The 127002-nt window shown below is 32.6% G+C and overlaps 15 protein-coding genes, 1 long non-coding RNA gene and 2 pseudogenes across 20 annotated transcripts; 11 read left to right on the top strand and 7 right to left on the bottom strand.

Annotated features, from left to right (window-relative positions):
• Window positions 1–7028: 7028 nt before the first annotated feature.
• On the top strand, window positions 7029–8181 carry LOC114369592 (hevamine-A). Its single transcript, XM_028326823.1, has one exon. The coding sequence runs from the start codon at window positions 7108–7110 to the stop codon at window positions 8020–8022; it is 915 nt and encodes a 304-aa protein (XP_028182624.1). The 5' UTR covers window positions 7029–7107; the 3' UTR covers window positions 8023–8181.
• Window positions 8182–10832: 2651 nt separating this feature from the next.
• LOC114372281 (plastidial pyruvate kinase 2-like) lies at window positions 10833–15893 on the bottom strand. Its single transcript, XM_028329768.1, has 12 exons — window positions 15394–15893; window positions 14559–14846; window positions 14273–14438; window positions 13449–13583; window positions 13178–13288; window positions 12991–13079; window positions 12724–12786; window positions 12456–12631; window positions 12068–12170; window positions 11822–11970; window positions 11312–11420; window positions 10833–11233 (listed from the first exon to the last, which is right to left on the bottom strand). The coding sequence occupies exons 1-12, from the start codon at window positions 15622–15624 to the stop codon at window positions 11117–11119; spliced, it is 1737 nt and encodes a 578-aa protein (XP_028185569.1). The 5' UTR covers window positions 15625–15893; the 3' UTR covers window positions 10833–11116.
• Window positions 15894–17996: 2103 nt separating this feature from the next.
• Window positions 17997–27411, top strand: LOC114371160. Of its 3 annotated transcripts, none has more exons than XR_003658022.1 (21): window positions 17998–18239; window positions 18351–18503; window positions 18608–18767; window positions 18876–19194; window positions 19383–19520; window positions 19592–19781; window positions 19883–20013; window positions 20652–20864; window positions 21245–21411; window positions 21904–21982; window positions 22386–22907; window positions 23007–23377; window positions 23586–23657; window positions 23734–23838; window positions 24198–24443; window positions 24641–24709; window positions 24896–25120; window positions 25372–25487; window positions 25695–25802; window positions 26087–26203; window positions 26995–27411. XR_003658022.1 is itself a non-coding variant. In XM_028328596.1 (21 exons), the coding sequence occupies exons 1-21, from the start codon at window positions 18137–18139 to the stop codon at window positions 27152–27154; spliced, it is 3759 nt and encodes a 1252-aa protein (XP_028184397.1). In that variant the 5' UTR covers window positions 18002–18136; the 3' UTR covers window positions 27155–27411. The 3 variants fall into 3 exon arrangements, 2 of the variants coding, with proteins under 2 accessions (XP_028184398.1, XP_028184397.1); XM_028328596.1 differs by having other exon boundaries at window positions 18002–18239; window positions 25377–25487; XM_028328597.1 differs by lacking the exons at window positions 25695–25802; window positions 26087–26203; window positions 26995–27411 and having other exon boundaries at window positions 17997–18239; window positions 25372–25488.
• A 2580-nt stretch (window positions 27412–29991) lies between these two features.
• Window positions 29992–33265, top strand: LOC114371161 (receptor-like protein EIX2). Its single transcript, XM_028328598.1, has 2 exons — window positions 29992–32796; window positions 32981–33265. The coding sequence occupies exon 1, from the start codon at window positions 30068–30070 to the stop codon at window positions 32765–32767; it is 2700 nt and encodes an 899-aa protein (XP_028184399.1). The 5' UTR covers window positions 29992–30067; the 3' UTR covers window positions 32768–32796; window positions 32981–33265.
• A 10430-nt stretch (window positions 33266–43695) lies between these two features.
• On the top strand, window positions 43696–46815 carry LOC114371815 (receptor-like protein EIX2). The gene is made up of 2 exons (XM_028329143.1): window positions 43696–46358; window positions 46544–46815. The coding sequence occupies exon 1, from the start codon at window positions 43696–43698 to the stop codon at window positions 46327–46329; it is 2634 nt and encodes an 877-aa protein (XP_028184944.1). The 3' UTR covers window positions 46330–46358; window positions 46544–46815.
• A 5220-nt stretch (window positions 46816–52035) lies between these two features.
• Window positions 52036–54114, top strand: LOC114371817 (receptor-like protein EIX2). The gene has a single exon (XM_028329144.1). It carries the CDS (start codon window positions 52036–52038, stop codon window positions 54112–54114), a length of 2079 nt encoding a protein of 692 aa, XP_028184945.1.
• Window positions 54115–57536: 3422 nt separating this feature from the next.
• LOC114371164 lies at window positions 57537–58172 on the bottom strand. Its single transcript, XR_003658023.1, has 2 exons — window positions 58039–58172; window positions 57537–57869 (listed from the first exon to the last, which is right to left on the bottom strand). It is a non-coding gene; the product is annotated as an uncharacterized LOC114371164 (long non-coding RNA).
• Window positions 58173–58803: 631 nt separating this feature from the next.
• LOC114371818 (WD repeat-containing protein 91-like) lies at window positions 58804–59800 on the bottom strand. The gene is made up of 4 exons (XM_028329145.1): window positions 59715–59800; window positions 59531–59639; window positions 58942–59054; window positions 58804–58863 (listed from the first exon to the last, which is right to left on the bottom strand). The coding sequence occupies exons 1-4, from the start codon at window positions 59733–59735 to the stop codon at window positions 58804–58806; spliced, it is 303 nt and encodes a 100-aa protein (XP_028184946.1). The 5' UTR covers window positions 59736–59800.
• A 2372-nt stretch (window positions 59801–62172) lies between these two features.
• Window positions 62173–64744, top strand: LOC114371162. Its single transcript, XM_028328599.1, has 5 exons — window positions 62173–62304; window positions 62491–62715; window positions 62972–63082; window positions 63558–63674; window positions 64435–64744. Exons 2-5 carry the CDS (start codon window positions 62519–62521, stop codon window positions 64592–64594), a joined length of 585 nt encoding a protein of 194 aa, XP_028184400.1. The 5' UTR covers window positions 62173–62304; window positions 62491–62518; the 3' UTR covers window positions 64595–64744.
• Window positions 64745–69453: 4709 nt separating this feature from the next.
• Window positions 69454–72708, top strand: LOC114369191 (receptor-like protein EIX2). Its single transcript, XM_028326384.1, has 2 exons — window positions 69454–72251; window positions 72438–72708. The coding sequence occupies exon 1, from the start codon at window positions 69523–69525 to the stop codon at window positions 72220–72222; it is 2700 nt and encodes an 899-aa protein (XP_028182185.1). The 5' UTR covers window positions 69454–69522; the 3' UTR covers window positions 72223–72251; window positions 72438–72708.
• Window positions 72709–79169: 6461 nt separating this feature from the next.
• On the top strand, window positions 79170–81797 carry LOC114371819 (receptor-like protein EIX2). The gene has a single exon (XM_028329146.1). It carries the CDS (start codon window positions 79170–79172, stop codon window positions 81795–81797), a length of 2628 nt encoding a protein of 875 aa, XP_028184947.1.
• Window positions 81798–85081: 3284 nt separating this feature from the next.
• Window positions 85082–91063, bottom strand: LOC114372494 (WD repeat-containing protein 91 homolog). 2 transcript variants are annotated; one of them, XM_028330070.1, is made up of 15 exons: window positions 90381–91056; window positions 90159–90281; window positions 89909–90050; window positions 89579–89832; window positions 88989–89047; window positions 88777–88871; window positions 88337–88439; window positions 88139–88233; window positions 87608–87670; window positions 87250–87325; window positions 87066–87174; window positions 86477–86589; window positions 86340–86398; window positions 85579–85690; window positions 85082–85408 (listed from the first exon to the last, which is right to left on the bottom strand). In XM_028330070.1, exons 1-15 carry the CDS (start codon window positions 90772–90774, stop codon window positions 85274–85276), a joined length of 1932 nt encoding a protein of 643 aa, XP_028185871.1. In that variant the 5' UTR covers window positions 90775–91056; the 3' UTR covers window positions 85082–85273. The 2 variants fall into 2 exon arrangements, with proteins under 2 accessions (XP_028185871.1, XP_028185873.1); XM_028330072.1 differs by lacking the exons at window positions 85082–85408; window positions 85579–85690; window positions 86340–86398 and having other exon boundaries at window positions 86472–86589; window positions 87066–87170; window positions 90381–91063.
• Window positions 91064–91679: 616 nt separating this feature from the next.
• Window positions 91680–94551, bottom strand: LOC114371820 (annotated as a pseudogene).
• Window positions 94552–96476: 1925 nt separating this feature from the next.
• On the top strand, window positions 96477–96953 carry LOC114371821 (annotated as a pseudogene).
• Window positions 96478–102689, bottom strand: LOC114370455 (G-type lectin S-receptor-like serine/threonine-protein kinase At5g24080). 2 transcript variants are annotated; one of them, XM_028327813.1, is made up of 5 exons: window positions 102361–102689; window positions 99493–100853; window positions 99215–99395; window positions 98396–98849; window positions 96478–97665 (listed from the first exon to the last, which is right to left on the bottom strand). In XM_028327813.1, the coding sequence occupies exons 1-5, from the start codon at window positions 102615–102617 to the stop codon at window positions 97327–97329; spliced, it is 2592 nt and encodes an 863-aa protein (XP_028183614.1). In that variant the 5' UTR covers window positions 102618–102689; the 3' UTR covers window positions 96478–97326. The 2 variants fall into 2 exon arrangements, with proteins under 2 accessions (XP_028183614.1, XP_028183615.1); XM_028327814.1 differs by having other exon boundaries at window positions 99493–100907; window positions 102361–102447.
• Window positions 102690–104813: 2124 nt separating this feature from the next.
• LOC114372191 lies at window positions 104814–109919 on the top strand. The gene is made up of 4 exons (XM_028329642.1): window positions 104814–105208; window positions 105443–105595; window positions 108516–108581; window positions 109228–109919. Exons 1-4 carry the CDS (start codon window positions 105086–105088, stop codon window positions 109894–109896), a joined length of 1011 nt encoding a protein of 336 aa, XP_028185443.1. The 5' UTR covers window positions 104814–105085; the 3' UTR covers window positions 109897–109919.
• Window positions 109920–112955: 3036 nt separating this feature from the next.
• LOC114371822 (probable membrane-associated kinase regulator 6) lies at window positions 112956–113734 on the top strand. The gene is made up of 2 exons (XM_028329148.1): window positions 112956–113619; window positions 113727–113734. The coding sequence occupies exons 1-2, from the start codon at window positions 112956–112958 to the stop codon at window positions 113732–113734; spliced, it is 672 nt and encodes a 223-aa protein (XP_028184949.1).
• Window positions 113735–121895: 8161 nt separating this feature from the next.
• On the bottom strand, window positions 121896–125612 carry LOC114370145 (S-type anion channel SLAH2-like). Its single transcript, XM_028327430.1, has 6 exons — window positions 125418–125612; window positions 124364–124511; window positions 123736–124203; window positions 122718–123491; window positions 122585–122616; window positions 121896–122500 (listed from the first exon to the last, which is right to left on the bottom strand). The coding sequence occupies exons 2-6, from the start codon at window positions 124496–124498 to the stop codon at window positions 122224–122226; spliced, it is 1686 nt and encodes a 561-aa protein (XP_028183231.1). The 5' UTR covers window positions 124499–124511; window positions 125418–125612; the 3' UTR covers window positions 121896–122223.
• Window positions 125613–127002: the final 1390 nt, after the last annotated feature.

A 127002-nucleotide genomic window follows, 5' to 3' on the forward strand; every position in this document is an offset into this window, starting at 1 on the left:
TGTTTTGGCCCCAGTAGATGGCAATGCCACCAGTGCTGGCCTCTGAAGATTTTATTATGGTGAAGAAGAATATTTTCAAGAGAATAAGCATCAATGATTGCCTTTTGGAAGTCATGTGTACTGGGATTATTCTTTTAGCTCGATGATTGTAGAAGCATGAGAACAAAGCAACTTATTTATATTGGAAATTTTTATTCATATATATATATATATATATATATATATATATTATTTTTATCGGGATTATTCTTTTAGTTGATTTTGTAAAAATATTATTATTTTTATTTATTTATTAAATTATATATAAAAACTTAAAATCACACTTATTTTAAGATAAATGAAGTATTATTTAAGTATTATTTATTTTTAATTTAAGCTTGTAGATAAAAAAAATATAATTAACAGAATATTTTATTAATGGTGGTCAATCTATGTTAACAAAAATTAATTATTAAAAAAAGTTTATGAGCATTTTATATTGATGTATGGTGATAAAAAAATACATAATAAATTAATTATTACGTGATAATGTAAAAAAGTTATATTTACTTTCAAATTAAATTCATATCAAAATATTGTTCGATTTTCAATATATGACCGAGACAAATTAGCCAAATTAAAATATCAAAGCCAGGTTAAATTATAGACTGCTTATATATGTTGTGCTTATGTTGTGCATGTGATCTATTTTTACCCTACCTTTTTCTTGGGTAAAAATAAAGCACGTGGAAAAGAATTTTAAATTTTGAAAAGAGGGTAGTGTTTATAGACTATAGAAGTAATAATAGAAAGGAAGAAAATTTAATTATTTTATTATAGAAACCAATTTTTATTTTCTTTTTACTTAAACAAAAAACAACATTGCTTATATTTTCCTTTGTTTCTATTTTATTTTCTTCTATCAAAATGTATCATTAGGAAGAAAATTTAATTATTTTATTATAGAAACCAATTTTTTTATTTTCTTTTTACTTAAACAAAAAAAACATTGCCTATATTTTCCTTTGTTTCTATTTTATTTTCTTCTGTCAAAATGTATCATTAGGGTCCGGCCAGTTGTTTTAGCATTGAAGGTAATATGTGCCTTTACGTTAAACTAAATTAATCTATAAATGTCAAAATAATTTATAAAATTTTAAGCCTTAATATTTATTCCCGTGATTTGGGGTATGTTATTTTTAGTCTCTGAACTTTAAAAATATTTTTTATTCCCTAAATTTTGACGAATATTTATTTTTAGTTCATAACATAATAAATTGGTTTTTTTATGGTAGTTTTTATTATTTCGTAATGGATTTTTTAATAGTTTGTAACAGTTTTAAAATATAAATTCAAGAAATTAAAAATAAAAAATAATTTATGAAAGCTAAAAACCATCATAGTATCAATTTATTTGGTCAAAGACTAAAAAGGGTAATTTGTCAAAATTTAAAAATAAAAAAATAGTTTCAAACTTAAGGGATTAAAAAACACACACACCTAAAATTTAGAGACTAAACCAAGCAATTAAACTTTGTTTAAAACTAATCTTGATGTCAAAGATCATTTTTTATACTTGTTTTAAAAGTTGTAGAAACCCGTTTGCAAGAAAATTGATTTATTTTTCAAATTAAATCATAATATTAGTTTATTTTGAATTAATATTTTAAAGCTATCATAAAGTAAGAAAAAAAATTAACACAAAGCATTAAAAATTTATATAAAATGTCAATTTATTACGTCATGAATTAAAAAATTAATTAATAAAACTGAAGGACTAAAAAAATATTTTTAAATTTTAGTGACTAAAGAAACACACCCCTAAATTCCAGGGACTATAACATAACAGTAATTAAACAAACTTTAAATACATCCTATATTAAAACCATTTAATTGAATTCTTGATTTTCTACATTATTTTTAATTAAATCTTTGACTATATTTTGCTTAGAATTCCGTTAAACACAAAGTCTTAGTTAATCTTTTTTTAAATAGTTTAATAACTTACTAAATAATTATATCAGTTCGCCTTTGAATTATATGAATTTTTTTTACAATTAAGTTCATGTGCTATAATCCAACCTTAATACAAATGTAATAAAAAATTAATTAAAAATATTTTGTAAATTTAGAGTAGTTACAACTTTTTAAATTATAAATTTTTTAAAGATTTTAAAATATCTCAACAACTCATAAATGAATTACGGCAGTGTTTGTAATTAACATCTTTTTTTCCCTATTTCCTTTATTAAAAAATAAATTGATTAGTACTTTATTTTTGTTTACTACTATTTTAATAATCATGTTGTCTTTATGTTTCAACTAAATTGAAATAATCAAAAGAAACTATATTAACTAATTTTGGAAAAATATTATTAATCTAAATATAATAAAAATATTATGGATCTATATTAATTTTTGAAGCCGCCGAGTCTGTTAACCATGTGTTTCAGGAGTGGCCGTGTGTGGAGTGGTCACGGTGGTGGTGGGTTTCTCTACAATACTCCATTATGTGGGGCGTGATCTTTTTCAATACTTTAATGGCCTATCATGGAGCACAAGCATTCACAATGAAAGGTGGCAACTGATTCGGTAGTGGAGTATGGGCATTTGTCTAGGGGAGAACATGGTTGGAGTATGTGGTGGTGACTAATGTGGGTTAAGAATTGTGTATGAAGGGTTTAGGAAGAGGTGAGAGGTGGGGATAAAATGGGAAACATAGGAATTGAAACTTAAAAGGGGGTGAAGTTAGAAAAAGTAGGGTGTGAATAACAAAGTTCCTGGGCTCGTCTTGGATTGGTTGACATAATCAATGATACCTTTTTTATGGGACATTAATTTTAGTCTCTGTTCTTCAAGCTGAATTCTGGGACATTCTTTTAAGTTTTAAGTCTTGGGCTTTTATGGAGTCTACGTGTGGACATGGAGATCATTATAGAGACGGATTGTTTGGATGCGGCTTATGTAAGGAAAAAAAAAAAAAAAAACCAGGGTTAACTGCAAAGGAAGAAGAAATAGAAAATTTCTACGAGGGGTATGTTTTTAATTTCCTAAAGGCCATTAAACCTAGAAAGTAGAAAATAATATCATCATATTCAACTCCTCATAAGAATACAATAAATAACCTAATTTGGTGTCACGAGTGAATAGTAACAACTATAATAAAAACTAAAGCCCATATCAAATAAAATCCTTGAGCCAGTAGAACTTCCCAGTTCCCCCCACTTTATTTGGGGTCTAGTTTGGATCATATATCTTAACAGGGTATGTACTCTATATTTTCCATCCGTTTTACCAGATGCATGTTATTTCCATTTTGGAGTTCAAACTCAAAGAGTTCTCACATATGGAATCACGCCCATATATAAAGAGGCTAACTAATTAGCCAACAAGTTAATTAAGAGTGGATTTCAATTACTTTGTACCCTTCAAATTTTTTGACTTTCCATCAGATTTTCTTTCTTTTCATTTGTTAGCTAACAGTAGCACTGCTTCTATATTATTCTCTTTAGGATTCTAATAGCTTTTTGTTAAACCCCCTTACTTAAAAATAAACAAATAAACTAATTGGCATGCATTTTCAAAAGCCTTCTCCATTCAATTTATTCCGCTGTAATCTCGTTCCCATATAAAGTTGATTAGATTAAAGAATGTCACTGCATTATTATACATATATTCTCTCACATAGAAAACTTTTTCTTCATGTAATCATAATTAATTATTCTATACTTGGATTGTAGTTCAATCATCTAATACTTATATGACGATGAATATACACCAAGCAAATAATTTTTTTTCTTATAAGAATGAATACACCAAGTTGACCAAGCCTCGCCTTTGACATCAAATGGGAATTGAGATCACAAATCCGGGAGTTGACCCTTTCTCATCATATACAAAGCACTTGCAGACATTCTGGACTGGTTTGTCAATTGGACATTCTGAGAGTACTATATATTATCCCTACGCCCTAACGTTATTCCTTTACACACAAGTTAATCCACAAAATCAAATTGATATCAGATTTTTTCATTAAAATATATTATACAGTTATCAGTATCAAATCTAAGTTATTTTAAATAATTATTTTAGGTTAATTTTAGTTGTCGCAAATTTGAGTTCAGATTTTATATAAAAAAAAAACAAAAAATTGAGTTCAGATTTTATCAAAAAAAAAAAATTGAGTTCAGATTGTGACTTACACGGTAGATGATAAGTATTTGATTTAAATATGTTTTTTTATGATATTAAATAATTTTTTGATTTTGTGTTTAGTTCTTAATAAGTTTTTATTTTGTATTGAGTCTTTCATAAAAATAATAATTTGATTTTTTGTTTTTGATATTTTTTTTAGTCCTTAATAAATTATCGAATTATGTGTTTAGTGAATTTTATTTTAGTCTCAACTAATAAAAATTAAAAAAAATTATCAAAAAGTAAACATAAAATTCGCTAATTAAAAAATTTTATCAAAAAGCAAACATAAAATTCGCTAATTTATCATATGTTAAAAAAATGTCAAGACAAAAAATAAAATGATTTTATTAAAGACTCCACACAAAAAAAAAATTATTAGGAAATAAACACATAAATTAAATACTTATTAGGAATAAAACGTATTTAATTCTAAATATTTATAATATATTCATTAACTATATTTATAATATACAAATATCGATAAATACATAGTTATAATTTTAAACATTTAACTAAATGCTATGTACAAATAAGAATAAAATGTTCGTGGACAGGGGAATGGAATACATGATAAAAGGACTCACTGCAATAATAACTCGTATGCATCTAATCTAAAGGTACTAGTATATGATATATTTTTTTTAAAAAGTTTAATTTTGATATCCGGATATTTTTATACTTTAATTAATTACAATAATTCTAAATATTACTTATAATAATACTTTTTCTTCTATTCTTATATATAAGACTTAAGTTTAAAATTGTATTTGTCTACTTTTATAAAACACAATCTATAATATTTTTAACATTAATTATTTTTAGATTAATAATATCTCTTATTAAAAGAAGAAAGATAATATATTAATACATCATTAAAATAGAGATAAGTATTAATTAATAATAAGGATAATTTTATAAAAGCTATAAATTTAAGATAAATTTATTATTATCAACTAAATAAATCACTTTCCTTAATCTTGCTAAATTAGGTAATTGAATCTTATATATAAGAATGGAGGGAGTGATTATTATTATTATTATTATTATTATTATTATTATTATTATTATTATTATTATTATTATTATTATTATTATTATTATTATTTATTATTATTATTATTATTATTATTATTATTATTATTATTATTATTTTATTATTATTATTATTATTATTATTATTATTATTATTATTATTATTATTATTATTATTATTATATTATTATTATTATTATTATTATTATTATTATTATTATTATTATTATTATTATTATTATTATTATTATTATTATTATTATTATTATTATTATTATTATTATTATTATTATTATTATTATTATTATTATTATTATTATTATTATTATTATTATTATTATTATTATTATTATTATTATTATTATTATTATTATTATTATTATTATTATTATTATTATTATTATTATTATTATTATATTATTATTATTATTATTATTATTATTATTATTATTATTATTATTATTATTATTATTATTATTATTATTATTATTATTATTATTATTATTATTATTATTATTATTATTATTATTATTATTATTATTATATTATTATTATTATTATTATTATTATTATTATTATTATTATTATTATTATTATTATTATTATTATTATTATTATTATTATTATTATTATTATTATTATTATTATATTATTATTATTATTATTATTATTATTATTATTATTATTATTATTATTATTATTATTATTATTATTATTATTATTATTATTATTATTATTATTATTATTATTATTATTATTATTATTATTATTATTATTATTATTATTATTATTATTATTATTATTATTATTATTATTATTATTATAAAGTCAATAATTTTAATTATGCTTTATTTACTATTATTTTATCCTAAAATTTAGTATATTATTCTTAAATGATGCCTTATTTAACAATGAACATGGAACCACTTGAATTATTTAATGTAGTCAACCAAAAAAAAACTTGCATTTATTTAATGTTGCAGTTTCCTGAAAAAAAAAAGTTGCAGAACTTTAACATTAAATTTAACGGTTCAATAATTTAAAGTTAATTACAGTTTTGCGTTGAATTTTAACGCTGCATTATTTTTTATATTTTATTTTTCTAAAGAGCACATTATTTATTTATGAATTTTAAATTTTAAAATAATTTTTATTGATTTAAAATGTTATATATATTTTTTATTTAAAAATTGACCTGCAAATGTATTAATTAAAATTAAGATGAATAATAAAACATTAAAAAAAGTGATACTATATAATAAGGGGTCTACTGAAAAAGAAAAAAAAAATAGTACGTGGTTTTCTTCAAAAAGTGGTTGAATTGCTTAAAATATGAAATATTATAAATAAATAAAATGTGAAATATGTGATGTAGCAACTCATGTTGATTGCTTGGAGATGCCCCACGCTTCTTCTTACTTCTGCTGTAATTAACTATTGTAATTAAGGTTACTGGCTCTGTGGCTCATGCGTCATGTAGATGTAATCGATTTTATTTTATTTTTGTTCAAATGTAATCAAGTCCTACTGGTTCAGTTTAAAGCAAATACTCAATTTACAAACCACGTTGAATGTTAAACACAAAAAATAAGATCATTCTTCAATTTGATTCATCTGGCAGTTGATAAACATAAACACAGTGATAACGATAGTGGATAATACTATACTACAGACCCCACTGATTAATTGACAAATAAGAGAGTTGTTGAAAATTAAAGCCTCTTTGACCTTTTCCAGTGGGAAATGACATCTTTCTGGTCAACACCTTCATTCCAATCTTCTTCAAACTTTATAGCTGTGAAAAGCCAGCCATTGGCTTTATAAATATCAAAATTGCAAAGAACCCTTCACAAGACACCAAAGGGTGAAGAAAAAGCAAAAACACTGAATACACCAAAAATGGCCAAAAGCAAAAACTGTCATGCTTTGCCTCTTCTCCTTGCCCTGATCCTCTTCTTCACTCTTCTTGGAACCTCTCACGCAGGTGGCATAGCCATCTACTGGGGGCAAAATGGTAACGAGGGCACCCTCTCAGAAGCATGTGCAACAGGCAAATACACCCACATAAACATAGCCTTTCTCAACAAATTCGGCAATGGCCAAACCCCAGAAATGAACCTGGCTGGTCACTGCAACCCCGCAACCAATTCCTGCACAAAGTTCAGCTCCGAAATCAAGGACTGCCAAAGCAAAGGGATCAAGGTGTTACTTTCAATAGGTGGTGGCATTGGAAGCTACACTTTGGCTTCAGTAGAAGATGCAAGAAACGTTTCAACTTTTCTGTGGAACACTTTCTTGGGAGGCAAGTCATCATCATCTTCAAGGCCACTAGGTGATGCTGTGTTGGATGGCATAGACTTTGACATTGAACTTGGTTCAACACAAAACTATGAGCACCTTGCACGTTTTCTTAAGGCGTATAGTGGGGTTGGCGGGAAGAGGGTGTACCTAGGTGCTGCTCCTCAGTGTCCAATTCCTGATAGATTTTTGGGCACTGCCCTTAACACTGGCCTTTTTGACTTTGTTTGGGTTCAGTTCTACAATAACCCTCCGTGTCAGTATGCTAATGGGAACATAACTAACCTTGTGAGTTCTTGGAACCGGTGGACTAGTACGGTGCCTGCCGGGAAGATATTTTTAGGGTTGCCGGCCGATCCGGCCGCCGCTGGCAGCGGTTTCATTCCGGCTGACACGTTGACTTCTCAGATCCTGCCTGTGATTAAGGAGTCGCCAAAATATGGTGGGGTGATGCTGTGGTCAAGATTCTTTGATGTCCAGAACGGGTATAGTACTTCAATTATTGGCAGCGTGTGAAGAGTGGTTGCAATTAGCCAATGATTTTTTATTTTCAAGTTGTGATTTTAAAAGTAATAACTACTAGGAAAAGAATAATGTACTTTTGTGAAGTGGTGTGTTGTTATCTGCAATTGTGGGCGCATGAATATATTGCACTTTGGTTTGTTTTATTTTCAACTTAACTAATAGTAGTATTTTAAAACAAGTTGAACATAACAGCTAATGTGGAAAGACAATGAAGATTAATTTAGACCTGAGAAGCCCTTCGCTTAAATCATACTGCAACTCGCCAATTATTATTGTATCTGTTAACGTGAAATAGTTTTTTATTTTTGGTAGAAAGCAAGCATAGGAGAGGTTTTAGCCAATGAAATCTATTATAAAAAGGAACATGTGTAATGGGGAAAGAACAGAGCCGCAAGTGAACTTCAAAAGGTTCGGTTAAACATAGAAAAGACATCTCTTAATAAAAAATCAAATTTAGGGAACTGAAACTCGACTAGCCTAACCCCATGTTGAAATATTCCACACAGCTTATTAAATACATTAGAAGCAGCATATAAAGCAAGTTTATATTTCGTTAGACATAATTCAGAAGGCCTACTAAGTCGGATGTTGATGTTAAAGCATCTCAACGAATGACTCAGTCATGCATGGAAGCGTTTCCAATTCCAATTTCTGACCAAAATTTCAAATGCCATGAAAGCACTAACACTAACACCTGTTCATGCTAAATATATAACACAATTAAAATGTTCACTTATGATAACAACAGGGCAATAATTAAACTAAGATAAGATGAAACCTAGTAAGCAAACAACCAACCAAAAAGCAAGATTGGCATCAACCCATCAAAGAGGAATACACGTGTTCTTCTAAAATTATATATAGTATATCCTGAAAGTCTTAACGGTTAACTTGCCGTCTTTTCAAGTGTTTCTTGGCTTCAGCATATATGGAAACAACACGCTTATAATCAATAAAGAAATAAAAAGGAATAGGGGAATAGTGTGATAAGTCTCTGTTAAGTGTTAACCAGTCATGTGGGTGCATTTTTGGCATCAAAAGAATTAATTCAGTTGGAGGCTTCCAAACAACAGAGTTTATTCATCACAATCTCTTTCATCTCACTTATAGGCCAATCTTATCAAGTATGCATAAAATTTTATGTTGAAAATAATTCAAGTCTCACATAGGCTAAAAATAATCTCACATCAGAATATATAAATGAGGGACAACCTTCATCCCTTTAGCTAACTTTTGGGTTGAGTTAGGCCTCTCACATTATACACTCTAAGACTTTCTTACCTTCTTTAAGTTAGATGGAGCCGTGGTGGAAAGAATAAGAGGCTGTTTTTTTTCTTCTTTTTTTTATAAAAAAACGTTTAAAAAATAAAAACTAACGCATTCTAATAATTTTCTTACTTCCATTACATCTAATACATTTCTGTAAACAAGAAATTAAAAGAAAATATACAGCACTTGCAGCATGCAATAGTAGTTTCATTTGATATCTCCATTTTGTTATTTGTAGATTCTCCGGATAAGTTTTGATGTATTTATTGGACAGGAAATGAGTAAGTAATTCACATCCACGTCAAAGAATAGGGTGACCAACCAATGGGAGGAAATGTATAGGTTTTAAATTACAACTTGTTAAAGGGAGCGTGTGGCTTATGAGAAACGTGGGCTATCTTATATTCAAACTTCCAAGTATGGAGGCTGCTGGATAAGAGAGTTAATAGTTAGAAAAAAATTATGAACATATATTCATTTTTTTTCTTCTTATTTCCACTTCATTTTGTTCTTTTCTTTTTTAACTGGTTTCCAAGTCATTTTCTTCTCATTTCTTTATTATTTTCAAATCATTTATTGTATTTATCACTTTTTCTATATATTATTTTTATTATTATTTTGTTTCTATCTTTTTTCCTCTTTTCATCTCAAGAGTAATGATATTTGTACATCCTATTTTTTTTTTTAAGTACGAGTGAGAAAAAGAGATACATAATAAAAAAAATCAAAGTAAATAAGTAAATTAATAAATATGAGAAATGGTGTAATGAGAATTGATTGAGAAATAAAAATAAGGCAAAAATTGAATATATGAAAAATTAGGTATATGTGTAGTATTTTCTAAACCCCAATTCACCCTAACCCAAAGTGAGGTGGATATTCATAATTCATATATTTAATAATTGTAACCGAGCACTTGGGCCACTACAGTCTACATAGGCCCTGAAAGTGGTTGTTATTAATATCGGGCAACGTTGGCTACTTTTAATGCAAGTAATTGATAGAACAAGGATAGTAGAAGATATCGAGGGATCGCATAAAAGATAGTGCGACATGATAACTGCTAAAAGCTACAGTGAATGCTTATTTATAAAGTGTAGTAGCTCGGGATCTAGCTCAATTTTTGTTGAAAATATCTTTAGTAGCTAAAAGTTCAATTCTTATATAAAAAAAGTTTAGCTATTAATTTACCAAATTTAAAACCGAAATGATTGATCCTGTTAAGCATATTCCATACGGCTTATGAAGTGCTCGAATTTGATTTTGTTGTAAATATCTTTGGTAGCTAAAGTTCAATTTCGATCCAAAATATACTCGAATAAAGTAATTTATCACATAGAAAGTATCTAAGTTAACAAAATCAAATTTAAAACCGAAATGCTTGATCCTATCAAGCATATTTCATACGGCTTATGAACTGAATGACACAAGCGAAAGCAAATTAACATTATATTAATGATGGTCATATATCAGACCTACTAATTTGGATACTAAATATAACAATCAATGGTTAAGTCTGACTCGGTCCAGGATGTGGCTGAAAGCATTTTTCATTCCAATTTCTAATCAAAATTTCAATGTCACCTACTATCATATGTCTAATGTCCGTGATTAATATAGAACAATCACCCAAAAATAATGATAACAAGAAAGTAATAGATGAAGAAAAAATGAAAAACCTAGGCAACAAACAAACAACTAAAATGCCGGACTTAGCAAATTGGCATCAACCCACCAAAAGGGAACATGCTCTTCTAAAATTAAATATATTGTCCTGAAAGGCTGAAACTTGGTTCATGGCCATCTTCACCTTTTTTTATTTTGTTTTCACTGTTCGGACCTGGATATTGTGAGTGGATTGGAACCTCCATATGGGTTGCCTGCCACTTTGTACTAGTGCTACTTCTTCTCCTGATTTCACCATTCCTTGCTTCTGCATTTCGAACAACACAAATGATCATTAAAACAACTAAATAAACTAAATTTACTGAAGATATCCTCCAAACATTACCTGCAGCAAATCCAAGGCCCTTGTGAAAGTCTCTTCAGCATCTTCAGAGAATTCCATGTAAATAGGACAGACTCCTTGATACAAAGCCAACCTCTGTTGTATCCTCTTTCTGCATGGCCAGCAAAAATAGGCAAGGGTTTTGAACTGAATACATACTTGAATATAAGAAATCAGATTGATTGGTTAAGAGCTACTTCAAATGGCTTCTGAAAAGGCAGAAACGTCATAAACCTTTAAAATAGTTGATTCATTAGATATATCTTCCACCCTTAGATTCTAGAAATCATATTTTATAAGTCAACAAAGAATCAGTTTTATTTTATAAGTCAACAAAGAATCAATTAAGAAAATGATATTAAGGGAAAATAATACCCAACACATTTGGGAAGAATCTCTTACAGATGCACTGATTAAATCAGGCTTATGTTTACCTAGTATCTTCTGTAATTTTTTTAAATAAAAAAAGTTTTCTTATGGTATCAAGAGAAAAGGAAAAAGGACGGAACTTACTGATCTGTAAAAGCAAATATGGTGCCTGAAGGTCGATAGTGGCTCAAAAGGATAGCCATGAAGCCTGATCTAGTGAAGACAACAGTTGAGGTTCCGAGGGTATTAGACATCATGGTTGCATGGTAAGCAAACATCTCACTCATGTGGTTCTATATAGTACAAAAAAAAAATTACATTTCAGTACCAACAGTAAAGTAGAACACAATGATTAAAAAAAGTCAGAGTTATTGAGTTTAAATTTCAAACCTTGAATACTTGACCAATATTTGGTGGCATCTGACCACCGGGTATGGTGGCTTCTGTCCGTAATGCTACGGTATGCATTACTTTCACGGCTTTTAGCGGGAACCTGCATTATAATAAATGTAATTATTATTTTCACATCCCATGAATAACCTTGCTTTAGATTAGTCTTCCAAGTCATTAAGATGCAGTGCTACTAATGAAACCAGATATTGATACTCAAGCATGTAAAATCACAATATCTACTCTCAACTATACACATCATTAAATCCTAAATTTTCAAGGCAACACGCATTTGATTGTGATTTTCCTGTCCTTTGTAAGAACTCAAATATGAGAATATCGCCTGCCAAGGTAATAGGACACTTCAAGGCATGGAATTATTACTTACTTTCCGTGAGCAGTTTCCCCAGAAAGCATTATTGCATCAGAACCTTCTCGAACAGCAATTGCAATATCGGATACCTCGGCTCTGGTTGGTGTTGGGTGAACAATCATGCTTTCCAGCATATTTGTTGCCACAATAACAGCCTTTCCCATGCTACGGCATATGCTTATTATCTCTTCCTACATTAGCAAGCATTTTTTTATGTTACGAAGCAATACCAACTGATAATTATCTTTACCATTAATCTCATTTCTGTTTAAAAGGACTTTACCTGCAAAAGTGGAACCTCTTCAATAGGGAGCTCTGCACCAAGATCTCCTCTTGCAACCATGGCCTAAACAGGATGGCAAAAGTAGACAGTTCAACATCAGCAATCAGCAAACAAGGGCTCCACATTCCACAAACTTAATCCACAAGCTCCAAACAAAACAAACTCATTATCAAAGATTTCTGTTTTTAAAAAATGGGCTAAATCATCCCTTTTAGAAAGAATCAGGCCGTAACTATAAGGAAATAACATAAGGATTAAGATTAGCACCCCATCAGACGCTGTAATAATTGAATGCAAGTTTGGTATAGAGTCTGCACTTTCAATTTTTACAATGACATGTATATCAGCATCACAGCCTGCAGTGTTGAGTGGACAATTTATCATACTTTAAAATAATTAGAGAAATTAATCAGACGAACTAATTAAAAAAATTACAAGTATCTTGAAAATTTACTTTTCAAATAATTCTTCAGTTCATGAACTACTTGTGCATCTTTAACAAAAGAAACAGCATAGAAGTCAACTTTGTTATCCACTCCAAATTTGATGTCATCCCAATCCTTCTCTGTAGCAAATCAACACAAATATTATATGTCCTTGGGAAACCAACAAAACCTTAACCCTCACCCAGTTGTCAGTACCCAAATATATGGAGAGGCATGTAGAAGAAATGGACAAACATTAAAAGAAATAATCAAGATAGAAATAATAATCCGGAATCTAACCAGTGATGGAAGGAAGTGTTGCACTTTTTCCTCTAACATTCAAATGTCTCCTTGACTTGAGCTCTCCTCCATCAACAACTTCACATTTCACAGAATCCTCTGTCTTAGACTTAACCACCAAAGACATCATACCACCTACATCATACACAAATAGTATGCATCAAAGACCTGGCATTAACTCTTTCTGAGATATACAGGATACTAAAGATATTGTCCAACAACAGTAATGCTAAATATATAATAAATACATTATGTAAAGCATTGTCTCTTGGTATTATAGTCTTCTTTAGAAAAACAAAAATAAATCTTCCAACAGTTTAGTTGGCTGATTCATGTAATGTTGACTGAAACTTTTATGAATAAATTGTAATCAATGATTTATGGATCTAACATAAGCTTGTGACCCTGCATAAGTAAGGGTGAAAGATGGGGGTTAACAGGATAAAAAATATATTTAGTAACTTAAGATGAAATTATTTTTGTATATGTAATGCTTCTTTTATCCTCAACCCAAAACCATGTTCATAAAATCAAACAACTAATCATGATTCAGGGAAATAAAAACGGATCAAGATGCATAGACAAGTTATAACATATTTGCACCAGAAGGCCACAAGGCTACACTGCCTTGCAGACACATCCCTTAGACCATAATTTTTTCAGAGATTAGGAGACTTGCCCTTGTTACAGTACACAGAATTCAACAAAGGTTAAAGAAAATCACAAAATAATAAATTAGTCCCATGCTTGGTGGCTTATCAATCCACGAGCAAAACACATTTTTTATATTTCAAACACTTTTACCAATTAGTTGGTTGCCATACCATCAACAAGAAGCATGTCCCCCACATCCACATCATTGACGAAATCGTCATAGTTCACACTAACACAATCTGCAGTTCCAACACCCCTCCGGATGGTAAATGTGAATTCCTGCCCAGTTGTTAAATTGATTGGTTGTGGCAAATCCCCACTCCTAACCTCAGGACCCTGAAAAGAGAGAAAAATTAATTATCAACTGACATGAAAACTAAACTGTGACCAAAGAAATGTGATATGAACAAAGTATCCTTAAAAGCTAATAACTTGAAGGAAGAACATAATTATCACCTTGGTATCAAGCATAATTGCAATTACATTGTCCTTGGATTGAGCATTATATTCTTTAACCAAATCAATAATTTTCTGATGAGAAGCATGGTCTCCATGAGACATATTCAATCGGGCAACATTCATCCCAGCCTCAGCCAGCTTCCAAATCATTTCCCTGGTGTTGGTAGAAGGACCAATGGTGCAAACAACCTTTGTCTTCCTCCTAAAAGTGGGTTTTGACCACATTCCAACAGAAGTGTCACCAAGTTGCCGCATACCACGCGAGTGCTGCAACTCTTCCTCAATCTATTCATCACAACACGAAAAGGGTTACAACTCACACCAATTTTCCCAACCACCTCCACTTATTTCATGGAGAATCCATTAGGAACAAATCTTGTATGCCAAATCAGTTTCAATAAAAAATTTGCCTTTCAAAAATAAATAATCATGGAGAATCCTCAACATACACTCACTTCCTCTTCCATCTCAGTTCCACACAATTTTCTTCCTATCTCTATCTTCCTTTCATATCACATCGCATCTCCCTTCTTTCCACCCCAATCCAACCCAAAAGTGCTAGTTTAGCATCACTCTACTTCTCTTTTGGGTTGAGTAATGATGTATGAACACTTACATATTACATACAACTGATTAACACTCTTTATGTCTCCTCTTCTCACATTATGTCACCTACCACATCTACATTTCTCTCTCTTTATCTCTCTAGGTGTAGATTAGCACAGCTGTCCATGATTTTTCATTTTGGGTCATTCCCAAAATATCAAAATTTTTCACACCCCCATCATTTTTATTTGGGAAAATTGCAGTGAGAGAGAGAAAAAGCACGCACCTTTGAATCATCCTCGGGTGAGACGGGAACAACTTCAGTGGGTGCAGATTTCCTCGCATTGACGAGGCAACTTCGGGAGCAAACTTTGGAGGGGTTGTTCCTTTGTTGTGGGAACACTTTGGAAGCAAAAGTTGGAGGCTTCAACAACGTTTGGGCTCTGTGGTGTGCAGATCCTGAGGTGGGGCGCGTGAGGGAGGTGTGAATGGATCGAGTGACCACTACATGAGACATTTTTAGAGAGAGAGAGAGAGAGAGAGAGAAAGAGAGTTGAAGGAATTGTGTGTGAAGAAGAATAAAGGGGTAGGGTGTGAAGATGAGAAGAAGAAGGTGGAATTGAAGGTTTTGGAGAAATCGCCGTTATGTTCGGCAAAGGTCAGGCTATGAGAAAAATATAAAGAGCTGGGACACAAGACACGACAGACACCTCTTCGTTTGTATCGAACTGACCACTATCTGCTATGTTCCCTTTTTGCTCTCCTAAACTAAACTATCGCCTTCAAAGTGAGTCATGTATTCTTAGGAAGAATTATGGGGTGCGAAAGTTAAATTTCTTTCCAATCCTATGTAAATTTATAAAAAAAGTAGTTGTTATTTCGGTCTGTCTAATTTAATAATAAAAAAATTGAATAAATCGAATTTAATGATGACAACCAGATTGAGAGATGCTCCTACGATCATTGTTTTTTCCTCCCCCCTCCCTCCTTCCTCCCACTCTACCTGTGGTGATGTCAAAGAGGCTAGATCTCCGACAACGACGGTTCTAGTTGTGGCGACGGAGGAAGTACTTCTGAGCGTGACTAGCGACCTGAGTGGTCGGTTGTAATAGGAGCCCTCCCCTTCGGTGTAAGCTCTGGGCCTATTGTCTTCGTCGCAAAAGTGACCTTTGGCGCCACCTCGAACACCTTCAGTCAACACGAGAATCTCACGACCATGTATAACAAAGTTCTCAGAGTCGAGCTTGAGTTTCCACCGTGGTTTTCGCTGAGTCAAAGAGGCTAATCTCCAAGATTGTAATGGCAAATCTCACCAAGAGAACCATGATTTCCGCCATAACTCGCGTGTCGTGGTTTTGGCAGGGCTTTTCTTCGTTTTCCGCATTGGACTTGTGCCAGTTGGAGAAACAAGAGGCCCTTACGGTTACGAAGGAAGAAAATAATTTCAAGGTGCCCAAGTTCTTCAACGCATTTGAGTTTATTTCGTCCATGTCTTTCGGGTCGACCTCTCGAGGATGTTCGAGAGCAAGAGGAAGACAACGGCGGTGTTCACGTCGAAGTGCTCTATGGCGGCGATTGTGGCGAAGATTGTAGCGGCGGCGTGGGGGCTGAGGTTCCACGTGGTGGAGGTCAAGGACTTCAAGATCCAGTTGCAGGGTGCGGCGGAGGGGAAGAAGGGGAGGCTGGGGTCATAGCGGAGGTGTTCAAGGTGGCGCTGGAGGTCACTTTCGCGACAAAGACAGTGGAAGGGGAGGACTCCTGTTACAACCGATATCCCAAACAGATCCCCATCGTTTGATTTTCTAATTTTAAAATCGAACAAACACGATGTATTTTTTTTTAACAGAAACTTGCATTGGATGCGAAAGTAATTTTATTTTCGCACCCTAGTAGTCATCTTCTTAGAGTACCATGGATCAACTACTGGAGTTTCTTTCACTTAATCATAAATCTCATATTAGAATTTTGGATACATAATTATATTAAATATTTATAGAATTTTTTTATATTAATATAATTTTTTTATTAATTTTTACATTATTTTTTTATTTTGTTGAAATTTTCCCTATTGTGTGATAAATTACTGATAAGAATGTTTTAAAAAGAAAATAGAGAGAGATATAGATACACACGTGTGTGTTTTAAAGAAAAAGCAAAAAGGGAGATTGTCCCTTTTTGATCTAAGCATCACTTAAAGAGTAAAAAATAGTTAAGATTGCTTACAATAAACAATGTTCTATATTTAGTTCAATGGAAAAAAATGTTATTGTTTTATTAAAATATTCCAACGTTTCAATCTCTCTCTTTTTAAAAAAATTTAATTACTTGTTTAATATTTTTTAAACTTATTCTTTTAGTTCTTATATTTAATAAGTAAATTTTTTAATCCTTAAAATTTACATTTTAATTCCTACAAAGTTTTTATCATTAAATTATTTTAACTTCATTAATTAAAGAATTTTAATCACATTGACCTTTTAAAGACTTATTAGTGAGGACTTATTAGTGAGATTGTGGTTAAGGTTTTGGGCTTATTAGTGAGATCAAGACGTTTCTACAAATTTTTAGTTTTCTGAGTTAAATATAAAACTAATATTCAATCAAGACTTAGGATATATTTATACTATACTTTTGTATATTTAAAAGTTAATTTTAAATAAGTTAAAAAATAAGAACTTAAAAAAGTTAAATTTCTTTATCAGATTTCATTTTTTAAGCTTAAAATATTTTATTTTAAATTAGTTATCTCGTGGAAAAATATTATAGAAACTAGTTTTCATGAAAAAACGTGCGAAAAGTAAAGCTGTGAACAGCATAGCATTGCCATTGATCAGTATCCGTCAACGATAGCCTGTTATTAAAGCCCACGACCCATAAACCCACGAAACTAAACGACACCGTTTTCCTGCCCTATACCGTCAAAAGCGCGGGAAGATTTTCCGCCATTCTTCAACTACACAACTCAACTGAACCAACTCTTTCTTAGATACCAAAACCCCACACACCACACCCTCTCCAATTCCCTCACCATGGACACTGAAGGCTTATCGGTAATCTGCGCTGGCATTGGAACCATCGAAGCCGACGATGAAGGCAACCAAATTGGTTACATCAAAGGCCAATACTGTCTCGGTACCAATCTCTCGCACTTCCAATTTCCCTTCGTTATTTTATTATTCTTCCGTATTCGATCCAATGAAAATTTTCGATTCCTCTTTGCTCACTTTCGTCACCGATTACCAGATAATCTGAAAGACTTGCTACGTTTTCTGAGGCGCGACGATCCCCAAACGCGCGATGTCTTCAAGCAAGTCTGCAAATGGAACATCGTTTCCAAGTACTTAATCCCTACCATCGAGCTCTATCACGAAGATCGCAACTTGCTACTCAATGCAGGTTTTTATTTTCTTGAATTTTGCATTAGTATTGTTGATAAAGTCGTGTGTGTGATTTGGTTAATTGGTGGTAGTTGTTGAGTTGTTATGTTTTTTTTTTGGCAGTGAAGGTTCTGGTGTTCCTTACAATGCCGATCGAGCCTTCTTCCACGGATATATCTCAGCAGTTGGAGTATCTTTGGGGTTTGAAGTCTGCTTTGACTAACAGTGATGTTGCTGCAGTGATAGTGTCGTTTCTAGAGAGACCGCTCGAGAATTTGGAACGGTCAGTGGCTGCAAACTTCTGTTTTTTTTCCGGTGTTGTTGAGTATGGATGGAAAGAAAAGTATCGGAAGAATCACTTATTTGTTTGTTTTTAATTGTTTGTGTACAGTAATGCGTTCAGTGAGGATGATTGGAAATTGGTACAGCTAGTGCTGACGTTATTTAGAAATATCCTAGCTGTCCAAGAGATTCCGATGCACCAGAAGTCAGGGGGACTTGCTACTCAGTTGTTATCGCTGAGAGACCGGTTTCTGGAACTTTTGTTTCGTGAAAATGTAATGGATATAATCCTGGTTATATCTCAATACGTTGGTAGTTCCAATGTTTATCTCCGTCAGGATAACTTGCTTCTACTGGAAATTTTTCATTACATTTTGATGGGTCAGGACCCGGAGTTAATTGTTTGGGCACATTTGAAGGAATCAAAGGTTAGCCCTCTCATTGCGACTGATGTCATTTTTTGTCATGCTGGCAAAGAGCACCCTACGAATTTAGATTATTCTTTCTGGAATGTGCTTTGCTTACTCTTTCTAACTGCTCCCATCTTGTGCTGTTATATCCTATTCTTAGGTTGTATTTTTGTTTGGTCAATTACATTGTGTAAACTTCATTTTAGGCGGATGAACAACCCCAAACTTCTCTTTATAGTCTCCAGTTCATTTTGGAGGAGGAAAAGAAGAGAAGAAATATTTGTAAGCTCAACAATCTGAGTCGACATTCACAATTTAGTCCAACATTTGCTCGGCTTACCATGGTACTACCTTTTTGCCCTACTTATACTTTTATCACGGTGGACTTGAGTGATAACTGTTGTCTGTTTGGTAGGATGGTTGTAAGGCAGTAATTAAGGGAAACCCTAATTCTTCTCATAATGTGCTGCTTAAAGCACAAAATGTCGCTCGAGGTCCTACCAAAAGAACTGTGTGGGATCATCCAAGGTTACCTTCAACGGAGGATAAGATATTGGAGTTGCTTCACGGATTTGTGAATCAGTTTCTTTCTGGGGGATACAATGGTATGATTTTTTTTTCAGAATAATTTGTATCATTTTCAAATATTTTTTTTTCCAATTATAAAAGCTATAAGTAATCTTACTACAATTTGAACCTGTATCAGTTTTGATGCAATCCATTCGTGAAGATATTGAAAAAGAACATCCCTCAATTCAAAAAAGTGATGTTGCTGTTTTCTTTCAAGTGGCTGAATTTGTCACTTCATTTCAGTTTTACAAGTATTCAGCTTCTAAGGTGAGAATGATAATATGAGAATTGCATATCTTTCAGCATGCTTTTCTCTTTCCTCTTTCAAGCTGAAATACTTAACATTGGCACTTGATTAGAGGTATTTAATGAAATTAAGTATTCATCTAATGTTGGAATTTTATAGATTCTCCCTGCATATTTAGTTGTTTTCTAATTAATTAGCATTTAGCATAATGAATTTCTGATTTTTTTATTGAAGTAGGTGTAAACTGTGATTTTCAGTTTCTCAAAGAATGTTGAGGCAAACTTTTCATATAATGATTGTTTGTAGGCCTTACAGTTCCTCACACAATGTGAGAATAAAGGAAATAACAAGAGGATAGAAACTCACTTGATTTGGTTTCTTTGCTTTCTTGGATTTTCTTGGTTTATTTTTTTCTGAGCTTTGATATTGGAATAATTCATTATCCATGTGCTAAATGATAAGTTTATAAATGAAATTTTTTGGCTGGACAAATGGAAACCAACAAAAATACAAAATGAAATTAGACAGTAAATAACAGCATCTCTTGTTCTCATGTTGTGTGAGCTTTTCTGCTTTATTTGTAAATAACATATGTGTGATTTGCCAATCTACAATTGAGAAAATATGTCATCCTCACATATGTTCTCTTCTTCATTAGACCAAGGAGGAAGGGGACACATTTGAGACTTTGAGTGATAAAGATGCAGTCACCTCAGATTTCAGTGGTCAAATATGTGGGCCAATTGCAGCATCCTTGAATGAGACAATGTTTCAATTGATCATTTCAAAGTGGCGGCATGCCTATGATGGTCTAAAGGAAACAAATGACTATCAGTTTCTATCTGCAGCTGGTTCTCTTTTGAAAAACATGGTAATATGCACTATCAAATCTTAATAAAATGTTCTGCTATGTTTTGTTTATTTAGTTTTTTGCATGTATCTTTGCATCATGGGGTTGAAATAGACAACTTGCTACTTTCTTTCTTTTATATCAGTGCTCTCATTTTTAACCAAGGTGCTTAGGTTACTGTAAATATATCTTACTGCTAGTTCACTTCTATAAACAGTTTTGCTTTGTCAATCCCCTTAATTTTTGTTTGGGTTCCATTGGTCCCACTTTGATTTACTATTGTTTTGGTTAATTTTACAAATCTGGGCATTTCCTTACTACATTAAGCTGAACACAGGAATGGTGGCAAGAACTCCATCCCTCATTAAATGTTTCTTAATTGCTCTTTGTTGGTTTTTCAGATTCGCATGCTGGATTTGATACTTAAATTGTTGCCTGAAAACTCAAAGGAACCTCAAACAGCTCGCATACTTCTGTACAAGTTATTTTATGATCAGACCGAGGAAGGGATGACTCAGTTCCTATTGAATTTGATTAAAACCTTTGACATCCACAAGCAACCCAAAAGGTTTGACCTCTTTATTCTAACAGAAAAAAAAGTCACATTTCTTAATCATGAACATATATGGATGGCTTTTTTCATGTCTTAAACTTGTATCTTAGCAGCCTCTGGTCCATGAAAGGCCATTCAAAGGACCTCTATTGATCAATTACTAGTTATGTCTTTTTAGTTCATACTTCATACAAAAAATAAAGTATAAATACTCTACAGGTGTCTGAGTGTTAATTGTTAAGAAAGCTAAGTATGGGAAGGTGCATCGTGATAGAAAGTGGAAAATCATTTCTTTCCAATCAAGTAAATTTTCTTTTATAATCAACTTAAGTAATTCACTTTTCAATTCAAATGCATTTTGTGCAAAATTGTCTGTTATGAGAGGTATCCAATTGTTGTCATGTCAGTCCAATGAGAGTGATTTCATTTCATACATTTGTTGTGTGTTTGTGTATAATCCACTATTCTTTCTTTGCTTCTATATTTCTGATTGCTGTTTCTTGTCAGTAATCTTTCAGATTTAGTGGAAATCATTCACAAGGTTGTAAGGCTGATGGATAATCTTCAGTCTCGAGGAGCATTGAGGGTAAGCTGAAATTATGTGTGTGTCTGTCAATAGTTAGCTATATGTTTGAAATAAAGTAGATCTACAACAAACAAGGCAAGATGCCTGTTACCACTTTACAACATATAGTTATCAATTCTACTTCATATGCAATAACCCTACTTGTTCATAGTGATTTCAATTTCACATTTAAAAGTAACAACATTGCTTCCTTTTGCTTTGTTAAGAGATATTCTGAAGCCATTAATGAGCCTTCACTAGTAGCTCAACTTTTTTGGAGAGTTAGTCCTTGACTTTAATAATTAATAATGTGATACATAGAAATGTAAAAAAATATATTTTAAAAAATATGCTACAGAGCATACCGACTAAGATTTTACTACATTTTGATCCTTTTCTCTACTTTATATCTTATAAATTCAAGGTGTCTAGAAAATCAAGGAAAGTGAAAAAAAATAAAATTCCAGAAGGAACAGAATCAGGGGACAAACTGTCTGGAGATCATTCTTGCATTCAAAATGAAACTGGCATCTCAACTGCCAATCAATCAGCTGAAAATCAGCCACTGCTGGAAGTACTACCAAATGCAAATTCCACTGGGGAAGATGTTGTCCCTGATGATAATGAACATGAAAATCGTGTTGAGGAAGATGAGAACTCCCAAGTTGGGTTAGAACCAATGGGAGCCACAAATTCTGAACATGTTAATGAGGATATGTTGGATGGTACTAATAATTTTTCGGAAGATGAGCAACTACATGCATATAATGAAGTTGATTTCAAGGTTTCAACGCTGGTCTCTGCCTTTGCAAATCACAATATCATTCAGAAATTATGTTGGTTGCTCAAGTTTTACAAGAGCAATTCCCTGGCTACAAATTATTACATAATAAGCATGCTGCGGAGAATAAGTGATGACCTTGAACTCCATCCTATGCTTTACCAGGTTAAATCCGGAAAACATTTCATCTTCAATGGGAATGTGTAGTTTTTGAAATGTGAATACTGAATACTATTTATTAATCTTGTTGACATACTCTTGCAGTTATCACTGCTCACAACTTTTTATGACATCCTGATTGAACAAAAGTCATGCCCCTGCAAGGATTATGCAGGTATAGTTGATTTCCTGACTTGTTTGGTCAGAAAGATGCTAAAGAAAATGAAAAAGCAACCTCTCTTGTTTGTGGAACTCCTTTTCTGGAAGACTCGAAGGGAATGTCATTACATCAATGCTGAATATTTGTTGAGCGAGCTTGGTCATTTGAAGAAAGAAAGTGCCAATTGGAATAACTCTCAAGGAGATGAAGAAATTGGTTCATCCCCAACAAAGGTGTGGACACGTAGAAGCATAGCTGATGCACTTGGTGAGGATGAAGCTGATGTTGTGATTACTCATGACTCAAGATGTCAACAGTAAGATAAAATCCCTAAAACTTCGCTTCTAAGCTCTTGTGTATGATTTTGTACTTTTTATTTCTTTTGGGAAAATTTTGGAAACACATGACCAAATGTGGGTCCAATTTTCAATTTATGTTTGTCGCTTGATTGGTTCAAAATTATTCTTGATCACTGCAAAGAATTATCTGCAATGAGTCTACTCTTTTTTTTTTTTCTTCTATAGAGACAAGCTTGAGGATGTTATTGAAGGTTTTGCATCTACCTCTGGCAGTAACAGTGGCAAAGATGTTCATAAGTACGTTTACAACTGGACATCAAATTTTACTTAAGATTTTATAGTTTCTGATACTTGATTCACTTGGACATAACAGTGGGGAGCAATTGATGGAAGATGAATCTCAACTGGCTCCAAGGAGAAGGAAGAAACTTGTTCTTGATGGTGATTTGGAAAGACAAATCAAGGATCTCTATGAGAAGTAGGTTTGACCAGATCAAACATTTGTCTGTACATTGGAGCATGATTTAAATTAGAGCCTTGTCAAAAAGAAATTCAGTATTTTTTATTTTATTTTTTTTACATCATCTGTTGCAAAGTACAAACATACCTAAAGGAGTCAGCATGATATATCGATTCATAGCTTTTCAATTGGATTTGACCCTCTTGCATAAAAGATTTAGCCTTTTTTCTTTTATTTTTTTACATCATTGGTACAAACATACTTAAAGAGTCAGCATGATAGATTGATTCATAGCTTTTCATTTTTTCTCTCTCTCTCTCATATAAGATTTAGCCTTTGTTTTCACTAATGGTTCTTCCTTGCTTCAAACAATCTAGATTCAAAGATGAACCACATTGCAGTCGTCATATAGCTGAAGTGCTAGATCCAGATGGTAAAATTTCACCAGCTCAAATTTCCAATATGTTAAAAAGATTAGGACTAGCAGTTGCACCTAAGAGAAAGATGGGTGATGCTGATGCTGAAGGACATTTGTCTACTAGCCCTAATCAGTTAGATGGTGACAAAAGAGCTACCAATCATAAATCAGTGAATTTGGAGGGAAGCCTGTTGGTTCAGCACCTGTAAGTTTATACTGAACTCTTATGCTTATTAAATGTTAGTTTATTACTGGTATTTTTTTCTATTAAATTTATGTTTCCTCTGGGAAATGAAATGTCATTATTGTTCATCCTAATTCAACAATTTTTTTTATATAAATTTTGATGCATCAAATATGTTTAAGTCTTCTCTAAGTTTGTGTTCAATTTCATATTTATAGGCAAAAAAAGAAGAGAGTCCAGGCTTTCAATGAAGCTCAAGAAGCTCTGATCAAAGTTCTATATGAGCAGTGAGTACCACTTGGTTGCCTTGCATTGGATCTCTCTGCTCTTTGCTTGATGAGTCCTGAATGGATAGTTAAATAAGAAAATTCAATGTTTTCTAAATTTTCTATATTATTTTACTCAGGATGACAAAAGGCACTTGAATTTGGCTTTTGATTTTGTTGTTAATAGCTGGGTTGTTATTTCTGCAGATTCAAGGATCACAGAAGATGCAGTTACATGATAGCCAATGCACTGGATGAGGATGGTAAAATCACTGCTGCTCAAGTCTCTCGAAAACTTAAGCAACTTGGTTTATCTCTTCCTCAGAAGAGTTCTGGAGGCAAAATGCACCCAAAGGATGCAGATCTCATGGATCTTTCAAATGATAGGATTAATGAATCTGATGATGAGACATTGGTAACATTGATAAAAAGGTAATGATGTGTTTGGTCTGTAGTTTTACAGACCTGGGGCATTAATACTTCTGCCTGTTTGCAAAATAATATTCACTCATTGCCATGTGTAACTTCTTCCAAAATGCCATACATTGTTTTAAATTTTATACATAAATATATGCTTTAGCTGAATTTCAATACTTTGTCAAATGCAATTTTATTGAGCTGTCTAGATGGATGAGTCTCTCCTAGCTCTCCTCCCTTTAACTATTGTTTAATGTTTATATAAGTTTAGGAAGAAAATGGAGAATGACAAATTATCAAGGGGACAGTTACATGGACAAATCAGTGAGGATAGATTGTCAATAGATGATTCTGATGATGAAATGCTCAGCTCTGTTCTCAAGTAATGTTCCTTTGCCTTTCCGTTTATAGGATCGCCACTTTACTGATCAATGATAGTATCATAAATGTTTGTCAGGAATTTAGTTTGAGCTGGTGATTCTTCCAGCTCCTGCTTCTATCTGCTTTGACTTGAAAAAAATGATGGATTTGTCTCATATGTCAACAATTTTTGTTTTATTTTGAATTAACTATCTTTTATTTAATTTAGGGAAAAAATAAATAGCAAAGTATCAACTGAACAATTACTTGAACCCATCAATGTGGATGCATTGTCAAGAGATGATTCTGATGATGAAATGCCCAGCTCTGCTCTCAAGTAAATATTCCATACTTTCACTTTTCTTTTCTTGGATATTGTTGATCGATGATAATAAATGCGCATATGAGGAATTTAGTTTGAACTGTTTATTTTTTAATGTGAAATCTTGTTTCAATGTTAGTTAAGTTTGTATGTAAGGATAGATTCCTATCTGGTTTAATTTCTTAAAATTAATTACCCATTGCCTATAACTCTTTATCACTTGTAATTTTAGTTTTATATTCCAGCACTGTTCACACCAGATTTAATTTTCTTTGTAATGGTACAATTTATGGATGTAGAAGAACTAGAAGATCCTCTCTTAATTCAAAGCAAGTTGAGCTTGAAAATATCCAAATTCAGGAGAGAATAATGGGCGATGATTCTTTCAATGAAGGCAAAACAGATGCTTTGGAAAGGTATGCCTTTGTAATCACTATCATTTTTATTTTTGGTAATAGACTTTTATTTAGTGTACAATGATGTCAATGAGATTCATTTTTGCTATTATAGACTAATGGCACACTTTTACCACTTAGTTGGAAAAGACTTCTGGTTGCAATAGCACACTTTTGCTAGTTTGATTATTTAGGCTGACAATTGAGTTTATTAACATTTCTGGGTGTTTAATCTATTTGTTGAACTTGTACCAAAAAAATCTATTTGTTGAACTATAAATTGTAGTAACATTTATAGTTATTCAGATGTAAATAAGAATCAAGGGGTGCTTCTCCTAAACTAACACAACAATCGGCTTTATGGAAATAAAGATAATTATTTTGGTGCTACATATGATTGCAAAGGAGTATTCGAGTCAGTCACCTAGGTTTTTAGTCTGCTTCGGGGATCTGTTGGCACTGATAAGTGAGCTGCCCCCTCTCCCAATAATTTTTTTTCTGTTGGTGTGCAGTCAGGATTTGAGCCCTTGATCACATGCTTAAGAGACCCAAGCTCGGTGGAGCACTTGTTGGTGTACAAAACACAAGTTATTACTATATTTTTCTGTTTAATTGTAGTGGGGTCAAGCAGATTGTGTCTGAAGAGATGTCTTAGTTGATAAATAGTATATTCTGTCTATTTTCTTATCTAACATAATGTAGTAATATCTATAAAGCAGAGTGGAATTAGAAATATATCGATACAGTTATCTCGGCCTTTTCTATGGACTAATTTGATTGCTTTGGTGGTTGAATTGAATTTGTACTGGCAGGGATAATCGTGTTGATTCTATGAATTCCTCCCAAATAGAACATCAGCAAATGGATGACTTAGCAGATTCAGAAGATGAAGTGGCTGTTAGTGGATTTCCTGACAATGCCAGATCTAGAAGGCAGCTGAGAATGGTGATTGATCCTGAGGATGATGACTGAAGGAGAAAGCATGATTAGGGTCCAGGTTTCTTTATTTTTGCATATATTTTCTACTAAACTGAAGGAGAAAGCATTGATTAGTGAGTGTTGCAGAGACAAGATATGAGGATGTTTACAAGTTGCCATCCTTATTACAACATATCAGTTCTATATTTATAGAGTATAATTATAACTGTTATAAACTTTCATTAAATCTTGGACGTTGATGATTTTAGTCTTTGATTTTTATTATTGATAGCTTTGTCTTCAAATTTTAACCATTGAAGACTTTGGTATTCGATCTTTACCATTGATGATTTTGTCTTTAATCTTCATTGTCGATGATTTTAATCTTCTATCTCTACTTTTGTCTTTGATCTCTACCGTCAATAGCTTTATTTTTTAGACAAAATTGTAAATTTGGTTCTCCAATTTGTTTCCAATTTTGATCCCTCTTTAAATTTATTGATGAATTTTCCTCTTATTTTATTCAATCACGCAATCTTGGTCTCCCAGTCCAGAATTAGACGTTGACGGTCACATGTCACGTTTTTATTGAATCATGTCTGTCACGTGTCACGTTTTGATTGGTCAATAACAACAACAATACATTTCATTTTTCATGGAATTGACATCCAATTAAAACATGACGCGTGATAGTCATTCTCCAATTGGAGAATGTGACACGTGACATACAACATTCCTTTGTAACAGTAATGTTCAATCCTAGACCGGTGACCAAGATTTTGGATAAAATAGGAGGACAAAATTAGTAAATAATTTTAAAGGAGGATCAAGATTCAAATTAAAGACAAATAAGGGGACCAAAAATATAATTTTACCTATTTTTTATCTTCATTAATGTATGATATTCATTTTTATCACAATAACAATTTTCAATACAATCAAAAAATAATTGTATTAACATCTATAATAGTGGAAAATATAATTTACATCAGCTACAGCTAGCAGCCTAGCACAGTATTCAGCATATATGTGCGTCGACCTGGTCTTTCTTGCTTTGGCCAGAGGGGCAGAGGGCAGAGACGCGCATTCCCATAATTTTGAATTTTTTGATACTTACTGATCGCCATTGACTTAGTAACTCAATTATTTGTCAAAAGAAGAAATGAAAAAAGTAGTCATTTTTTTGTGTGCGCGTGTCTGAAAGAGAATAAATCAGTATTGCTTTTGAATTGGAAAATAAAACCCACAAATTTTACCGGATTTTGATGACCTTCTTCATGTGCCGAGGAAATTATATTAGGGGTATTTGCAATTCGAGGTGGATGAATTTTGAGGAAAATTAAAAGCATTCAATTTAATCACAAAAAATATTGCCTTTTAAATCGGATTGGTTATTTCGATTTTTATCTTTTTATTTTTTATTTTTTTATAAGCGACAACAGTACTTTATTGACAATCAACAAACATAAGAATTTTCATTAATTAAAATAAGAAGAAAGTCCCAAACCAATTCATAAACAAAATTGTGACTTTTTTATACTATTTAAGAGACCTTTTTTTCCGTCTAGACCGGCTTGAACCCAAGATTTTTTGTTAAATAGAAAACAATCTTACATAAATTAATTCATGGATTTGATGGATTTATTATTATTATTATTATTATTATTATTATTATTATTATTATTATTATTATTATTATTATTATTATTATTTAAGAGACTACACTTATTAAATAAAAGGTCAAATACATAGTAAATAAAAATTCATTTTCATAATAAAACTGCCTGATGTAAATTCATATTTTTACAGGACCATTTTGGGAAAGTTCTAATGTTCTATCGTGACTCCTGTAGGTATATTAATAAAATAGGTGGATCACAATTCGGAATTTGAAATACAGATGCAACAGGGGATATTCAGGAAATTTCCCATATTTTTCAACCCAATAAATAAAAAACTTTACTAAATTAATCTTTGTTTTTTTAATCAGTCCCCAAGTATTAAGTTAATGATTTTACTACCTAAATAATTAATTTGTTGATATTAAGAGAATTGTTTGAATATTATTTGAATTTAATATTTGAAAAAAAAAACTCAGGACAGATTTCATTTAACTTTCGATTGAATTTCAAATTAATCAAAATTTTTCTTTTTCCTGATGATGATTAAGAAAAAAAAATGTATTTATTTTTTTCTTCTGATGATAGAGCAGTTTCTATGTCACAAATCTTGATCTCAAAATAATCAAGTTTTCATTAAGCAATGACTTTACAAAATGACATTTATGATTTTTTTTTTGTTTTTATGCAAAATGACAATAAAATATAAAACAAAATAGACTAAAATGACATTAAGCAATGACTTTACAAAATGACATTTATGATTTATGACTTTTTGTAAAGCAGATTAGGAATAGACTAAAGATGGTCCTTTTACTTTCACATTTGAGAAAATTTTAACTTAAATTAAAAAATATAAGTTGATTGTCAGTTTTTAAGAGCTCCTTTTAAATTAAAATTGTTTGATAATTTAAAAAAGTAATTTTATTTAGAACTAATTATCTCTTTGGCAATGATGGAGAGAATCAATTTTATCTCACGGTGAACCTCAATTAAAAATATGAAGAATAAAATTGCACAAACAGGGATCAAAATTATATCTAAGTGAGTTTTTTTTAATTCTAGTAACTGATTCAAACTTTCAAGCGCACTGCATGCGCCTTTGCATTATTCCACGAAGACAATGAGAAGTGGGAACTAAATACAGATTTTCCACAATGTCCACTCGCGTCAATGGAAGACTGACATCAAAACAGGACTTAATTAATCACAATTAGAAGTTTTTGCAATGTATTATTTTCCAGTGTCCACTCGCGTCAATGGAAGACTGACTTCAGCCATGCATATAAATAGCTGCAGTGGATAGTATCTCTTCCCACCATCAACACATCTTCTTGCTTAATTAATCATGGATGCCTCTCCCTCAAGTATGAAACTTCTTAAATTCCTTTTACTTTGCTTGCTATGTACAATCTTGTTCAACTCTGTCATGTGCAGTTCCAAGATTCATTGCAACGAGAAGGACATGAACACACTCCTACGCTTTAAAACAGGAGTCACAGATCCTTCAGGTGTGCTCTCCTCATGGTTTCCAAAATTAGATTGTTGTCAATGGACTGGAGTCAAGTGTGATAACATCACTGGAAGAGTTACACATCTTAATCTCCCTTGTCACACAACTCAACCTAAAATTGTTGCTTTGGATGAGAAGGATGACAAATCACACTGCCTAACTGGCGAATTCAGCCTTACTTTACTTGAACTTGAATTTTTGAGCTACTTGAATTTCAGCAACAATGACTTCAAGTCTATCCAATACAATTCAATGGGTGGTAAAAAATGTGATCACTTGTCAAGAGGTAACCTTCCTCATCTTTGTCGAAACTCCACCAACCTCCATTATCTTGATTTATCATTCAATTATGATCTTCTTGTCGATAATCTCCATTGGATTTCCCGTCTTTCCTCATTGCAATATCTTAACCTTGACGGTGTCCATCTTCACAAGGAAATTGATTGGCTTCAATCAGTCACCATGCTCCCTTCACTTTTAGAGTTGCACTTGCAGAGGTGTCAACTTGAAAACATCTATCCATTTCTTCATTATGCTAATTTTACTTCACTTCGAGTTCTAAATCTTGCTGACAATGATTTTCTATCAGAGTTGCCTATTTGGTTATTCAATCTTAGTTGTGACATCTCTTATATTGAGCTTAGCAAAAATCAGATACATAGCCAACTACCCAAAACATTGCCAAATCTTAGAAGTATTAAGTCCTTGTTTTTGTCTAAGAATCATCTCAAAGGACCCATTCCAAATTGGTTAGGACAACTTGAACAACTAGAAGAACTTGATTTTTCTCAAAATTTTTTATCCGGTCCAATCCCCACAAGTTTGGGAAATTTATCTTCTTTGACAACTTTGGTACTCGATTCAAATGAGTTGAATGGAAATCTTCCAGACAATCTCAGGAATCTCTTCAACTTGGAAACACTTTCAATTTCAAAAAATTCCTTGACTGGAATTGTGTCTGAAAGAAATTTACTTTCTTTTTCAAAATTGAGATGGTTTAAGATGAGTTCCCCTGGCCTGATCTTTGATTTTGATCCTGAATGGGTCCCTCCTTTTCAACTTCAACTTCTTGAATTGGGCTATGTGAGAGACAAACTTCCTGCATGGCTATTCACACAGAGTTCTCTAAAATATCTAACCATTGTAGATTCAACTGCTTCATTTGAACCTCTTGACAAGTTTTGGAACTTTGCTACTCAACTTAAATTTTTCTTTCTGGTAAACAACACTATCAACGGGGACATATCAAATGTGTTGCTGAGTTCGGAATGTGTTTGGTTAGTTTCCAATAATTTAAGAGGTGGGATGCCTCGTATATCACCAGATGTGGTTGTTTTAACTTTATATAATAATTCATTGTCTGGATCCATTTCTCCTCTCTTGTGTGACAATAGGATAGATAAAAGCAATTTAGTGCATTTGGACATGGGTTATAACCATTTAACGGGAGAACTCACAGATTGTTGGAATGATTGGAAATCGCTGGTTCATATTGATTTAAGTTACAACAACCTAACAGGAAAGATTCCTCACTCAATGGGCTCCTTGTCTAATCTTCGTTTTCTGTATCTGGAAAGCAACAAGTTCTTTGGAAAGGTACCTTTTTCACTAAATAACTGCAAGAATCTTTGGGTACTTGATCTTGGTCACAATAATCTTTCTGGAGTTATACCAAACTGGTTGGGTCAGAGTGTGAGAGGTGTTAAATTGAGATCCAATCAATTCAGTGGAAACATTCCCACACAGCTATGCCAACTTGGTTCCTTAATGGTGATGGATTTTGCAAGCAATAGATTATCAGGACCAATACCTAATTGCTTACATAACTTCACAGCCATGCTTTTTAGTAATGCTTCAACCCTTAAAGTCGGCTATATGGTTCACTTACCAGGTTTGCCAATTATCATAACATGTAGTATTACGATGCTTATAAAAGGGAACGAGTTAGAATATTTTAATTTAATGAATGTGATTGATCTCTCAAATAACATCTTGTCTGGAAGTGTGCCTTTAGAGATATATATGCTCACTGGACTACAGTCCTTGAATTTGTCCCATAATCAATTACTGGGAACAATACCACAAGAGATTGGCAACTTGGAACTATTAGAATCCATTGATCTCTCAAGAAATCAATTCTCGGGAGAAATTCCAGAGTCCATGGCTGACTTGCATTATCTTTCGGTCTTGAATCTGTCATTCAACAATTTTGTGGGGAAAATCCCAACAGGGACCCAACTTGGTTCCACAAACCTTAGCTATATCGGCAATCCTCACCTTTGTGGAGCTCCACTTACAAAGATATGCCCACAAGATGAAAAGTCCAACAACACAAAACATGCAGGAGAAGAAGATGATGATGATAAATCTGAACTATACTCCTGGTTCTATATGGGCCTGGGAATTGGATTTGCCGTGGGATTTTTGGGAGTTTTGGGCGCCATTTTCTTCAACCGGAGATGCAGGCATGCTTATTTTCGATTTCTGCACCGAGTGTATGACTTTGTGATCCAAAAGATGAACTCCATCTATTGAAATCTTAAGTAATTGCAACTGTGGCAGTGGTACGTAAAGGATCTAATTTATTCAGATATAAAGTAAATCAAATTTATATACATCTTTTGATTAAATTCAAATATACGATATATTCACTCTCTGAAAATTAAGTATTTTAATTTTTACCCTCTTTGATCCAACATACTCATAACACACATATATAATAACTCTAGGTTGCATTGTACTCTGCAGGTTCTTGATGTCCATGCTTCTACACGTTACTTGATACAGACTTTTTTGACAGAGGCCCAATGTGTTATTCGGACTATAGAAATAAAATTGTGACTTGTACGTTCAAGCTTTTATGAAGTTACTTAATATATACTTATAGCAAAAGCTTCTATTTGCTCTATGGGATTTGTGTTTTGTAAAGTGTGAACAGTTTGTAATGTTTTTTATAATATTATGTAGACTTTTTTGAAGATACGGTTTAAGGATATTCAAAAAGAAAGTTGGAATTAATAGTCATTCTCTATTTGTAACTTCATTTCCCTCTTTCCATTTTTCATTTGCAGCGTATGATTATTTAACAATAACCTTATGGTAGCTTTAAGAGATGGGTTGAGAGTGGAGTAAAATAAAATAGGATTTCACATTTGATACATTAAATATTTGAACCCTAGTCATTCAAATTTTTGAAGTGGAGTAAATGTACATGTGATCATAGGATGGGCCTTAGGTCCAAAAGAAATCAAATTAAGCACTCCAAAGATTAATTTTATTGGATAGAGTTAGGTTATTTTAATCATATGATATTTTGTTTTTTTTTGTATTTTCTTTTTACTCTCTAGAGTATGGCACTTGTAGGGTCTTTATTTAGTTGTTGACAACAATTAGGTTATATAAGTGTAAGTATTTCTCCTAGCCTATGAAGATGAATGAAAAATCAGAATTAATGTTCCTTTTATCTTCATAATAGCCCACTTTAATGACAGACTCTTAGTGTGTGTGTGTGTATATAGAGCAGTAGCTTTTAGTAACAATACACAGTTGCTTCTCTTTTCTTCCTAACAAAATCCTTCGTAAATACGTGGAGCTGGTTGCTTATTCTCTAAGGTGCTATAATATGGTAGAGTGCATTAAGAAATGATTCTTTGGAGGAGAATTAAACCTGTGAATCTCTGATATTGTTCCTTATATGCTGGCCTTTTTGCACTACTTTCGGCCTATCTAATTTGGACTAAGGTGAGGTTTTTATATGCTGTCCATGTGGTTCATGTCATAAATTGGCAGGAAGAAAAATTTGTACATACATATATAGGTTCTTCAACATGTTTTAGAAGTGGGATGTAGGTGGATCTGTCAATGACTCAATGAGCCTTGGATGCTCTCTCTATCTTTTCAATCTGCTTCATGTTTGTTACAGGTGTGTTATATATACAGCATGGAGGATTTTTGCAGCATTCTTCTTGAGGAATGCTTATGCAGGCGCCATCATTTATGTTGGCCATTATGTTTTGTATATACTTTAGTTGGTGGGGTCTGGGGTCTTTTGCTTTCTTTGTTCTAGTTTTGCAGAAACATTGTATCGGACTTATTATTGCTGGAGAATGGCATTTCTTGTGGTACGGTTAAGTTTTTTTTTCCTTTCTTTCTAGCTTATGAAATTCTCTTGTCTATAAAAAAAATCCTTCACATATATTTTGAAGTCAGAAACCTTCCCTACATTAAATTAAACATCATTTTTTTCCGCCAAAATTCTATGTATGATACAAAACTTTAACCTTAAAAATGTGAGTAATTCATTATTATTTATTCAGCTAAAACTATTATTTAACCCAATATGAGTGCAAGTCTTCCAAAGTTGAATGGTGTAATAATTAATAAAGTGACATGACTCATCTAATATTTAAACTATAGAACCTATCACACCTCATGCATCCATTTCTTCTGTACACCCATATTGTTTCTATTTCATTTAAATAATTAAAAGGTGATTCTAAATCCATCTCAATTATTATTTATAAATTTTAATTTTAAAAATGAAATAAATTACTTATATTTTTTGTTTCTTGTGACTTTATACCCACAAGACTCGTGTTATGCTCTAAGGGATTTGTGTTTTGTGAACAGTTTGTAATTTTTTAACCCATAACTTCTCATCCCTCAATTTTTCTTCACTAGACCAACCTTATAATTTCATGTTCTTTTTAATACTATGTAGTAGAATATTTTAAAGTTAGTCGTAGGACACACACATAGAAGCTTTTAGTGGCCATTCTTGTGGTCGTTAAAATGGCCAGAAAAAGTAATTCTTCCAATTGCGTCTTTCATCCGTTTGCTGACCTTTGTCTATTTCTGTTAGAAGATACTAAGATAACAATCCTTATGCAACTAGCTTCTGTATTTTTTTTCAAAACAAAATGAATTCTATTACTAAACAAGAGTGAAATACATCCATTGTTCATCATAAGGTCTAAATACATGAACCCCCCACAGTAAAGGCACATAGTCAAAACACACCAAACGAACCAAAATCCTAATTATGCCCAGTATAATCTATTTCGTTGAACACCAGTCAAATAGGTATATTGGGAGGATCATCCTAACATATCAATAAGACGAAACTTTTAAAAAATCAAATAGGTAATTTTGGATTATATTTATTTAGGGAAAATAAGCCAGGATGACCTTTTAAATTCTCCTCTACAATTTCAACAACACGATCCAGAGATTCTGGATTATGATGGGAGAAGACTTGTTAGATTCCTTCTACTGATATGAGCTGCTCGTGATCAGGAAGAATAACATCGTTGTTGATATATAACATCAATGTTCCACAATATAACGGCCACGAGCAGCTTCTGCAAGAGAAATTTCTTGGGTGGCAATAAGATCATTTCCATCACGAGTGAAGACACTGATTTTTTTCATCGATGATATGAAAACAAGGTCTGTAGGGGACACCGATCTTTGTACCTTTTTTCCAACCAGGCTTCACATTAATTGTCAACATCTCTTCCACCTGCATACTTTTGCTGCAACCACATGGAAGTAAGCACAACACGCTATATAACTCCCTCCAGAGTGCAGAACAACTTGCACTCAATGGGAGTAACCTTCTTGCTCCCAAACATGGCATCATCGCTTCCCCCTCAAATTGGTCATATAGATAGCTATCGCTCGAGGATCACTCAACACCTACCGCATAAAATTGAATATCATATTAATTAAAATTTCAAAAAGGTGGAATTTAGCCTCGGAGAGTTCTTTGAATTTGAATTCGGCTTCCTCTATGTTGTTTGGGTTTTTGTGGGTTGCCATTCCATGACGAGCTTCCAGTATGCCCTCTTCAAATCGCCCTTGTTGGCTTTCCGATTAACCGTCCGGACCTTGTAATAGTCAGGATCGTCCATGTTCTCTCACTGCTTCAAATTAATTCTTCTTCTCCCTCGGAGGTTCATGGGTGCTCCGGAGACGTGTTTTGATGTAGTTCGTGTGTACTCTTTCAGTTTTTTTTTTTTTTTTTTTATGATTAGAAATTAAATATGATATTATGAGGTTTATAACATTCACTCATATCCTATCTAACTAACTAAACTAGACATTTTTATTACTCTTTCAGTTCTAAATATACAAGTCACTTTTTTTTTATTAAGAAAAAAATACCATTTATAAAAAAAAAGTTCATTTTTTTAAGAAAAAAAGTTTCCTTTTTATATGTAAAATAAATACTTACCTCAATAATGCTTGATTACAACTAGTATATAGTAACTAAGGTGATTTTTTTTACAAGAGTAAATAAGGCGATTATAACGATGATATATTAAATCGTTAAATATTATAAAGATTTAGATTTTATGATAAAAAATATTAGCTTTAATGGTTTATTTTACTATCTAACTTTCATAATTTCATTCATTTTATAATTTAATTTTTTTATAAAAAAAAATTTACTACTGCGACTTGATTGGCTGCTCACAAAAAACGTGGTTCCATTTCAAATCACCACCAGCAACATGAAAGGACATAATACCTTGAACTAAGCTGAAGCAAGGATGATGGTGAGAATGGCAACCATTGCTCAACAAGTTATATTAATTGCAAGGCTAGCTAAAGTATTCAACATGTTAATCGCAATTCGAGGGATTTGACTCAATACCTTCCTCATGCAATTTTTTTGCATTGCTTTTTCCTTTCGGGGAGGGGATTCTTTCTTCACAAGGATTTCTCCTCTTTTTTTCACACAAAAAAGGGGATTTAATTAATTTGTACATAAAAATGTGAGGTGTTCACAAATTATTTCTGAAAAATGAAATTCAAATTTAGTTTGAAATCATTCATGCGTTCACCTCGATCTATATAATGGTTAGGGTATTCCTTAACCAATCTACTAATTACAAACAACAAAATTAAATATTAAAAGTTAGAAATAAAGAAATGATAAAAAAACATACGTTTTATTGTATTGAATTGTTTTTCGGATCATAATTCTAAATTAAGTTGAGTAGTCTGTTAGTAGAGTATTCTGTATGAAGTTAGTTAGTTAATTTGGACATGAAATTAGTAAGTTTGAGATGTGATTGTCTTGTTGAAAACTGTTTGATAAGACTAACAAAATTGTAAAGAGCAGAATGCATGAGTACCAGCATCTGAAAGCCAACCTCATAACAGAATACTCAGCTAACATAATAAAATATTCAACTAACTTTTACATTCTCTAATACAAAGGCTCAAATCTTAACACACTCTTCACTCATGATGAGAGAAAGGGAGCCATTAGCACTACTCGCATGTACCCCCTTCAGCTGGTGGTTCTCTTTGTTGGCTCCTTAGGCGTGCTTTGATCTTCTCTTGTTGTTGGCATGGTTCCTTAGCCGGATCCTTTACTATATAATTGTTCCAGTATGACCCACATAATAACTTGAGCATCAGTAGTAGGAGCACCAGCCGAGGAGCCAGCAACAAAACTACGACCAAGTACGGGCACTGTGGGGGAGAGACACCAGGTTGAGTAGTACCAGCCGAGGAGTCAGCAACAATAGTATATGAGAGTAGCCGAGTAGGGCTAACGACTCTCCTTCTCTCATATCATCATCATGAGTGAAGAGTGTGTTAATATTTGGAAGGGTATGAGGCAGTGGTATATCAGCTGCTTACATCATGTAGTTGGCAGGGTTTTGGATGCTGTTAGTGGTACCGAGGACAAAATGCTATTTGTAATTTTGGTATGGTTTGGTCACAACTTGTGGACAAAATGCTATTACTTATGATTTACAAATGCATGTGTTTTGCATCTAAAAAAAAAAGCTTTTTGGTCACCCTAAAAAGGGTTAATTGATAAATATGGGTAATTTTTCATTCATAATACTTTCAATAATTTTAAATATCATTTAACTATTTCGATCCTTTAATTAAATGTTTAATCAATTATCTCAATGCTTTAATCCTTTTATAGTCTATAATCCTTAGAATGATTCAATCCAATCCAAGGGACTCAGAACCCTAAAAAAAAAACAGCGAAGTACTTATCTACCTTAACTAAAAACCAAGAACAGGATCTCATTCAATAAGTGATAAAAGGTTATTAATTGCTTGGAGGTAGGGATGTGATACGCGCGTTATCGCACGAGAGGAGCTTATGATCTAATTTATATCGAATTCAAGTCGATTTAGGAAATAAATTAGGTTAATTTTTTAATAAAGCCTCATCTTATATTTAAAAGTTTTTAATAGCATCTTATATATAAAAGTTGTCAAGTGAGTTCTTAAATGAATTAGTTTATATTAAAAAGTATTATTAAATAAGATATAAATATTACAAAATTTAATATATTGTGCACACACAGATATAGTCTCATAATTTATATTTTTTTCATTATTATTTCAATTATCATTTATTTATTTTATATTTAATTATATATTTTATAAAAATTGATCAAGTGAGTGAATGATAAAGTAGTAAATTAAAAATGTTTTAATGAATAGGTAATGAATATTCTTTAACCATATAAAGTTAATTAATAACTAAATTATATATTTTAACATAAAGTATAATGTAATATTCACATTTCTTACAAGAGGGTAAAATAATTAACCTTAACGATATTAAGTTAAATGGACTAAATTGTATATTGTAACATTAATATGTTGTTGGCTGGAGTGGTGTAAAACCATGAATATTTCACATCAATAATATGGTAACAAAATAAAAAATTTATATTTTAACATGAGAGAAAAATAGTGTAATATTTATATCTCACATAGGAATAGAGTGTAATTTATTCTTATTAAAATGACATAAATATAGTGATATGTTAATTTATCTATTTATATTGTTCATGATTATCTATTTATCTATATATTAAAAAATATCATCTAAATAACTTGTAGTATTGTATTTTTTTTATTAATATTTTATAGTAAAAGTATAGAGAATCTTTTTTAAAAAAATATATACTTGTCCTCTAGACAAAAAGTATAAAATTAAAAAATATCAAATAAAAGTAAATCAAAAGAGAAAAAAAAACTATACATTAATAGTATAAAAAAATTTTATATTATCATTCCATCATAAATCATCATTTATGATAAATTTTTTTATTTTTATAAAATTATCTTAAAATTCGTATTAATTATCTTTTTTTTTCTATGATATTCCGGTGTAGAGTCTTTGGTTCTTAGGAGTAAGGGTGTCAACCTGTTGGAATGCTTTTTTCGATCTTCTTACCCTTCCACATCACTTTTGCCTAAAATAAATAAATTAAAACTACTATTTAACCAAAAATATGGTCATCAATGTCTTGCTTTTCTTTTTCTTCTATGATTTTGAATCCTTAAGAAAAATTATAAAGGAGGTGTGAAAAGGATGTAGGGAGTCGCAAGTTAAGAGTATTTTTGATACATGACAAGTTAAGTATGTTTGAGAGTGATATTTTAAAAGGGAAAAAAAGAAAAGGAGGATAATTTAGTTTATTAAGATAATCATATAATATTTGGATTAATAAACCAAAGATTAAGATATTAAATTTATGCTAACCTATTATTTTATTTCTTTATTTTTAACAAATAATTTAAATATATTTTTAGTCTCTCCAAATCTTTCAAGTTTCTTTTTTTTTTCTTCCATCAAGTTAATTAATTAATCGTTGGGCGTTGACCTGCTCAACATATCAGCAACTGCCACGTAAATTAGTAAGGTGATGATGATGTTTGTCGCATAATTAAATTATTATTATTAAATTATTTGACTGCAGCTGCAAAATTTCAAGTTGCGAAAAACACCAAAATCTCCATTGTGGGAGGTATTTCACCCAAAACACCATTATGAGACAAAGAGAGAACCAGGTTTCATTGAAATCAAACCATATTATATTGAGAGTTGAGACAATCTAAATTAATCTTATAATAATATTAACCGTGGGTATAAATTCTCTTAAAAAAACCGTGGGTATAAATTTGATAATGCATAACAAAAACTATTTTAAAAAATTAGCATTAGCAAAACATCAACATTGTGCAGATAATAATTTGGCACACGCATCCACAGAAAGTCAAAGCTAGCACTGGTTTAGTAATAAACTGTGCGATTTTCAGTAGTTTCCTTAACGATGCATGGTATCTGCTTTTGATTTTGACGTACGTGTTCCAAGTCCTACCTCGGTGTTTGAGTGGTGGCTTTGAAATATTAATTTAATAAATATTTTATTGATAAAAAATAATTTAAATATGCTGCAGACACCTCATCTCATTGTTGATCGCTAAGCCGCATCAATATATTGATTAAAAGTTACATCTACTAGTTAAACATCATAAAATCTATTAACGTACTCAAAATTTAAAAAAAAAAACTAACCAGAACTAAATAAAAAATATTAATGGTGAATGCCTAATATATGTTGTAATTTTGTGACAATTCTTATTGGGTTTATGCTTTTTATTTTTAAACATTTTTCGAATTTCATTTTTAATTCATAAAAAAAATGACCGGTCTCTTTTTCCCTATATTTTTCTTCTATTAACATTTTCGGTCCCTACGCTACAATCAAATATCATTATTCGATCAGTGATAATGAACGACCACAATAACATTAACATGAGTTTAAAAAAATCAATTATCATGCAATTTTTTATTTTATTTTTTTTCTCATTTCTTCATTCTCTGTTTCATTGAAGTCAAATATTCCTAAAATCTAGCTAGGTAAAAAATATCCCTAAAGTCTATTTCATTTCTCACTTATTTTATCTATCCTATTTCTCTTCTTTTTTTTTTTTTTTTTGCATTTTCATCCGCTTATTTTATTTTATTTCTTTTTTTTATATCAAATATCCATGCAATTTCGTGGAAATTAAGTGTTATGAAGGAAAAGTCAGCGCTCTTATTTTATAGCAAAAATCACCGAAGGTTTCTCCAATGAACTATATATCAACCCTTGCAGTTGCTCTGTCATGCATGTAGACCAATTCTGTATATAGAGTCATAGACGAGTCTGAGGAGGTCAATGTTTTTGGGGAGAGAGGAAGGGCCTTGTTGAGAAGGGTACTTCACGAGTTGGCTGCAGGCGGGGCACCGAATAGTGTCCTGGTACCGCTGCGGAAGCTCCGCGAGGCAAGCTTCGCAGACGGAGTGTCCACATGATAAGACACGAGGAATTGCGTCGCGCTCGTCGAAGGATTGAAGAAATACCGGGCACTCCGGCGACTCCATCGCCGGCGGTGATAACCAGAGCAAGTAACTAAGGTCGAGGCAACACCCAAACAAATGACTCTCAAACGGCGTCGTTTGTTAAGCAGAGGAAGAGAGAGTAAGGGGATTGAAGGATACTGAAGCCAGGGAAGAAGAGGGTCCTTGTCACATGGATGCTTGCATACATAAAGACTTGTGATAGACATATGACATATGACCAAAGAAAAAATTAAACTTTAACCATAAAAACTTATTTGTATAACAGATATAAACACTATTTTTTACATTTTAATAAGATAGAGATTATTTTTTATATTTTAATAAAATAAAGACTAATTTACAAAACGATTAAGAACCAAAATGCTTATTCACTCTTTAATTATTTGTCAAAAGAAGAAATGAAATAGTCATTTTTTGTGTCCGAGTGTCTGAGAGAGAATACATCAGCATTGCTTTTGAATTGGAAAATAAAACCCACGAATTCTACCGGATTTTGTGACCTTCTTGATGTGCCGAGGAAATTATACTCGGGGTATTTGCAATTCGAGGTGGATGAATTTTGAGGAAAAGTAAAAACATTCAATTTAATCATAAAAAAATATTGCCGTTTAAATCGGATTGGTTATTTCGATTTTTATCTTTTTTTTATAAGCGACAACAGTACTTTATTGACAATCAACCAACATATGAATTTTCATTAATTAAAATAAGAAGAAAGTCCCAAACCAATTCATAAAGAAATTGACTTTTTTATACTATTTAAGAGACCTTTTTTCCCGTCTAGACCGGCTTGAACCCAAGATTTTTTTGTTAAATAGAAAATAATCTTACATCAATTAATTCATGGATTTGATGGATTTTTAATTATTATTATTATTATTATTTAAGAGACTACACTTATTAAATAAAAGGTCAAATACATAGTAAATAAAAATTCATTTTCATAATAAAACTGTCTGATGTAAATTCATAATTTTACAGGACCATTTTGGGAAAGTTCTAATGTTCTATCGTGACTCCTGTAGATATATTAATGAAATAGGTGGATCACAATTCGGAATTTGAAATACAGATGCACCAGGGGATATTCAGGAAATTTTCCATATTTTTCAACCCAATAAATAAAAAAACTTTACTAAATTAATCTTTGTTTTTTTTAATCAGTCCCCAAGTATTAAGTTAATGATTTTACTACCTAAATAATTAATTTGTTGATATTAAGAGAATTGTTTAAATATTATTTGAATTTAATATTTGAAAAAAAAAACTCAGGACAGATTTCATTTAACTTTCGATTGAATTTCAAATTAATCAAAATCTTTTCTTTTTCCTGATGATGATTAAGAAAAAAAAATGTATTTATTTTTTTCTTCTGATGATAGAGCAGTTTCTATGTCACAAATCTTGATCTCAAAATAATCAAGTTTTCATTAAGCAATGACTTTACAAAATGACATTTATGATTTTTTTTTTTGTTTTTATGCAAAATGACAATAAAATATAAAACAAAATAGAATAAAATGACATTAAGCAATGACTTTACAAAATGACATTTATGATTTATGACTTTTTGTAAAGCAGATTAATCAAGTTTTCATTAAGCAATGACTTTACAAAATGACATTTATGATTTTTTTTTGTTTTTATGCAAAATGACAATAAAATATAAAACAAAATAGACTAAAATGACATTAAGCAATGACTTTACAAAATGACATTTATGATTTATGACTTTTTGTAAACCAGATTAGGAATAGACTAAAGATGGTCCTTTTACTTTCACATTTGAGAAAATTTTAACTTAAATTAAAAAATATAAGTTGATTGTCAGTTTTTAAGAGCTCCTTTTAAATTAAAATTGTTTGATAATTTAAAAAATTAATTTTATTTAGAACTAATTATCTCTTTGGCAATGATGGAGAGAATCAATTTTATCACAGGGTGAACCTCAATTAAAAATATGAAGAATAAAATTGCACAAACAGGGATCAAAATTATATCTAAGTGAGTTTTTTTTAATTCTAGTAACTGATTCAAACTTTCAAGCGCACTGCATGCGCCTTTGCATTATTCCACGAAGACAATGAGAAGTGGGAACTAAATACAGATTTTCCACAATGTCCACTCGCGTCAATGGAAGACTGACTTCAGCCTTATAAATAGCTGCAGTGGATAGTATCTCTTCCCACCATCAACACATCTTCTTGCTTAATTAATCATGGATGCCTCTCCCTCAAGTATGAAACTTCTTAAATTCCTTTTACTTTGCTTGCTATGTACAATGTTGTTCTACTCTGTCATGTGCAGTTCCAAGATTCATTGCAATGAGAAGGACATGAACACACTCCTACGCTTCAAAACAGGAGTCACAGATCCTTCAGGTGTGCTCTCCTCATGGTTTCCAAAATTAGATTGTTGTCAATGGACTGGAGTCAAGTGTGATAACATCACTGGAAGAGTTACACATCTTAATCTCCCTTGTCACACAACTCAACCTAAAGTTGTTTCTTTGGATGAGAAGGATGACAAATCACACTGCCTAACTGGTGAATTCAGCCTAACTTTACTTGAACTTGAATTTTTGTGGTACTTGGATTTTAGCAACAATGACTTCAAGTCTATCCAATACAATTCAATGGGTAGTCAAAAATGTGATCAGTTGTCAAGAGGTAACCTTCCTCATCTTTGTCGGAACTCCACCAACCTCCGTTTACTTGATTTGTCATTGAATTATGATCTTCTTGTCGATAATCTCCATTGGATTTCCCGTCTTTCCTCATTGCAATATCTTAGCCTTGAAGGTGTCCATCTTCACAAGGAAATTGATTGGCTTCAATCAGTCACCATGCTCCCTTCACTTATAGAGTTTCACTTGCAGAGGTGTCAACTTGAAAACATCTATCCATTTCTTCAGTATGCTAATTTTACCTCACTTCAAGCTCTAAATCTGTCTGGCAATGATTTTGAATCTGAGTTGCCTAGTTGGTTATTCAATCTTAGTTGTGACATCTCTTATATTGACCTTAGCCAAAATAAGATACATAGCCAACTACCTAAAACATTGCCAAATCTTAGAAGAGTTAAGTTCTTGATTTTATCTCAAAATTATCTCAAAGGACCCATTCCAAATTGGTTAGGACAACTTGAACAACTACAAGAACTTGATCTTTCTGATAATTTTTTTTCTGGTCCAATCCCTGCAAGTTTGGGAAATTTATCTTCTTTGACAGATTTGGCACTCGATTCAAATGAGTTGAATGGAAATCTTCCAGACAATCTCGGGAATCTCTTCAACTTGGAAACACTTTCAATTTTAAAAAATTCCTTGACTGGAATTGTGTCTGAAAGAAATTTACTTTCTTTTTCAAAATTGAGATGGTTTGCCATGAGTTCCCCTGGCCTGATCTTTGATTTTGATCCTGAATGGATCCCTCCTTTTCAACTTCAACATCTTACATTGGGCTATGTGAGAGACAAACTTCCTGCATGGCTATTCACACAGAGTTCTCTAGAATATCTAATCATTGAAGATTCAACTGCTTCATTTGAACCTCTTGACAAGTTTTGGAACTTTGCTACTCAACTTAAATTTTTCTTTCTGGTAAACAACACTATCAACGGGGACATATCAAATGTGTTGCTGAGTTCGGAACGTGTTTGGTTAGTTTCCAATAATTTAAGAGGTGGGATGCCTCGTATATCACCAGATGTGGTTGTTTTAACTTTATATAATAATTCATTGTCTGGATCCATTTCTCCTCTCTTGTGTGACAATAGGATAGATAAAAGCAATTTAGTGCATTTGGACATGGGTTATAACCATTTAACGGGAGAACTCACAGATTGTTGGAATGATTGGAAATCGCTGGTTCATATTGATTTAAGTTACAACAACCTAACAGGAAAGATTCCTCACTCAATGGGCTCCTTGTCTAATCTTCGTTTTCTGTATCTGGAAAGCAACAAGTTCTTTGGAGAGGTATCTTCACTAAATAACTGCAAGAATCTTTGGATACTTGATCTTGGTCACAATAATCTTTCTGGAGTTATACCAAACTGGTTGGGTCAGAGTGTGAGAGGTCTTAAATTGAGATCCAATCAATTCAGTGGCAACATTCCCACACAGCTATGCCAACTTGGTTCCTTAATGGTGATGGATTTTGCAGGCAATAGATTATCAGGACCAATACCTAATTGCTTACATAACTTCACAGCCATGCTTTTTAGTAATGCTTCAACCCTTAAAGTCGGCTATATAGTTCACTTACCAGGTTTTCCAGTAATCATGACAGCTAGTATTACGATACTTATAAAAGGGAACGAGTTAGAATATTTTAATTTAATGAATGTGATTGATCTCTCAAATAACATCTTGTCTGGAAGTGTGCCTTTAGAGATATATATGCTCACTGGACTACAGTCCTTGAATTTGTCCCATAATCAATTACTGGGAACAATACCACAAGAGATTGGCAACTTGGAAGCATTAGAGTCCATTGATCTCTCAAGAAATCAATTCTCGGGAGAAATTCCAGAGTCCATGGCTGTCTTGCATTATCTTTCGGTCTTGAATCTGTCATTCAACAATTTTGTGGGGAAAATCCCAACAGGGACCCAACTTGGTTCCACAAACCTTAGCTATATCGGCAATCCTCTCCTCTGTGGAGCTCCACTTACAAAGATATGCCCACAAGATGAAAAGTCCAACAACACAAAACATGCAGGAGAAGAAGATGATGATGATAAATCTGAACTATACTCCTGGTTCTATATGGGCCTGGGAATTGGATTTGCCGTGGGATTTTTGGGAGTTTTGGGCGCCATTTTCTTCAACCAGAGATGCAGGCATGCTTATTTTCGATTTCTGCACCGAATGTATGACTTTGTGATCCAAAAGATGAACTCCATCTATTGAAATCTTAAGTAATTGCAACTGTGGCAGTGGTACGTAAAGGATCTAATTTATTCAGATATAAACTAAATCAAGTTTATATACATCTTTTGTTTAAATTCAAATATACTATATATTCACTCTCTGAAACGTAAGTATTTTAATTTTTACTCTCTTTGATCCAACATACTCACATAACACACATATATAATAACTCTAGTTGCATTGTACTCTGCAGGTTCTTGATGTCCGTGCTTCTACACGTTACTTGATACAGACGTTTTTGAAAGAGGCCACAATATTGTGTTATTCGGAATATAGAAATAAAATTGTGACTTGTACGTTCAAGCTTTTATGAAGTTACTTAATACTTATGGCTAAAGCTTCTATTTGCTCTTTGGAATTTGTGTTTTGTAAAGTGTGAACAGTTTGTAATGTTTTTTATAATATTATGTAGACTATTTTGAAGATACGGTTTAAGGATATTCAAAAAGAAAGTTGGAATAGTCATTCTCTATTTGTAACTTCATTTCCCTCTTTCCATTTTTCATTTGCAGCGTATGATTATTTAACAATAACCTTATGGTAGCTTTAAGAGATTGGTTGAGAGTTGAGTAAAGTAAAATAGGATTTCACATTTGATACATTAAATATTTGGACCCTAGTCATTCAAATTTTTGAAGTGGAGTAAATGTACATATGATCATAGGATGGGCCTTAGGTCCAAAAGAAATAAAATTAAGCAGTCCAAAGATTAATTATATTGGATAGAGTTAGGTTATTTTAATCATATGATATTTTGTTATTTTTGTATTTTCTTTTTATTCTCTAGAGTATGACACTTGTAGGGTCATTATTTAGTTGCTGACAACAATTAGGTTATATAAGTGTACGTATTTCTCCTAGCCTATGAAGATGAATGAAAAATCAGAATTAATGTTCCTTTTATCTTCATAATAGCTCTCTTTAATGACAGACTCTTAGTGTGTGTATACATATAGCAGTAGCTTTTAGTAACAATACACAGTTGCTTCTCTTTTCTTCCTAACAAAATCCTTCGTAAATACGTGGAGCTGGTTGCTTATTCTCTAAGGTGCTATAATATGGTAGAGTGCATTAAGAAATGATTCTTTGGAGGAGAATTAAACCTCTGAATCTCTGATATTGTTCCTTATATGCTGGTCTTTTTCCACTACTTTCGGCCTATCTAATTTGAACTAAGGTGAGTTTTTTATATGCTGCCCATGTGGTTCATGTCATAAATTGGCAGGAGAAAAATTTGTACATATATATATAGGTTCTTCAACATGTTTTGGAAGTGGCATGTAGGTGGATCTGTCAATGACTCAATGAGCCTTGGATGCTCTCTATCTTTTCAATCTGCTTCATGTGTGTTACTGTTGTGTTATATATATATACAACATGGAGGATTTTTGCAGCATTGTTCTTGAGGAATGCTTATGCAGCCGCCATCATTTATGTTGGCCATTATGTTTTGTAGGCTTTATACTTTAGTTGATGGGGTCTCTGGGCTCTTTTGCTTTCTTTGTTCTAGTTTTGCATAAACATTGTATCGGACTTATTATTGCTGGACAGTGGCATTTCTTGTGGTACGGTTAAGTTTTTTTTTTCTTTCTTTCTTGCTTATGAAATTCTCTCTGTCTATAAAAAAAAATCCTTCACATATATATTGAAGTCAGAAACCTTCCCTACATTAAATTAAACATCATTTAACCAAATAGAAAACTTTAACCTTAAAAATGTGAGTAATTCATTATTATTTATTCAGCTAAAACTATTATTTAATCAAATATGAGTGCAAAATATATAGTTGTCCTCTAGACAAAAAGTATAAAATTAAAAAATATATATCAAATAAAAGTAAATTAAAAAAAAAGAAAAAACACTGTACATTGATAATATAAAATAATTTTATATTATCATTTCATCATAAATTATCATTTATGATAAATTTATTTATTTTTATAAAATTATATTAAAATTCATATTAATTGTCTTTTTTTACTATGATATTCCGGTGTAGAGTTTTTGGTTCTTAGGAGTAAGGGTATCAACCTGTTGGAATGCTTTTTTCGATCTTCTTACCCTTCCACGAACATCACTTTTGCCTAAAATAAATAAATTAAAACTACTATTTAACCAAAAATATGGTCATCAATGTCTTGCTTTTCCTTTTCTTCTATGATTTTGAATCCTTAAGAAAAATTATAAAGGATAAAGGTGTGAAAAGGAAATAGGGAGTCGCAAGTTAAGAGTATTTAATTTTGTTACATGACAAGTTAAGTATGTTTGAGAGTGATATTTTAAAAGGGAAAAAAAGAAAAGGAGGATAATTTATTTTATTAAGATAATCATATAATATTTGGATTAATAAACAAAAGATTAAGATTTTAAATTTATGCTAACCTATTATTATATTTCTTTATTTTTAACAAATAATTTAAATATACTTTTAGTCTCTCCAAATCTTTCAAGTTTCTTTATTTATTTTTTCTTCCATCAAGTTAATTAATTAATCGTTGGGCGTTGACGTGCTCAACATATCAGCAACTGTCACGTAAATTAGTAAGGTGATGATGATGTTTGTCGCATAATTAAATTATTATTATTAAATTATTTGACTGCAGCTGCAAAATTTCAAGTTGCGAAAAACACCAAATTCTCCATTGTGGGAGGTATTTCACCCAAAACACCATTATGAGACAAAGAGAGAACCAGGTTTCATTGAAATCAAACCATATTATATTGAGAGTTGAGACAATCTAAATTAATCTTATAATAATATTAGCCGTGTGTATAAATTCTCTTTAAAAAACCGTGGGTATAAATTTGATAATGCATAACAAAAACTATTTTAAAAAATTAGCATTAGCAAAACATCAACATTGTGCAGATAATAATTTGGCACACGCATCCACAGAAAGTCAAAGCTAGCACTGGTTTAGTAATAAACTGTGCGATTTTCAGTAGTTTCCTTAACGATGCATGGTATCTGCTTTTGATTTTGACGTACGTGTTCCAAGTCCTACCCCGGTGTTTGAGTGGTGGCTTTGAAATATTAATTTAATAAATATTTCATTGATAAAAAATAATTTAAATATGCTGCAGACACCTCATCTCATTGTTGATCGCTAAGCCGCATCAATATATTGATTAAAAGTTACATCTACTAGTTAAACATCATAAAATCTATTAACGTACTCAAAATTTTAAAAAAAACTAACCGGAACTAAATAAAAAATATTAATGGTGAATGCCTAATATATGTTGTAATTTTGTGACAATTCTTATTGGGTTTATGCTTTTTATTTTTAAACATTTTTCGAATTTCATTTTTAATTCATAAAAAATATGACCGGTCTCTTTTTCCCTATATTTTTCTTCTATTAGCATTTTCGGTCCCTACGCTACAATCAAATATCATTATTCGATCAGTGATAATGAACGACCACAATAACATTAACATGAGTTTAAAAAAATCAATTATCATGCAATTTTTTTTTCTTATTTAATTTCTTCATTCTCTGTTTCATTGAAGTCAAATATTCCTAAAATCTAGCTAGGTAAAAAATATCCCTAAAGTCTATTTCATTTCTCACTTATTTTATCTATCCTATTTCTCTCTTTTTTTTTTTTGCATTTTCATCCTCTTATTTTATTTTATTTCTTTTTTTTTATCAAATATACTGTAAATTTGATTCATAATCAAATAAAAAAGGAAAATTTGACCCAGAAAAAACAATAATCTCTCTCGTAATATACACTGTGGATTAACAAATGAATGTGACAGATAGGGGTAGGTCTCTCTTTGATCAACCAGCTGACTTATGATTAAAAAATAATACCTAATTATCATTACAGTAACTCAACTTGGGAAGAAAAATATATATATCCTGTGAATGGTACAAAATTACAATGGAACTTCCTTAATTGTAAAAGTTATAAATATATTAGCGTTGTCATGCATATAGACAACTTTGAAATTAAAATATACATCAAAATAGCAAACGTTAATCTCAGTACCAAATGGACGTTATTCCATGCAATTTCGAGGAAAGAGTGTTATGAAGGAAAAGTCAGCGCTCTTTTTTTTTTTAAACCAAAAATCACCGAAGGTTTCTCCAATGAACTATCCACCCTTGCAGTTGTCATGCATGTAGACCAATTCTGTATATAGAGTCATAGAGACGACTTTGAAATTAAAAGTCATAATTTCTAATAAACGTGTAGGAATTATATATATCACTTTCGTGAGTATCAAAAGTCATGGTTTTATTTATTTACCCTAAAGAAAAGTGATGGGCTTATTTGGAAAATAATCACGTGGGAGAGTTTTTTCCTGTGAACTTTCTTAGACTATATTTGGTGTAACTTGCAGGAAACTAATTTATAGTTTAAAATTAAAATTAATTAAAAGTTGAAAAACTATCGATAAATATATATATAATAAAATAATTTCTCACAAAAAAAAGTATATCATAATGTAAAGATAAATAAGTTTAAAATCATTAGCCTTTACAAACATATTCTAAAAAAGAATCATTTACTGTATATATCAGACTTTGAAGAATACAGATGAAACATGGGATATTTAGGAAAATTAGCGCCTTTTTCAACCCAATTAATAAACCAAAGCTTCACCAAAGTAGTCTTTATGTTTTTCATTAGTTCCCATTCCATTCTCAAGTTTTAAACTAAATTTCACCTCGCTTGTCTCAACGTTAAAATAATCACAAATTGGTTTCTGAATTTACAAAATGACATATACGTCGTTTTCTGTGTAAAAGCATCAAGAAAAATTAAATTAAATGCAAATGAGTGACTTTTTGTAAGGTTGGAGATTAGTGGAAGATTTTTAAAAATAAGGAACTAAAATATCCAACCCATACAATCTTGAGACAAATTAGGAGTCTACTCTTTAAACCCTGCTGCATGTGCACTGCATGTGCCCTTGCACCCCATCACGAACACCATTGGAATTAATTTTTAGGAAGTCCACATTTATATATGGAAGACTTAGTTGAATACAAGAATATAAATACTTGCAGTGGATTCTATCTATATCTTCCCATCATCAACACATCTTCTTGCGTTATCATGGGTGCCTCTCCACTGGGTATTAAACCCCTTTTACTTTCCTTATTATTATGTGCATTCATGTGTAGCAGTTTGAAGATTCATTGCAACGAGAAGGACATGAACAAACTCCTACGCTTCAAAAAAGGAGTCAGAGATCCTTCAGGCATGCTCTCCTCATGGCTCCCAAAATTAGATTGTTGTCGATGGACAGGAGTCAAGTGTGATAATATCACTGGCAGAGTTACACAGCTTAGTCTCCCATGTCACACAACTCAACCTGAAGTTGTTGCTTATCAAGAGAAAGACGACAAATCACACTGCCTAACAGGTGAATTCAGCCTTACCTTGCTGGAACTTGAATTTTTGAGCTACTTGGATTTCAGCAACAATGACTTCAAGTCTATCCAATACAGTCCAATGGGTAGCCACAAATGTGATGATGACTTGTCATGAGGTAACCTTCCCCATCTGTGTGGAAACTCCACCAACCTCCATTATCTTGATTTGTCACATAATTATGATCTGCTTGTCTATAATCTCCATTGGGTTTCCCGTCTTTCCTCATTGAAATATCTTAACCTTGGAGGTGTTCACCTTCCCAAGGAAATTGATTGGCTTCAATCAGTCACCATGCTCCCTTCTCTTTTAGAGTTAACCTTGGAGAATTGTCAACTTGAAAACATCTATCCATTTCTTCAGTATGCTAATTTTACTTCACTCCAAGTTTTAAATCTAGCTGGAAATGATTTTGTATCTGAGTTGCCTAGTTGGTTATTCAATCTTAGTTGTGACATCTCTCACATTGACCTTAGCCAAAATCGCATAAATAGCCAACTCCCTGAAAGATTTCCAAATTTTAGAAGTATTCAAACGTTGTTTTTATCTGATAATTATCTCAAAGGACCTATTCCAAATTGGCTTGGACAACTTGAAGAACTAAAAGAACTTGATCTTTCTCATAATTCTTTTTCTGGTCCAATCCCAGAAGGCTTGGGAAATCTATCATCCTTGATTAATCTGATACTTGAGTCAAATGAGTTGAATGGCAATCTTCCAGACAATCTCGGGCATCTCTTCAACTTGGAAACACTTGCAGTTTCAAAAAATTCCTTGACTGGAATTGTGTCTGAAAGAAATTTACGTTCATTAACAAATTTGAAGAGCTTTTCCTTGGGTTCACCTGCTCTGGTCTATGATTTTGATCCTGAATGGGTCCCTCCTTTTCAACTTGTAAGTATTTCATTGGGCTATGTGAGAGACAAACTTCCGGCATGGCTATTCACACAGAGTTCTCTAACTGATCTAAAGATTTTAGACTCAACTGCTTCATTTGAACCTCTTGACAAGTTTTGGAACTTTGCTACTCAACTTGAATATTTCGTTTTGGTAAACAACACAATCAATGGAGACATATCAAATGTGTTGCTAAGCTCAAAATTGGTTTGGTTAGATTCCAATAATTTAAGAGGTGGCATGCCTCGTATATCACCAGAAGTGCGTGTTTTGCGTATATATAATAACTCATTGTCTGGATCTATTTCTCCTCTCTTGTGTGACAACATGAAAAATAAAAGCAATTTAGTGTACTTGGGGATGGGTTATAATCATTTTTCTGGAGAACTCACAGATTGTTGGAATAATTGGAAATCATTGGTTCTTATTGATTTTGGATACAACAACCTAACAGGCAACATTCCTCACTCCATGGGCTCCTTGTCTAACCTTCGTTTTGTATATCTGGAAAGCAACAAGTTATTTGGGGAGGTACCTTTTTCACTAAAAAATTGCCAGAATCTTTGGATACTTGATATTGGTGACAATAATCTTTCTGGAGTTATACCAAGCTGGTGGGGTCAGAGTGTGAGAGGTCTTAAATTGAGATCCAATCAATTCAGTGGCAACATTCCCACACAGCTATGCCAACTTGGTTCCTTAATGGTGATGGATTTTGCAAGCAATAGATTATCAGGACCAATACCTAATTGCTTACATAACTTCACAGCCATGCTTTTTAGTAATGCTTCAACTTATAAAGTTGGCTTTACTGTTCAATCACCAGATTTCTCGGTAAGCATTGCATGTGGTATAAGGATGTTTATAAAAGGCAAAGAATTAAATCGTGTTTATTTGATGAATGACATTGATCTCTCGAATAACAACTTGTCTGGAAGTGTGCCTTTGGAGATTTATATGCTGACTGGATTACAATCCTTGAATTTGTCCCATAATCAATTAATGGGAACAATACCACAAGAGATAGGCAACTTGAAACAATTGGAGGCCATTGATCTCTCAAGAAATCAATTCTCGGGAGAAATTCCTGTGTCCTTGTCTGCCTTGCATTACCTTTCAGTCTTGAATTTGTCGTTCAACAATTTAATGGGCAAAATCCCATCAGGGACCCAACTTGGTTCAACAGACCTTAGCTATATTGGCAATTCTGACCTCTGTGGACCTCCGCTTACAAAGATATGCCCACAAGATGAAAAATCTCACAATATTACAAAACCCGTGAGAGAAGAAGATGATGATGATGATAAATCTGAAGTATATTCCTGGTTCTACATGGGCATGGGAATTGGATTTGCTGTAGGATTTTGGGGAGTTTTTGGAACCATTTTGTTCAACAGGAGATGTAGGCATGTTTATTTTAGATTTCTGCACCGAATGTACGACTTTGTGATTCGAAAGATGACCTCCATCTACTGAAATCTAAGAAATTGCAAATGTGGTACATACACCATCAACTTTTATATTTAATATATATATAATCATTTAAAATATCAGTAAATATAAATAAATTTACAATATTAGATTTCGTGCATACAAATGTTTGGATTATTTGAAATTTATCCTCACATGTATACAAATTGAGCCTGAGATAGAAATTTGTGAGTTATATTCAAACTCAAAAATAAATAACTCGATATTTATGCTTATATATATACTGACTCTGTGTATACTGCTAGTCCTTGATGTCCATGCTTCGACAAGTTACTTCACACAGAGCTTATTGCAAGAGGCTGCGAGATTCATTTGGTGTCCAAGATATATAAATAAAAAATGTGACTATAAGTCTAGGTTTTTATGAAGCTAGCTACTTAGCCTATTGCAAACGTTTTAATTTGTTCCATGGTATTTGTGTTGTGTGAACAGTTTGTAATGTTTCTTCATAATATTGTGTAAAATGAGATTAATGCCTTTATATATTCAGTGTAAAAGTGCTTTAAAAAGTTTGAAATGTTTTTTCATAATATTGTGTAAAATATATTTGAACATGCTTTTAGAATATTAAAAAAAGTTTAAATGGTTGTTCTCTATTTCTTTTTGCTTTTTATTTTTTTACTTTCATTGGGTAACATGATTGTTTAGTAACAACTTTAAAATAAAATAGTCTTAAGATGTTGATTGGGTAAAGTAAAATAGGATTTCACATTTGACATGTTGAAAAGTTGAACTCTCAATCGGTTGTTTAGGTGAAAAAAAAATATAAATCTTTTATAGATACATTTTGAATTCACAAAGCCAATTCCTTGTCTTGAATTAGACATCATTTTCTTACCTAAAATGGTGTATTTAATTAAGATTTTAAAAGATTTTTTTTACAAGAAAAAAGTCTTGTAGATTTTTAAAAAATTTAATTTGTAGGAATGTAATGACTTTTATAATTCTCTTAAAGACTTTTATGACTAGAATTTTATTGTTCGAATTTTAATAGATTTATAAATTAGGAAGTCATAAAATTTAAACAGATTTTATAGATTTAAAAGATTTTAGAGGACTCTAAGGATTTTAAGATGACCAAATATTTATAAACTAAGAATCATGAATTCTGTATTCATAGTTGTAAATTAACAGTAATTCACATAAATTTAAAATAAACATACATATGTAACCCTCTAAAAGTCAAACCAAAAAATGTTATACCCAAGCTACATAGCAAATACACATTTGGTATTAGACATGACAATAAGACGGGAACAAGTATTGTCTCCTCAGTCCCCGATCCTGACCCTCCAACATACCCGACTACTTGTATTTGTAGTACATTTATTTACAAAAATCATCAAGAAAAAAAATCTTAAATTATGTAACAATTATAAAAAGAATTAACAAATAACTAATAAAATTTTAATAATTTCATCATCGGGACGGGTACAGGAATGGGTATGGGACGGGTAGTGACATCCCCATCCTCGATCCCGACCCCGGTTTAAAAAGTTGGATAATCCCCGAACTCGAACCCGTATCGGATCAACTCGGGTATTCCCTATCAAAATCGGGACAGGTTTGGGCAGATCGGATTCGTGTTTCATTGTCATGTCTAGTTGATATATTTAGCCAAATGAAAAAAAAATACTTCTTCCTATATTGCATCAACATACAAGTTTGGTTAATTATAAATAAAGGGATGGATTTTTTTTTGGCATTAATAGCTATGAATTTGGCTTGGGTTAATATTGACATTGACACAAGTTTCTAACAATAATTATATATATTCACAGTTGAAATGAATTAGTGCTTATAGAAATTAAAAAAAAATTATTGCCCATAAATAATAATCAGAAATTAAAAAAAAAACTATTACCTTAACAATGTCACTGAAGATAATTATTATGTAAATTAGTGCTTATAGAATATTGGTTAAAAAAATGGAAAAATAATTATTATGTAAATTATAAGAGAGCATAAATAAGATTATGGACACTCATTATCATTATGCCTTCCAATAAAAAGATAGTAAGAAGTAAAATATGACGCAATGGTTATGTTCTCTTTGTTACCTTAATGTTTGAAATACTACATGTTATATGAAAGGGGGTAGTCAACAGCTAAAGGGAAGAACCGTTAACGTACTACAGTCAACGTGTTCTTCACACAGATTGGGGGCTCAATAATCAGAAATAGCCTAGAACAAATCATATACAATAACCCAGAAAAAAAAGGAGAAAACCTGAAAGCCGGAAAAAACGTGTGGGATTGGAATGTTGCTGCTTGTGTTAACAGAGAGACTATCAACGGAGAGTGGGAGAAAACAAGTCTGGGATGAGAAAAAAGTCTCACGAGATTGGATGAAATCGTTTCGTGGGTTTGATATTTATAGGAATAGCTAAAAAGTTACATTAAATCCATCCAAAATATAATCAATCGAAATTTGTATAATTTTAAATACTAAATGATTTTTTTAAGCGATAAAAAATCTCAATTGAACACTATCGTATTTCATTTTTTCTCTAAAACGAATCTTAATAGTTTTAATTAAATAACACATAATTTTTTTTATCTTTTAAACATCTTGATTGAAAATTATAAGATTTTTTTACATAAAAAAATATTTTAAAAATTTTTAAAATTCTAATTGAATACACCTTCTAAATTCTAGGTAGCAAAGAAAACTTTAACCTATAAAATTAATGTGAGACATTCATTATTCCGTTCAAAGTTGAAATTATTATTTAACCAAATATATGGTCATCAGCTTAAACTAAACCAACTAGGTCAACTCCAAGTTGGTTCATATGACAAAAAGGAACTTTTGAAATATTCATTAATCCAAAAAATATATAAGCTATTTGGATAAATAGAATAAAAAAATTGAGAGTTCAAGTCATTTTGCGCGAGTATGGAATTTGTTAACTCGAGACCAAACCAATTGCTTTTAGATTGGAACCTTTCTTACCCAACTACCCGAATCAAACCATTTTTGAGTTGACTGGTTTGAGATTACGAGTCATGCAAATTCCTACTTTTTTATGTGTAAACAAATTTAATAATATGCTTCAATTTTTATTATTGTATTGTACATGGTATGTAAAACAGTAGATTAAAAATTATTTGGATTTTGTTTAAATGAAAAGATTAAATAAAAGAAAAAGTTAAAAAGTAGAATATAATATAAGACATTAAAATTTTCATTTTAAAGAATCTTAAAAAATAAATCATTTAATGAGAAATTGCTTTTAATGATTGATTTATATTGTACTTATCTAAATTCGAAAGGAAAAGAATTAGTATTAATAAAAATAATTTTCTGATAGACAACTAAGAACTAAATTTACGTATGTAATATGAGACCAAACTGACTAGTGACAGTCAATTTTATTAGATTGAAGTTTTTACTCAGAAACAAGTATAAATTAGACATCCAAGCCCATTGCATAAATACGTATATCCTTCCTGCAGACTCAAAAACATACTGACAGTATAAGATCAGTTGGTAACTTTTATCTATCAATCAGTCAATCTAGAGAGAGAGAGTATACTACAACATAAAATCCAATGAAGTCACAAGAAAAAATGATGAAAAACTCCCAAGTTACAACGTGGTGCTATGATAAAGATGTTACTCGGACAGAGTTATCAGCTGATCCAGTCAAGAAAATGGGCAGGGTCGGATGCCAATCCACAGCAGTAATAGGAGCACCGTGCGGAAGTGTTCTCCATCCACTCAAATGACCATGAACCTGACACAAGACAACCAGACACAACAATTCCAGATAATTAACAAGATAACCGGAAATATTCAAAGCCAAAATTTACTGGGTGTAACAAGTCAAACCAATGTATGGATAATTATATAATTATAATCCCTAAAGGCAATGGTCTAATCACAATTCACCACGAATCATCAACCTGGTATATGGGTGCTCTAAATGAACTGGATGTTACCAAGAGTCTCCTCCCATTTGCATCTAATGCCATCTCATGTCTGCAATATTTTGAATCATTGAGGGGGTAACAGAACCTATGGAAGGCAAAAAAAAGGTCATGCTGTGAATTATTTCTTCAAACAAGTATAAAAACAAGGATAGGAGGAACCGGGATAAAAATGCTTTAGAAAGCAAGCCAAATACTCTAAATAAAATATTTACACTTATAATATTGGGACCCCACATCGACTAAAAAAAATATGGCCAATATAGTCATTATAAGACTCGGACAATCCTAACCTTCCAAACCAATTTTATATTATTGAGTTGTTAGACCCAAAGCCCAAATTGTTATTAGGATGTTATAATTCTGTATTAGGAAGTTATCTAGGATTAGGCATTTATATGTTGCATGATAGTTATATATAGGTTGTGTGACTAATTTGTAGAAGGCAATTAAGATGTTAGATTGGAATTTCTGGTATTTTGAAAGAGGAAATTCCTTGTTAGGGAGAAACCCTGTCTTTGTTGAAGTTTGTACTAAAATCTGGCCTAAAAAACCAGATTATTTCTATAATTTATTCATAAATAATGAAGTCTGTTTACTTCTTGAGTCTGATATGACAATCCTCTATTTCATGCATCAAATTTTCCTGCATTTGGCTAATAAAAACTATTTTGAGCCGCACAAAAGAAAAAAGAAACAGTGTACATCTAAGTGTAAGGTGTCAAACTAGAAATATACCTACTAGCTAGAGTCTCTCGACCACAGGATTTGACCTTGATTTTGCAAACTCCACTCAAAAATCTGACAACAAAGAATAAATTAATATAAGTGTACAACCCATTTCACAAGCTGAAATAACATTAAATTTATAATACTTGCCTTCCCATCAGAGCCCAGGCTAAAAATGCTAGTCTCATCTGGTCCAAACAGAATAGAACTGATGGAAGAATCATGTGCTGGCCAGCCAGTGATTTGTAGACCAGCAGACATGTCTTCGACTAGTTAAGGATGACATGATTGTCAAATCATGTGGCCACTGCTAGAACATTCTAAATACATTTATCTTTAAAAAAAATGCACCATTTTATTTCACTGAATAACCGACCCCAATAATCAGAGAATAACCGGGTCCAATAATAAGGAACCTCTAGAGTATAGAAAGCACAAGAAATCCCAGTAAATTGGCAACTCCAGCAAGGGAAGATATAACTTAATAAATGCAACCAATTGTTGAAATTGTGGGGATTTAAGTGTGATGGATATTATTGATAAATAATTAGAAACTAAAGAATTAAGAGAAATTAGAAAGAAATCAAATAACAATAGAAATATGGAAATATGACAATCAAATCAAATGTAATCGGAAATATGTTTAACAGCAACAAAATTACATTATATTTCACTTCACATATTAATCACTAAGTATATCAAACCAAGGAAACAATCAAATGAATAAAATTAAGGATACCAAACATGTGAATCATTCCATCAACGGCAGAAGCTGCCAAAATCTTTCCATTGTGATTAAAGCATAGAGAAGTAATTGCTGGTGGATCTTCTCCAAGAGGAAGGACTGTCTTTATGAAATCCAAAATTAAAAATAGCCATAAAACAACATAAACATAAAACATTTTATACAAAGAAGCACATACCATGGCTTTCCATGTCTTCATGTTCCACACAGTAAGTGAAGCAAAACCCAGGTTGTCAATATAGTTAGAACCAGCCCTATAAAGAAAGTAAGGCCCTCATATTCCTTGATAACATAATATTAACAAAAAATGAACGGTGAAGAACAGAAAGAATGTACATTGAAAGCATAATAAAAGGCAGGATACCCTGACTAATGATATTTAACCATAGTTCATCCTTATGTCCGAAATCAAAACAGCAAAACATACATATCATAATAAGACTAACATTTTATTAAAAGTTACAACAGAGGATCAAATCAATAAATTAAATTACTAGTTCAACAAAGAATTCAATATTTAGAAATTTAACAAATACCTTCCAGATGCTGCTACAGACACAAAAATAGGTTCCACAGGACTGCATGATAACTGCTAAATAATAGTGAATTAGTAGTGGAAAATCGGTCTAAAATTAACTTTGAATTAATTATTTAGCAGTTATTTATGCTTTAATTTGGAAAGATTTAATTAATTTTTGAATTTTGATTGCAGATGTGAAAAAGGGAGGTACAACAAGCAAAAAGGGACAAAAATAAAGAAAAAAAGAAGAAAATCAGAAGAAGCCCAAGTCCAGCAAGGCGCTAAGCGCAAGACACGCGCTGAGCGCAAGGTTTCGCACTCAGCGAGACTACGAAGGCCCAAGCCCAAGTTTGCACCTATAAATAAAAGGGTCAGCCTAGGAAAAAAAGAACACCACAGAACCCCCCTCTCCTACGGGTTTCATTTACTCCCTTTCTTTCACCCCCTCCTCTCATTGTAAAGCCCTCATGACCATGAGTGGCTAATCCCCCTAGCTAGGGCCTGGCAGGCCTAAAAAGCCAATGATGTATGGAGCATTTCAAGAGTTATCAATAAAAAGAGGAATTCCCTCCAGGTTCTTTATTTATTTACCGTTCTTTCTTTTTACATCCTGTATCTCTGAACTTGCTTTCTGTTAGGGTTTAGTCCACTCGGGAGAGGGTAAAGCCTAATAAGGGGTAAGGAATGAATACTTCAATCTGTTTTAAGGGTTAGGCCACTCGGGAGAGGGTAACGCTTAAGAGAACACTAAAAGGAGGAAATTATCGGGTTATCTTTTAGAGGGTTTTTCTTCCAGTATCTTTTATCTGCTTTTCTTTCTTGCTTATTCTGCATCTCGGACTTTGTTTTCTGTTAGTCTTTAGGCCACTCGAGAGAGGGTAAAGCCTAATTAGGGGTAAGGAATGAATGCGTGAATCGGTTTTAAGGGTTAGGCTACTCGGGAGAGGGTAACGCTTAATAGAACAATTAAAGAAAGAAATTATTGGGTTAGCATGACTTAATGCCCCAATGCCCATGCTTTAGCAAACATCTAGAATGTAATCCTAATGCATTTAGTTATTGAGTCTTCGCAAAGGGCATTTGGAAGATAGGTAATTAAGGTAGGCTTGTCATCGTGAGGCATCAGGGGCAAGTAGATGGATAGATGTGGGGCAGAATTAGTTCACTGGTATTGATAACAGACAAATCCTGAATCCATATATCTAGGCTGATTAGACTTGTTAGGTTTTAGCAATTTTATTATATAGGTTTTATTTCTCCTTTATTTGAATTTCGTAGAAGTAGTTCTCTTTATCATATCGCAATTTAAATATTTTATCTTCTATTTTGATCTTTCAATCTTTTATCTTTTCTTTTATCTTCTAATTTTACCTTTAAGTATCTTATCTTTTCTTTTCTCTTCTAAGTTTATCTTTAAATATCTTATCTTTTCTTTACTTTATCTTCTATCTTTCTTTATCTTTTATTTTAAATTCTTATCTCTTGCTTTTAAATTGGATTTGCATTAATCTAAGTACAAACAAAGTCGCTGTAGATTCGACACTCGAACTTCCGAGAACTTTACTACTTGTGACGATTTGGTACACTTGCCAATGAGTCAACACTGCACTTTATGTCCAATACACTATAAAACCACAAGTAGGAGAGTTAAAAAGGCAATACACAGAAACCTGGAAAATATACAAGGTTTAAATATGTTTCTGCGAATATAGCCCTTTTTGTTTTTAGTCCTTGCAATTATTTTATTTTTGATCCCTACAATATTCACCATCACTTGTTTTGGTCACTGCCACAACAGTATAGACTAAAAACAAAAACCTTTATATTTTATAGGGACCTAAAAGTAGGGACTAAAAACAAAAACTGCTATCTTTGTAGGAACCATAAACAAAAAATTGTTATATTTTGCAGGGACATAAAACTAAAAACAGATATATTTGCAAAGATGTAAAACATGTTAACAGCAAGTTCACGACAGGGACCAAAAACAACAAACATTGCAAGTTATAAAAAAATTATAGGGACTAAAAACAAAAACTACTATATTTGCATGGACCTTCAACATATTTAGGCCAATATATAATTAGGAAATACCTTGGAAATGCTTCGGTTGTGTTGAGGTCACAGACAACTCTCTTCGCATCCACATTCCATGCCTTAATGCACCCATCGGATGTACCTATAAGAAGCTTTGAGTCCAGGCTTTCAATGAAGCTCAAGAAGCTCTGATCAAAGTTCTATATGAGCAGTGAGTACCACTTGGTTGCCTTGCATTGGATCTCTCTGCTCTTTGCTTGATGACTGCTGAATGGATAGTTAAATAAGAAAATTCAATGTTTTCTAAATTTTCTATATTATTTTACTCAGGATGACAAAAGGCACTTGAATTTGGCTTTTGATTTTGTTCTTAATAGCTGGGTTGTTATTTCTGCAGATTCAAGGATCACAGAAGATGCAGTTACATGATAGCCAATGCACTGGATGAGGATGGTAAATTCACTGCTGCTCAAGTCTCTCGAAAACTTAAGCAGCTTGGTTTATCTCTTCCTCAGAAGAGTTCTGGAGGCAAAATGCACCCAAAGGATGCAGATCTCATGGATCTTTCAAATGATAGGATGGATGAATCTGATGATGAGACATTGGTAACATTGATAAAAAGGTAATGATGTGTTTGGTCTGTAGTTTTACAGACCTGGGGCATTAATACTTCTGCCTGTTTGCAAAATAATATTCACTCATTGCCATGTGTAACTTCTTCCAAAATGCCATATATTGTTTTAAATTTTATACATAAATATATGCTTTAGCTGAATTTCAATACTTTGTCAAATGCAATTTTATTGAGCTGTCTAGATGGATGAGTCTTTCCTAGCTCTCCTCCCTTTAACTATTGTTTAATGTTTATATAAGTTTAGGAAGAAAATGGAGAATGACAAATTATCAAGGGGACAGTTACATGGACAAATCAGTGAGGATAGATTGTCAACAGATGATTCTGATGATGAAATGCTCAGCTCTGTTCTCAAGTAATGTTTCTTTGCCTTTCCGTTTATAGGATCGCCACTTTACTGATCATGATAGTATCATAAATGTATGTCAGGAATTTAGTTTGAGCTGGTGATTCTTCCGGCTCCTGCTTCTATCTGCTTTGACTTGAAAAAAAAATGATGGATTTGTCTCATATGTCAACAATTTTTGTTTTATTTTGAATTAACTATCTTTTATTCCATACTTTCACTTTTCTTTTCTTGGATATTGTTGATTGATGATAATAAATGCGCATATGAGGAATTTAGTATGAACTGTTTATTTTTTTATGTGAAATCTTGTTTCAATGTTAGTTAAGTTTGTATGTAAGGATAGGTTCCTATCTGGTTTAATTTCTTAAAATTAATTACCCATTGCCTATAACTCTTTATCACTTGTAGTTTTAGTTTTATATTCCAGCACTGTTCACACCAGATTTAATTTTCTTTGTAATGGTACAATTTATGGATGTAGAAGAACTAGAAGATCCTCTCTTAAATCAAAGCAAGTTGAGCTTGAAAATATCCAAATTCAGGAGAGCATAATGGGCGATGATTCTTTCAATGAAGGCAAAACAGATGTTTTGGAAAGGTATGCCTTTGTAATCACTATCATTTTTATTTTTGGTAATAGACTTTTATTTAGTGAACAATGTTGTCAATGAGATTCATTTTTGCTGTTATAGACTAATGGCACACTTTTACCACTTAGTTGGAAAAGACTTCTGGTTGCAATAGCACACTTTTGCTAGTTTGATTATTTAGGCTGACAATTGAGTTTATTAACATTCCTGGGTGTTTAATCTATTTGTTGAACTATAAATTGTAGTAACAATTATAGTTATTCAGATGTAAATAAGAATCAAGGGGTGCTTCTCCTAAACTAACACAACAATTGGCTTTATGGAAATAAAGATAATTTTTTTGGTGGTAGATATGATTGCAAAGGAGTATTCGAGTCAGTCACCTAGGTTTTTAGTCTCCTTCGGGGATCTGTTGGCACTGATAAGTGAGCTGCCCCCTCTCCCAATAATTTTTTTTCTGTTGGTGTGCAGTCAGGATTTGAACCCTTGATCACATGCTTAAGAGACCCAAGCTCGGTGTAGCACTTGGTGTACAAAACACAAGTTATTACTATATTTTTCTGTTTAATTGTAGTGGGGTCAAGCAGATTGTGTCTGAAGAGATGTCTTAGTTGATAAATAGTATATTCTGTCTATTTTCTTATCTAACGTAATGTAGTAATATCTATAAAGCAGAGTGGAATTAGAAATATATCGATACAGTTATCTCGGCCTTTTCTATGGACTAATTTGATTTCTTTGGTGGTTGAATTGAATTTGTACTGGCAGGGATAATCGTGTTGATTCTATGAATTCCTCCCAAATAGAACATCAGCAAATGGATGACTTAGCAGATTCAGAAGATGAAGTGGCTGTTAGTGCATTTCCTGACAATGCCAGATCTAGAAGGCAGCTGAGAATGGTGATTGATCCTGAGGATGATGACTGAAGGAAAAAGCATGATTAGGGTCCAGGTTTCTTTATTTTTGCATATATTTTCTACTAAACTGAAGGAGAAAGCATTGATTAGTGAGTGTCGCAAAGACAAGATATCAGGAATTTTACAAGTTTCAACCCTTATTACAATATATCAGTTCTATATTTATAGAGTATAATTATGTGTAACTGTTATAAACTTTCATTAAATCTTGGTCGTCGATGACTTTAGTCTTTAATTTTTATTATCGATAGCTTTGTCTTTTTACCGTGGAAGACTTTGGTATTCGATCTCTACCATTGATGATTTTGTCTTTAATCTTCATTGTCGATGACTTTAATCTTCTATCTCTACTTTTGTCTTTGATGTTCACTATCAATAGCTTTATTTTTTAGGTAAAATTGTAAATTTTGTCCTCCTATTTTATTCAATCATGCAATTTTGGTCCCTAGCCCAGAATTGAACATTGACTATTGCAAAGAAATGCTTACCGTCACGTGTCACGTTCTTATTGGATGATGTCTGTAACGTGTCATGTTCTGATTGGGCAATGACAACAATGCATTTCATTTTCATGAAGTTGACATCCAATTAGAATATAACATGTGATCGTCACCATCCAATAAGAACGTGACATGTGACAGTCAACATTTATTTGTAACAATCAACATTCAATTTTGGACTTGAGGGCAAGATTGCTTGATTGGATAAGATAGGAGGACAAAATTCGTAAATAATTTTAAAGGATAATCAAAATTGAAATTAGAGACAATTAGGGGGACCAAAAATATAATTTTACCTATTTTTTTTATCTTCATTAATATATGATCTTCATTTTTACCAAAATAACAATTTTCAATACAATGGAAAAATAATTTTATTAACATCTATAATAGTGGAAAATATAATTTACATCACCAGCTACAGCTAGCAGCCTAGCACAGTATTCAGCATATATGTGCGTCGACCTGGTCTTTCTTGCTTTGGTCAGAGGGCAGACGCGCGTATTCCCATAATTTTGAATTTTTTTATACTTATTGATCGTCATTGACATAGTAACTCAAAAATTGAGTAAATAGAAATTTTGATCTTTGATCATTTTCTAAATTAGTTTCTATCCTTTTGAAAAATAAAAAATAATCTCTATTTTTCCATAAGTGTTACAAAATGGTCATTGTCGTTAAATTCGAAAGTAATCTCGTTAAAGAGGTGTATTATTGGTAATCTTAGTGCCACCCAGACTATCCAACTTTGCTTCCTCTTCTCTCTGGTCACTCTCTCTTCTTCTTATTCTTCTTCATCAAATTTGCCTTTGCCATCTTGAACAACATTTGGTTGACCACCAATTTCTTTCTCCCACAACTCATGTTCAATCAGTTCATTAGAACTTTGCTTAGGCAACAAACACAACTCCCCTAGAACCAAGCAAAGACCCGTGTAGTCCCTACTTACCGTGACCTCCAAGTTGCCCAGAAAATCAAATTGCGGTTTGACTAACATATCCTAAATGCATTTCCTTACATCCACCACATCTGGCCGGTTTCCTGGATTGACATCCAAACATTTACAAAGAATCTGCCTTAGTGACAGATATTCAGAGCCTAGTTTGTCTTCCAAAACAGAACTAACTTTCTCCACCCAGCATGCATAACTAGCAGAGCTATCACCGTCATTCTCTTCCTTCATTTCCAAGGTATTCCAAGGCAGCGCATTTCCAATAAGAAGCCGCAGCAGTACACAAGCCAATGACCATACATCCGAGCCATACCCAGTTGGATATCTCGAATGCCCACTATCCGGAGCAGTGCCCCTCTTGTGCAACAACCCATACAAAACCTCAGGGCTTGCAAAAACCTCATTTTCCAAGCAATCCTTACACATTGCTTCTTCTTCGTGTTCAACGGAAACAACATTCACAAACTTCCTTGCCAGCATCAATGCCTCATTCAAATCAACACAAATCCCACCAAGCTCATCAAAAGAGAAACAAGAAAGCCCCAAACAGCCAGCAACCAACCCTTCCAAATGCAAAGCAACCACAGCTTCACATATACCCTTCCCAATCATTAAAAAACTAAAAATCCCACCTTTATCCAACTCCAAACCACCCTCACTCACAGCAAGAAACCCATTTCCCAATTCACCAAACTTGTTCAAAAAATTACATCTTTGCCTCTCACACACCATATACAGAGGCCCTTCCACCCTTTCACTCCACAAACCATAAACCCTACACATCCTCCCCTGCCTCACGGAAGCTTCTAGAATCTACGCCAACTCCTCCTTCACACCCTCGTTCAACCCCTCCAAACACTTAATCACCCATGCGACATAACTAAACCTAAACTTGGAACGATCCCGAGGAGGGAAACAAACAATGGGAGCAAGACTTACACTACGGTTAACTCCGAAGCAACCCCTACCCTTGGTCGAACTGAACCAGCCAATACAATGATCGTCCGTTAAAACGGCGTCGTGCGGGAGAATCCAATCCTTCTATGTAACATAAAACTCATGGGACGAGAAGGGAGGGTGATAGTAACAAGAATTGGTTGTGGAGCGTTGATTCGATATCTGGGAATGATCAGAGGAAGAGGAAGGGGAAGGGGAGTGTTAGAGGGAGAGTCTGAGGAGGTCAATGTTTTTGGGGAGAGAGGAAGGGCCTTGTTGAGAAGGGTACTTCACGAGTTGGCTGCAGGCGGGGCACCGAATAGTGTCCTGGTACCGCTGCGGAAGCTCCGCGAGGCAAGCTTCGCAGACGGAGTGTCCACATGATAAGACACGAGGAATTGCGTCGCGCTCGTCGAAGGATTGAAGAAATACCGGGCACTCCGGCGACTCCATCGCCGGCGGTGATAACCAGAGCAAGTAACTAAGGTCGAGGCAACACCCCAAACAAATGACTCTCAAACGGCGTCGTTTGTTAAGCAGAGGAAGAGAGAGAGTGAGGGGATTGAAGGGTACTGAAGCCAGGAAAGAAGAGGTCGTTGCCACATGGGTGCTTCCATGAATAAAGACTTGTGATACACATATGACATATGACTTATGATTAATCGTAAAAATTAAATTTTGATGGTAAAAACTTATTTATACAACAGATAAGACTATTTTTTACATTTCAATAGAGATTATATTTTACATTTCAATAGATTAATTTACAAAATATTAAAAACCAAAATACTTATTCACTCTTCAATTATTCGTCAAAAGAAGAAATGAAATAGTCATTTTTTGTGTCCGCGTGTCTGAGAGAGAATACATCAGCATTGCTTTTGAATTGGAAAATAAAACCCACAAATTCTACCGGATTTTGTGACCTTCTTGATGTGCCGAGGAAATTATACTCGGGGTATTTGCAATTCGAGGTGGATGAATTTTGACGAAAAGTAAAAACATTCAATTTAATCATAAAGAAATATTGCCGTTTAAATCGGATTGGTTATTTCGATTTTTATCTTTTTTTTATTTTATTTTTTTTATAAGCGACAACAGTACTTTATTGACAATCAACCAACATATGAATTTTCATTAATTAAAATAAGAAGAAAGTCCCAAACCAATTCATAAAAAAATTGTGACTTTTTTATACTATTTAAGAGACCTTTTTTCCCGTCTAGACCGGCTTGAACCCAAGATTTTTTTGTTAAATAGAAAATAATCTTACATCAATTAATTCATGGATTTGATGGATTTTTAATTATTATTATTATTATTATTATTATTATTATTATTATTTAAGAGACTACACTTATTAAATAAAAGGTCAAATACATAGTAAATAAAAATTCATTTTCATAATAAAACTGCCTGATGTAAATTCATAATTTTACAGGACCATTTTGGGAAAGTTCTAATGTTCTATCGTGACTCCTGTAGGTATATTAATGAAATAGGTGGATCACAATTCGGAATTTGAAATACAGATGCACCAGGGGATATTCAGGAAATTTCCCATATTTTTCAACCCAATAAATAAAAAAAACTTTACTAAATTAATCTTTGTTTTTTTTAATCAGTCCCCAAGTATTAAGTTAATGATTCTACTACGTAAATAATTAATGTATTGATATTAAAATTAAATTATTTGAATATTATTCAAGTTTAATATTTAAAGAAAAGAACTCAGGAAATACTTTACTTACCTTTTCTTTGAATTTCAAATTAGTCAAAATCTTTTCTTTTTCCTGAGAATGATTAAGACAAAAAAAATGTATTTTTTGTCTTTTGATGATAGAGCAGTTTCTATGTCACAAATCTTGATCTCAAAATAATCAAGTTTTCATTAAGCAATGACTTTACAAAATTACATTTATGATTTTTTTTGGTTTTTATGTAAACTGACAATAAAATATAAAACAAAATAGACTAAAGTTGAACGACTTTTTGTAAAGAAGATTAGGAATAGACTAAAGATGGTCCTTGTACTTTCACATTCGAGAAAATTTTAACTTAAATTAAAAAATATAAGTTGATTGTCAGTTTTAAAGAGCTCCTTTTAAATTAAAATTGTTTGATAATTTAAAAAAGTAATTTTATTTAGAACTAATTACCTCTTTGGCAATGATGGAGAGAATCAATTTTATCACACGGTGAACCTCAATTAAAAATATGAAGAATAAAATTGCACAAACAGGGATCAAAATTATATCTGAGTTTTTTTTTTTTTATTCTAGTAACTGATTCAAACTTTCAAGCGCACTGCATGTGCCTTTGTCCTTTGAATTATTCCACGAAGATACAGATTTTCCACAAGGTCCACTCGAGTCAATGGAAGACTGACTTCAAAACAGGATTTAATTAATCACAATTATAAGTTTTTGATATGTATTATTTTCCACAAAGTCCACTCGCGTCAACGGAAGACTGACTTCAGCCATATAAATAGCTGCAGTGGATAGTATCTCTTCCCACCATCAACACATCTTCTTGCATAATTAATCATGGATGCCTCTCCCTCAAGTATGAAACTTCTTAAATTCCTTTTACTTTGCTTGCTATGTACAATGTTGTTCTACTCTGTCATGTGCAGTTCCAAGATTCATTGCAATGAGAAGGACATGAACACACTCCTACGCTTCAAAACAGGAGTCACAGATCCTTCAGGTGTGCTCTCCTCATGGTTTCCAAAATTAGATTGTTGTCAATGGACTGGAGTCAAGTGTGATAACATCACTGGAAGAGTTACACATCTTAATCTCCCTTGTCACACAACTCAACCTAAAGTTGTTGCTTTGGATGAGAAGGATGACAAATCACACTGCCTAACTGGTGAATTCAGCCTAACTTTACTTGAACTTGAATTTTTGTGGTACTTGGATTTTAGCAACAATGACTTCAAGTCTATCCAATACAATTCAATGGGTAGTCAAAAATGTGATCAGTTGTCAAGAGGTAACCTTCCTCATCTTTGTCGGAACTCCACCAACCTCCGTTTACTTGATTTATCATTGAATTATGATCTTCTTGTCGATAATCTCCATTGGATTTCCCGTCTTTCCTCATTGCAATATCTTAGCCTTGAAGGTGTCCATCTTCACAAGGAAATTGATTGGCTTCAATCAGTCACCATGCTCCCTTCACTTATAGAGTTGCACTTGCAGAGGTGTCAACTTGAAAACATCTATCCATTTCTTCAGTATGCTAATTTTACCTCACTTCAAGCTCTAAAGCTGTCTGGCAATGATTTTGAATCTGAGTTGCCTAGTTGGTTATTCAATCTTAGTTGTGACATCTCTTACATTGACCTTAGCCAAAATAAGATACATAGCCAACTACCTAAAACATTGCCAAATCTTAGAAGAGTTAAGTTCTTGACTTTATCTCAAAATTATCTCAAAGGACCCATTCCAAATTGGTTAGGACAACTTGAACAACTACAAGGACTTGATCTTTCTCATAATTTTTTTTCTGGTCCAATCCCTGCAAGTTTGGGAAATTTATCTTCTTTGACAACTTTGGTACTCGATTCAAATGAGTTGAATGAAAATCTTCCAGACAATCTCTGGCATCTCTTCAACTTGGAAAGACTTTCAATTTTAAAAAATTCCTTGACTGGAATTGTGTCTGAAAGAAATTTACTTTCTTTTTCAAAATTGAGATGGTTTGCCATGAGTTCCCCTGGCCTGATCTTTGATTTTGATCCTGAATGGGTCCCTCCTTTTCAACTTCAACATCTTACATTGGGCTATGTGAGAGACAAACTTCCTGCATGGCTATTCACACAGAGTTCTCTAAAATATCTAATCATTGAAGATTCAACTGCTTCATTTGAACCTCTTGACAAGTTTTGGAACTTTGCTACTCAACTTAAATTTTTCAATCTGGTAAACAACACTATCAACGGGGACATATCAAATGTGTTGCTGAGTTCGGAACATGTTTGGTTAGCTTCCAATAATTTAAGAGGTGGGATGCCTCGTATATCACCAGATGTGGTTGCTTTAACTTTATATAATAATTCATTGTCTGGATCCATTTCTCCTCTCTTGTGTGACAGCATGAAAAATAAAAGCAATTTAGTGCATCTGGACATGGGTTATAACCATTTAACGGGAGAACTCACAGATTGTTGGAATGATTGGAAATCGTTGGTTCATATTGATTTAGGTTACAACAACCTAACAGGCAAGATTCCTCACTCAATGGGCTCCTTGTCTAATCTTCGTTTTCTGTATCTGGAAAGCAACAAGTTCTTTGGAGAGGTACCTTTTTCACTAAATAACTGCAAGAATCTTTGGATACTTGATCTTGGTCACAATAATCTTTCTGGAGTTATACCAAACTGGTTGGGTCAGAGTGTGAGAGGTCTTAAATTGAGATCCAATCAATTCAGTGGCAACATTCCCACACAGCTATGCCAACTTGGTTCCTTAATGGTGATGGATTTTGCAAGCAATAGATTATCAGGACCAATACCTAATTGCTTACATAACTTCACAGCCATGCTTTTTAGTAATGCTTCAACCCTTAAAGTCGGCTTTATAGTTCACTTACCAGGTTTTCCATTAATCATAACATGTGGTATTACGATGCTTATAAAAGGGAACGAGTTAGAATATATGAATTTCATGAATGTGATTGATCTCTCAAATAACATCTTGTCTGGAAGTGTGCCTCTAGAGATATATATGCTCACTGGACTACAGTCCTTGAATTTGTCCCATAATCAATTACTGGGAACAATACCACAAGAGATAGGCAACTTGAAACAATTGGAGGCCATTGATCTCTCAAGAAATCAATTCTCGGGAGAAATTCCAGAGTCCATGGCTGTCTTGCATTATCTTTCGGTCTTGAATCTGTCATTAAACAATTTTGTGGGGGAAATCCCAACAGGGACCCAACTTGGTTCCACAAACCTTAGCTATATCGGCAATCCTCACCTCTGTGGAGCTCCACTTACAAAGATATGCCCACAAGACGAAAAGTCCAACAACACAAAACATGCAGGAGAAGAAGATGATGATGATAAATCTGAACTATACTCCTGGTTCTATATGGGCCTGGGAATTGGATTTGCCGTGGGATTTTTGGGAGTTTTGGGCGCCATTTTCTTCAACCGGAGATGCAGGCATGCTTATTTTCGATTTCTGCACCGAATGTATGACTTTGTGATCCAAAAGATGAACTCCATCTATTGAAATCTTAAGTAATTGCAACTGTGGCAGTGGTACGTAAAGGATCTAATTTATTCAGATATAAACTGAATCAAATTTATATACATCTTTTGTTTAAATTCAAATATACTATATATTCACTCTCTGAAAAGTAAGTATTTTAATTTTTTTCTCTCTTTGATCCAACATACTCACATAACACACATATATAATAACTCTAGTCGCATTGTACTCTGCAGGTTCTTGATGTCCGTGCTTCTACACGTTACTTGATACAGACGTTTTTGAAAGAGGCCACAATATTGTGTTATTCGGAATATAGAAATAAAATTGTGACTTGTACGTTCAAGCTTTTATGAAGTTACTTAACGCTTAGGTAAAAGCTTCTATTTGCTCTATGGAATTTGTGTTTTGTAAAGTGTGAACAGTTTGTAATGTTTTTTATGATATTATGTAGACTATTTTGAAGATACGGTTTAAGGATATTCAAAAAGAAAGTTGGAATAGTCATTCTCTATTTGTAACTTCATTTCCCTCTTTCCATTTTTCATTTGCAGCGTATGATTATTTAACAATAACATTATGGTAGCTTTAAGAGATTGGTTGAGAGTTGAGTAAAGTAAAATAGGATTTCACATTTGATACATTAAATATTTGGACCCTAGTCATTCAAATTTTTGAAGTGGAGTAAATGTACATATGATCATAGGATGGGCCTTAGGTCCAAAAGAAATAAAATTAAGCAGTCCAAAGATTAATTTTATTGGATAGAGTTAGGTTATTTTAATCATATGATATTTTGTTATTTTTGTATTTTCTTTTTATTCTCTAGAGTATGACACTTGTAGGGTCATTATTTAGTTGTTGACAACAATTAGGTTATATAAGTGTACGTATTTCTCCTAGCCTATGAAGATGAATGAAAAATCAGAATTAATGTTCCTTTTATCTTCATAATAGCTCTCTTTAATGACAGACTCTTAGTGTGTGTATACATATAGCAGTAGCTTTTAGTAACAATACACAGTTGCTTCTCTTTTCTTCCTAACAAAATCCTTCGTAAATACGTGGAGCTGGTTGCTTATTCTCTAAGGTGCTATAATATGGTAGAGTGCATTAAGAAATGATTCTTTGGAGGAGAATTAAACCTCTGAATCTCTGATATTGTTCCTTATATGCTGGCCTTTTTCCACTACTTTCGGCCTATCTAATTTGGACTAAGGTGAGTTTTTTATATGCTGCCCATGTGGTTCATGTCATAAATTGGCAGGAGAAAAATTTGTACATACATATATAGGTTCTTCAACATGTTTTGGAAGTGGCATGTAGGTGGATCTGTCAATGACTCAATGAGCCTTGGATGCTCTCTATCTTTTCAATCTGCTTCATGTTTGTTACTGGTGTTATATATATATATACAACATGGAGGATTTTTGCAGCATTGTTCTTGAGGAATGCTTATGCAGGCGCCATCATTTATGTTGGCCATTATGTTTTGTAGGCTTTATACTTTAGTTGATGGGGTCTCTGGGCTCTTTTGCTTTCTTTGTTCTAGTTTTGCATAAACATTGTATCGGACTTATTATTGCTGGACAGTGGCATTTCTTGGGGTACGGTTAATTTTTTTTTTCTTTCTTTCTTGCTTATGAAATTCTCTCTGTCTATAAAAAAAATCCTTCACATATATATTGAAGTCAGAAACCTTCCCTACATTAAATTAAACATCATTTAACCAAATAGAAAACTTTAACCTTAAAAATGTGAGTAATTCATTATTATTTATTCAGCTAAAACTATTATTTAATCAAATATGAATGCAAAATATATACTTGTCATCTAGACAAAAAGTATAAAATTAAAAAATATATATCAAATAAAAGTAAATTAAAAAAGAAAAAGAAAAAACACTATATATTGATAGTATAAAATAATTTTATATTATCATTCCATCATAAATCATCATTTATTTATTTTTATAAAATTATCTTAAAATTCATATTAATTGTCTTTTTTTACTATGATATTCCGGTGTAGAGTTTTTGGTTCTTAGGAGTAAGGGTATCAACCTGTTGGAATGCTTTTTTCGATCTTCTTACCCTTCCACGTACACCACTTTTGCCTAAAATAATTAAATTAAAATTACTATTTAACCAAAAATATGGTCATCAATGTCTTGCTTTTCTTTTTCTTCTATGATTTTGAATCCTTAAGAAAAATTATAAAGGATAAAGGTGTGAAAAGAAAGTAGGGAGTCGCAAGTTAAGAGTATTTTTGGTACATGACAAGTTAATTAAGTATGTTTGAGAGTGATATTTTAAAAGGGAAAAAAAGAAAAGGAGGATAATTTATTTTATTAAGATAATCATATAATATTTGGATTAATAAACAAAAGATTAAGATTTTAAATTTATGCTAACCTATTATTTTATTTCTTTATTTTTAACAAATAATTTAAATATACTTTTAGTCTCTCCAAATCTTTCAAGTTTCTTTATTTATTTTTTCTTCCATCAAGTTAATTAATTAATCGTTGGGCGTTGACTTGCTCAACATATCAGCAACTGTCACGTAAATTAGTAAGGTGATGATGATGTTTGTCGCATAATTAAATTATTATTATTAAATTATTTGACTGCAGCTGCAAAATTTGAAGTTGCGAAAAACACCAAAATCTCCATTGTGGGAGGTATTTCACCCAAAACACCATTATGAGACAAAGAGAGAACCAGGTTTCATTGAAATCAAACCATATTATATTGAGAGTTGAGACAATCTAAATTAATCTTATAATAATATTAACCGTGGGTATAAATTCTCTTAAAAAAACCGTGGGTATAAATTTGATAATGCATAACAAAAACTATTTTAAAAAATTAGCATCAGCAAAACATCAACATTGTGCAGATAATAATTTGGCACACGCATCCACAGAAAGTCAAAGCTAGCACTGGTTTAGTAATAAACTTTGCGATTTTCAGTAGTTTCCTTAACGATGCATGGTATCTGCTTTTGATTTTGACGTACGTGTTCCAAGTCCTACCCCGGTGTTTGAGTGGTGGCTTTGAAATATTAATTTAATAAATATTTCATTGATAAAAAATAATTTAAATATGCTGCAGACACCTCATCTCATTGTTGATCGCTAAGCCGCATCAATATATTGATTAAAAGTTACATCTACTAGTTAAACATCATAAAATCTATTAACGTACTCAAAATTTTAAAAAAAAAACTAACCGGAACTAAATAAAAAATATTAATAGTGAATGCCTAATATATGTTGTAATTTTGTGACAATTCTTATTGGGTTTATGCTTTTTATTTTTAAACATTTTTCGAATTTCATTTTTAATTCATAAAAAAAGTGACCGGTCTCTTTTTCCCTATATTTTTCTTCTATTAACATTTTCGGTCCCTACGCTACAATCAAATATCATTATTCGATCAGTGATAATGAACGACCACAATAACATTAACACGAGTTTAAAAAAATCAATTATCATGCAATTTTTTTTTTATTTTTTTTCTTATTTAATTTCTTCATTCTCTGTTTCATTGAAGTCAAATATTCCTAAAATCTAGCTAGGTAAAAAATATCCCTAAAGTCTATTTCATTTCTCTCTTATTTTATCTATCCTATTTCTCTCTTCTTCTTTTTTTTTTGCATTTTCATCCGCTTATTTTATTTTATTTTTTTATATCAAATATACTGTAAATTTGATTCATAATCAAATAAAAAAGGAAAATTTGACCCAGAAAAAAAAATAATCTCTCTCGTAATATACACTGTGGATTAACAAATGAATGTGACAGATAGGGGTAGGTCTCTCTTTGATCAACCAGCTGACTTATGATTAAAAAATAATACCTAATTATCATTACAGTAACTCAACTGGGGAAGAAAAATATATATATCCTGTGAATGGTACAAAATTACAATGCAACTTCCTTAATTGTAAAAGTTATAAATATATTAGCGTTGTCATGCATATAGACAACTTTGAAATTAAAATATACATCAAAATAGCAAACGTTAATCTCAGTACCAAATGGACGTTATTCCATGCAATTTCGTGGAAATTAAGTGTTATGAAGGAAAAGTCAGCGCTCTTATTTTATAGCAAAAATCACCGAAGGTTTCTCCAATGAACTATATATCAACCCTTGCAGTTGCTCTGTCATGCATGTAGACCAATTCTGTATATAGAGTCATAGACGACTTTGAAATTAAAAGACATAATTTCTAATAAACGTGTAGGAGTTATATATATCACTTTCTTGAGTATCAAAAGTCATGGTTTTATTCAGATGAAACATGGGATATTCAGGAAAATTACCGCCTTTTGCAACCCAATTAATAAACCAAAGCTTCACCAAAGTAGTCTTTATGTTTTTCATTAGTTCTCATTCCAAAGTTTTAAACTAAATTTCAGCTCGCTTGTCTCAACGTCAAAATAATCACAAATTGGTTTCTGATTTTACAGAATGACATATACGTCTTTTTCTGTGTAAAAGCATCAAGAAAAATTAAATTAAATGCAAATGAGTGACTTTTTGTAAGGTTGGAGGATAATGGAAGATTTTTAAAAATTAGGAACTAAAATATCCAACCCATACAATTTTGAGACAAATTAGGAGTCTACTCTTTAAACCCTACTACATGTGCACTGCATGTGCCCTTGCACCCCATCACGAACACCATTGGAATTAATTTTTACGAAGTCCACATTTATATATGGACGACTTAGTTGAATACAAGAGTATAAATACTTGTAGTGGATTCTATCTATACCTTCCCATCATCAACACATCTTCTTGCGTTATCAATGCGTGCCTCTCCGCGAGGCAAGCTTCGCAGACGGAGTGTCCACATGATAAGACACGAGGAATTGCGTCGCGCTCGTCGAAGGATTGAAGAAATACCGGGCACTCCGGCGACTCCATCGCCGGCGGTGATAACCAGAGCAAGTAACTAAGGTCGAGGCAACACCCAAACAAATGACTCTCAAACGGCGTCGTTTGTTAAGCAGAGGAAGAGAGAGAGAGAGTGAGGGGATTGAAGGGTACTGAAGCCAGGGAAGAAGTGGGTCCTTGTCACATGGATGCTTGCATACATAAAGACTTGTGATAGACATATGACATATGACCAAAGAAAAAATTAAACTTTAACGATAAAACCTTAGTTGTATAACATATATAAAGACTATTTTTTACATTTATTAAGATAGAGATTATTTTTTATATTTCAATAAAATAAAGACTAATTTACAAAACTCTTAAGAACCAAAATGTTTACTCACTCTTCAATTATTTGTCAAAAGAAGAAATGAAATAGTTATTTTTTGTGTCCTAGTGTCTGAGAGAGAATACATCAGCATTGCTTTTGAATTGGAAAATAAAACCCACGAATTCTACCGGATTTTGTGACCTTCTTGATGTGCCGAGGAAATTATACTCGGGGTATTTGCAATTCGAGGTGGATGAATTTTGACGAAAAGTAAAAACATTCAATTTAATCATAAAAAAATATTGCCGTTTAAATCGGATTGGTTATTTCGATTTTTATCTTGTTTTTTTTTTTTTTTTTTTTTTTTTTTATAGCGACAACAGTACTTTATTGACAATCAACCAACATATGAATTTTCATTAATTAAAATAAGAAGAAAGTCCCAAACCAATTCATAAAAAAATTGACTTTTTTATAATATTTAAGAGACCTTTTTTCCCGTCTAGACCGGCTTGAACCCAAGATTTTTCTGTTAAATAGAAAATAATCTTACATCAATTAATTCATGGATTTGATGGATTTTTAATTATTATTATTATTATTATTATTATATAAGAGACTACACTTATTAAATAAAAGGTCAAATACATAGTAAATAAAAATTCATTTTCATAATAAAACTGTCTGATGTAAATTCATAATTTTACAGGACCATTTCGGGAAAGTTCTAATGTTCTATCGTGACTCCTGTAGATATATTAATGAAATAGGTGGATCACAATTCGGAATTTGAAATACAGATGCACCAGGGGATATTCAGGAAATTTCCCATATTTTTCAACCCAATAAATAAAAAAACTTTTCTAAATTAATCTTTGTTTTTTTTAATCAGTCCCCAAGTATTAAGTTAATGATTTTACTACGTAAATAATTAATGTATTGATATTAAAATTAAATTATTTGAATATTATTCAAGTTTAATATTTAAAGAAAAGAACTCAGGAAAGATTTTACTTACCTTTTCTTTGAATTTCAAATTAGTCAAAATCTTTTCTTTTTCCTGAGAATGATTAAGACAAAAAAAAATGTATTTTTTGTCTTTTGATGATAGAGCAGTTTCTATGTCACAAATCTTGATCTCAAAATAATCAAGTTTTCATTAAGCAATGACTTTACAAAATTACATTTATGATTTTTTTTGTTTTTATGTAAAATGACAATAAAATATAAAACAAAATAGACTAAAGTTGAACGACTTTTTGTAAAGCAGATTAGGAATAGACTAAAGATGGTCCTTGTACTTTCACATTTGAGAAAATTTTAACTTAAATTAAAAAATATAAGTTGATTGTCAGTTTTAAAGAGCTCCTTTTAAATTAAAATTGTTTGATAATTTAAAAAAGTAATTTTATTTAGAACTAATTACCTCTTTGGCAATGATGGAGAGAATCAATTTTATCACACGGTGAACCTCAATTAAAAATATGAAGAATAAAATTGCACAAACAGGGATCAAAATTATATCTGAGTTTTTTACGAACACCATTGGAACTAATTTTTACGAAGTCCACGTTTATATATGGAAGACTTAGTTGAATACAAGAATATAAATACTTGTAGTGGATTCTATCTATACCTTCCCATCATCAACACATCTTCTTGCGTTATCATGGGTGCCTCTCCACTGGGTATTAAACCCCTTTTACTTTGCTTATTATTATGTGCATTCACGTTAAACTTTGTCATGTGTAGCAGTTTGAAGATTCATTGCAACGAGAAGGACATGAACACACTCCTACGCTTCAAAAAAGGAGTCAGAGATCCTTCAGGCATGCTCTCCTCATGGCTCCCAAAATTAGATTGTTGTCGATGGACAGGAGTCAAGTGTGATAATATCACTGGCAGAGTTACACAGCTTAATCTCCCATGTCACACAACTCAACCTGAAGTTGTTGCTTATCAAGAGAAAGACGACAAATCACACTGCCTAACAGGTGAATTCAGCCTTACCTTGCTGGAACTAGAATTTTTGAGCTACTTGGATTTCAGCAACAATGACTTCAAGTCTATCCAATACAGTTCAATGGGTAACCACAAATGTGATGACTTGTCAAGAGGTAACCTTCCCCATCTGTGTGGAAACTCCACCAACCTCCATTATCTTGATTTGTCACATAATTATGATCTGCTTGTCTATAATCTCCATTGGGTTTCCCGTCTTTCCTCATTGAAATATCTTAACCTTGGAGGTGTTCGCCTTCCCAAGGAAATTGATTGGCTTCAATCAGTCACCATGCTCCCTTCTCTTTTAGAGTTGACCTTGGAGAATTGTCAACTTGAAAACATCTATCCATTTCTTCAGTATGCTAATTTTACTTCACTTCAAGTTTTAAATCTAGCTGGCAATGATTTTGTATCTGAGTTGCCTAGTTGGTTATTCAATCTTAGTTGTGACATCTCTCATATCGACCTTAGCCAAAATCGCATAAATAGCCAACTCCCTGAAAGATTTCCAAATTTTAGAAGTATTCAAACCTTGTTTTTATCTGATAATTATCTCAAAGGACCTATTCCAAATTGGCTTGGACAACTTGAAGAACTAAAAGAACTTGATCTTTCTCATAATTCTTTTTCTGGTCCAATCCCAGAAGGCTTGGGAAATCTATCATCCTTGATTAATTTGATACTTGAGTCAAATGAGTTGAAGGGAAATCTTCCAGACAATCTCGGGCATCTCTTCAACTTGGAAACACTTGCAGTTTCAAAAAATTCCTTGACTGGAATTGTGTCTGAAAGAAATTTACGTTCATTAACAAATTTGAAGAGCTTTTCCATGGGTTCACCTTCTCTGGTCTATGATTTTGATCCTGAATGGGTCCCTCCTTTTCAACTTGTAAGTATTTCATTGGGCTATGTGAGAGACAAACTTCCGGCATGGCTATTCACACAGAGTTCTCTAACTGATCTAAAGATTTTAGACTCAACTGCTTCATTTGAACCTCTTGACAAGTTTTGGAACTTTGCTACTCAACTTGAATATTTCGTTTTGGTAAACAGCACAATCAATGGAGACATATCAAATGTGTTGCTAAGCTCAAAATTGGTTTGGTTAGATTCCAATAATTTAAGAGGTGGCATGCCTCGTATATCACCAGAAGTGCGTGTTTTGCGTATATATAATAACTCATTGTCTGGATCTATTTCTCCTCTCTTGTGTGACAGCATGAAAAATAAAAGCAATTTAGTGCATTTGGACATGGGTTATAACCATTTAACGGGAGAACTCACAGATTGTTGGAATGATTGGAAATCGTTGGTTCATATTGATTTAGGTTACAACAACCTAACAGGCAAGATTCCTCACTCAATGGGCTCCTTGTCTAATCTTCGTTTTCTGTATCTGGAAAGCAACAAGTTCTTTGGAGAGGTACCTTTTTCACTAAATAACTGCAAGAATCTTTGGATACTTGATCTTGGTCACAATAATCTTTCTGGAGTTATACCAAACTGGTTGGGTCAGAGTGTGAGAGGTCTTAAATTGAGATCCAATCAATTCAGTGGCAACATTCCCACACAGCTATGCCAACTTGGTTCCTTAATGGTGATGGATTTTGCAAGCAATAGATTATCAGGACCAATACCTAATTGCTTACATAACTTCACAGCCATGCTTTTTAGTAATGCTTCAACTTATAAAGTTGGCTTTACTGTTCAATCACCAGATTTCTCGGTAAGCATTGCATGTGGTATAAGGATGTTTATAAAAGGCAAAGAATTAAATCGTGTTTATTTGATGAATGACATTGATCTCTCGAATAACAACTTGTCTGGAAGTGTGCCTTTGGAGATTTATATGCTGACTGGATTACAATCCTTGAATTTGTCCCATAATCAATTAATGGGAACAATACCACAAGAGATAGGCAACTTGAAACAATTGGAGGCCATTGATCTCTCAAGAAATCAATTCTCGGGAGAAATTCCTGTGTCCTTGTCTGCCTTGCATTACCTTTCAGTCTTGAATTTGTCGTTCAACAATTTAATGGGCAAAATCCCATCAGGGACCCAACTTGGTTCAACAGACCTTAGCTATATTGGCAATTCTGACCTCTGTGGACCTCCGCTTACAAAGATATGCCCACAAGATGAAAAATCTCACAATATTACAAAACCCGTGAGAGAAGAAGATGATGATGATGATAAATCTGAAGTATATTCCTGGTTCTACATGGGCATGGGAATTGGATTTGCTGTGGGATTTTGGGGAGTTTTTGGCACCATTTTGCTCAACAGGAGATGTAGACTTGTTTATTTTAGATTTCTGCACCGAGTGTGCGACTTTGTGATTCGAAAGATGATCTCCATCTACTGAAATCTAAGAAATTGCAAATGTGGTACGTAAACCATCAACTTTTATACTTAATATATATATATATATATATATATATATATATATATATATATATATATATAATATCATTTAAAATATCAGTAAATATAAATAAATTTACAATATTAGATTTCGTGCATACAAATGTTTGGATTATTTGAAATTTATCCTCACATGTATACAAATTGAGCCTGAGATAGAAATTTGTGAGTTATATTCAAACTCAAAAATAAATAACTCGTTATTTATGCTTATATATATATATATATATATATATATATATATATATATATATATATATATATATATATATATATATATATATATACTGATTCTGTGTATACGTACTGCAAGTCCTTGATGTCCATGCTTCGACAAGTTACTTCACACAGAGCTTATTGCAAGAGGCTGCGAGATTCATGTGGTGTTCAAGATATATAAATAAAAAATGTGACTATAAATCTAGGTTTTTATATGAAGCTACTTAGCCTATTGCAAACGTTTTAATTTGTTCCATGGTATTTGTGTTGTGTGAAGTAATGTTTCTTCCCAATATATTGTGTAAAATGAGATTAATGCCTTTATATTGTCAGTGTAAAAGTGCTTTAAAAAGTTTGAAATGTTTTTTCATAATATTGTGTAAAATATATTTGAACATGCTTTTAGAATATTAAAAAAAAGTTTAAATGGTTGTTCTCTATTTCTTTTTGCTTTTTATTTTTTCTTTCATTGGGTAACATGATTGTTTAGTAACAACTTTAAAATAAAATAGTCTTAAGAGGTTGATTGGGTAAAGTAAAATAGGATTTCACATTTGACATGTTGAAAAGTTGAACTCTCAATCGGTTGTTTAGGTGGAAAAAAATATAAATCTTTTATAGATACATTTTGAATTCACAAAGCCAATTCCTTGTCTTGAATTAGACATCATTTTCTTACCTAAAATGGTGTATTTAATTGGGATTTTAAAAGATTTTTTTCACATAAAAAAGTCTTGAAGATTTTTAAAAAAATTTAATTTGCCGGAATTTAATGACTTTTATAATTCTCTTAAAGACTAGAATTTTGTAATTTAAGTTTTAATAGATTTATAAATTAAGAATTCATAAAATTTAAACAGATTTTATAGATTTAAAAGATTTTAGAGGACTCTAAGGATTTTAAGATGACCAAATATTTATAAACTAAGAATCATGAATTCTGTCTTCATATTTGTAAATTAACAGAAAACAGTAATTCACATAAATTTATAATAAACATACATATGTAACCCTCCAAAAGTCAAACAAAAAAATGTTATACCCAAGCTATATAGCAAACACACACTTGTCCCCAATTTCGACTCCCTAATATATACCTGTATCCGTCTCGGAAACTCAACAAGTTAAAATTTGTTACTCCCGTACCCATCATATATTGGGTATTCCAGTCCCTGGTTCAAATTTATAAAAAAAAATTGAAATTTTGATTAAAAAAATTTATTATTACACATTTATTTTTAACTACTTGTATTTGCAGCGCATTTGTTTACAAAAATCATCAAGAAAAAAATCTTAAAATATGTAATAATTATAAAAAGAATTAACAAGTAACTAATAAAATTTTAATAATTTCATTATCGGCGCGAGTACAAGAATGGGTATGGGGTGGATAGTGACGTCCCTGTCCTCGATCCTGACCCCGATTAAAAAAGTCGGATAATCTCTGAATTTGAATCCGTATCCGATCAACTCGAATATTTTTTGTCAAAATCGGGATAAGTTTGGACAGATACCCATGGGTACTTATTTCATTGTCATGCCTAATTGATATATTTAGCCAAATGAAAAAAAATACTTCTTCCTGTATTGCATCAACATACAAGTTTGGTTAATTAGAAATAAAGGGATGGATTTTTTTTGGCATTAATAGCTATGAATTTGGCTTGGGTTAATATTGACATTGACACAAGTTTCTAACAATAATTATATATATTCACAGTTGAAATGAATTAGTGCTTATAGAAATTAAAAAAATATTATTGCCCATAAATAATAATCAGAAATTAAAAAAAAAAACTATTACCTTAACAATGTCACTGAAGATAATTATTATGTAAATTAGTGCTTATAGAATATTGGTTAAAAAAATGGGAAAATAATTATTATGTAAATTATAAGAGAGCATAAAAAAGTCTGGGATGAGAAAAAAATCTCACGAGATTGGATGAAATCGTTTCGTGGGTTTGATATTTATAGGAATAGCTAAAAAGTTACATTAAATCCATCAAAAATATAATTAATTGAAATTTTAATAATTTTAAATACTAAATGATTTTTTTAAGCGATAAAAAATCTCAATTGAACATTATCGTATTTCATTTCCCTCTAAAACGAATCCTAATGGTCTTAATTGAATACCACATAATTTTTTTTATCTTTTAAACATTTTGATTAAAGACCATAAGACTTTTTTACATAAAAAAATATTTTAAAATTTGTTAATATTCTGATTGAATACACCTTCTAAATTCTAGGTAGCAAAGAAAACTTTAACCTATAAAATTAATGTGAGACATTCATTATTCGGTTCAAAGTTGAAATTATTATTTAACCAAATATATGGTCATCAGCTTAAACTAAACCAACTAGATCAACTCCAAGTTGGTTCATATGACAAAAAGGAACTTTTTAAATATTCATTAATCCAAAAAATATATAAGCTATTTGGACAAATAGAATAAAAAAATTGAGAGTTCAAGTCATTTTGCGCGAGTATGGAATTTGTTAACTCGAGACCAAACCAATTGCTTTTAGATTGAAACCTTTCTTACCCAACTACCCGAATCAAACCATTTTTGAGTTGACTGGTTTGAGATTACGAGTCATGCAAATTCCTACTTTTTTATGTGCAAACAAATTCAATAATATGCTTCAATTTTTATTATTGTATTGTACATGGTATGTAAAACAGTAGATTAAAAATTATTTGGATTTTGTTTAAATGAAAAGATTAAATAAAAGAAAAAGTTAAAAAGTAGAATAAAATATAAGACATTAAAAATTTCATTTTAAAGAATCTTAAAAAATAAATCATTTAATGAGAAATTGCTTTTAATGATTGATTTATATTGTACTTATCTAAATTCGAAAGGAAAAAAAATGAGTATTAATAAAAATAATTTTCTGATAGACAACTAAGAACTAAATTTACGTATGAAATATGAGACCAAATTGACTAGTGACAGTCAATTTTATTAGATTGAAGTTTTTACTCAAAAACAAGTATAAATTAGACATCCAAGCCCATTGCATAAATACGTTTATCCTTCCTGCAGACTCAAAAACATACTGACAGTATAAGATCAGTTGGTAACTTTTATCTATCAATCAGTCAATCTAGAGAGAGTATACTACAACATAAAATCCAATGAAGTCTCAAGAAAAAATGATGAAAAACTCCCAAGATACAATGTGGTGCTATGATAAAGATGTTACTCGGACAGAGTTATCAGCTGATCCAGTCAAGAAAATGGGCAGGGTCGGATGCCAATCCACAGCAGTAATAGGAGCACCGTGCGGAAGTGTTCTCCATCCACTCAAATGACCATGAACCTGACACAAGACAACCAGACACAACAATTCCAGATAACTAACAAGATAACCGGAAATATTCAAAGCCAAAATTTACTGGGTGTAACAAGTCAAACCAATGTATGGATAATTATATAATTATAATCCCTTAAAGGCAATGGTCTAATCACAATTCACCACGAATCATCAACCTGGTATATGGGTGCTCTAAATGAACTGGATGTTACCAAGAGTCTCCTCCCATTTGCATCTAATGCCATCTCATGTCTGCAATATTTTGAATCATTGAAGGGGTAACAGAACCTATGGAAGGCAAAAAAAAGGTCATGCTGTGAATTATTTCTTCAAACAAGTATAAAACCAAGGATAGGAGGAACCGGGATAAAAATGCTTTAGAAAGCAAGCCAAAATACTCTAAATAAAATATTTACACTTATAATATTGGGACCCCACATCGACTAAAAAAAATATGGCCAATATAGTCATTATAAGACTCGGACAATCCTAACCTTCCAAGCCAATTTTATATTAGAGTTGTTAGACCCAAAGCCCAAATTGTAATTAGGATGTTATAATTCTGTATTAGGAAGTTATCTAGGATTAGGCATTTATATGTTGCATGATAGTTATATATAGGTTGTGTGACTAATTTGTAGAAGGCAATTAAGATGTTAGATTGGAATTTCTGGTATTTTGAAAGAGGAAATTCCTTGTTAGGGAGAAACCCTGTCTTTGTTGAAGTTTGTACTAAAATCTGGCCTAAAAAACCAGATTATTTCTATAATTTATTCATAAATAATGAAGTCTGTTTACTTCTTGAGTCTGATATGACAATCCTTTATTTCATGCATCAAATTTTCCTGCATTTGGCTAATAAAAACTATTTTGAGCCGCACAAAAGAAAAAAGAAACAGTGTACATCTAAGTGTAAGGTGTCAAACTAGAAATATACCTACTAGAGTCTCTCGACCACAGGATTTGACCTTGATTTTGCAAACTCCACTCAAAAATCTGACAACAAAGAATAAATTAATATAAGTGTACAACCCATTTCACAAGCTGGAATAACATTAAATTTATAATACTTGCCTTCCCATCAGAGCCCAGGCTAAAAATGCTAGTCTCATCTGGTCCAAACAGAATAGAACTGATGGAAGAATCATGTGCTGGCCAGCCAGTGATTTGTAGACCAGCAGACATGTCTTCGACTAGTTAAGGATGACATGATTGTCAAATCATGTGGCCACTGCTAGAACATTCTAAATACATTTATCTTTAAAAAAAATGCACCATTTTATTTCACTGAATAACCGACCCCAATAATCAGAGAATAACCAGGTCCAATAATAAGGAACCTCTAGAGTATAGAAAGCACAAGAAATCCCAGTAAATTGGCAACTCCAGCAAGGGAAGATATAACTTAATAAATGCAACCAATTGTTGAAATTGTGGGGATTTAAGTGTGATGGATATTATTGATAAATAATTAGAAACTAAAGAATTAAGAGAAATTAGAAAGAAATCAAATAACAATAGAAATATGGAAATATGACAATCAAATCAAATGTAATCGGAAATATGTTTAACAGCAACAAAATTACATTATATTTCACTTCACATATTAATCACTAAGTATATCAAACCAAGGAAACAATCAAATGAATAAAATTAAGGATACCAAACATGTGAATCATTCCATCAACGGCAGAAGCTGCCAAAATCTTTCCATTGTGATTAAAGCATAGAGAAGTAATTGCTGGTGGATCTTCTCCAAGAGGAAGGACTGTCTTTATGAAATCCAAAATTAAAAATAGCCATAAAACAATATAAACATAAAACATTTTATACAAAGAAGCACATACCATGGCTTTCCATGTCTTCATGTTCCACACAGTAAGTGAAGCAAAACCCAGGTTGTCAATATAGTTAGAACCAGCCCTATAAAGAAAGTAAGGTCCTCATATTCCTTGATAACATAATATTAACAAAAAATGAACAGTGAAGAACAGAAAGAATGTACATTGAAAGCATAATAAAAGGCAGGATACCCTGACTAATGATATTTAACCATAGTTCATCCTTATGTCCGAAATCAAAACAGCAAAACATACATATCATAGTAAGACTAACATTTTATTAAAAGTTACAACAGAGGATCAAATCAATAAATTAAATTACTAGTTCAACAAAGAATTCAATATTTAGAAATTTAACAAATACCCTCCAGATGCTGCTGCAGACACAAAAATAGGTTCCACAGGACTGCACTTTATGTCCAATACACTGTAAAACCACAAGTAGGATAGTTAAAAAGGCAATACACAGAAACCTGGAAAATATACAAGGTTTAAATATGTTTCTGCGAATATAGCCATTTTTGTTTTTAGTCCTTGCAATTATTTTATTTTTGATCCCTACAATATTCACCATCACTTGTTTTGGTCACTGCCATAACAGTAGAGACTAAAAACAAAAACCTTTATATTTTATTGGGACCTAAAAGTAGGGACTAAAAACAAAAACTGCTATCTTTGTAGGAACCATAAAAAAAAATTGTTATATTTTGCAGGGACATAAAACTAAAACAGATATATTTGCAAAGATGTAAAACATGTTAACAGCAAGTTCACGACAGGGACCAAAAACAACAAACATTGCAAGTTATAAAAAAATTATAGGGACTAAAAACAAAAACTACTATATTTGCAGGGACCTTCAACATATTTAGGCCAATATATAATTAGGAAATACCTTGGAAATGCTTCGGTTGTGTTGAGGTCACAGACAACTCTCTTTGCATCCACATTCCATGCCTTAATGCACCCATCGGATGTACCTATAAGAAGCTTTTTATCAAGAGGAACAACTTAATAATTTAATTTCATAATCTCATCTCATAATCATTACAACTGAATAAATTCAATCACCATGAGAAATCAATTCACATACCAAGCGGTCTGATTTACATTCCCAGTCAAGTGACAAAATTTCAGTGCCACAATATATGGTTGCATTTCTAGACACTGGAGTTGATGTATCATATGTCCATATCCTTCATTAAAACATGCAGAGCAAACAAAGGCAAAATTGCTTGAGAGATTTCATATAAAGGTTAAAAAGAAGCATTAATGATGCAAAACATATAAAGGGGAATTTGAAAAGAAAAATGTATTGGAGTGCATTAAGCTTTATTTCTTTTTTTTCTTTATTTAATTGTGTAAAATTGTATGTTAACTTGATGCTTGCTCTAAGTATATCTACACACAAGGGATCTAAATAGTGGCAAATGAGTACATGCTACAGCCAAGTAATTGAGACTAATAATTACATGAAAGCTATTCTATTTTGCCACTAAAGTGATACTTCACATCAACTCCCAAAAAGGATACCTGACAGTTCCATCCAGAGAAGCACTGGCAATATTGTTTCCAGATGCAGAGAAGCAACACCGACTGATTGGACCGGTGTGCCCCAAAAATGTCTCCTAGAAACCAGTAATTTATTATTCACACAAATTCCAATTAAACTTATACACTCTGGTAAGGAAAATGAAAATGCAGAAGGGAGGAGGGGCATAAAAAGGCTACATAGGCAATGTTACCTGGTACTCTACTTTCACCTCAGCAAAATCTTCTTCCCCAAAAACTTCCCCATTGTTGTCTGCCACAAAATTGATTGTTAATTATTTATTTCCAAAATACAATCGAAGATTACTGAAACATTTACATAGTGTTTGTTTGGGGGCAAATAGAGGGGAAAGGAGGGGAGGGGAAGAATTTTTACATACTTTTGTTGTTTGGTTCAATTTTTAAGAGGGGAGGGGACGAGAATGGAGAGGAGCAAAAGTAATGACTCAAATATCCTTAAGTAATTTTGTGATTATCTTTAGGATGCATACGAGAGTCATATTGCCAGAGAATATCATTTATTTCTCAGAACTTCAGACATCTGACATTATTTGCTCCTAACTTCTCCCTGCACTTCAATGACTAGTTAACTAGTTATCTTTTTAGAACAATAATTTATCATTTTGAAAATGTCCACATACGAATTTGAACAAGTCTATCCATGCAAAACAGCCATCAACTTGCTTAAAATACAATGACCAGACAATTAATTAACATCACTTGACAAGGAGGGTGAGCAGCATTGAAGTATATCTCTGTCTGCCTCTAATGGAACTGTCATGACCTTTTAGAGTGGCATTGTCAGCTCTGCCATTTCTCATACGGTCATTCGATAGAAAAGTAGTAGAATCATTGCCAGATGTGGAGCCAATCAACTCCGAACGAATATTCCCCAGTCCACCCGCAACTGAATCTTGGCTAATCTCTGTTTGACCTACTTGTGGAATGCCAGTTGGAAAAAGCTCTGAAGAATCTTTCGACACACGAGCAGTTTCTTCACGCAAATTGCTCGATGAACCAGTACTCCCCCCTTCCATACTTCAATCCAAATTAATCAGAACACCAAGCATGTCCAAAAGATGCTAAACCACTGAATAAACCAACACGTGCTTACCTTCTAAATTGGCGTAACTGTGCCTCTTTCTCATCAAGCAAAGCTTGAAGTTGTGACAACTTAAGATTTAAATGTACGATATCTCGTTTGAGTAGGTTAGTAGCATTCATCTCTGAACTGACCTTCAGTAGCGCAGGCAGACGTGATACAACAATATTAAGGCTAAACGAAACAAGTTGCGAAAGAAATCACCAACATTTTTTGAATTACTCAAAAAACAATATATGGAATCAAACACAGTGAAGGATATGAGTCGCATTGAAGACCTCGCTGAAGAAGTTTCTAGAAGAAAGATGCAAAGCCTGATACCACTCCTTGGAGAAAAAAACTCGAAACTCGGGATCCAAGTGCGGGTTTTTCTTATAAGGAATCGCTGCAACACAACAGAAAAACAAAATCTCAATATCTCATCATTTCACCGTTAAGAAACAAAAAAAAAAAAAAAACCGACGATAAGAGAAGCAAAACGCACCGAACCAGTGAGTCCAATCTTGCGAGCTCTGCAGCAATTCGGCACCGTAGAGCGCGAAGAAGTCGACGACTTTGTCATTGCGGTTGCACTGGACGGCGTGGACGACGTAGAAGCGCAGAAGAGAAGTCTCCAACTTAGAGAGCGTGGAGAGGAGCGGCGAGTCGGAGGAGGAAGAGAGGTAGTGCTTGAAGAAACCGAGGAGCGCGAGGAGGCTATCGGCGTGGAACTTGGGGACGTAGAGGGAGAAGATTAGGTCGAGGATCTTGTCGACTTCGAATCCCTTTCCGATGTCGGTGCGCAATTCGGCATCGTAGGATTCGAGGGTGTTGGTGAAGCCACGGAACACCAGGAACTCCCTCACTAGCTCCTCCGCGTGCTGCATCTTCTTCTCCATCGTGCGATACACGGCGTCGTATCGGGATTGATGCTAAATTGCGCCGGTGGGGGTTTGTGTTTGGTTTGAAGAGTGGTTAGTTAGCACCCAACTCATGCATCCACCTGCCTCGTCTCCCTTCTTCTTCGATGGTGACTGTGATTCTGAAGCTATCTGGAATTTACATACGGTGTCGACTGTCGACGACGGAGGCTGAACCGGTTCACTGTTCCCGTTAAAAATTAAATACTCTTTTTTCTTGCTAATAATTTAAAAAATTATCTAATTTTCTTTACTAAAAATTTAAGGGTACACCCTATTATTTTTTAACATTTTATTAGCATCTTCATATTATATCATATGTGCATAAAATATATATTTTTCTTCCAACGATTTATTTTATATTCGAATCAAATAAAAAAATCACTTAGTTAAGAGATATCTTGAATAGCACTTATGTAACTGTTGTTGGTTCTTGATATCTTGAATAGCACACTTGAACCTTGTGGCCTCTTACAAAACCATCCGAACCAAGTAACTTGTAGAAGCATGGACATCCAGGATTTGACGTGCCCACGTAGCGTCTGTTGAAAGGGTAAAGAAACGAGTTATTTATTCTAAAAATAAAGTTTGAATATTATTTTAGATTAAGATTCAGATATTACTATCTAAATTTTTATTTGTATACATGTAAGAGTAAATTGTAAATAATTCAGGGGTTCGTATATACACATAACTTACTGGCAAAAAAAACTATTTATATTATAATATATTAAAATGAAGTAATTTCATAAAGTGTCAAATATTATCTAACTATCTGATTGATATTCACGTAACACAATTTAACTCTCGTTAAAAAAATGATCCTTTACGTACCAGAATCCCAATTTGTTTAATAGATGGAGTTCATCTTCTAAACCACGATGTCATATATGGGGTAGAAACCTAAAATATGCATGCATGCGTCTTCTGTTGAACTAAGTGGTGCCCAAAACTCCCCAAAATCCAACGGCAAATCCAATTCCCAGCCCCATGTAGAACCACGAATATACTTCGGATTTTTCATCATCATCTTCTTCTTCCCTCGGTTTTGTGTCGTGGGATTCGTCATCTTGTGGGCATATCTTTGTAAGTGGAGCTCCACAAAGGTCAGGATTGCCGATATAGCTAAGGTTTGTAGAACCAAGTTGGGTCCCTGTTGGGATTTTGCCCACAAAATTGTTAAATGACAGATTCAAGACAGCAAGATAATGCAAGGCAGACATGGACTCTGGAATTTCGCCTGATAAATTATTTCTTGAGAGATCAATAGCCTCCAATTGTTTCAAGTTGTCAATCTCTTCTAATATGGTTCCCATTAATTGATTATGGGACAAATTCAAGGATTGTAATCCAGTTAGCATATACATCTCTAAAGGCACACTTCCAGACAAGTTGTTACTTGACAGATCAATCACATTCATCAAATCAACGTATGCTAACTCGTTGCCTTTTATAAGCATCCAAATATTACAATAAATGTGTACTGGTATACCTGTTAAGTTAACGGTAAAGACGACTCTACGCGTTGAAGCATAACTAGAAATCATGGCTGTGATGTTTTGTAAGCAATTGGGGATGGACCCTGATAATCTATTACTTGCAAAATCCATCACCATTATGGAATTTATTTGGCATAGCTCTGTTGGAATGTTGCCACTGAATTGATTGGATCTTAACAGAAGACCTTTAACACTCTGTCCCAACCAGCTTGGTATAACTCCAGAGAGATTATTGTGACCAAGATCGAGTATTCTAAGATTCTTGCAGTTTTTTAGTGAAAAAGGTACCTCTCCGAAGAATTTATTACTTCCCAGATACAAAAAACGAAGGTTTGACAAGGACCCCATTGAGTGAGGAATCTTACCTGTTAGGTTGTTGGATTGTAAACCAATAAGAACCAAAGACTTCCAATTATTCCAGCAACTTGTAATTTCTCCAGATAAATGATTATGACCTAAGCTCAAGTGCACTAAATTGCTTTTATCTGTCATATTGTCACACAAGAGAGGAGAAATGGATCCAAACAATGAGTTATTGCCTAAGTTTAAAACAGTCACTTGTGGTGATATACCAGGCATGCCACCACTTAAATTATTGGAAGCTAACCAAACAAATTTTGAGCTTAGCAACACATTTGACATGTCCCCGTGGATTGTGTTGTTTGTCAAATCGATATATTCAAGTTGAGTAGCAAAGTTCCAAAACTTGTCAAGAGGTTCAAATGAAGCAGTTGAGTGTAGAATGGATAGATATTTTAGAGAAGTCTGTGTGAATAGCCATGCAGGAAGTTGGTCTCTCACATAGCCCAATCCAATGCGTAGAAGTTGAAACGAAGGGACCCATCCAGGGTCAAAATTAAAGATCAGGTCAGGCGAACCAATGTACAAGCGCTGTAATTTTGGAAAAGAAAGTAAATTTCTTTCAGACACAATTCCTGTCAAGGAATTTCCTCCGACTCGAAGTGTCTCCGAGTTGAAGAGTTGCCCAAGAGTGTCGGGAAGATTTCCATTCAACTCATTTAAGTCAAGTATCAATTCAATCAAGGATGATAGATTTCCCAAACTTGCAGGGATTGGACCAGAAAAAAAATTATCAGAAAGAACAAGTTCTTGTAGTTGTTCAAGTTGTCCTAACCAATTTGGAATGGATCCTTTGAGATAATTATGAGATAAAATCAAGGACTTAACACTTCTAAGATTTGGCAATGTTTTAGGTAGTTGGCTATGTATCTCATTTTGACTAAGGTCAATATAAGAGATGTCACAACTAAGATTGAATAACCAACTAGGCAACTGATAGCAATTCAGCAACAGAACACCACACAGGCCACATTGCAGAAGCTACTAACAGGCCAAGAAGAGTGAGTAAGAAGCCCACCTACTTGCAGGACTTCGTTTGAGTTCCAATTGCGCGAAGGCTCCAAGTGCTTGTAGAATCTTCCTGAGTTTGTTACAGCATTCCACTAGTTTGCTGGTAGTGATAATTCTGTTACAGCAATTTGAATTTCTGTTAGCTATAGTAGTATAAATATGCAAAAGAAGTGGAATGAATAATCAGATCAGAACAATTATCTCAATTAGTTTTCCTTAGTTTCTTAGCAGTAGTATAGAGTAGAATAGCTGTTCGTAACAGCAACTCAGATGCAAAATCATTGTCAGCCAGATTTAGAACTTGAAGTGAGGTAAAATTAGCATACTGAAGAAATGGATAGATGTTTTCAAGTTGACAACTCTCCAAGTGCAACTCTAAAAGTGAAGGGAGCATGGTCACTGATTGAAGCCAATCAATTTCCTTGGGAATATGAACACCACTAAGGTTAAGATATTACAATGAGGAAATACGTGAAAGCCAATGGAGATTATCGACAAGACGATTATAATTATATGATAAGTCAAGATAATGGAGGTTGGTGGAGTTTCCACACAGATGGGGAGGGTTACCTCTTGACAAGTAGCTCAAAAATTCAAGTTCCAGCAAATTAAGGCTGAATTCACCTGTTAGGCAGTTTGATTTGTCATCCTTCTCTCCATAATCAACAACTTTAGGATGGTTTATATGACAAGGGAGGTTAAGCTGTGTAACTCTACCTGTGATATTGTCACACTTAACTCCTGTCCAGTGACAACAATCTAGCTCAGGGAAACATGAAGAGAGCAAGCCTGAGGGATCAGTGACTCCTTGTTTGAAGTGTAGGAGTGTGTTCGTGTCCTTCTCATTGCACTGAGCCTTCAAACTGCATATAACAGAGTTGAACATGATTAGACATAGTGAACAAATCAAGAAGAATTTAACATTGGAGGCAGAGGCATCCATGATCATGTGAGAAGATGTGTTGGTGATGGGAAGGCATACAATCCACTGTAAGTATTTATAAGGTTGAAGTGAGTCTTCCATAAATGTGGACATTGCGGAAATTATATAATTAATTCCAATGGTCTTCGTGGGTTTTAATGAATAAACTCTTGGAGCTAGTCCTCAAGATTGCAGGGAATGAATATTTTAGTTCTTAAAATTTAAGAAACACTCTTTTAATTCTCGGCTCTATAAGATTAAGATTAATTTTATTGAAGTTTTGCTTTATTGGATAGCTGAGTGGACGAACCATCCAACGTTTCCACTATATTATCTCTGAGAGTCAATTTTTTTACCCCCACCCCACTCCTCACTTCAGGTGCTTTCGGAACTCCTGTTATACATGTACACATCTCATATGCTCTAAGTGACAGTGAACACATCTCAGCCACATTGAAGTTTCTTGTTGTTGGTCCTGTAAAAGTATGAATTTATGTAATTAAAATAACTAAGTGCTATGTTAGTGATCAAATTATCTTTCCACATTGTGTTGCACCTTGATGCTTTTAAGGGATTTTTATCAGCTTAACTTTTTCAGTAGCAATTTTTTTATAAGCATTTTTATTTAAGTTTCTAAATTATTTTATTAGCTAAAAAACTTATTTGATTTTTCTTATTTAGATAAAAAAAATTCTACAAAACTTGTAAAAGAAAAAATAGGATGGTAAAATGAAATAAGCTAAAATTCTTTCATAAACAAGTTATAATGAACTTTCTGGAAAAGATTCTCTCAGTTTGTGCGTGTTTAGATATGTTGATAAAATTAATTTTCAATTAAATTAAGGTGATTTTATAATATTTTGATTTAAGTTATGGATCCATATACCAGTGTAAATTTTAGTGATATATTTTTTTGTAACCTTTGATGCCATTGATATGTTTTTTTATATGAATTTGTTAAAAAGAATAATTGATTTTTAAAAGATAAATTAAATTATTCTTTTCTAAAAAAAAACTAAAACTCGTAGACTTACGGTTTAAACCACTGAAAGTAGCTTTAAAGGTGAGTCACGTTTATTCATTTTATCCAAGTTTGAGCGTGTTTGGGGGTGGGGTAGATAAAGTGTAATTGATATCTTTCCGTGGTTCCTATGGACACTTGTAGTCTTGGGGTGAAGTGGTTCTCGAGCATATTACACACGCTTTCAAATTCGAGCAATAGGGATAGGAAAACGTAATAAATTTTACTGATCAAATCAGTTTATTTTATTTTAATCTTTTGATTTTGGAAATAGAAATCAAATGTTAAAAGTAGGGATGTTGCATAGTAATTAGGTTTATAGAACATAATTTCTGAAAAATCTCAGAAATTAGTTGAGCAGTCCCAAAATTAAATTTGGTTTATGATCATCTGTTCTGCAAATGAATGGAAATGAAAGGGAAACAACCGCTCAACTAGCAACATTGTTTTCACAATTTAAGTTATTTTAGGTAGATTCTATTAAGCTATTGATCGCCGCTTAAAATCATAAAACTCCACGGCCATTCCTTATTCCTCAGGCAAGGTTCCTATCTGTGAGACCATAGAAGATTATTTCAATGCAAATCAGTTTTAACTGTTTTTTGTATATTCCAATAGCCTATACTCAATGGTAATTCGATTTTACACTACTTTCTAAGACTTTTTCTCTAAAGGGTACCATATTTATAGTGAACAAGTTCGGTTGAAAAGGTTGCACTACACACTAATGCACTAGTGAGCATTGAGCAACTCATGTATCAAAATCTGCTTAACATAGTAACATCCTTTATAGAGACTAGTTGAGCAGATAAACCAAACTGTTTGTTTTAATTTTTGATAAAATAATTCAAATCCCTTCTATCAAATTATGGCTTCCAACGTGACCATTTTATTACCATTCCCATCTCTGTGTTATAGACTGATAGTACTAGCAGTGTGTTCAGATGCTAGTGGGATAGCTGTGTGCTTGGGCCAAAATGGGATTGAGGGAATCTTAGAAGAAACTTGTGCTTCTGGGAACTATTGTGAACATAGCTTTCTTAGCCGCATATGACAATGGCACGACTCCCAGCTCTGAACCTTGCAGGCCATAGTGTGACTTTAAACAATGGATGTGTCACTCTGAGTTCTGAGATTAGGTCATGCCAAGCCAATAACATCGAGGTAATGCTCTCCACTTGAGGATGCCAGGCAAGTTGCCATGTACTTGTGGAACAACTTCTTGGGTGGACAATCCTGTTCGCGGCCCCTTGGCGATGCTGCTTTGGATGGAATTGATTTTGTCATTGAGGGAGGAAAGGTTCAGTACTGGGATGAACTTGGCTCTAAGATTGTATTTAAATGAAATCTTGTATGTTGTGCTAAAGAGTATTCACTAACACCTAACTCCCTAACCCAACAAATATTTCTATTGTTACTCTATCCCCAACAGAGATTATAAATATAATCACTAAAGAGAAATACTTCAAAATTACAAAGATTATAAGTCCAATCACCCTTTACTAGAGAAAGGAAGGAAAGAACACTTGTGGAATTGAGGGGATGATTACAAATGGGTAGAAGGGGTTATATAAGTATCCATTTCCTTCTTAGGACTTCTCCCAAAAACATTAAAGGAGCCATTTAAACATTGTCAACTGTTACATGTTCGTCCATGATCCCCCTCCCCTGATATAATTTTCAGAAAACACGAAAAGACCAATTTCTTAGTTTAAACACTATCTTGGTGACATTGTGGAATTGCTACATGTAGCATGAGATGTAAGATGGCTGGTAATAGTGAATGAGCTAGATTGATTATACTCTCTTTTCATAGCTTTGTATACTTGGTCTAAGCCTTCCTCAATTAACTCTAGTACTGTTTGTGGCATTGGTGGCATATTAATGTCGATTGAATCTTCCAGCAGTCTTACCACTTCCCCCATTGTTGGTCGCATAGAAACCTCATCTTGGATACACCAAAATGCAACTTTCAGAGCTCTCGTTACCTCTTCTTCATCAACTGCCCCATTTAATCTTTTATCTGCCACCTTAATTATTGACCCATTTGTCATCTCCTGCAATAACCAAACACTGTACTATCAGTATTTATCAAGCAGTTAGATATCTCGAGTTGACAATATATCAAATGTGCTTAGGAAGAGTGAAGTAACATTATCTTCTTAACGGGTTCTTTTCTTATGGTAACTGCTCCTCTCTATTGAGTAGAATGTATGATCTTTCATATTTTTTCAAGTTAAAAAGAAGCAGTACTCTAAACAACAAAGCCTTATCCCACTGGGTAAAGTTAGTTACAAGAATCACTAGACATTGTTCATTCTGTTAAAGGCCAAAGTTTTCAAGATGTTATTTACTAGATTAAATTACACTCACACTCCTTGAGGTTTAGTCAAATTTCTCTCAATACCCCTCATTTTTCTACTCTTATACCGCCTTAATTGTTTGGGGAAAAAAACATTAAACTTAACCCCCTTAATCATATTAAAAACATTTCACTGCATACCCTTACAAGAGAGGTGATTGTAAATATTAAAAAAACAAGGTTGAGTTGAGTGCAATATCAAGAAATCACAGGGAATGTCAGGATAATTTACTTTTTTACTATAAAAAGAAGATACTGAAGGGGAGGAAATGTTGATTGAAAAAATTTATTAGGATGTTAAATGCTACAACTGAAATATGGTGTTAAAGTCTATTTTGCATCAATAAAAAGATTAAAAAAAATAAATGAATAATAATAATAATAATAATAATAATAATAATAATAAAACCAGCATCTTAATGTACCTTGTAAGCCCAACCAGGATAGAAAAAGTCCTCAGCACCAAAGGACATATCAAGATTTCTCCTGCCACCAATGATCTCTAAAAGAAGCATTCCATAGCTGTAAACATCAGCTTTTACAGTTATAGGGCGATTACTAACCCATTCTGGTGCCAAATAACCTCTTGTGCCTCTGACCATTGTTACCACATGAGAGTGCTCCCTTCCCATCAATTTGGCCAGTCCAAAATCAGATACTTTAGGACAAAAGTTTTCGTCTACCAATATATTTTCCGGTTTTATGTCACAATGTATTATCCGATCCCTGCACTGCTCATGAAAGTATGCAATCCCTTGTGCAGTAGCTATGGCTATATTGAAACGAGTTGTCCAATCTAGCAATCTATCTCGCGCTTGATATGAAGGGAAGATCCATTTATCCAAGGATCCATTTTTCATGAACTCATAAACAAGAAGCCTGCCAAACAAGCATTTGCCAAAGCCAATTAAACCATTAAAAATTGAGTTTAATAGACATGTATTATTAGTATAAAAGTTTTTATAGTGTCAACCGATAAAAAATTCTCATTGACACGACTTTCAAAAGGTCGACAAATTTACTATAATTGGAAATTAGTGACTAGGTGAAAATATAAAAGACCTTTACACAGTATTAATAATCCTAAAAGTAAATCCAAGTCCAAGCAATATATCTACTTGATGACTGAATGTTAGTAACAGTCACTTGTCCCAAAAATGGTATTTGATAGCCAACTCATATTTTAAGATGTTGAGGGAAAAAAAAAAAGATCATATAAAATTGATTGTCAAGAAACAGCATACCTGTGTGATCCCTCTGAACAATAGCCACATAGGCGAACCAAATTCATATGATGCATTGAGCCAATAGTGTTTACTTCAGTGATAAATTCCTTCTCTCCATGAGGCAAAACCCTGTCAAGTTTCTTCACTGCCACAAGGGTACCATCGCCCAGGCTTCCTTTATACACACTCCCAAATCCACCTGCAAAACATGTACAGTTAGCAAACAGTTCGCACAAAATAAAAACTCTGCTTGTAACTTCTCCGTTTCCATAAAATTTAATAGATAACACACATACCTGTTCCTAGCAGCTGTGAAAAGTTGCACGTCCTAATTTGCAAATCGCGGTATGTGAAATTCATTGGAGCACCAGATAAGATCAAGGAACTTTCCATCTCCCTTTTCAAAGTTCTTTTTCTATGAACAGTGTAGTACAGTAATAAACTCAGCAAAACAATGAGAACTACCATACTCAGAACAGTAGGAATAATCACAGCCTTCTCCTTTGCACTTCCCATTCCATCAGAGGAGCTATTAGACCCTCCTTCTTGGCCTTCTAAAGTCCATGACCCATTTGCTCTGACCTTCACAAACAAAGTTGAGCTTGTATCCTCAAAACCACCAAAACTTAAGCTCCTCAACACCCAACAATAGGGTCTCTCCTCATTTAGTCCATAAACAGAAGCCACACAATCACAATCTAACAAGCAAGCATCCCCACATTTTGACACATTAGAAATATCACTATAGTTAGCTATTACTGAAAATTCAGAAAAATAATAGTTTGTTTGCTGCACTGTTGAAATCCTAAGCTGTGATGTCAGGTTTTCATGCTTGCCATTGCATTTTCCAACAAGGGATGAATTCTCATAGCACTGTCCATCCCTTCCAACTTTAGCAGTTCCTGGCAGGCAAGTGCAAGTGGCCTTTGTCTTACTCCTATCCAAATTACAAACTCCATTGCCACAAACTCCAGCAATGTCACATGGATTTGAAACTGCAGCCCACTGTGGCACCCACTGCCTCGAACCGTTCACCTCGTCCCATCGATACAACCGAAGATTTCCATTCTTTTCCAGTGTTAGTCTCCTGAGAACAGTCAATGGTGCAGATTGATGAACTGCAGAAGACAAGCCTGCATCATCACCGCCATCATTCTTGTACACATAAACAGCTCCATCAGATGAGTCTCCATACACAATTCCAAAGCTCCCGGCTTGGTCTAAAACCACGATAACTTCCCCGGTCACATTGGAGATATCAGGGCCTTGCCAATAGGAATAGTTGGTGTATGATTCATCTGAGGCTTGGTAAGTCTCAGGGAGATTGTAAGTGAGAGCAAGGCTTAAAGAAGTAGGCTGCTGAAGCATTTTGAGAGCATAGTAGCCACCATGAGAAGAAGACTTTGATGATGTTAGTTCTGAAGACACTGTTAGAAGCTGGTTTGGGAGGAGAGTGTCAGAAGGTTGAGAAAAACTCTGCCACACAGAGTGGTTGTTGGTGCTGTGGAGAATGAAGTTGCCAGTTTCTGACATGGTTGCTGTTTGCACATCAGCACCTGAAGTGTTTGAGGTCCACACTGTGGTGTCTCCATCCATGAGAACAAGGTTGCCAGTGGTGTCAAGCTCCAATGCTGCTTCTTGGGATACTGGAGTGTCTCTATTATTTGGATTGAGATCAAAGAAATGAAACATGTTGGGATTTTCTCATAACCTGCAGAAGCTTTTTTGTAAAGACTAAAAAGACTAGATGGAGATATGATTTATGACTTTCTCTTTGTTTTTAAGTCAAAAACCAGAACTAACCATCTAATCATGCACTACATTGACATTCTTTTTAACCATGAAATTTATACAAGGTAGCTGGGAAAAAATATATTAAGTTAAATTACTTTATAAGTTCTGTAGTTTAGTTAAAAATTTAAAATGAGGGACATTGGAATGAATTTATTTAGACTTATAAAAATTTGTGATTCTTTTTTATAATTTTTTCAACTCATTTCAATAAATTTTACAATTAAACTGATAAATAATTTGTATTTAATAAAAATTTATTGAATATGTGATTAATTAAATTGTTTTTTTTTTCAATATGTCTTAAACCAGTAATGTTTAAAAGGTTTTAACGAGATTCTAAATTCATACAATTTTTAATTAGATTCCTAACATATATATATATATATATATATATATATATATATAGATGTTACATATTTCAAAGAATTGACTATAAAGATTAATTAAAAAAAGTATAAAAATAAAGTTAAAAGCCTCTAAACTAACATCAATTTGAAAATGAAATGAAACTATATAAGAGCTGACAAAATAATTTAACCTTTATACAACTACAAATATAATATTGTTTTACCTCCTTGCATGTTCACACTTTAATTTTGATCCCTCACAAGCACACTTTTTTTAACCTTAGCCCTTGATTAGAATTATTTTATTCCACTTTAGTTCTTCAAATATACGAAGTTATTTCTTGTGAATAAATTCCAACTAAAAATTAGTCTGATAGTTAATTTAAAAGATTAAAACTTATGAAAATACATTTGAAGTAACACCAAAGAACTTAAGATCCTATTTGTGGTGGTAATAAAAAAAATCATTTTTACTATGCTCCCTTGAAATAATATTTTTATTATTGTTATTGTTTGGCTTTTCATTTTATTTTGTCTAAGACTGTTTTTTTTTTCATTTTAATCCCTCACAAATGTTCTGATTTTTCATTTTGGCCCTCACATATAAACTCCCTTTCATTGTGATCACTACCTTCTTACTTCTATTCATTTTTGCATAACTAACTTTTTTTTGGTGATTTTTTTTTTTTTGCATAACTAACGTAGTAGAATAGGGTAAAGTTTTAGTAATAAAAAAAATAAGGTACAGTTTTGGTTTTACGTGTTGTCTCTACGGCTAGCTAAACTAAATAAGTAAGATTGTAAGAATATAGTTCATTTACAAAATTTAATTTGGTTAATATTCTCTTCAAATTAAATTATTAAAAAAAATTATCATCGTTTAATTACAAAAACTAAATGAATTTCATTTTCTCAAATACTTTCGCATGCATAATTTGTTTTTCACAAACATCCATTGCATACAATTAGTTCATTTACAAAGTGAATGATGAATGATATTAAATTATTAATTAGCAGCAGTACCTATTGGGTGACCAAACTAAAGTTGGATCTCCTGGAAGCTGTGCAAACCAAATTCCAATCACAAGCAATCGATTATCAGTCTCTGCTGGAGTGAACCCCAAAGCAAATGTACCATTTTCAGAAACCCATGTTTGGGCCTTGCTAGCCAATAACTGCGAGCCCAAACCAATCTGGGCCGAAATGCAGCCACTAAAACAGCACAGGCACAGAGCAAGAACCACCCAATTACAAGGAAAAATGGAAGCAGCACTTGCCATGGCAAGTTCTTACATTTGCATGGAAGTGTGGTATTGACTATATTTTAGTGAAAGAGCAAAGCTTACAAAATGGTATGGCCTGGTGTTATATATGGGGACAATAGCGGGGGAGTGTAGTGTTCTATTTGAAGAAGAAAGACATAGAAAATTGAACACGTGGTAAGTGGTTGTTGAGCTACAACTTTGAAAAATTGTTGCTTGATGTGTGTGGTCGGCAAATAAAATACGATTGCTTTATGGGCTTCAAATGGGAATTTAGATCTGTGATAAGCCGAAAGAGCAAAGGCCAAGACAATATTGACACGTAGTTTTTGAAAATAATAGTTTGTAACAAGTTAGTTCAAGATGGTGATGAATGTGTATGTTCACGTTTAACACTTTGAAAGAAAAAAATTTATATAAGAATAATTGTTTACATAAACAACAATTTTTCGAAATGGCAAGTATTTTTTTTTTTTAAAGATTGGCTATATAAGCCACCATGTACTCATGTAAGCTGATTTTTTGGTTTGATTAAAATTCATCTTTCAGTTTTATACTTTTTCTTCTCTTTTCTGTCATCTGAAACACAGATTCTAACAGTAAGATAATTGTAGAACTTAGTTTAAGTTTTTAAAAATTGCATCATTAGAGAAAAAAGTTGTTGAAGTTCTAAAATTTATGTAGTATTTTAGGATTCACAAAAGTGTGTTAAGCAACTCCACCATGATTGTATCATTCGGAGGTGCTCTAGTGAAAAATTATCAACGTACAATCATTTTGGAAGTAGAATGAGGTGGAGAAAAAAGAGATATAAGAAGAAAAAGAAAAGGTAAAGAGATAAAGTGACAGATGTATGATGAAAAAAGAAAGAGAGGGAAAGATGAAGAAAACAGAGAGTACATGAAATATAAAAGAGAGTAAAATATATATATTTATAATTACTCCTTGCTAATACCCAATTGTGATAATTAAATAAGAGTCTCAATAACAAATTTTTTAACACATTTTCTTAGCACAGCTTTTATTATTGGTCAAAGATTATTAAAAATTATAAGATTATAAACATGACTTGTTAAATTAAAAGTGAACTCACCTAATTGTATAATTTTTAATAAATTTCAGTGAATGACAAAAATATATATTAGGAAATGTATAGTTAGGACATTTCTATATTACTCTTTGGAACTTAAAGAACATTGGTTAAACAATTTTTTCTTACAGAAAACAAATGTTTACTAAAAACTACGTTAGACATTTATTGGTTATCTGCCTTAAATTAAATGGATAGTGATATATAACCCAAAAAATTAGTCAAATTTTTGTTGGAATTTCGATAGGTTTGTTAATGATTGATGTATAAGATAAAATGATCGCTAGCCGTTAGTTTATTAAAATGTCAACTAGCTTGTTAACTTATCCTGTCAATCAACGGAACAAATCTTGTTAAGAGACCATTTTTCAAATTAAAATTGATAGGAGTTATTGATAAGAGTTGCATTGATACGTCATTTTTAATTTATTTTAATAATATTTATGTATTTTTTGCACACTTGTTTTATAAAAATAATAATTAAAAAAGTATTAATCCACATAATAAATGATTGAGTGATTGTAGAACTCAAAAGTCAAAACTTTTGACCCATTCAATTGTATTCATAAATAGATAAATGCTCAGTTTAAAAAAGTCTACTGCCATCTTCTTCCTGAGGTAATGTGTTGTGTATTCTGTATTCCCCTGTTGTGTATGTGTTCCCCTGTCATACTCCCATTCAATAGTTTCCACCGCCCATAAGATTGAAATCCAAATTACAATTTTAAAAACTATAAGTACTTTACTTTTAATTATTTTCAAGTAATACTAACAAGCCTTATCTTATCATATAGCTACGTCTACTTTGTTTTAATACGTTTTTGTATCTTTTTTTCCTCCTTTCTTTAGAGACACACACACGTTAGCTTATTAATTTGGCCATGAATTGAAAACATAAGTATAACAAAAATGTTGATGTTAATTCAATGTGTTGGCTTCCCCTTCACTCTCCCAGTATATGTATGGATTTCAATAAAATGCAAAAAAGTTGTACCAGAAGTCGAAGGTAACAAAAATGTTAATGACAAAATATCCAACATCAACCTACCCTTCAAAGACAGCCACGTCCTAATAAGATGTGGATATTATACAACGGAAGCAAAATTGCTGCCATGTGCAACCCATGCCCTCACCCATGATGTGATAATTAATAATTTTTAATTTATCACTAAGGTTAAGGCTAAGAAAAATTGAATAAGGCCAAAGATTAATCCAAGGTTTTAGGCATTTGACACAAGATATTATTATTATTATTATTAGCAGAACCCAATGGGTGTGCGTTGGTTTCATTGGTGGGAGTGGAAGCTCCAATCCAATGGCCATTTTTGTCTGTGACTGTGATGCACACTGAAACAATTAACCCTATTCATCAATCTCCAGTGTGGCACTGCCATCAATGTCCACCACCATTTCTTCCCTTCCCTTCTCTCTCCCACTTCGCCAAAATTCCAGGGTTACCCTTTTCAATCCACCCTCCTCTTCTATTCCATCCCAATCAGCAGTCACGTTTCCTAAAAAGGTAAGTTTGGTTTTTGAACAAAATCTGTGAAAAGTATATATTTTTTATTATTATTTTATCTAATAGGTCATTTGGATAGTGGGTTTTTTAATATTTATTTAATTATTAATATAAAGACATTTAATATAATGATTGGATTGATGTGTGAAATGGGCCGTTGGTGTATGAAGTTAGTTTAGTTTAGTTTAGTTTAGTTTTTTGTTCTGACCTGAATCAATCATTTGTCCATTCTAGCAATGGAGATTTTTGTGTTTAAGGCATGGAAACACTTCATCGGAAACTGATGGTTCTGAGCTCAAAGAAGATAAATTGTCTGAAGATTTGGTGAAGCTCGAAGGTGACCAGTCCAAAAACCTGAAGAAAGATTGGCTTGCAACTATCCTTACGGTATTTATGTTTCTTTCTGATTTGTGTAAACAAGGAAATTATTCATTTGCTTTGCTGTCTCTTGGAGTCTATCTTTTGCTTTGAAGGTGTGAAGTTTTAGTTCTTAGTAAGTGCTGATTTGTTAAATTCTCTATACCTTGCTAATGTGTTGGCTGTGTTGATCTTGTTTTAAACTGCACAACCCCATGAATTGCCACCGCTGTACCCGTGAGAGTAAGCTGTAAAAGTCTTTTACGACTTCTATCTAATTTCCATAATTTTATCTAATAGATGAAATGTGTCTAAATATATTGTGAAGAATGTCATTGCATAAAGATAAACCCTCTTAAATGCTATATTGTTTTAGATTCATGGTTTTGAATTGTAGTTGTGGTTTTGGTTGCTTTGTGATTATGTTAGGCACTCCTGTGCTAAACCATGACACATCGGCACCATGTGATAAATATGAGTAAGAAGAGAAGAGGGATTTATTTAGGTTATAACAAACTTGCTTACATGAAAAATGGTGTGGGAAACTAAGTAGTAAAGTTAGAGGCTGTGTGGGATATAAGGAAAGAGAGGGAGTGACAGAGGTAGGCAATTCAGTGGGGACTTGGGGGAGGTTTCAGTTCTTTCAAATGACCTGTGGTATATTCTTTTTTTGTTTTTTTCTGGAATTCTAGAGGTTCATCTTTACTATGTGGAGCTAGTCTCCGTATTTTCTTGAATAAATTCAAGATCATATCATTACAAAAGTTGCAGACAACTAAGGTTAATGTGGTTGCAATTGTAGTTGCGGATAGAGACCACCAAAACTACAATATTGCAGATGCAAATCGTAATTTAAAACCATTTTTCTCTCATACTATTCTTGTATAACTGTTTTTAAGTGAACTTTTTTGCTTGTTTTATTCTTCAACTTGTTCTCTATTTACCTTTTTCATCTTTAGATTAACATTATCTTATCTCAGTTTTAAGTCAACAAAGAAAAATGACTAAATTGTTATTCTAAGTGAACTCGCATTCTAGTCCTTGATTTTACCAAATTACATTCACTTTAATCCTTTTACATGCAAAAACGATAGTAAAAAAATGAAGTGAAAAAAGACTAAAATAAATGAATTTTAGCAAAACCAATTAAATGAAGGTTTATTATAATCTCAAGGACTAGAATGGGGATTTACTCTTTTTTTTCCTATTTTCTTTTTCTGTTATGTTCTTCATGGCACAAAACTTTGTCATTCTATTCAAAGATTATTATAAGTAGTAACCAATATTAGATTTTAGCTTAAAATTAATTGGCGCTAAATAAAGTTGTCCAACAGATATATAAGTTGCATCCCAAGAACAAGCGAACCTACTAGAAAAAGCAAGAACCAAGATGGGCTATAGGCTTTGATACTATGTTAGGTTTCAGCTTAAAACCAATTGGCGCTAAGTGAATTTGTCCAACAGATATATAAGCTACACTTCGAGAATTGAGGCAGGTGATGTGGGACATCCTAACAACCAAGTGGGTAGACTGCATAAAGTATTTTTTACTACACGATCTTAATAGTTGATCAACCTGATTTCGTAACTTCCATCAAATGTACCAGGTGAAACTTTTGGATGAAGATCCATAAACTATTTGACATTTCAACTATTTTCTCCCACAAAAATGGTTGGTTATGCTACTTCAATGAACTGAATGAGATCCATAACCCAGTTGCTCTTAAATTTAAAGATCCAATTGCAAATGTTCTTGACTTTCTATTACAATTGTTCATCATCTTTTCAAGCCTTCCGCATTGGATGTGTCTACTGAATCACCTACCATCTTATCCTCCGATCTTCTTGACAAATATGACATACCATTCCGATTTAATTCCATAGGATAATCTGAACCAGGAGTTGCCTCTATGTTCACTCTCCATTCCATATTAGCACTTGACTACCCAAAGGAAATAAGTCATGTTTCTCATGATTTAGGTGCTCATAGTTTTAGAACCATGGCTAAGGTAAGTTTTCAGCTGTGAAAATAGTAAATATGGTAACAAACATGAAGCAAACTCATGATTATTCATCTTATTTCAACTTTATGCTCTGTATTGTTAGAAAATAATAATGAAAAAAATAAGTCTTTACACTTTGTGTACATATTCATATGAGAGTGAAGAAAGAACAAAAAGAGAAGGCAGAGGAGACTGAAAAAGAGATTATATATGAGAGAGAATTAATATTTCTCAAAGGGATAGCTTTTAAACGGATTTTCCTCTTTTGTAGTTAATTATAAGATCTACAATTAATTTGGAAGTATTTTCAACCATCAGATTAAAACCAAATCAAGGAACTACATTTGGTAAGAGTCATAGATTTTTTGTCTTTGGCTAACATGAATTAGCTGTTGTCATTCTGGTTCTTCCAATTGATTTGAATTATCTGAAAAGAAATTCTAACATCATCGAACTATCAAACATCAATATGCTTTTAAATCTTCACCATTTGTCTGTAACTAAGTATTTAAACACTTACTGATTGGGCTTTTGAGCCAAATGGTGAAGTAGATCAGATTTTGGGTATGAGCCCAAATAAGCTATCCACTTGGAAAGTATATTCTAGAAGATGGAAAAGGAACAAGAGGGATGGGAGACTGTGATGTTGCGACTGTGAAGAGAAAGGGATTGATTGGCTAGTAGTGGGTTTATATGGAGAAGGTGTAGATAGTGGTGGGAAGGAGGTGAATAGTATTTTTATTTTTGAGCGGGGAAGTTATTGCCCAGTAAGAGCCTAGGCTCTGGGTATTCTCTCTGGTTTCTTGATTGTAAGAGCTTTATTAGTTCATTTCTGTATTAATCAATACTATTCTGTCCCTATCAGTCTCTAGATCTCTATCATAGACAATTCAAAAATCTTTAGGGAGTCTCAAAAATGGTAAAAGTATTGTTTTCTAACATGTCAGGTCGTAACTGTCATTCGTGGTGTGGAACCCTGGTCAGTTCCTTGGACAGCAAAGATCATTGTTCAGGTAAAGTATATTCTTTCTTAACCATTATCAATGCTTAGAGTATGTTTTGTACTCTAGATTTAAAAATTAGTAGCAAAACTTTTCACCTGTTTCCACTTTGCCATCTTAATTTGGAAAGCACAACCTAATGCTAAAGAAAATATTTGGACAAACCTAACTTGATTACATCTTTTTAGTTTTTTTTTAAGTGGAAAAAATGTAAAAATAATTATATTTTGTTAACAATTATAATAGTTGATTTTTACAGGAGTTATTGATATCATTTGATTACAATTCTGATCCTATTCCTTGTACCAAAGATAAAATATGTTCTGAAGTCATGATGTTACCAAGCACTAGAATGAGAATGATTACTTCAATGTCATTCTTTATTCTTTTTTTGTATTCTGCAAAATACCATTCACTGTATCTAACTTGCTCTTAGATTTTAGCATCAGAAATAAAATTTTATTTCATTTCTAAAAGTTGGTTAATTATCATAATTTTTTATTGATTTGATAGTAAGGCTATTTGTTATAGTCCACTTCAGTTAAGAACTTGTAAGTGGATGAAATTGACATATATTCAGAAACTATACAGTCTATTTGATTGGTCTCCTTCTTAGTATCATCACTTTTAGAAGAGCAAACTAAGTTGGGTTCTGCAGGTAATGCTTCTCTGGATTGCCTCATTTTGGTTTGTAGGAACTTGGATAGTTCCATTTTTAGCATACACAGCAGGGTTTAGAAAGGAATCTCTTACATACAGAGGGCAAGCATTGTACAGCCTCTTGACCGATGTTGCCGAAGGCGTGATTGGGATAGCAATTCTTCACCATTGTCTTGCAAAGTTTCAACCTCTTTCATCTGATTGGTTCAAATTTGAACTCAAGGGGAAGTGGCCGTTTGATGTTGGTTTAGGCTGCCTCATGTTCCCCCTTATCAATCAGCTATCACAAATGAACCTAAATTTGTTGCCTGTTCTTCAATATACTCCAGTTGCCATCTCAAGTGTAGAGCAGTCCATTGTTGCACGAGACCTTGTGGCAATGGCCCTCTATGCAGTGATAGTCTCAGTCTGTGCCCCGATATGGGAGGAGATTGTCTTCCGTGGTTTCCTTCTCCCATCTTTAACCAAGTACATGCCTGTATGGAGTGCAATATTAGTTAGCTCAATAGCTTTTGCATTGGCACATTTTAACATCCAGAGGGTGCTACCACTTGTATTTCTTGGCATGGTGATGGGCACTGTCTTTGTACGTTCTAGGAACCTCTTGCCATCAATGTTGTTGCATAGTTTGTGGAATGCTTTTGTATTTCTGGATCTCATGAAATAAAAGTTTTTGACAGATTTTCATACTTTTTTTGCATTCTTCTGAGATCTGATTATTTTCCACTCACACTGTCAGACAAATTGAGATGCACTTATTATGCCTTGCCCACGATTTTACATAAATTTTCACTTCTCAAAGCTACACTTGAAGAGTTAAAAGTTAAAACTGGAAAGGGGAGGGGTGGTGTGGGGTTATGTTGCGTTGTGTTATGTTGTACTACTTTTGTCAATATTTAAACACTTAACATCAGTGGTACTATTATTGCCAGGAAAAATGTTAGCAACACAATCTATTGTGCACATCTTTATTATTGATTGAAATTTATTGAAAAATACAATTTTGTGGATCTTCTTATTTAATGAGTCTCACTTAGGATTTTTTAATTTCCAGTAAATTTCAACTATTAACAAAGAGTGTATTGGAAAAGTATGTTAGAGAGTATTGCAAGCCAGTTTTCTGAGAGACTTGATGCCTTCAAGTATAGTTTTGAAGCTCTAAGTCCTCAGTTCGAAGCCAGTTTTCTGAGAGACTTGTTTGCCGTGACCCCGTATGTAGAGCCTAACATTAAGGTGTTTGACAATCTTTCACTGAAAGTAAGAGATTGAAAATTTACACTTTCAATGCCAACTGTTGATGGAATTCCAAGATAAAATGTTTCAGAACTGGGATCCTCTGAAATATGAACAATGAAGGATAACTGAAAATGCAATGCAGAGTATGCTTTATTTAAGCTATACAGAATCCAATATCAGAGTTTGCTTTATTTAAGCTGCTATACAGAATCCAATAATGCATTGATTGCCTCTCCCACTCTTAACATCCTTACAAGCTGGCCCCTGAACGGCACTTAATGACAAATAGTTATAGAATGAGTGCATGTGGTTTGCCTAATGCCTATAGCCACATTTTACCTGCTGCTGAGCTGGTTGTCATGATGCTCCCTTGTGAAATATATATATCTGCAACTATATATATATATATTCTTGTAGATAAAAATTCTGTCAATTTTTATCAAAACCACTTAATGCTTTGGGTCCTTGCTGCTTGCATGAGTGGTGCAACATTCTTTTCAGAATTAGACTGCATTAATGAGTGTTGTATTTACTTGTAAATACATATTGTCTTAAATGGGGACATAAGAGAGGGGACCAATTGGCTTCAAGTCACTTACTATCCTGGCTCAGTAGCTTTTGTCCCAGGAACCTTTGTTGATGTTTACTTTATCCGACAACTGATGGGACCCTTGTCTGCTATTTTAGCATTTCATAGAACTGCTTATCAGAACCAGTTTGCTCAATTTTGGATGAAAATGACGTTTCTTTCTTTAACATTCAAACCTCAGAAGATTTGTGTGCATCTCCACTCAGGCTGCTAGTGGATGAAAAAGTCTGAATTTCCTTACCCCCATGAGATCCTCATGTTATTTGCTCTTTAAGAATTCAAATTTGTGTTGAACTCATTCAAGGACAACAATGATGTTACATATGCCGTATGGCAATGTTATCATGTAATTTATCAATTTATGCTTTCCTTTAAGAAGAGAGTGCAATATAGTAGTCCTTTGCCAATTGGCATCTTAATTCATTCTGTGCATGTCATTTCATTTGAGATTTTTGTTTTGTTTTAAATTATCCTAATAAAGCATTTTAATTTAGGCTTAAGCTTAATTGTACTTGTAATCTATTTACAATTATTAATGTATATAGAAGGAATATTTTGCTCGAATTTCGTCCTTTAGTTTTTAATTATTTCAATCCAATTCTCCCTCTCTTTTTCTTATCAGATCCTTTCCCAAAGAAAAGTAAAATACGATTTAAAAATCAAAATTCTGCTTTTACTCAGAAAGATTTACCAATACTTACCTTTTAAAGGGCTTTCAGTTATTATTGGAGACAATTTGTCCAGCTAGATAAAGATTTACCACCGGAATAGCTCAGTGGCAAGGCTTGCTTTGAGAACAATTTCTTGATAGATATATTTAGTATAGTACTCTCTGTTCTAAATTTCTTGAATAAGACTCTAATTTGGTGCTAGTTGAAAACCATTGCATGACGCTAAACCACTAAAGTACTATGGTACACTGCTTTTTCTCTTCATGAAACAATAATGTTGTCCAAGAGTATCTCGTGCATATAATAATCAATGATGATCCAATAAAATATATAACATATCTAAGTCATTTAGGTTGCATGCACATAATATATATAGTACGATGGGATATTTTATTTTTATATTTAAGTTTAGCCTGGTGTTGCAGGCGTGCAGCAGTTGGAGTGCAATATCAGACTGATGAAATCACCTTTCCAAAGTGGTCATGTCCATCCAAATAATATTATTACACAGAACTAGAAGACAATAGCAAAACACAGCAAACTTAATTTGATTTTAAAACACTGATTTATGACATAACTGAGGATTTAAACTAATCATACTTTCCACCAGTCGGCAAGTGTAATTAGCAAAGATTCCTCTTGATTACTTTTTGAGTTTCAATTTACAGAACAAAAAAAATAAAAGCTTAAAGGCAACATTCTATACTATAGCATTGAAAAGTATAGTTCTGCTTTTTCTTTTTTTTTGGTGAACTCCTAATGTACCAACATTTGAATATTACTACGCATGAACGTCCTGGATTTTCTTGAATGTGATTTGTTATTTAGACTGTTAAATCCAGAAACAAGCCAACCCCCTTTTTTAAAATTTTTATAGCAATAAATGATTAAAAAGAAAAAGGTGAGGCTAACTACTGATGAAACAGGACATTATGGGTCTATTGGTGGGCTCACATTCCTGTTTCTTTTTCTCTCTTTCTCATTTCCAATTATTAAAATTCATTGTCTCTTTCCAGACAGCCACATGACTAATTCTTGGACAGAGATGATATTAAGGGGTGTGTCATGTGTGTGTGTGCATGTGTATACATATAAGTCAAAAGATATGCTGCATAAGAAGAGTGAGTGTTTTTGCTAGCTATAGCCCACCTTGTATCCCCTTCCCTTAAATTGTCAATTTCTTTCCAAGATTCCTTCTATATCTTCAGAGTAGCATAGCATATCATATCCATGGAAACTTCTCAGCCTCTTTCTATAGAAAGCTTCTCATACAGTTGGTTAGTGAACCTAAGGCCATCAGCACTAGAAAGCCTAGAAAGCTCCCTAAGAACTCCCCTTGATGCATCTGATGAAACTTCTTCCTTCATTGAGATGGACCCAAGAATGCCACCTTCTAAAAGATTCTTTAAGAACTCACAGGACTCCAAATTTGACTTCCCAATTTCACAGTCCCCTCTCACTCTTGTCCATGCAGATGAGCTCTTTTCCAATGGCTACCTCATGCCTCTCTTTGTTGAGTCATTGCAAATGGAAGAATATGAGTCCTCAGACTCCAACACAAGCTTAGTTTCATCATCTTCACATGCACCAAAGAGTGAGGCTCCTACAGGCCCTTCTAGATGCCTTTCCTTAAAAAAGTGCAGAACATTGTCAAGGAGAGTGTTTCAGAAGTATCTGAATTTCTTGAGGCCCTTGTGTAGAAAGCTGAGGGTTCACAAGCCTAGTATTGATGCTGTTGCTAAGAGAGGTGAGGCTGTGAAGAATAGGAGATACTATTCAGACACTGCTACTTCACCGCGAATTAGTGTAGCCTTTTCTGCTGATGATTGGCGCTACTCTTGTGATTCTGAAAGCTCAATATATGAAGCAGTTCTCCATTGCAAAAGATCCATCGGTAAGTGCAAGTTCAACATGTTTATAACAGTTGAACATAGATTTTCTCATCATAGAATTCTTTAGATTTTCTGGAGTTCTAAAATTTCAACACTTTGTTTATGGCAGGAGAATGAGTTAAGGAAGCTGCAAAAGGGGAAGGAGAAGATGAAGATAAATGAGAAGGGGTTAAATTTGATTTACTGTCACTGTAAAACCTTTTATACTATGAGGAAGAAAAATACGGCATTTTATTGTTGTAACTTGTAACTAAAAGCTTTTTCACTTCTTGTGGAAGTTTTTGACCATATTTTCAGTAGGTGGCATCTGAATCTGATGGTTCACTAATAGTACACGTCAGTGGATTCAAATTAAATTCACAAAAAAAAAAAAGGAAAAGAAAGAATAATAGTCACATATGAACTGAATATGCATGAAGCCAAAGTATCATCAGCCACTCATCCTGTCCCTATTCTCTCCTCTGCTTAAATGATAAAGGAACATCATAGGGAAATGTTGTGGTTGGTTAGTCACTAGTCAAGCTTTTTGCACTCAAATTTGAGGGAAAATAAAAAGTGGATACGGCTCAATTTTATTTTTTAATCTTGTTACTACACGAAGGAACACTTTTACTACAAATAAGAATCTGCTTCCCTATTTTAGTAATGTAAAAATTCTTATAAATAATTTTTGAATTAGAAATGTGTGCTAAATTGTGTTGTATATATGATGCCAATCAGTTTATAGATCCTTCTCTACACTTTTCATTCTGTGAATACGATGTATGAGTATGACATAGCTCTTGGAAGTGGACTTTTTATATCAGCTGCATAAGAATCAAGGTTATGAAAAACTGTTTGGTCGCAATTTTGACTGCAACGTGAAGGTTTTCACAACCATATTTGCAGCCGTAATTTGTCTGTAATTTCTTGCAATACTAAAATTCACGATGAAATTGCAACCATGATTGCAATTTAAAATCTTGATATGAACTAAAGGAAAAAGAAAAGGAAGAAAAATGATTTTATATTTAAATTAAGAAAGGTGGATATTTGGAAAGTTCACTGCATAACTAGACGGCTTGGATTAGCAAACTTTATTGAGAAGTAAGTCTAACGGTTAGTTACAAATAAAAGATAACACAACATACAACTTAATTTCTTGAACAATTTGTGAAGATAGTTTAATTTGGAGTCTTTAAGCTAAAGATTAGTCATTTTGATCTTGTAGAAAGAGATAAGCGCACTTAATTTTCAAGAAGCTCCTAGAAACACAAGATGGCATTATTCTAGCTAAGGCATCAAATAGAATGTGGCTATTGTTCTGAAACATCGGTAATTGGGGTACAAGATACTTTTTGGTGCATGATTTTATAATCTTACGCATGGTTGCATAAGATTTTAACTGTTTCAGAAACATTATTTATTATTTACTTGTGACTTTGGCTTCTTAAAATGAGCGGTACAGTATACACTATAATTGAAAGAGAAAATAATGCATGCATAGATAGTAAAAGTTTTTTACATTACTGTCTAATAAAAAAATCATTATGTATAGTTTGTAGATTTTGATAATAAAATTATGCAAAGGTAATTTTTAATCAGTCAATAGTGTAAAAAAATTACACTGATAATACATGGATGTTAATTTTTAATTGAAAAAAAAAACATTTTAAATAGTGATAGTACATTTGTAAATTTACTCCTGTATTAGAATACACAACTTGACAATAAACAGTTTTCTCCCTCTTTTAATTAAACATACTTAATATTATTTTTTTTCTCTTCTTTTTTGGATGTGCAATTCAGATGTTACCTTCATAACTAACAAAAAAAATTATTTCCTGAATTATCTCAAAATGTCCTCTTCTTATTTTTACTCGTATAGTCAATTTTTTAATTATCAAACCCTTTTAATATACCATATTTTATCTCTACCTCTAAATTAAATTTCAATAGTTTTTAAAAGAAATTGTCAATCGATAAATATAAATTTATATCACAGTATAAAATATTCATAGTACATCTAAAATATAAGTTATATATTCAAAGATATTTATTATTATAATATAATTTATATTAAAACATTTTTATTATAAATTTAAATTACATAAAAATAAATATTTTATCATGTGTGATATACATGCTAAAATATTTTTTTTTTGAAAGGAATATACATGCTAAAATATTAGTATATAACAAATGATCCACTTGTGAAAATTTAAGAAAACATTAACTACTTTTGAAGTCCTTGCAAACATAATATTTTTTTTAATAATCCTTACAAGTTTTTTCATGTTTTTATTTTTGTAATATTCATCATCACTTTTTTAATTTATTTGTAGAAATTAAAATTAGATACTAAAAATTTTACAACAGTTTACACACATTATTCAATTAATTAATTGAACTAGACGCTTCATCATCACATGTTTAGTAGACAACAAAAAAAAAAAATCTGTAACATGTTATTTCAAATTTAAACTCTTGAGTAATTAATAGTGGGCACCGAAATGCAATATTTGCACAAACCAGAATGATTGCAGACAAGTCCAGGAAACCAAAAACAAATTTCAAGTTTACAAACTTGCATTTATGACGAGTTATCCATCATATCATACTACCAAAAACTAGCAAGCACAAAGATATATATTATAGACAAAAAGTAACAAGTGACAACAACCCCCGACGCTTTAATTTTCACCATTTTAGCAATCATTCAGCCTAGCTACCGTCTTCTGAAGAATTTTTTGGATTAGTATGATATAAAAAAAAAGTTTATATATATATATATATATATATATATATATATATATATATATATATATGGTTGAGTTTATTATATTAAAATACGCATATATCTCCCATTAATAATTTAAAAAAATTGAATACGCATATATCTGCAAAATATCTGTATACAAGCTAATTGTTTATTTTAGTACTTATGGCTAGCATCCCTTATATATCTATAAATTTCTCTAATTTTCAATTGCTACATTGTTATTCATTTTCTCTTCTAATTGGTACATTGGAATTTATTTTCTCTTCCAAGTTCATTATTTAATTATGTTTAATATTTTTATATTTATTAATGAATAAATAGTGAGATTGATGAAGTAAAAATCTTTTACACTATCTTCCAATAATAAATTATCATACATGATCATTTTTTTGACTTTGATGTTAATATATATCTTATAAATCATGTCATTTTATTATTATTTTTTTATTAGTTGACAACGTAAAACTTTTTACATTAATAATACATAAACATAAAAAATTTATTAATTATAAAATCACCCAATATGTTATACTTATTATAGCACGACATGGCTTTTTTACTCAATGAGGGTAATTTCATTTTCAAATTTATGACAAGGGAGTAGATTTTGAAAAATTACTCAATCAAGAGTAAGTCGTGTTTCATAAATACAACTTCAATAAGAAAGTCGCGTTCTATTTTACATCTGATCCTTCTACTTCGTTCTTTCCAAATGTGTCTCCTTGATAATCTGAATTTTCTCCAGCTTCTTCTTCACTCCTTGGGGGAGACTTACACTCCCTTTCAGAAGAAGTACTCCAAACATATTTGTGATCTCTCCTACATGAGCCTCAAGAACACACAAATACAGATATACATGAAAAGATGGATAAAAGATTCAAAATAAGACGGAAAAACCTTGATATTTCAAATAATATTTGTCTTCTATATTTTTAAATATATACTTAGGCAAAAATAGATGATGACAACAATTCATGATTAGTAGTCCTAATAAATTTATACATACTTGAGATCGACCTCAAACAAAACTATCAAAATCTTTCATGCATTATTATTTGAAAAAACTAATCTTATTTCCAATATTGCATTTCTAATAGTTCCATGTACTTCCACGCGTATTGTGATGAACTGCAATTTTATTGCCGGTGAATAGTGTGAACTATGTTACAAAACTACAAAAGTCATCTTCTTTGAAAAACGGGTGCGTTGACTCTTGGACAAAACTATCTAGCTAGGGATCCAAAACCTGGTTACATGTGGGAAGCAAATTGTTTATCACAATTATTTTATCTGCCATGTTTGTCTTTTCATTTTTAAAAATTTAACGCAAAAAAAAAATATTGGCTTCACATAACTAATATATATATGAGTGATTTAACTCAATTTGAATAGAATATTTTGTTAAAAGCATTTGGCATGTTAATTGCCTTTTAGTTGTTGTTTTTTGTATCAGCAACCTTTTAGTTGTTCGGTTTTATATAGCATCTTCATTGGAGAAAAGAATACAAATGAACACAAGATTGTAAGCCTTCGAGTTTTGCCTTGCTCGCAATGGAAGGTTTTTAATTTTCATAGCAATTTTTATATCAATTAAAAAAGCATGCATGAGATGGAATGGAATCATATAAGCTATTATTTCACCCGATCCGGTTCTATGATAGTCATTTTTTAGTGTTTGCAATTTGATGGACCAACATTGAACTGGAATTATTATATATTTAATTTGCTGTGGAATAATGGAGGCTCACGTAACAAATTAGGTCTGAATTAGTAAAACAATAGGGAACCTTGGAAGGTAGCATAGCTATTTGTATCAATAACAGTTTCTACTATTTGTGAAACATCATGATATCCAGAATGGTTTAGATGTTCCTTTTCTTAATTTTCTTTGCTAGATTGCCAGCATGTTGACAGGAACATTGATTAATCTTGTATATATTGAAAATTCGAAATATATATATATATATATATATATATAGCCAACCATGACAACGATACTCCTTTGATGTTGGTTGCTGTTACCATATATTCATGCACATGCAAAGCTCTGGGGACCCGGCCTCTTTAAGATCAAGTTTGCAAATAAATATCTTCAATTTCCAACGTGCTTCTTGTTTTAAAAATATGCTGAACTTTTTTAATATATAATCTTTGATATATTCACATTAATTAATTCTGAAACTATTTCCTGACTATAGATTAGTTAAAGTTCATTTTTTATCACATGAAAGTTCAAACCAGATTTAAGATTACAAAATATATAGGTGTCTTGGTAGAATAATGCGACACTTTGAAATCAATCATGGATGAGGAACATAATATATATATATATATTAGTATCACTGAATATGAGTTATATATATTAGTATTCGATCTTGTAGTTATTAAAATAAATGGGATGTGCTTGGAGAAAATGTCTACTTCGTGTCAGGCGCCATACATAAAAAATTGAAAATTTCATGGTTCATGCAATTATGTCTACCCAAATTCTGTAATTCATTGCACTCAACTGACAACTATCAAAGTAGTCATTTTCTTCTGAGTTACGAATCCAAAAGCCACCAGCTGGCCCGCCAACCTCGTACATTTTCCCTCCTTTCTCACAGCTGTCTCTTAAGAACTGGAAAAAAAATTAATATAATCCGAATTCTGTTAATATTAAAAATAAAAAGGTACCTGATGATCGATCAACTAAAGTTCTATTTCTATCAATCGATCAGGTTTTTCTGCATGTATGGTTGCAAACTTGCAAAGTACCAAAAGAATGTTTAGTCCTAAAGATAATATTGAGGTCATAAAAAATATACATATTAAGTTGAAAATATATAACTTTTTTTGGCACTGAAAATATGTAACTTAATTTTAAGTTAAGTTAAAATTTTCATATGAAGTAATTTATTACAATCTGCCGTTGAGATTGAAGTTTTCAAACATGAATCAATTTTATATTTCATATTGATCGATCAATTTCAACGAAAATCAATTCTATAAAATTAAAATAATCTAAAACACGCAACAACAAAAAAAAAACACCAACAAGAAAATAAAAATAAAAATCCAAAAATAAGTTTACAAATTAATACTCATACCGCAATACTCTAGTCTATGATGGTACAGCCTATTGGGTTATGGACTATGGATTTGAGAATATTATTGGACCTTAATAGAGTTTGGTTACCACTCTAATTGGTTTGGTTTAAAAATCACTGACCCAACTTTCAATTGTTAGGAAGTTAAAAGAACGGCTGATGCTAGGTGCACCCAGCATTATTGCTGCTACACCCAGTAATTAAAGAAAAAAAACTAAAATAACTTTAATTCGTAAGCTTTTTAAATTGATTTGTAAGTCTTTTAAGTTGATCCGTAAAAAGCTTACAGATCAAGTTGATTCATAAGCCTTTTACGGATCAACTTGATCCGTCTCAATCTTACGGATTAACTTGATTCGTATGATTTATGGACCACCCTCACATATAACTAACACAAATGCGAAAAAAATATGTGATAATTTTGACATTTTAAAAAAATGTTGGGTGCACCAACAATAATACTGGATGCACCTAACATCAGCCTAAAAGAACTCAAACCCTATAAAAAAAAATCATATGTTAACAATTTAATGTTGGATTAGTTCTATAGACATAACCTTTGTGCAATAGATATATTATCAACCTATACTAATAATATAACTCATACGAATATATATATATATATATATATCAAATATTAATATAGTAGATTACATTGTTATGGTCCTAATAATATACCAAAGCACAACATTATTTCCCTTATCTTCGTCAGGAAAAGAGATGATCACAGGCTCATTAAAAAACTAAGGAAGACCGTAAACCATCCCATTTGTACGTAACTGATTATTATAGAGATTCTGCAACAGTTTCCATCTAATTGCTATGGATTTAAGTATCCATCACAAATTATAAATTCTTGATAATCTAGCACGATGCAAATCGATCTTATCCTACTGGTTTGTTCATCTCAATTCTATTTTTTAGTAAATGATTTTATATTTGTAGTAAAAGATGAACAAACCAGTAGAATAAGAAGCAATAGCATTCCAACCCACTCTCAACTCACCTTAGCTATTTATCTTTTAACTAATCTTTATCTAGCTATATCTTTCGGTCTTATATTATCATTTTCTCGTACCATCAATTACCTTTATAAATGTTCATCTCAATTTCACCAATTAGCTATTAGCTTAAACATTGGAAATTAAATATGCAAGTTAGCCGATCAACTTGACTAATGAGGAAACACAGGAAGCAAAATCATTGTTTGAAATCTCATAGAACTTGTATATTGAACTTCAGCGTGGCATGGATTACTACAACCAGACGACTGATTGTTTTAATTCCTTCTTACACAGTCATAATCACATGTACATATGGTAAACATGTGAATAACTTGGCAAATATTAGACATTCAAAGGATGATGTATTTGTATAAAGAGAGAGGTGCCATAAGAAATTCATATTCACTTTGTTTTTCTATGGCACATTGTATTTGTTGCTCATTTATGCTGACAAAACTAGCTGAGGATTCAACATGGACAATGATCAATATATAATTTGTTTGCAACTCTCATAGTTTGACCCGAGAAGCATTAGGGTGAATCCTAGAAAAGAGTACGTGAAGGAGGCTCGAGTACCTGAAGTAGTTGACACAGCTTTTGGGAAGCAGGCAACATAAGACCTTTTCTTTCAATGCCAGTGGCATCTGACACACTCTTTGGATGCACAGTTCGCTTAAAGACAAGGGTACAGATTAATTGGTTATTATATCGGAAGATTATTTGATGATATAAATGTTAATTTTTAACTGAGATAGAGATTTACATGAAATTTGGCTCAAATTCTTCACATTTAGATGCTTTTTTTTATCAAGTGAGACTTCTGTTCCAGATTTACTTGAATAGAAGGAAATAGAGCTTATCTCTTACTATTGTTGATCTATTGTCATTGTCATTAATTTTACTTGAATCATTCCAAAAACAGAATAAATGAAACAAGTTTTCTCTGACAAAGTGACACCGTTACCATAAAGTTTCTAGCTAGAAATTTTGGAAAACATGCATCTTTATTAACTTCGAGTCAAATTAGACAATCCTAAAAATGTTAATTTTGAAGAGTGTATGGAAGAATTCCTCTGTTCTTCGATCATATTCTTTTTAGTAACATTCTTACTTTTGACTTAGTACAAATAATATTCCAAATGCACCATAATGGGCCACCATGTTTCCTTTGTGTGACTATGCACAGGACACTGCTATCAGTCTTGTTCTGTTCTTTCCACGGAACCTTCGAATGTCAATTTACATACATGATCATAGGAAAAAAAATTATTAAACCCTTATTCTAATGAAACAGTATGTCATTTTTAGTCTTCCACTTTACAAAATTCTCATTTTAGATTCTGACTTTGCAAAACGTGATTCATTTTAGTTCTTTTTCACCTCATTTTTCATTGTTGTTTTGCACAATAAAGGTCTAAATTTTGTAAATACATGGACTAAAGTGAAGATTTCATAAAATTAGGAACTAAAATAATCAGCATTTACAATGTCAGGGACTAGAATGGGGTTTACTCAAGAAAAATCTAAAACTTTCACTCATGCCCCTCCCATGTCTGACCACTGAAGGTTTTCAGTAAAGATGTTGGTTGCCTCATTATTTTCTTCCTCATTTGAGACGTCTATGTATTAACATACATGATGTATTCCTTGAACTATTGGAGTGTGTGATTCTCGAATAAGCTCCTAAACTAAATCATTTTTATCCGAGTTCACAAACTTTCAAGTTATTTATTTTCAGTCTTTTCGGCGTGATCATGGCTCCCAAGTCTTAAATGGGAGCCATTTCCTGCGTGGTTTTTGCTTTCTCTCACTTGTGGCAATGGCAAGGTCATTGGGAAAGAGGTCTCGTAGGACAAAGGCATGCACTATAGTCGAGACAAGCACTGCTGTTACTGTGAATGTAGCAATGAGACTCAATATTACACTCAAAGCTTGAGTTAGTACATTTGTGACTTGATTTGTATAGGTTATGGTAGCAATTGCTGCAGCAGTCATTGGAAAAGTGTAGGCCCACCATGAAAGTGAGAATCTGCAGAATCAAATCCAATATTTGTAAGAAAAATCAACATAATGGAATAATAGCCAATGTTATAGATAGAGGAGTGTAGCTTACTTGAATCCTCTGAAAAGATTGACCCGGACAGCCTGCAAAAGCATAGGAAACTAATAAGCCACTTGAATACTAAAATTATTGCAAACTATACTATGTTATGCATATTTAAAGTACTAATGTGATAAAAGCTTACCAGTGAAATATATAGGAACATGGCAGTGAAATAGAAAATCCTTGATTCATAATGAAATGAACCCTGAATCTTAGCCCATGCCATAGCAGCAACACTAGGCGGTGCCACAAAAAGAAAGAACACTGGATGGAGGTCTTTTGGGATGGTCTTATTTGTTGGAAGCATCTGGGAGAGAGTTACAAACAACACCATGTAGTGAGCAAGCCCAAGAGCAAAGAAGAAAAGAGGCCCTTCTTTTAGGCCCATTGATGCACCCAATAAGGCTCCTACAAAATTTCCAACAATTGCTAAGAGATTTGTTGGATTGGCCACCTTTGACAGCAGTCTTTTGCCCCCAAACATCCACTGTCCATATATCTTTAGCTTAAGGCAGAACAATGGAATCATTAGAATGTACCAAACTGCTTGATGCAAGTCCTTGGTAACTGATGGGGGAACTCCAAGAGCTAGGAACAAAAGGGCTATCCATGGTGCAAAGAAGAAGTTAACACGAACCGGATGTTGGTACTCACGACGAACTGCTTCAAAATGGAGAATTATTTTGAAGAGATAGGTGGTGAAAATAGTAGCAACAATAGCAATGGAGATGAACCATAGGATGAAATTTATTTTAGGGGTTATGTGAAGAAATGCAGTGGAAGGAGACGTGGCCAATGCTTTCCAAAGAATTGCTTGACTGCTAACTCCAAGACAAATACCAAAAGATGAAACCGGAAACCGAAGAAGAAATGGCCACTGCTTGTCCTGAGGAAGCACCATCTCTTCTGAAGACTTCTGAAGAAGTAAATCAAAATAAAATACATTAGACAAACACCAATGGTTAACTTATTTATGTCATAGTGAGTGTCAAAAAAGATAAAGGATCATTAGGAAACAATGATTAACTTATTTCAACATAAGACTCAAACTTAACTAGTTGGATTAGCATAAACTGCATTGAAAGTTATCTAGGAAGTGGATTATTTGTTACACAAGATGAACATGAGTACACTTAAACTTGTAGATGGTAAACACATACCTTAGGAGTTTGTAACTGTGGACCCTCCAATGTTTTGAAGAACAAATCAACAGGTAAAGGCTTATTAGTGTTGCATAAGCTGTTATCATCTTCTGCACTTTCTGTATGTACCTTTCCACTCATAACTGATATGTGTCCCCCTAGTTTACTGGACCATGTTTTGAAAAAATCAATCCTCTTATTATTCAAGCTTATGACGCTTTCTTGATTGTTAAAATTGACACCGCTTGCTGGCTCTGAGTGCAGACTGCCATTTGGCATTGATTGTGATGGTAATGGTGGCTTGGAGTCTGTAGTAGTTGATTGAGAAGAGAAATCATTTTCGCCACTATAGAGAACTCTTACGGTGTTATGCAGCTGAACCTCTTCACAAGAGAATGGTATGTTGATAGATACCGAATGCTTATTCCGATGATTAATGGCTGCATGTTCATCACCTTGGCTTCCTGCTAAGATTGTTTCATTCTCCTGTCATTGGAAACGGATATCCTAAATTATAATCAGCAAAATGGATGTTGTATAATACTAGAAGTTTTAAATAGTTTCATGAAAGGGACTAATCTCTTGAAATTTATTTTCAACCAATATTTTCAATTTTGCAAGCTCACAGAATGATAACGAGGCTTACTTTGAAAGATGAGCTTAGATTTTTCAAGTCACCATTGTCAAAGTTTCCTTCATCATTTGATGATATATGTTGAACTAGTGATGGAATTTTAGGCAAGCCATGCCCTTCTGTTTCACGGTTAAGGTTGTTTTCCATGCTAGGCCTAGACCTGAAAAAGTATAAAAACAATTCAATTTACTGACATATGAATGAATCATTTTAGTTCTAATGGAATTTGTTACATTATACATACAAATAACTATTTCAATTACATTAAGCGTGCATCTATCTGTTTTGAATCTTAGCCTGATTACTAATTTAGAGGATAACAACGGAAACCTTAGAGAAATTATTAGATAACTACTTAAGTTTTTAACAAAGCATATTGGGCTAGTGAGCCGGGAGATCAAATGGCATGACCAATTATTAAATATTAATCACCAGCTACCATTCATGTCATTTTCTCGTTAGATCACTAGAATCTACATGTATAACTAAAATACATACATACATATATATTGAAGGAGGGCCGAAGAGGCTGGTCTACACTCTTGCCCCATCTCTAAGAAATATGTGTTATAATAATGCAAGAGGGAAAGAAAGGTCTTAGGAGCAATGCTACTATATGCTAGTAATATCCACTCTTCGATACTCTTTATTATTAGGTAAAGTTCATATGAATCTTGTACCCATACTAAAAATCTGAACTGCTGTCAAAGTCAGCCTATTCTCTTCTTAATAAGACTCACGTGAAATTCGCCATAATAGAGTAAATTGAAAAAAGTGTGTTTAAGAATAGGATGGTCGTAGCATTTCAAAAGATCTTATTCTTTCATCATAAATACAACACCATTTTATCAAACCCGTTTTTATTAGCCTTGAAAATGAAAAATACGAAGCGACCATTATAGTGTTTGAAGAAGTGGGAGAAAAAGTTAATGGCCAAAAGGGCCCATTGCATACTTTCAAGGTTCAAAGTGCATAATTGCAGAATGCAGAACAATGTTCTAACTCCAAACCCCATTAGAGAGAGAGAGAGAGAATGAAAAACGTATATATGAAAAAGGACATTAACCTTTGAAGTTATTGCACACTATCAGAAGCACAGGTTATATATACAACTCAGGAAGCAGAAGTTTCAGGCTTAGGTAAGCTAAGAAATTTCACAAGATGATCCAAAAGAAAAAATATAAAACAAAATCAAAATTCTGCTAAGGAAGAAGAAACCATGTGCTTCAAGAAAAAATAAAGAGTGTATAGAGAAGACATGCGTGAGAGATCATGAGAAGGAGATTATATATATTGTAACACAATCCAAGACTATGGTGGCCACATTAACTCTTGCAGCCATTACGTCAACAGCACTTTATTAGTGATATCAACAGCTGCTTATTTTGACAACGGCATGGCCACATTAGAAGACAAGTACGGCACAAATTTTGGTAGGTCAGATTATGTCAGAAACCACAGATGAGTCCATGAATACAGTAAAAAAACTATAGATCAAAAAAGTTAAGTGCATATATATAATAATATAATTAAGCTTCATATTTCTAGGTCAGTGCATGTCTCAATTTTCTAGCGATCACCTAACATTTGGGTGACGTCACGATTAAATAAATAGTAAAGTTGAACCAAAAAATTCTTGTTAGAACAGGGTTCGCTACTCCCACTTAAACTAACCTTTATTAGAAGATGCGGTAATATTCTAATATTTTCCTCGTCATCTCCCAACACAAACCCATAATGGACCAAATATTTAATCAAGAAATGAAATAAGAGAATGGAAGTTAGTTTTATAACGGAAGTTGTAAGTGCATGCATATTAAGAGATATGGAGGGTTAATAGTTGACTCTCTAATACACTCTTATTTTGTTAGGTAAAATTTATTAAAAACTATAAAAATTATAAGACTCGGATAAATAAAAAGTAAGACTTGCAAAATATATAATTTTTAATAAATTTTAAATAATAATAATAAAAATTCAAAAGAGTGTATTAGTTTTAAATATTATTTTTTTGGTAATCATGTTTGGTAAGAAATATTCACTTATTTCTATCAAAAAATCTGATTGGTCAGTTTTAGTGGAATTTTTTTTTATCAATTACATTTTTTTATCCACAAAATTTGAATTTGAGACCTTATTCAAGGGAACTAAGTCCAATACCACTCCAACCAATGACTTATTGATTGATTTGGATAACATGAGGTTATAAGTTCTAATCTCAGCTTAATTACTGTTAAAAAATATTATTAAAAAAATAGAGCTCTTACATGCCAAAGCCCCAGCAAGGGTTAACACTTGGCAATTTCACTTGTTCGGAACATGTCTACCAACAAAAGGTTATTAAAGAACAAATCTTTGATATGTTCTAAATTGCAAACCAATGAAATCAGCCAAACATATTGGTTTGGACGTATAATAGAGTTTGGTGTCCCTAATTTCAATTTACTTATCACCATATGAAAGTGGGTTCTCGATCATATTTTAAAAACTAAAAAACAGAAACAAAAAGGAGATGTTTTCTCAATTTAATTTTATTTTTCCTGTTATATGCATCTTCTTCCAACCGTAATGTTGAACTATACAATATAGTAGATCTTACTTACGTACTCTTACCAGCAGCATGGAGACCCTGGGTTGTTGGTTTCATGAAA

The sequence above is a fragment of the Glycine soja genome, chromosome 10 (assembly GCF_004193775.1).
Source record: "Glycine soja cultivar W05 chromosome 10, ASM419377v2, whole genome shotgun sequence".
In the NCBI taxonomy this organism is placed as follows: Eukaryota; Viridiplantae; Streptophyta; class Magnoliopsida; order Fabales; family Fabaceae; genus Glycine; species Glycine soja.

What these genes read in the sequence shown, in the direction of transcription:
- LOC114371161 (XM_028328598.1), top strand. Translation starts at nt 30,068, where the DNA reads ATGGATGCCTCTCCCTCAAGTATGAAACTTCTTAAATTCCTTTTACTT.
- LOC114370455 (XM_028327813.1), bottom strand. Translation starts at nt 102,617, where the DNA reads ATGGCAAGTGCTGCTTCCATTTTTCCTTGTAATTGGGTGGTTCTTGCT. An exon ending in TGTTCAGAGGGATCACACAG is followed by an intron (nt 98,850 to 99,214) that starts GTATGCTGTTTC and finishes CTTGTTTGGCAG; the next exon opens with GCTTCTTGTTTATGAGTTCA. An exon ending in ATCCTGGTTGGGCTTACAAG is followed by an intron (nt 97,666 to 98,395) that starts GTACATTAAGAT and finishes TGGTTATTGCAG; the next exon opens with GAGATGACAAATGGGTCAAT.
- LOC114371815 (XM_028329143.1), top strand. Translation starts at nt 43,696, where the DNA reads ATGTTGTTCTACTCTGTCATGTGCAGTTCCAAGATTCATTGCAATGAG.
- LOC114372191 (XM_028329642.1), top strand. Translation starts at nt 105,086, where the DNA reads ATGTCCACCACCATTTCTTCCCTTCCCTTCTCTCTCCCACTTCGCCAA. An exon ending in GGCTTGCAACTATCCTTACG is followed by an intron (nt 105,596 to 108,515) that starts GTATTTATGTTT and finishes CTAACATGTCAG; the next exon opens with GTCGTAACTGTCATTCGTGG. An exon ending in CAGCAAAGATCATTGTTCAG is followed by an intron (nt 108,582 to 109,227) that starts GTAAAGTATATT and finishes TGGGTTCTGCAG; the next exon opens with GTAATGCTTCTCTGGATTGC.
- LOC114371822 (XM_028329148.1), top strand. Translation starts at nt 112,956, where the DNA reads ATGGAAACTTCTCAGCCTCTTTCTATAGAAAGCTTCTCATACAGTTGG.
- LOC114369592 (XM_028326823.1), top strand. Translation starts at nt 7,108, where the DNA reads ATGGCCAAAAGCAAAAACTGTCATGCTTTGCCTCTTCTCCTTGCCCTG.
- LOC114372281 (XM_028329768.1), bottom strand. Translation starts at nt 15,624, where the DNA reads ATGTCTCATGTAGTGGTCACTCGATCCATTCACACCTCCCTCACGCGC. An exon ending in ACTGAAGAATTATTTGAAAA is followed by an intron (nt 13,080 to 13,177) that starts GTAAATTTTCAA and finishes TCAACACTGCAG; the next exon opens with GCTGTGATGCTGATATACAT. An exon ending in ATATTGGTCAAGTATTCAAG is followed by an intron (nt 11,971 to 12,067) that starts GTTTGAAATTTA and finishes TGTACTATATAG; the next exon opens with AACCACATGAGTGAGATGTT.
- LOC114371160 (XM_028328596.1), top strand. Translation starts at nt 18,137, where the DNA reads ATGGACACTGAAGGCTTATCGGTAATCTGCGCTGGCATTGGAACCATC. An exon ending in CCGCTCGAGAATTTGGAACG is followed by an intron (nt 18,768 to 18,875) that starts GTCAGTGGCTGC and finishes GTTTGTGTACAG; the next exon opens with TAATGCGTTCAGTGAGGATG. An exon ending in AAAACAGATGCTTTGGAAAG is followed by an intron (nt 26,204 to 26,994) that starts GTATGCCTTTGT and finishes TTGTACTGGCAG; the next exon opens with GGATAATCGTGTTGATTCTA.
- LOC114370145 (XM_028327430.1), bottom strand. Translation starts at nt 124,498, where the DNA reads ATGGAAAACAACCTTAACCGTGAAACAGAAGGGCATGGCTTGCCTAAA. An exon ending in ATCTAAGCTCATCTTTCAAA is followed by an intron (nt 124,204 to 124,363) that starts GTAAGCCTCGTT and finishes TTCCAATGACAG; the next exon opens with GAGAATGAAACAATCTTAGC. An exon ending in AATCTTTTCAGAGGATTCAA is followed by an intron (nt 122,501 to 122,584) that starts GTAAGCTACACT and finishes TTGATTCTGCAG; the next exon opens with ATTCTCACTTTCATGGTGGG.
- LOC114372494 (XM_028330070.1), bottom strand. Translation starts at nt 90,774, where the DNA reads ATGGAGAAGAAGATGCAGCACGCGGAGGAGCTAGTGAGGGAGTTCCTG. An exon ending in AGGTGAAAGTAGAGTACCAG is followed by an intron (nt 88,872 to 88,988) that starts GTAACATTGCCT and finishes ACTGGTTTCTAG; the next exon opens with GAGACATTTTTGGGGCACAC. An exon ending in AATGTAAATCAGACCGCTTG is followed by an intron (nt 88,234 to 88,336) that starts GTATGTGAATTG and finishes CTTGATAAAAAG; the next exon opens with CTTCTTATAGGTACATCCGA.
- LOC114369191 (XM_028326384.1), top strand. Translation starts at nt 69,523, where the DNA reads ATGGATGCCTCTCCCTCAAGTATGAAACTTCTTAAATTCCTTTTACTT.
- LOC114371817 (XM_028329144.1), top strand. Translation starts at nt 52,036, where the DNA reads ATGCTCCCTTCTCTTTTAGAGTTAACCTTGGAGAATTGTCAACTTGAA.
- LOC114371162 (XM_028328599.1), top strand. Translation starts at nt 62,519, where the DNA reads ATGATAGCCAATGCACTGGATGAGGATGGTAAATTCACTGCTGCTCAA. An exon ending in ATGCTCAGCTCTGTTCTCAA is followed by an intron (nt 63,083 to 63,557) that starts GTAATGTTTCTT and finishes TTATGGATGTAG; the next exon opens with AAGAACTAGAAGATCCTCTC. An exon ending in AAAACAGATGTTTTGGAAAG is followed by an intron (nt 63,675 to 64,434) that starts GTATGCCTTTGT and finishes TTGTACTGGCAG; the next exon opens with GGATAATCGTGTTGATTCTA.
- LOC114371819 (XM_028329146.1), top strand. Translation starts at nt 79,170, where the DNA reads ATGTGTAGCAGTTTGAAGATTCATTGCAACGAGAAGGACATGAACACA.
- LOC114371818 (XM_028329145.1), bottom strand. Translation starts at nt 59,735, where the DNA reads ATGAAGACATGGAAAGCCATG. An exon ending in TGGAATGATTCACATGTTTG is followed by an intron (nt 59,055 to 59,530) that starts GTATCCTTAATT and finishes AACTAGTCGAAG; the next exon opens with ACATGTCTGCTGGTCTACAA. An exon ending in GCCTGGGCTCTGATGGGAAG is followed by an intron (nt 58,864 to 58,941) that starts GCAAGTATTATA and finishes CTTTGTTGTCAG; the next exon opens with ATTTTTGAGTGGAGTTTGCA.